The sequence below is a fragment of the Somniosus microcephalus genome, chromosome 26 (assembly GCF_052327205.1).
Source record: "Somniosus microcephalus isolate GS21.2 chromosome 26, FLI_Smic_1.0, whole genome shotgun sequence".
NCBI classification, from domain to species: Eukaryota; Metazoa; Chordata; class Chondrichthyes; order Squaliformes; family Somniosidae; genus Somniosus; species Somniosus microcephalus.
Genome location: NC_141012.1, coordinates 3121948 through 3266126, shown reverse-complemented (window position 1 = coordinate 3266126; position 144179 = coordinate 3121948). Strand labels below are relative to the sequence as shown.

Sequence of the window (144179 nt, the reverse complement as noted above, 5' to 3'; positions counted from 1 at the left end):
GCTTCCTGACATCACCCCTGAACGGCCCGGCTCTGATTTTAAGGTTCTGCCCCCTTGTTCTGGACTCCCCCACCAGAGGAAATCGTTTCTCTCTCTCTCCCCTATTAAGTCACTTTATCATTGTAAATATTTTGATTAGATCACCCCTCAACCTTCCAAGCAAGAGAATTAAAGTCAAGTTTATGCAGTCTGTCCTCATAATTTAAACCTTTAAACTCTGGTTTGACGTAACTCCAAACCAGAGTGTGATGAAATATTCCATTCATCACTGCCTGTGACTGTGGTCGGTTTCAGTGTCATTTCCCTTCCCCCAGTCCTCATTGTATTGTTTATTGGAATGTGCTGTGTGTGTAGGGCTCCGCCCATACCTGGCCCCTTTTGTAAGCTAGCTCAGTCTGGCCTCAGTCTCCAGAAGGAAGATACCTCTCTTACGTGTTACTTTCTAAGTTAATAAAAGCCTTGTTTTGTTTCGCTAACATCGAGTCTCGGAATTATTGAGGCACATCAATTTTATTAACTTATTTTTCAACACTATGGATCAACTCCTGAAACCCGAGCATTTGGATTTGGATCAACATGCTCCGGACGCATCAGCACGCTTCGGACACTGGTTTGAGTGTATGGAATTCTTCCTGGACAATTCCGCAGCCGTCAAAGACGCTACGGACGCTGCGAGGATGAGACTCGGAATTCTGCAGAATTGGGTAAGCCACCGGGTTTACCCCCTCATCCAAGACGCCGATACGTACCTGGCCGCCTGCGACATCTTAAAGGCGCATTACCAGCAGCCTACGAATGAGGTGTATGCTACGCATCTGCTCGCTACTCGCGCACAGCGACCTGGGGAATCGGTGGAGGAGTTCCTAAGCACCCTGAAAATGCTTGGCAAAGACTGCAAGTGCCGAGATGTAAAAGCCGCAGTGTACACTGACGAGCTTGTTCGCGATGCCTTTATCACAGGCCTCAGCTCCACTTACATCCGGCAAAGACTGTTGGAAAAAACGGGGTTGGACCTGAAACAGGCTGCGGACACCGCGCGATCCCTGGATGTGGCCCAGAGAAACTCGGACGCCTACTCTTCAGCCCGCGCCGTCCACGCCGCCACGTGTGCACCGAGGGCGCCGCCATCTTGGAAGGCATCTTCCCCGCCCGGCAGCCCGACACCGGCGGGGCCCCGCTCTCCCCCCAGAAGCCCTACGACAGCCGCGACGCGTCAGGGACCCAACTGCTACTTCTGCGGGCAGCCAAAACACACCAGAAACCTGTGCCCGGCGAAAGGCACCACCTGCTTTAAGTGCGGTAAGAAGGGGCACTTCGGGAAGGTGTGCAGAGGGAACCCCGCCGGAAAACCAACCGCCGGAAAACCCTCCACCGCCGCGTGTGCGCCGTGGGAGCGGCCATCTTGGACGCCATCTTGCCCGACCTCGTGGGGTCCGCCATCTTATGAGCAGACAGCGTGGACGCCATCTTGTATCGATCAGGGCCCTACAGTGGCATCGGTCACAGTGGACCAGACCAGGCCGCACCCGCTATCCAAATCAATGGTGGACATCGAGGTAAACGGGTGCCAGGTTAAATGTTTAATTGACAGTGGAAGCACGGAGAGTTTTATCCATCCTGAACTGGCACAGCAACTCTCCCTAAAGGTGGTCCCTGCCCAGGGTACCATCTCTATGGCTGATAAAACCCAGACATTGACCATTCTGGGTTACTGCATGGTACAATTGGGCGTTAACGGAACTGTATACGATAATTTTAAAGTATTAATCATGAAGAACCTATGTGCGAGCGTGATCTTGGGCCTGGATTTCCAGTGCAACCACCAAAGCATCACGCTCAAGTACGGTGGGTCCCAGCCGCCCCTCACAGTGTGCGGTCTGGCTACCCTGAAGGTAAAGCCGCCTTCGCTATTCGCGAACCTTACCCCTAACTGCCGGCCAATAGCGACCAAAAGCAGGAGGTACAGCTGGGAGGACAGGCGGTTTATCGCGACCGAGGTAGACAGGCTCCTGAAAGAGCGCATTATTGAACGCAGCAACAGCTCGTGGCGCGCCCAAGTGGTAGTGGTAAGGGGTAGCGAGAAGAAACGGATGGTGATCGACTATAGTCAAACGATCAACAGGTACACCCAACTAGACGCCTACCCGCTACCCCGCATATCAGAAATGGTGAACCAAATCGCCCAATACCGGGTGTTCTCCACCATCGACCTCAAGTCAGCGTACCACCAGCTCCCTATCAGACCAGAGGACCGCCCGTACACCGCCTTCGAGGCGAACGGACGCCTCTACCAATTCCTCAGAGTCCCCTTTGGGGTGACGAATGGGGTCTCGGTTTTTCAGAGGGAGATGGACCGCATGGTCGATGACCACCACTTGCAGGCAACCTTCCCCTACCTCGACAACGTCACCATCTGCGGCCACAATCAGCAGGATCACGACTCGAACCTCGAGAGGTTCCTGGAAACCGCACAAAAACTCAACCTCACCTACAACGAGGACAAGTGCGTTTTCAACACCATGCGCCTCTGCATACTAGGCAGCGTGGTGGAGAATGGGGAAATCGGACCAGACCCCGACCAATTGCGCCCCCTATGGGAGCTGCCCCTGCCCAACATTCCCAAAGCCCTGAAAAGGTGCCTGGGGTTATTTTCTTATTATTCCCAATGGGTCCCCAACTACTCCGACAAAGCCCGCCCCCTCTTGAAAGCATCCTCTTTTCCGCTCCCTGCTGAGGCCCACGCCGCCTTCAAAAGCATTAAGCAGGATATTGAGCGGGCCACGCTACAGGCAGTGGACGAGAACACTCCATTTCAAGTGGAAAGTGATGCGTCTGACTTCGCCTTGGCGGCCACCCTCAACCAGGCGGGGCGGCCCGTAGCTTTCTTCTTGAGGACCCTCCAAGGGCCCGAGATCAGACACTCCTCCGTGGAAAAGGAGGCCCAAGCCATCGTGGAGGCAGTGCGCCACTGGCGCCACTACCTAGCCGGCAAACGCTTCACCCTACTTACCGACCAGCGGTCGGTAGCGTTTATGTTCAATAATAAAGAGGGGGAAGATTAAAAATGATAAGATTCTTAGGTGGCGGATCGAGCTCTCCACCTTCGAGTACGACATCATTTACCGGCCAGGGGCCCTTAACGAATCCCCTGACGCCCTCTCACGAGGGATGTGTGCCAGCGCCACCGGGGATCGGCTACAGACCCTCCACAACGACCTCTGCCACCCAGGGGTCACGCGGCTGTTCCACTTCATAAAGTCCCGTAACTTAACCTACTCGATTGAGGAAGTTCGGTCTCTGACCAGGAACTGCCGCACTTGCGCTGAGTGCAAGCCTCGGTTCTACCGCCCAGATAGAGCCCACTTAATCAAAGCTACACGGCCCTTTGAGCGGCTCAGCTTAGATTTCAAGGGCCCCCTCCCGTCCGTCGACCGCAATGTTTACTTCCTGAACATTGTGGACGAATACTCCCGGTTCCCATTCGCCTTCCCCTGCCCAGACATGACCAGCGCCACGGTCATTAAATGCCTCAACAGCCTGTTCTGCCTGTTCGGTATGCCGAGCTACATCCATACGGATAGGGGGGCGTCCTTCATGAGTGAAGAGCTACGCCAGTACATGCTGTCCAAGGGGATCGCCACGAGCCGTACCACCAGCTACAACCCCCGGGGTAACGGCCAAGTGGAGCGAGAGAACGGGACAGTATGGAAAGTAGTCACTCTAGCTCTAAGGACCAAGGGCCTCCCTATCTCCCGCTGGCAGGAAGTCCTCTCGGATGTGCTCCATTCGATACGGTCGCTATTGTGTACGGCCACTAATGCCACGCCTCATGAACGAATGTTTGTCTTTCCCCGGAAATCCACCTCAGGCGTATCCATGCCGTCATGGCTCTGCACCCCAGGTCCGGTACTCGTGCGAAGGCATGTGAGGGGCCACAAGACGGACCCTCTCGTGGAGCCAGTACACCTACTCCACGCCAACCCCCAATACGCATATGTCCGGCACGCCGACGGAAGGGAGGACACCGTGTCCATAAAAGACGTCGCCCCAGCCGGCATCGACAACAACCACGGCAATAGCAGCAACAACGATCACAGCAACTCTTACCCACCCACTACTCTTTCATCACCCCCGGAAGAACATCGACCAACGGCACCCCCACCAACTACCCCTTCAACAACCCTGGCGGCACCCCCGGCAGAGACCCAGGAGACTACCGGGGACACCCAGCCGACACCCGCGGCACCACAACAGCCACGTCGGTCACAGAGGACTATCAAACCCCCGAACAGACTAAATCTATAGAAGGGGTGAATGTGATGAAATATTCCATTCATCACTGCCTGTGACTGTGGTCGGTTTCAGTGTCATTTCCCTTCCCCCAGTCCTCATTGTATTGTTTATTGGAATGTGCTGGAATATGCTGTGTGTGTAGGGCTCCGCCCATACCTGGCCCCTTTTGTAAGCTAGCTCAGTCTGGCCTCAGTCTCCAGAAGGAAGATACCTCTCTCTCTTACGTGTTACTTTCTAAGTTAATAAAAGCCTTGTTTTGTTTCGCTAACATCGAGTCTCGGAATTATTGAGGCACATCACAGAGCTCGAGAGAGAGGGAACATAACCAGAGAGTTTTGATTGAACCACTTTACACAGAAGGTGGTGACTCCATGGAACAGCCTGGCCCGGGAAGCTGTGGAGGTGGAGATGGGGATCGATGGCAAATTCAAGAGGGAATTGGATAGATGCTCGGCAGAGAAATCGACTGAGGGGTAATGAGCGACCTCCCGAGCAAGGTGAGCAGCCGCAGGCAAACACTGTGGTGGCAGGACCCTTCTTATCCTGCAGGAACTCAATCCAACAGAACGCGGGAAATTCCCCACTGAAAGTGACAATATTTAAACGTGATTGTTGCATTTCCTGGACGGACTAGAATGGTAGAGAGCCGACAGTTTTTAGCAGCATTGCAGTCCGAGCACAGGTTTCCCTCTGGTATGTCACTGAAAAGGACCATCCATCGTTCACTGTGTGTTCTTAGACAGTGACACTGGGCTATTTGACCATGGAGGCATTATAACCAACCCTGAAGATTAAAATAGTTGTGAAGCTACTAACATACTCAATACAACAACAACTTGTATAGCACCTTTAACGTAGTATGATGTCCCGAGACGCTTCACAGGAGCGTTAACAAACAAAATTTGACACCAAGCCACAGAGAGATATTAGGACAGGTTTTGGTCACAGAGGTAGGGTTTAAGGGGCATCTTAAAGGAGGAAAGAGAGGTAGAGAGGCGGAGAGGTTTGGGGGGGGGGGGGAGTTCCAGAGCTGGGGGCCCAGGCAGCAGAAGGCACGGCCGCCAATGGTGGAGCGATTAAAATTGGGGGATGAGCAAGAGGCCAGAATTAGAGGAGCGCAGAGATCTGGGGGGGGGGGGGGGGGGGTTGTAGGAGGTTACAGAGATAGGGAGGGGGCGAGGCTGTGGAGGGATTTGAACACAAGGATGAGAATTTTAAAATTGAGGCGTTGTCGGACAGGGAGCCAATGTCGGTCAGCGAGAATGTTGTAAAGAATGATTTGGGTTGGAATCTGCAGTACACAGAACTGCTAAGGCTGAGCTTTGGGTTGTGTGTGCTGGCGCTGTGTGTGGGAGCTTTAATTTCACTGACACTGCTTTTGAAAAGCCGCCCTCTGTCACCCCCTGGTGGACACACAATCAGTAATTTCACAGCTGGTCTCCTTCCGTCTCTCGTTCTCCCCACCCTTGTTAAATATAGAAATGTTCATCAAAGGTTATTCCTCCCCTTGTGTTCTTCCTTCCAATTCTATTTCTTCTCTCTGCGTTTATCTGGATTATACGGAGGGTGAGACGGAGCGACAAGAGATATGCCTCCAATTACAGTAACAGCTGAAACATGTGCAACAGGGCATCTCATTCAAAATAGGAGTACAGAGACTAAACAATAAATGATTCAATAAAGTAAAAGCAATTTTATACAATAATGAAACTAAACTTGACCTAAAAAACCCTCCTTTTCACTCGCTCCTCTCCTGAAGGTGTTGACTCTCACTGGGATACAGTTCAATGGTCCCTGCCAGTCCTCCAGTCCCACACACACATGTCACTGGTTAATGATCAGGAGTCAGGACCCCGACCGATATCCCCCTACTTGTCCTACAGTACCTCACACACACTATTCTTCTTGTGTGAGCCCAGTGTGTACGGGCCAACTATTCGACTGTATGGGGCACCACAGCCAAGCCTGATCCTGTCCAGCAAGTCAATGGAAAGAGGAACTCGGGCGGGGTGTATAACGGGAGGCCGATCCGATATGGCCCGTTTTGCCCAATCGCCGACAGTTAAGATTTGCGCCTTGCTGGCGAGGCTGACACCTGAAGAATGTTGGAAGGAGATTTAACTTAAATTTTTGTGTTCATCAAGGTGAGGGATGTTAGTGCTGGCGGAACGGAACTCTCCGCATTGAAACATTCCCATGTCACAGCCAAATGCAGAGCAAAGCTGCCCCTTTCCTGCCCCAAACATCAGAGGAGTGTCCCCGACCGCAGCCTGCCATTCCCCACACCCACAGTCGGCAGCCTCTGGTCTCTGAGTGAGACTGACAGCTGCTGGAGTCGGGACTCCGGGACCTCAACTACAGCAACTGGGTGGAGACTGATGACACCGGGCCCTTAAAACTAGAACACAGAGGAAACACCAACACTTGCCCACCAACACATTCCAAGATCACCGATCACTTGGTGGAATTTTTCAGGAATACAAAATATCCCTGTTAGATCCGTGTGTTAATGGAGACACGGAATGCAGGAGTTGATTTAACAAGTGTTTACTGAACAAAGTTTGAAGGTGAACTAACTACACAAGACACTATACAGGCTTATATACCCTAGTGGTCACTACTGGTACTACAGTATACAGGGGTTTCAAAAACATAGTTCCTCTTAAAGGTACATACACTACAATACCTCCCCTTTTAGATAAATAGTACATAACATTTTAAGTAATCATTAAATAACATTTTTACAAGAACAATAATATACACATTTGCTGAAGTTAATCAATTACAAATTCAGTCTCTCTGGAGGCTTCCTGACTCGGTCCGGATAACGCCTCGGTGGTGTAGTAGGTTCTTTTGGCAAGGTCGATTCGGCTTCAATGCCAGTGTCGGGTTCATCTGGTTCCAGTATCACCGGATCGGAGGTAGATACTATGGGTATCTCTGCTTCATCACTAGGCGTATAGAGTTGTGGTGTAGGTTGTCCTTTTTCGGATGACTCTATGATCTGGTCAGCATGGCGCCTTATTATGCTTTCTCCAATGTCCACGGTATACATCAGCGGTCCTAGTCGTGTGCAAATAGTTCCAGGCTGCCATTTCTCGGTACGGTAGTCCCGGGCCAAAACTGGTTGACCTATCTGGAAGGTTCTAGTTGGCCTTTCATTTATGCTTTGAAATTGCCGGTTCTCTACGTCCCTTCTGACGTTTGGCTTGACCAAATCCAGCCGGCATCTTAGGCTTCTATTGAAAAACATCATGGCGGGGGTTTGGTTTGTAACCACATGTGTTGCATTCCTGTACGCAAACAAGAAGTTATCTACCTTATGTTGTAGATTTATGTCTTCATTACCCATGGCCTTTATGGCCTTCTTGAAGGTCTGGACAAACCTTTCAGCCAATCCATTGGTGGTGGGATGGTATGGGGCGGACGTGTAGTGCTTAACCCCATTGTTTTTTAAGAACTTCCTGAATTCTTCGGATACAAATTGCGGTCCATTATCAGAACAGATCTGTTCAGGCAGCCCATTCCTGGCGAATATGGTCCTTAATACTGTGATGGTTTTTTCCATGGTGGTGGAGGACATCTTTATTACCTCTGGCCACTTGGAGTGTGCATCCACCGCGATTAAGAACATTGAGTCCATAAATGGACCAGCAAAGTCGATATGTACCCTTTGCCATGGAGATGAGGGCTACTCCCATGGATGTAGAGGGGCTTGTGGTGGGGCGTTTTGGACCTTCTGGCATCCTAGACAGCTCTTGGTCATTTCTTCGATGTCTCCATCGATACCTGGCCACCACACAAACGCTCTGGCTAAGTTCTTCATTTTCACTCCACCCAGATGCCCCTCGTGAAGCTCCTTTAGCACTCTATCCTTGAGTTTGAGTGGAATCACCACTCTGGATCCACACATCAAGGTTCCTCGTACCTGGGATGGAGCGCCTCAGCTATGAAGAAAGACTAAACAGGCTGGGGTTGCTTTCCTTGGAGCAAAGAAGGCTGAGGGGGGACCTGATTGAGGTGTACAAAATGATGAGGGGCATAGATAGGGTAGATAAAGAGGAACTTTTCCCCTTAGTAGGGGGGTCAATAACAAGGGGGCATAGATTCAAGGTAAGGGGCAGGAGGTTTAGAGGGGATTTGAGGAGGAACTTTTTCACCCAGAGGGTGGTTGGAATCTGGAACTCACTGCCTGAAAGGGTGGTAGAGGCAGGAACCCTCATAACATTCAAGAAGCATTTGGATGAGCACTTGAAATGCCATTGCATACAAGGCTATGGACCAAATGCTGGAAAATGGGATTAGACTGGACAGGGATTGTTGGACGGCGCAGACATGATGGGCCGAAGGGCCTCTTTCTGTGCTGTATAACTCTATGACTCTATGACTGTATGACTGACAGCTGTTCTCTTCTTTGCGAGAATGCTGGCAACAGTGGTTTGCCATGTGCTGGCCATCCCTTCACCGTTAAATCGTAGACTCGTGAGAGAGTCGGGTCATTTCGCGTTTCCTTTTCAATGGTAGAATTTGTCACCGGTAGACATTCCACTATGGTCGAGTGGAACATCTCCACTGGGTCCACTGTAGGCGCCTCTTCCACCGTTGGCAACGGTAGGCGCGATAACCCGTCAGCATTCCCATGCTGTTTTGTTCCTTTGTATTCTATGTCATATTGGTGTGCCCCTAGGAAAAGGGACCACCTCTGTAGCCTTTGCGCTGTCATAATGGGAACGCCCTTTTTAGGGTTGAATATGGAGACGAGGGGTTGATGGTCAGTCAACAAGGTAAATTTTTGTCCATGTAGGTAATGGTTGAATTTCTTCACCCCCCACACCAGGCTGAGTGCCTCCCTGTCGATCTGGGCATAGTTACGCTCAGCTGAGTTCAATGAGCGTGACGCAAAAGCTATCGGCCGCTCCGAGCCATCAGGGAATCTATGCGATAATACCGCTCCCGCGCCGTAAGGGGATGCATCGCACGCCAGTCTGATTGGCAGTGATGGGTTGTAATGAGCCAACACTTCCCTGGACGTGATCAAGCCTTTGCATTTATGGAAGGCACGTTTACAGTCTTCGCTCCATTTCCAAACTACTCCTGTTTGTAGCAGTGCGTTAAGAGGGTGCAGAACCGTCGACAAGTTTGGTAAAAATTTATGATAGTAATTTACTAATCCCAGGAACGACCTTAATTGTGAGACATTTTCAGGCGCTGGGGCCTTTACGACCGCTTCAATTTTTTCAGGTGACTTATGCAACCCTTCGTTAATGACATGGCCACAATATGATATTTGTTTCTGGAAAAATTCGCACTTGGGGCGATTTGCTCGTAGGCCCCGTTCTCTCAGCCTCGTGAGCACCTGCTCCAAATTGGCAAGGTGCTCGTTGTCGTTTTCTCCTGTTACAAGGATGTCGTCTAGGTAGCATTGAGTCCCCGGAATCCCTTGCAGGACTTGCTCCATAGCTCTTTGCCAGATAGCCGGAGCTGATGCCACTCCGAAAACCAGTCGATTGTACTGGTACAGGCCTTTGTGTGTGTTTATCGTGAGATACTTTTTAGAGGCCTCCTCAACCTCCATCTGTAGATATGCCTGTGCTAAGTCAATTTTGGTGAAACGTTTCCCTCCGGATAGTGAGGCGAAAATATCTTCTATCCTCGGAAGAGGATACTGTACCGTGTGAAGAACCAGGTTTACAGTCACCTTGAAATCCCCACAGGTGCGAACTTTTCTCTGTTCTTCAGATTTATCATTATTGAACATTTTCTTCATGACCGGGACGATGGGTGTGGCCCACTCGCTCCAATCTACCTTGGATAACACGCCTGCTTTTTCCAAATTCTCCAGCTCTGCCTCGACGGCTGGACAAATAGCGTATGGCACCGGCCTTGCCTTAAAAAACTTGGGAATTGCCACATCTTCCACTTTTATTGAGGTGGTGGCACCTTTCAGGGTTCCTAGTTCCTGTTGAAACACTTCTTTGGCGTTAGCCAAGATTTCTTTTAATCGTCCAGGTATGACGTCATCATCGTTTTTTTTCTTACTGGTCACCGTCAGTGCCTGAATGGAGTGCCAGTCTAAACGTATCTTTCTGATCCATTCACGTCCCAACAACGGTGGACCACCATCTTGCAGAACGTATAAATACAACTTCTGTATTTCCTTGCCGTTGTATACAACAGGCACCCTTATTTTCCCTCTGGGGTATACTTTCTGCCCCGTATATGTCTTCAAGATAATGGATGTGTCTTTCGAAGGTATATGCGGAAATAGCCGCTCGTAATCCCGTCGACTCATGACGGTCAGAGCTGATCCTGTATCTAGCTCCATTTTGACTGGGGACCCCGCTATCGTGAGGGTAACCCAAATGGTCTGGTAATCTTCTTTGGCAATTACATTATGTAATTTGAGACAGCTTAGTCTCTTGTTTCCGGAGTTGCTATCGCTCTTCTGGTCTTCGGAGCTACTGTCCGTCATCATTTGTACCTTTCTGTACTTTTCCTTATTGACCTTTTTACTGTCAGCGGATTTCTTTCCAGATCGGCATACACGTGCAATGTGTCCCATCTTTCCGCATTGCCTGCATGTTTTGTCCTTGAACCAGCAGTCCCTCTGGTCATGGGTGGATCTGCCGCAGCGATAACATCTCTCGAAACCCCGTGTCATTTCATGGGTGCCGAAGTCCTGTGGCTTTTGCTGTATCTCTGCAGCTCCTCTTGCTGCTGCTTCGTATGATACAGCCACACTGAAAGCCTTGTCCAGTGTCAAATCTTTCTCAGAAAGTAGTCTTTTCTGTGTTCCTTCGCTTAGGAGACCGCAGACGAATTTGTCTCGTAGAGAATCTGCCAGTCCTGCCCCGAATTGGCAGTGCTTTGACAGCTTTCGTAATTCGGTGAGGTAATCAGCGTTACTTTCATTCTTGTGCTGATTCCTCCTGAAGAATTTGAATCGTTCCGCTATCAGCAGTGGTGTTGGGTTTAAGTGCTCCTGTAAGGTATCAACAATCTCCTTAAAATTCTTGTCCATCGGTTTGGCTGGAGTGATCAAGTTTCGTAACAGCCCGTATGTCCTTGCGCCCATCAGATTTAGAAGTACCGATGCCTTTTTATCATCCGCTACGTCATTCGCCTTGCAATATACCTCCACTCTTTCCACATATGTGGTCCAATCTTCTATATCACTATCGAAAGCAGTAATATTGCCAGTCTTCGGCATCTTGAAAATCTAAAATGGCGCTTCCCGCGCTTTTCCTCCGTCCCTGATGGATCAAAATGGCGCCTCCGGCGCTTTCCTGCCGCTGCCACTGCTGCCAACGCTGTTCTCCGTGGTTCCCGTTGCGACCTGCAGCTTTTCGCGGTATTTCTATTTTTTTTAAATGTATCGCTTCAATAGTTTCTCCGTTACTTGGAAAACCGTTCCCGTCGTGGAGCGGACCCTCTGGGACTTTCCCCTCCCTCTGCTCGGTCCGAACGCCGACCTGCTTTGCAGCACCGGCTGCGCCCTGAGTGCCCCACCCTCTCTCTCTCTTTGCTTCTGCTTCTGCTTCCCGACTCGCTGCCCAGCCCCGTTGCAGAGCCACCCGATTGAGCTCTAGCCCGCCGCAGCCCAGGAAGGATCAGTGCACTACCTGCCACCAGCCCGTTTAGCTGGTGAAACCACAGTTTTTTTTGTTTTTTTTTCTTCTTGCTTCTGGCTTCGACCTTCGTCTGAGGAATCGATCCCCTTGAGGTGCTGCCGAATTGCAGGTAAGTTCGTTTCTAACTCGTCGCCACTGTTAGATCCGTGTGTTAATGGAGACATGGAATGCAGGAGTTGATTTAACAAGTGTTTACTGAACAAAGTCTGGAGGTGAACTAACTACACAAGATGCTACACAGGCTTATATACCCGAGTGGTCACTACTGGTACTACAGTATACAGGGGCTTCAAAAACATAGTTCCTCTTAAAGGTACATACACTACAATCCCCTTTGGGAACGGTGATGAATCTTCACCCTGCACCTATTGGGTGTTGGTCGGGAGAATCCATTCTGCCGCTTCCCCCCAACGCACTTAAATCACTCATTGAGAAAGGAATATTTAGCTGCGATTTTCCGCTCAGTTTGTGCCTGACCCCCTCTCACCCCCTCCTGACCCCACTCACCCCCTCCTGACCCCACTCACCCCCTCCTGACCCCCTCTCACCCCCTCCTGACCCCACTCACCCCCTCCTGACCCCTCTCACCCCCTCCTGACCCCCTCTCACCCCCTCCTTCCCCACGCACCCCCTCCTGACCCCTCTCACCCCCTCCTGACCCTCTCACCACCTGCTGACCCCCTCTCACCCCCTCCTGACCCCTCTCACCCCCTCCTGACCCTCTCTCACCCCCTCCTCACCCCCACTCACCCCCTCCTGACCCACTCACCTCCTCCTGACCCCTCTCACCCCCTCCTTCCCCACTCACCCCCTCCTGACCCCCTCCTTCCCCACTCACCCCCTCCTTCCCCACTCACCCCCTCCTGACCCCTCTCACTCCCTCCTTCCCCACTCACCCCTCCATCCCCACTCACCCCCTCCTGACCCCGCTCACCCCCTCCTCACCCCCTCCTGATCCCCTTTCACCCCCTCCTTCCCCACTCACCCCCTCCTTCCCCACTCAGCCCATCCTGACCCCTCTCACCCCCTCCTTCCCCTCTCACCCCCTCCTTCCCCTCACCCCCTCCTTCCCCACTCACCCCTCCTTCCCCTCTCAGCCCCTCCTTCCCCACTCACCCCCTCCTTCCCCTCACCCCCTCCTTCCCCCTCTCACCCCCTCCTTCCCCACTCACCCCCTCCTGACCCCCCACTCACCCCCTCCTGACCCCCCACTCACCCCCTCCTTTCCCCCTCACCCCCTCCTGGCCCCTCTCACCCCCTCACACCCCCTCCTTCCCCACTTACCCCCTCCTGACCCCTCTCACCCCCTCCTGACCCCCACTCACCCCCTCCTTCCCCACTCAGCCCCTCCTGACCCCCTCACCCCCTCCTTCCCCTCTCACCTCCTCCTGACCCCTCTCACCCCCTCCTGAGCCCTCTCACCCCCTCCTGACCCCTCTCAGCCCCTCCTGACCCCTCTCACCCCCTCCTGACCCCTCTCACCCACTCCTTCCCCTCTCACCCCTTCCTGACCCCTCTCACCCCCTCCCTTCCTCTCAACCCCTCCTTCCCCTTTCACCCCCTCCTGACCCCCTCCTTCCCCTCTCACCCCCTCCTTCCCCTCACCCCCTCCTGACCCCCTCACCCACTCCTTCCCCTCTCACCCCCTCCTGACCCCTCTCACCCCCTCCTGACCCCTCTCACCCACTCCTTCCCCTCTCACCCCTTCCTGACCCCTCTCACCCCCTCCTTCCTCTCACCCAATACAATACAATACAAATCGCTTTATTGGCATGATAAGGTACATCTTATGTTGCCAAAGCATCAAAATACATTTATGGTTGAACACATAAACGCGGTTCCATTCATACAGTGTATAAACAGGTATATCCCTGAGTTTATAAATATATTTTCGCCTTATTTATATATACTCTTGTCTTAGTTCACCCCCTCCTTCCCCTTTCACCCCCTCCTGACCCCGTCCTTCCCCTCTCACCCCCTCCTTCCCCTCACCCCCTCACCCCCTCCTTCCCCTCTCACCCCCTCCTAACCCCCTCTCACCCCCTCCTGACCCCTCTCACCCCCTCCTGACCCCTCTCACCCCCTCCTGACCCCACTCACCCCCTCCTGACCCCCCACTCACCCCCTCCTTCCCCATTCACCCCCTCCTTCCCCACTCACCCCCTCCTTCCCCTCTCACCCCCTCCTGCTCCCACTCACCCCCTCCTACACCTCTCACCCCCTCCTTCCCCACTCACCCCCTCCTTCCCCACTCACCCCTCCTTCCCCTCTCAGCCCCTCCTTCCCCACTCACCCCCTCCTTCCCCTCTCAGCCCCTCCTTCCCCACTCACCCCCTCCTTCCCCTCTCACCCCCTCCTTCCCCCTCTCACCCCCTCCTTCCCCACTCACCCCCTCCTGACCCCCCACTCACCCCCTCCTTCCCCTCTCACCCCCTCCTGACCCCTCTCACCCCCTCCTTCCCCTCTCACCCCTTCCTGACCCCCTCTCACCCCTCCTTCCCCACTCACCCCCTCCTGACCCCCCACTCACCCCCTCCTTCCCCTCTCACCCCCTCCTGACCCCTCTCACCCCCTCCTTCCCCTCTCACCCCTTCCTGACCCCTCTCACCCCCTCCTTCCCCTCTCACCCCCTCCTGACCCCCTCTCACCCCCCTCTCACCCCCTCCTTCCCCTCTCACCCCCTCCTTCCCAAACTCACCCCCTCCTTCCCCTCTCACCCCCTCCTTCCTCCACTTACCCCCTCCTTCCCCTCTCACCCCCTCCTTCCTCCACTTACCCCCTCCTTCCCCTCTCACCCCCTCCTGACCCCCTCTCACCCCCTCCTTCCCCTCTCACCCCCTCTCACCCCCTCCTTCCCCCCTCTCACCCCCTCCTTCCCCCACTCACCCCCTCCTGCTCCCCTCTCACCCCCTCCTTCCCCACTCACCCCCTCCTTCCCCCCTCACCCCCTACTTCCCCATTCACCCCCTCATGCTCCCCTCTCACCCCTCCTGACCCCCTCTCACCCCCTCCTTCCCCCTCTCACCCCCTCCTTCCCCCACTCACTCCCTCCTGCTCCCCTCTCACCCCCTCCTTCCCCACTCACCCCCTCACCCCCTCCTTCCCCCCTCACCCCCTCCTTCCCCATTCACCCCCTCATGCTTCCCACACACCCCCTCCTGCCCCACTCCCCCCTCCTGACCCCCTACTCACCCCCTCCTTCCCCTCTGACCCCCTCCTGACCACTCTCACCCCCTCCTTCCCCTCTCACCGCCTCCTGACCCCCTCTCACCCCCTCCTTCCCCTCTCACCCCCTCCTTCCCCCACTCACCCCCTCCTTCCCCTCTCACCCCCTCCTTCCTCCACTTACCCCCTCCTTCCCCTCTCACACCCTCCTTCCTCCACTTACCCCCTCCTTCCCTTCTTACCCCCTCCTTCCCCTCACCCCCTCCTGACCCCCTCTCACCCCCTCCTTCCCCTCTCACCCCCTCCTGACCCCCTCTCACCCCTCCTTCCCCCACTCACCCCCTCCTGCTCCCCTTTCGCCCCCTCCTTCCCCACCTCACCCCCTCCTTCCCCCCTCACCCCCTCCTGCCCCACGCACCCCCTCCTTCCCCACTCACCCCCTCCTGCCCCCATTCACCCCCTCCTGCCCCCATTCACCCCCTCCTTCCCCTCACCCCCTCCTTCCCCACTCACCCCCTCCTTCCCCACTCATCCCCTCCTGCTCCCCACACACCCCCTCCTTCCCCACTCATCCCCTCCTGCTCCTCTCACCCCCTCCTTCCCCACTCATCCCCTCCTGCCCCCTCTCACCCCCTCCTGCCCCCTCTCACCCCCTCCTTCCCCACTCACCCCCTCCTTCCCCCCTCACCCCCTCCTGCCCCACGCACCCCCTCCTTCCCCACTCACCCCCTCCTGCCCCCATTCACCCCCTCCTTCCCCCTCACCCCCTCCTGCCCCACGCACCCCCTCCTTCCCCACTCACCCCCTCCTTCCCCACTCACCCCCTCCTGCCCCCATTCACCCCCTCCTTCCCCCACTCACCCCCTCCTTCCCCACTCACCCCCTCCTTCCCCTCACCCCCTCCTTCCCCACTCACCCCCTCCTTCCCCACTCACCCCCTCCTGCTCCCCACACACCCCCTCCTTCCCCACTCATCCCCTCCTGCTCCTCTCACCCCCTCCTTCCCCACTCATCCCCTCCTGCCTCCTGCCCCCACTCACCCCCTCCTACCCCACTCACCCCCTCCTTCCCCACTCACCCCCTCCTTCCCCCTCTCACCCCCTCCTGCCCCCTCTCACCCCCTCCTTCCCCACTCACCCCCTTCTTCCCCCCTCACCCCCTCCTGCCCCACGCACCCCCTCCTTCCCCACTCACCCCCTCCTGCCCCCATTCACCCCCTCCTTCCCCCACTCACCCCCTCCTTCCCCACTCACCCCCTCCTTCCCCTCACCCCCTCCTTCCCCACTCACCCCCTCCTTCCCCACTCACCCCCTCCTGCTCCCCACACACCCCCTCCTTCCCCACTCATCCCCTCCTGCTCCTCTCACCCCCTCCTTCCCCACTCATCCCCTCCTGCCCCCTCTCACCCCCTCCTGCCCCCACTCACCCCCTCCTACCCCACTCACCCCCTCCTTCCCCACTCACCCCCTCCTTCCCCCTCACCCCCTCCTGCCCCCTCTCACCCCCTCCTGCCCCCACTCACCCCCTCCTTCCCCACTCACCCCCTCCTGCCCCCTCTCACCCCCTTCCCCACTCACCCCCTCCTTCCCCCCTCACCCCCTCCTGCCCCACGCACCCCCTCCTTCCCCACTCACCCCCTCCTGCCCCCATTCACCCCCTCCTTCCCCCTCACCCCCTCCTGCCCCACGCACCCCCTCCTTCCCCACTCACCCCCTCCTGCCCCACGCACCCCCTCCTTCCCCACTCACCCCCTCCTGCCCCCATTCACCCCCTCCTTCCCCCACTCACCCCCTCCTTCCCCACTCACCCCCTCCTGCCCCCATTCACCCCCTCCTTCCCCCACTCACCCCCTCCTTCCCCACTCACCCCCTCCTTCCCCTCACCCCCTCCTTCCCCACTCACCCCCTCCTTCCCCACTCACCCCCTCCTGCTCCCCACACACCCCCTCCTTCCCCACTCATCCCCTCCTGCTCCTCTCACCCCCTCCTTCCCCACTCATCCCCTCCTGCCTCCTGCCCCCACTCACCCCCTCCTACCCCACTCACCCCCTCCTTCCCCACTCACCCCCTCCTTCCCCCTCTCACCCCCTCCTGCCCCCTCTCACCCCCTCCTTCCCCACTCACCCCCTCCTTCCCCCCTCACCCCCTCCTGCCCCACGCACCCCCTCCTTCCCCACTCACCCCCTCCTGCCCCCATTCACCCCCTCCTTCCCCCACTCACCCCCTCCTTCCCCACTCACCCCCTCCTTCCCCACTCACCCCCTCCTTCCCCACTCACCCCCTCCTGCTCCCCACACACCCCCTCCTTCCCCACTCATCCCCTCCTGCTCCTCTCACCCCCTCCTTCCCCACTCATCCCCTCCTGCCCCCTCTCACCCCCTCCTGCCCCCACTCACCCCCTCCTACCCCACTCACCCCCTCCTTCCCCACTCACCCCCTCCTTCCCCCTCTCACCCCCTCCTTCCCCCTCACCCCCTCCTGCCCCCTCTCACCCCCTCCTGCCCCCACTCACCCCCTCCTTCCCCACTCACCCCCTCCTTCCCCCTCTCACCCCCTCCTGCCCCCACTCACCCCCTCCTGCTACCCTCTCACCCCCTCCTTCCTCCACTCACCCCCTCCTGCTCTTACTGTATTCTTCCCTTCACACTCCGGCCCGTGTAAACATGCACAAAACTGCCAAATGTCACACACATAGTGGGGGTGAAATTGGTGTTTGGTGGTCACGCATCATGAGTGGTGAGGAACCGGCTGCCCGCCCTACCCTGCTGAATGGAAAGGAAATCGGGCAGAGTGTCAAATGTCGGCCTATTCGCTACCGCCCATTTAGCGCTATCGCCTAATTGTGGTGTGAACTGTGTGTGAAGGTGTTTCGGGGAGCCCGCACTGCGGGTCTGGATGCACAGCCTGTCAGCACTACCAGTGGCCCTGGGCAAGACAGCATTACACAAAGCCCAAGCCACACAGCCTGTTATTGCCCCCGTTTATCTGGGCAAGCAGCACTGAGAGAGACCAATCCTCTCTCACAACCTGGGAGTCACCATGGTTCAAATTACTGTGCAAGAGCCAATGGGATTCACAGGCACAATGAAACTCGCACTGGAAAAACATCTTCCTCTGAATATTCTGAGCACTGTGCCAGATTCTGCAAACTACACTCTGTGCAGTGAATCTCCTGTCCAGTGAATCTCCTGTCCAGTGATTCTCCTGTCCAGTGAATCTCCTGTCCAGTGAATCTCCTGTCCAGTGAATCTCCCGTTCAGTGAATCTCCAGTCCAGTGATTCTCCCGTCCAGTGAATCTCCTGTCCAGTGAATCTCCCGTCCAGTGAATCTCCAGTCCAGTGATTCTCCCGTCCAGTGAATCATCAATCCAGTGAATCTCCTGTCCAGTGATTCTCCTGTCCAGTGAATCTCCAGTCCAGTGATTCTCCCGTCCAGTGAATCATCAATCCAGTGAATCTCCCGTTCAGTGAATCTCCTGTCCAGTGAATCTCCCGTCCAGTGAATCTCCAGTCCAGTGATTCTCCCGTCCAGTGAATCTCCTGTCCAGTGAATCTCCCGTCCAGTGAATCTCCCGTCCAGTGAATCATCAATCCAGTGAATCTCCTGTCCAGTGATTCTCCTGTCCAGTGAATCTCCCGTCCAGTGAATCATCAATCCAGTGAATCTCCCATTCAGTGAATCTCCTGTCCAGTGAATCTCCCGTCCAGTGAATCTCCAGTCCAGTGATTCTCCTGTCCAGTGAATCTCCTGTCCAGTGATTCTCCCGTCCAGTGAATCTCCTGTCCAGTGAATCTCCCATCCAGTGAATCTCCAGTCCAGTGATTCTCCCGTCCAGTGAATCATCAATCCAGTGAATCTTCAGTCCAGTGATTCTCCTGTCCAGTGAATCTCCCGTCCAGTGAATCTTCAGTCCAGTGAATCTCCCATCCAGTGAATCTCCAGTCCAGTGAATCGCCTGTCCAGTGAATATTCAGTCCAGTGAATCTCCTGTCCAGTGAATCTCCAGTCCAGTGAATCATCAGTCCAGTGAATCTCCTGTCCAGTGAATCTCCTGTCCAGTGAATCTTCAGTCCAGTGAATCTCCTGTCCAGTGAATCTCCTGTCCAGTGAATCTCCCGTCCAGTGAATCTCCAGTCCAGTGAATCTCCAGTCCAGTGAAGCTCCTGTCCAGTGATTCTTCAGTCCAGTGAATCTCCCATCCAGTGAATCTCCAGCCCAGTGAATCTCCTGTCCAGTGAGGCTCCCATCCAGTGAATGTCCCGTCCAGTGAATCCCCTGTCCAGTGAATCTCCCGTCCAGTGAATCTCCTGTCCAGTGAATCTCCAGTCCAGTGAATTCCCCATCCAGTGAAACTCCCATCCAGTGAATCTCCTGTCCAGTGAATCTCCCATCCAGTGAATCTTCAGTCCAGTGAATCTGCCGTCCAGTGAATCTTGTCCAGTGAATCTCCCATCCAGTGAATCTCCTGTCCAGTGAATCTGCCGTCCAGTGAAGCTTCAGTCCAGTGAATCTCCAGTCCAGTGAAGCTCCTGTCCAGTGAATCTTCAGTCCAGTGAATCTCCCATCCAGTGAATCTCCGTCCAGTGAATTTCCAGTCCAGTGAATCTCCAGTCCAGTGAATCTCCAGTCGTGAATCTACCGTCCAGTGAATCGCCTGTCCAGTGAATCTTCAGTCCAGTGAATCTCCAGTCCAGTGAATCTCCCGTCCAGTGAATCTCCTGTCCAGTGAATCTTCAGTCCAGTGAATCTCCTGTCCAGTGAATCTCCCATCCTGTGAATATCCAGTCCAGTGAATCTCCCATCCAGTGAATCTCCTGTCCAGTGAATTTTCAGTCCAGTGAAACTCCAGTCCAGTGAATCTACTGTACAATGAATCTCCCATCCAGTGAACCTTCAGTCCAATGAATCTCCCATCCAGTAAATATCATGTCCAGTGAATCTCCTGTCCAGTGAAGCTCCCATCCAGTGAATCTTCAGTCCAGTGAATATCCCGTCCGGTGAATCTCCCGTCCAGCGAATCTCCAGTCCAGTGAATCTCCTGTCCAGTGAATCTCCTGTCCAGTGAATCTCCTGTCCAGTGTATCTCCAGTCCAGTGAATCTCCTGTCCAGTGAATCTCCAATCCAGTGAATCTCCTGTCCAGTGAATCTCCTGTCCAGTGAATCTCCTGTCCAGTGAATCTCCTGTCCAGTGAATCTCCAATCCAGTGAATCTCCAGTCCAGTGAATCTCCTGTCCAGTGAATTTCCTGTCCAGTGAATCTCCAATCCAGTGAATCTCCAGTCCAGTGAATCTCCTGTCCAGTGAATCTCCTGTCCAGTGAATCTCCTGTCCAGTGTATCTCCTGACCTGGGTTGCCTCAATTAGTCCTCTAGTTCCCTCTTTGCCCTCTGACCACCTGATATTTGCTATTTTTGGAGGTTTTGTGGACTTTTTCCTCAGCCTACTGCCTCCAGTCATCTTTAATTGTATTTGTTCTTCAGATGTGGGCGACAAGAGCAAGCCAGCATTTACTGCCCAACCCAATCTGAGGGCATTAAGAGTCAACTACATAGACTGGAGTTACGTGTCGGTGGCAGATTCCCTTCCCTGAAGGATATTAAGAATTTATTGTGGAAAAGTTGACAGGAGGTGCAAACGGATGGAGGATATTTTACTATGTGAATAGATTGAGATCTGATTTGGGACACTGTGGCATAGACACAAACTGGAGCATGGGGAATTGCCAAAACCCTTCTGTTTTGTTAATTTTACCACTGTATCATTTTTCGGATTATTTGAAACAAAATGTTAACACCCATTTCTCTGCAGTGATTTGCATAATGACACACAGGTGCTCCCAAGTATGACTGTTCCAAGAGTCTACTGCCACTCACAGATGAGTTCCTCATTTCTTCTGCTGTTTTGAGTGTACTGCAGAGGAAGAACTGAGATCAGGTGGCTAATTGCAACCTTCAACTGACGAGCCGGCAAGAAAAGTAACAAGAGTCTATTGCAATCACAGCCTCTTAAATGCTACATAGCTAAGGCTGGAACACAGTCAGAACCCCTTAAAGCTGCACTTCTCCCCCACTCCCTTCCACACACAAACGCTAATCTGGCAGATGGATTGCCCACCCAGTATAGAACCCACCCAACAGACGAGCGATTCGCTCCACTAGATTGCCACCATGTGGTTAAGGTGCCAGCTGTGGCTCAGTGGGCAGCACTCTCTCGCCTCTGAGTCAGAAGGTTGTGGGTTCAAGTCCCACTCCAATGACTTGAGCACATAATCCAGGCTGGTACTCCCAGTGCAGTACTGAAGCGCTGGACTGTCAGAGGTGCCGTCTTTCGGATGAGACATTAAACCGAGGTCCCGTCTGCTCTCTCAGGTGGACGTAAAAGATCCCAAGGCACTATTTCAAAGAAGAGCAGGGGAGTTCTCCCCGGTGTCCTGGGGCCAATATTTATCCCTCAACCAACATCACTAAAGCAGATTATCTGCTCATTATCACATTGCTGTTTGTGGGAGCTTGCTGTGTGCGAATTGGCTGCCATGTTTCCTACATTACAACAGTGACTACACTTCAAAAAGTACTTAATTGGCTGTAAAGCACTTTGGGACGTCCTGAGGTCGTGAAAGGTGCTGTAGAAATGGAACTTTTCTACCCCAGTAACTTACTTAAATATTGTCTCTTGGTCAAACAAACTCCTATAATTAAGTCACATTCTAGGTTCCAGCCGGGGTCTCTGCTGAGTTAAGCTGATTTTAATCCGGGCAGCAGTGTCGGGCGTGCAAATCTGGAGAGAGAAAACATCAGCCACATTTCCTGCTCCTGAGCGCCGTCTAGTGACTCCTGTCAGAAGCTGCACCTGTGTATGGCTGTTGGGTGAAAACAAGATCTGACTTCACACTCAGCACAGACTCACACGTGAAGGATACTGTGAGGGTATTGGAGTACGAGCAACGCTTGTGGAACCCTGCCTGAGCACAGCGCAGCACTTCCAGGAGGCGGGAAAAATACTTAACAATTTGGTTTCATTTCAAAGCCTTTTTTGTCCTTTTTAAAGTTGATTTCCCTTCCCCTCTTTGGGCCTCTCTGCACCAAGTACCATTCTCTGAGCGGGTAAATATCCAGGTCCCCACCAAGGATACAGCCACCTTTCATTTTGTGTTTCATCCTGTTCAAATCCCTCCATGGCCTCGCCCCTCCCTATCTCTGTAACCTCCTCCAGCCCCACAACCCTCCGAGATCTCTGCATTCCTCCAACTTCCCCACGGGTCGGTTCTAGGACCACTGCTTTTCTTGATATACATTAATGACTTGGACTTGGGTGTACAGGGCACAATTTCAAAATTTGCAGATGACACAAAACTTGGAAGTGTAGTAAACAGTGAGGAGGATAGTGATAGACTTCAAGAGGACATAGACAGGCTGGTGAAATGGGTGGACACGTGGCAGATGAAATTTAACGCAGAAAATTGCAAAGTGATACATTTTGGTAGGAAGAACAAGGAGAGGCAATATAAACTAAAGCGGGCGCATGAACAGAGAGACCTGGGGGTATATGTACACAAATCGTTGAAGGTGACAGGGCAGGTTGAGAAAGCGGTTAAAAAAGCATACAGGATCCTGGGCTTCATAAATAGAGGTATAGGGCTGAATTTTCCGGAGTGGTAGCGGGTGCGATCGGTGATGGGTCGGGCGGGAAAGTTGTTATTTTTGACAGCGGGTTTTGACAGCGGGTCAGTGAACCCGCTGTCATCTCGCTCCCACACGCCTTTCCCCCACACGTGTCTGTCATCGTGGAGCTGACCCGACCGGCAGTGGCGGGGGACTCAATTGAGATCATTATCATGTATTTGACAGACACTTAAGAGTCTTTTTCCCTCTACTTTTTACATTTCCCTGCATGGCCACGGGATTCACGCAGCTCGGAACCACATCTGTCAACCTGAGGCGGGAGTTCCGTAGCCATTGCTCCAGCTGATTACTTGACAGCATGAAAAACAAACCCAAAATAAAAACATGTTGATTACATCAACTAACAGATTTATGGAGATTCTGTTCTACTTGAAAAGCTATTGGTAAATGTTCATTCAGAAATTCCTGAAGGGATGGTGAGGGTGTTAGATCCGTGTGTTAATGGAGACACGGAATGCAGGAGTTGATTTAACAAGTGTTTACTGAACAAAGTCTGGAGGTGAACTAACTACACAAGACGCTACACAGGCTTATATACCCGAGTGGTCACTACTGGTACTACAGTATACAGGGGCTTCAAAAACATAGTTCCTCTTAAAGGTACATACACTACAATTCCTCCCCTTTTAGATAAATAGTACATAACATTTTAAGTAATCATTAAATAACATTTTTTCAAGAACAATAATATACACATTTGCTGAAGTTAATCAATTACAAATTCAGTCTCTCTGGAGGCTTCCTGACTCGGTCCGGATAACGCCTCGGTGGTGTAGTAGGTTCTTTTGGCAAGGTCGATTCGGCTTCAATGCCAGTGTCGGGTTCATCTGGTTCCAGTATCACCGGATCGGAGGTAGATACTATGGGTATCTTTGCTTCATCACTAGGCGTATAGAGTTGTGGTGTAGGTTGTCCTTTTTCGGATGACTCTATGATCTGGTCAGCATGGCGCCTTATTATGCTTTCTCCAATGTCCACGGTATACATCAGCGGTCCTAGTCGTGTGCAAATAGTTCCAGGCTGCCATTTCTCGGTACGGTAGTCCCGGGCCAAAACTGGTTGACCTATCTGGAAAGTACTAGTTGGCCTTTCATTCATGCTTTGAAATTGCCGGTTCTCTACGTCCCTTCTGACGTTTGGCTTGACCAAATCCAGCCGGCATCTTAGGCTTCTATTGAAAAACATCATGGCGGGCGTTTAGTTTGTAACCACATGTGTTGCATTCCTGTACGCAAACAAGAAGTTATCTACCTTATGTTGTAGATTTATGTCTTCATTACCCATGGCCTTTATGGCCTTCTTGAAGGTCTGGACAAACCTTTCAGCCAATCCATTGGTGGCGGGATGGTATGGGGCGGACGTGTAGTGCTTAACCCCATTGTTTTTTAAGAACTTCCTGAATTCTTCGGATACAAATTGCAGTCCATTATCAGAACAGATCTGTTCCGGCAGCCCATTCCTGGCGAATATGGTCCTTAATACTGTGATGGTTTTTTCCATGGTGGTGGAGGACATCTTTATTACCTCCGGCCACTTGGAGTGTGCATCCACCGCGATTAAGAACATTGAGTCCATAAATGGACCAGCAAAGTCGATATGTACCCTTTGCCATGGAGGTGAGGGCCACTCCCATGGATGTAGAGGGGCTTGTGGTGGGGCGTTTTGGACCTTCTGGCATCCTAGACAGCTCTTGGTCATTTCTTCGATGTCTCCATCGATACCTGGCCACCACACAAACGCTCTGGCTAAGTTCTTCATTTTCACTCCACCCAGATGCCCCTCGTGAAGCTCCTTTAGCACTCTATCCTTGAGTTTGGGTGGAATCACCACTCTGGATCCACACATCAAGGTTCCTCGGCACACTGACAGCTGTTCTCTTCTTTGCGAGAATGCTGGCAACAGTGGTTCGCCATGTGCTGGCCATCCCTTCACCGTTAAATCGTAGACTCGTGAGAGAGTCGGGTCATTTCGCGTTTCCTTTTCAATGGTAGAATTTGTCACCGGTAGACATTCCACTATGGTCGAGTGGAACATCTCCACTGGGTCCACTGTAGGCGCCTCTTCCACCGTTGGCAACGGTAGGCGCGATAACCCGTCAGCATTCCCATGCTGTTTTGTTCCTTTGTATTCTATGTCATATTGGTGTGCCCCTAGGAAAAGGGACCACCTCTGTAGCCTTTGCGCTGTCATAATGGGAACGCCCTTTTTAGGGTTGAATATGGAGACGAGGGGTTGATGGTCAGTCAACAAGGTAAATTTTTGTCCGTGTAGGTAATGGTTGAATTTCTTCACTCCCCACACCAGGCTGAGTGCTTCCCTGTCGACCTGGGCATAGTTACGCTCGGCTTTGTCAAGGGTAAATCATGTCTGACCAATCTGATTGAATTTTTCGAGGGGGTGACTAGGTGTGTGGATGAGGGTAGTGCAGTGGATGTGGTATACATGGACTTCAGTAAGGCTTTTGACAAAGTCCCGCATAGGAGACTGGTCAAGAAGGTAAGAGCCCATGGGATCCAGGGTGCCTTGGCTCGTTGGATCCTAAACAGGCTTAGTGGCAGGAGGCAGAGGGTGATGGTCGAAGGTTGCTTTTGTGACTGGAAACCTGTGTCCAGTGGGGTACCGCAGGGATTGGTGCTGGGTCCCTTGCTGTTTGTGATCTACATAAATGATTTGGAGGAGAATGTAAAAGGTATGATCAGTAAGTTCGCAGATGACACGAAAATTGGTGGGGTGGTAAATTGTGAGGAGGAAAGCCTCAGGCTACAGGACGATATAAACGGGTTGGTCAGATGGGCGGAAAAGTGGCAAATGGAATTTAACCCTGAAAAGTGCGAGGTGATGCATTTTGGACAGACAAATAAGGCAAGGGAATACACAATGAGTGGTAGGACCCTAGGAAGTACAGAGGGTCAGAGGGACCTTGGTGTACATGTACATAGATCCCTGAAGGCAGCGGAACAGGTAGATAAGGTGGTTAAAAAGGCATATGGGATACTTGCCTTCATTAGCCGAGGCATAGAGTATAAGAGCAGGGAGGTTATGATGGAGCTGTACAAAACGCTGGTAAGGCCACAGCTGGAGTACTGTGTGCAGTTCTGGTTGCCTCACTATAGGAAGGATGTGATTGCTTTGGAGGGGGTGCAGAGAAGATTCACCAGGATGTTACCTGGGATGGAGCGCCTCAGCTATGAAGAAAGACTAAACAGGCTGGGGTTGCTTTCCTTGGAGCAAAGAAGGCTGAGGGGGGACCTGATTGAGGTGTACAAAATGATGAGGGGCATAGATAGGGTAGATAAAGAGGAACTTTTCCCCTTAGTAGGGGGGTCAATAACAAGGGGGCATAGATTCAAGGTAAGGGGCAGGAGGTTTAGAGGGGATTTGAGGAGGATCTTTTTCACCCAGAGGGTGGTTGGAGTCTGGAACTCACTGCCTAAAAGGGTGGTAGAGGAAGGAACCCTCACAACATTCAAGAAGCATTTGGATGAGCACTTGAAATGCCATTGCATACAAGGCTATGGACCAAATGCTGGAAAATGGGATTAGATTGGACAGGGCTTGATGGACGGCGCAGACACGATGGGCCGAAGGGCCTCTTTCTGTGCTGTATAACTCTATGACTATGAGCGTGACGCAAAAGCTATCGGCCGCTCCGAGCCATCAGGGAATCTATGCGATAATACCGCTCCCACGCCGTAAGGGGATGCATCGCACGCCAGTCTGATTGGCAGTGATGGGTTGTAATGAGCCAACACTTCCCTGGACGTGCTCAAGCCTTTGCATTTATGGAAGGCACGTTTACAGTCTTCGCTCCATTTCCAAACTACTCCCGTTTGTAGCAGTGCGTTAAGAGGGTGCAGAACCGTCGACAAGTTTGGTAAAAATTTATGATAGTAATTTACTAATCCCAGGAACGACCTTAATTGTGAGACATTTTCAGGCGCTGGGGCCTTTACGGCCGCTTCAATTTTTTCAGGTGACTTATGCAACCCTTCTTCGTTAATGACATGGCCACAATATGATATTTGTTTCTGGAAAAATTCGCACTTGGGGCGATTTGCTCGTAGGCCCCGTTCTCTCAGCCTCGTGAGCACCTGCTCCAAGTTGGCAAGGTGCTCGTTGTCGTTTTCTCCTGTTACAAGGATGTCGTCTAGGTAGCATTGAGTCCCCGGAATCCCTTGCAGGACTTGCTCCATAGCTCTTTGCCAGATAGCCAGAGCTGATGCCACTCCGAAAACCAGTCGATTGTACTGGTACAGGCCTTTGTGTGTGTTTATTGTGAGATACTTTTGAGGCCGCCTCAACCTCCATCTGTAGATATGCCTGTGCTAAGTCAATTTTGGTGAAACGTTTCCCTCCGGATAGTGAGGCGAAAATATCTTCTATCCTCGGAAGAGGATACTGTACCGTGTGAAGAACTGGGTTTACAGTCACCTTGAAGTCCCCACAGATGCGAACTTTTCTCTGTTCTTCAGATTTATCATTATTCAACGTTTTCTTCATGACCGGGACGATGGGTGTTGCCCACTCGCTCCAATCTACCTTGGATAACACGCCTGCTTTTTCCAAATTCTCCAGCTCTGCCTCGACGGCTGGACGAATTGCGTATGGCACCGGCCTTGCCTTAAAAAACTTGGGAATTGCTGCATCTTCCACTTTTATTGAGGCGGTGGCGCCTTTCAGGGTTCCTAGTTCCTGTTGAAACACTTCTTTGGCGTTAGCCAAGATTTCTTTTAATCGTCCAGGTATGACGTCATCATCGTTTTTTTTCTTACTGGTCACCGTCAGTGCCTGAATGGAGTGCCAGTCTAAACGTATCTTTCTGATCCATTCACGTCCCAACAACGGTGGACCACCATCTTGCAGAACATATAAATACAACTTCTGTATTTCCTTGCCGTTGTATACAACAGGCACCCTTATTTTCCCTCTGGGGTATACTTTCTGCCCCGTATATGTCTTCAAGATAATGGATGTGTCTTTCAAAGGTATATGCGGAAATAGCCGCTCGTAATCCCGTCGACTCATGACGGTCAGAGCTGATCCTGTATCTAGCTCCATTTTGACTGGGGACCCCGCTATCGTGAGGGTAACCCAAATGGTCTGGTAATCTTCTTTGGCAATTACATTATGTAATTTGAGCCAGCTTAGTCTCTTGTTTCCGGAGTTGCTATCGCTCTTCTGGTCTTCGGAGCTACTGTCCGTCATCATTTGTACCTTTCTGTACTTTTCCTTATTGACCTTTTTACAGTCAACGAATTTCTTTCCAGATTGGCATACACGTGCAATGTGTCCTGATGTAAGAAAAAGGAGACTTACCATCAAGTAACTTATAAACACACTATATACAAGAGAGGTCTTTACCATGCCTCTGGTAGAAGCCTCTTACAATACTGAACAGACCAGTACTTATACCAGTCCAACAGGAAGTGACACATGACAGGAAGTGAGGTATGTACACAGTTCATAGTTCACAGTTCACAGGAAGTGATGACATAACTTCCCGGAAGTTATTATTTTTATCACATTCTTCCCTCCTGCAGGATTAGGAGGCTGTGGTCTACCTTTTGGTCCGCAGCCGCCGAACAAGGAAGAGTCGCACCCGTTTGGATTCCCGTCGTAGAGGGTCGCTGGTCCGCTTACATGCGGTTGGCCATTGGTCAGAGTCTGTGTGGCCTGGATTGCCCTGTGAAGGGTCGGGGAGATCATGGCTTCGAGTACGAGCCCCAATAGGTTCAAAGTCGGACTGCCTCTGTTCAGAGGGAGGTGCAGAGCTGGTCTGTGGCGGATCAGTACTTTCATGCGCGGTACTGGGAGGGTCGCAACCTTGAGCACGGGATTCTACCAGCACCAAGCTAGTTCGTGTCCGATCAGGATCCTGGAGAGGGGTACCCGATAGGTCCCAAGAGTTTCCTGGTGAAATGCCATCACCCGATGTCCCACTAGGTCCTGGTGGGCAGGGAGCCAGATCCCGTAATGATACGGTAGATTCTCGGCCGTCGGAATATCGTATGTTTGCATAGGTGGGGTTGGCATCGGTTAGTTCGACCTCATCTACGAGAGGGTCATTTTTAGACGTCCGAACGTATCTTCGGGGTAATACAGGTCCAGGAGTAGTTAGCCATGACGGGAGTGATGTCCCATGAGATGAGCGACGCTGGAATCCAAAGAACCGCTCATGAGGTGTAGTATTTGTGGCTGTAGAAAGCAGGGACCGTATAGAGTGCAATGCATCCGGAAGCACTGTTTCCCATTGCTGATCTGGTAGGCCCCGAGATCTTAAAGCGAGACGTACGGAATTCCAGATGATACCGTTATACCTCTCTACCTGCCCATTTCCGATGGGATGGTATGGTGTTGTTTTGCTTGTAGCAATTCCCCGTTCTGAGAGGTAGTCCTTGAGTTCCCTTGACATAAAGGATGGACCCCGATCTGAGTGAATATAAGCCGGCATGCCACAGAGAGAAAATACCTGCTCAAGGCAGCAGATTACTGTGGACGCCAGCATATTGGAGCAGGGGAAGGCAAACGGAAAACGTGAATATTCGTCGATCATGGTGAGCAAATATGTGTTCCGAGTTGAAGAGGGCACTGGGCCCTTAAAATCGATGCTAAGTCGTTGCATCGGTTGGGTTGCATGTATGAGTATACCATCTGAGGGGCGGAAGAACTGAGGTTTTAATTCCGCACAAAGCCGGCATTCTGAGCATATTTTCTTTACATCTCCAGTGGAAAAAGGGAGATTCCGTGATCGTACGAAATGTAGCATGCACGTAACGCCAGGATGACACAATCCATTGTGGACATCCATGAGAGTAGAGGATGACATAGTGGAGCAGAATGCCCGTGTGAGGGTGTCTGGGGCCACATTCTCCTTGCCAGGCCGATAGAGAATGGTATAACCAAAAGAGGCCAGTTCCATCCTCCAAAGTTGTATTTTATTCTTCTTAATTTTGGTTCGTTTTCGATTATCGAGCATGAAGGCGACTGATCGTTGGTCCGTGATCAATGTAAAGTGCTGGCGAGCTAGAAAATGGTTCCACTTCCGTACTGCCTCTATGATGGCTGTGGCTTCTTTCTCAACCGGAGGATAATGTAGCTCGGCACCTTGTAAGGTCCTGGACATAAATGCTACAGGACGACCTTCCTGATTCAGAGTAGCCGAGATCGCCACCTCCGAGGCATCACATTCAACCACGAAAGGGAGATTCTCATCGATGGAGTGAAGAGCCGCTTTCTCCAACTGTTTTTTGAGAAGGTTAAAGGCTGCAACAGCCGCTGTTCCCAGTGGAAATGATCTAGCATGCAGCAAGGGTTGGATTTTGTCCGAAAAATGAGGAATCCATTTAGCGTAGTATGCAAACAGACCGAGAGCCCGACGTAAAGAAGCCGGATTCTTAGGTGACGGGAGCTCTTGGAGCGGGCGAAGTCTTTCTGGGTCTGGCTTAATGATACCATTGCCTACGCAGTAGCCAAGGATGTTGATGGTCGGTTGCGACTCAACAGATTTGGATTCATTCAGGGTCAAATTACGGCGATGGAGGGCATCCCGAAATTTTTGGAGGTTGGCGTCGTGTTCCTGTTGATCGTGACCTGCAATGGTAATGTTATCAAGATAGGGAAAAGTGTCCCTTAGGTTTTCCTGCTTAACCAGGCCATCCATTGCCCGTTGGAAGACAGCCACTCCATTAGTAACCCCGAATGGGAGGCGACGAAATTGGTACAGCCGTCCATTAGCCTGAAAGGCCGTGTACTGCTTATCTGAGACCTTCAAGGGTACCTGATGATAGGCAATTTTTAAATCGTAAGTTGAGAACACTTTGTATTCGGCCAGTTTATTAACCATATCATCAATGCGTGGCAATGGGTAGGCATCCAAGTCGGTATATTGATTGATGGTTTGCGAATAATCGATGCATAGTCGCTGTTTGTGAGGTTTTAGAGGGTTCTTGACAATGACGACTTGAGCCCGCCAGGGCGACGAACATGGTTCGATGATATCCTCTGCTAGAAGTCGAGAGATTTCAGCCGCAATAAAAGATTGGTCTTCCTGATTAAAGCGCCGCAATTTCGTTATTATTGGTTTGCATTGAGGCGGAATACTGGCAAATAATGAGGGTTCATCAAGTGAAGCTGCTGATAATGCACAAAACGGTAATTTAGGCGGTATATTAGAAATAGTAAGTCCGGGTTTGGATCCACCAAACTCAATGGTGAGTTTCTTATGCTGTTTTTGGAAGTCCAGCCCTAAGAGGAGATCACTACATAAGTCCTTGAGCACCGAAAGTCGGGTGGAGGGATACATACGACCATGAAGTGTCATATCAACAACACAAAAGCCGGAGATTCTGGTATTAAGTGATGACTGAGCCATCGCAATTGCCTGGTCCGATGGGAAGACATGTAGTTTCAATTTCGCAACAATCTGTTCCTTAATGAAACTATCAGTACTTCCTGAGTCAATTAAGGCATCTAAGGTATGCCCTTTAATTGAAATTTTTGTGGCTGCATGAGACAGGTTCTGTGGGCAAGCAGCTGTAATTGGTGTCGTTGCACAGAGAGTGGCTAAAACTCTCGGTGTGCTTCTTCGGGAGAGAGCTCGAGAGGAAGCTTGATAGGTCCTAGCTGGAGCATCTTGATAGGCCCTAATTGGGGCAGTTCGGTAGGCCTTAGCTGGATTGGCCCTCGTAGAGGCCCTTGATAGGCAAACTTTAGCAAAGTGTCCTTTTTTTCTGCAATAATTGCAGATTGCATTGCGAGCAGGGCAGGTTTTCCTAGGGTGAAAAGCATCTCCACAAAAGAAGCATTCCTTCCTAGATTGCCAAGAGGCTGCTAAAGTGGGGTCATCCTCCTCTTCTTCATCAGAATTATCAGAATTAGATTCCCCCATGATAGGGTTCACCTGAGACCGCTTGAATTGTCTGGTTGCAGCTACAGCGGCAGATCGAGATCTGGGCAGCTGATAGAGGTCTGCATTTCTCTTTGCCAAATCCAGAGAACAAGCTAGGTCAAAAGCTTTTTGTAGCTCAAGTGTTTTACTTTCTAGTAGACGCTGGCGTATAAATGGAGAGGCAATCCCGCAGATGAAAGCATCACGAATCATTTCTTGGCGGTACAGCTCAGCTGAGGCTGCCTGAAAGTTACAATCTATGCTGAGCCTGCGAAGTTCTTGCAGGAATTCGTCAATTGATTCCCCTGGCCCTTGTTGGGCTGTGGCCAGTAGATGTCTAGCATAGACCTCATTTGGGGTCTTGGCATACAGTTTCTTAAGTGCCCGAATCACCTCATCATAATTATCCCATTCATCAACATATTCGAACACTTTTGGGGTCACATAATTGATAAGTATCCTCAATCTAGCAGGAGCATCCGCTTCACATTCATCCAGAAAATTCTCAAAAGTACGGTACCAATGCTTCCATACCCTGCCAGCTGCTGGTGTATTCGGGTCCAAGTCCAGACGAATAGGTCTAAGGATTTTCTCCATGATGGGTGGTTCCCTGGATCCTTAACTCCGAGTTTGTCCGAAGGTCTAGTATTTGTGAGTGTAAATACTAAGTTACTTAAATTGATGTAAGAAAAAGGAGACTTACCATCAAGTAACTTTAAAGTAAGCTTTAAGTAACTTATAAACACACTATATACAAGAGAGGTCTTTACCATGCCTCTGGTAGAAGCCTCTTACAATACTGAACAGACCAGTATTTACACCAGTCCAACAGGAAGTGACATATGACAGGAAGTGAGGTATGTACACAGTTCATAGTTCACAGTTCACAGGAAGTGATGACATAACTTCCCGGAAGTTATTATTTTTATCACATGTCCCATCTTTCCGCATTGCCTGCATGCTTTGTCCTTGAACCAGCAGTCCTTCTGGTCATGGGTGGATCTGCCGCAGCGATAACATCTCTCGAAACCCCATGTCATTTCATGGGTGCCGAAGTCCTGTGGCTTTTGCTGTATCTCTGCAGCTCCTCTTGCTGCTGCTTCGTATGATACAGCCACACTGAAAGCCTTGTCCAGTGTCAAATCTTTCTCAGAAAGTAGTCTTTTCTGTGTTCCTTCGCTTAGGAGACCGCAGACGAATTTGTCTCGTAGAGAATCTGCCAGTCCTGCCCTGAATTGGCAGTGCTTTGACAGCTTTCGTAATTCGGTGAGGTAATCAGCGTTACTTTCATTCTTGTGCTGATTCCTCCTGAAGAATTTGAATCGTTCCGCTATCAGCAGTGGTGTTAGGTTGAAGTGCTCCTGTAAGGTATCAACAATCTCCTTAAAATTCTTGTCCATCGGTTTGGCTGGAGTGATCAAGTTTCGTAACAGCCCGTATGTCCTTGCGCCCATCAGATTTAGAAGTACCGATGCCTTTTTATCATCCGCTACTTCATTCGCCTTGCAATATACCTCCACTCTTTCCACATATGTGGTCCAATCTTCTATATCACTATCGAAAGCAGTAATATTGCCAGTCTTCGGCATCTTGAAAATCTAAAATGGCGCTTCCCGCGCTTTTCTTTCTTCCCCGCCGAGTTAAGATGGCGCCTCCCGCGCTTGCCCGCCGCTGCCGCTGCTGCCAACGCTGTTCTCCGCGGTTCCCGTTGCGACCTGCAGCTTTTCGCGGTATTTCTATTTTTTTTTTATATATCGCTTCAATAGTTTCTCCGTTACTTGGAGAACCGTTCCCATCGTGGAGCGGACCCTCTGGGACTTCCCCCTCCCTCTGCTCGGTCCGAACGCCGACCTGCTTTGCAGCACCGGCCGCGCCCTGAGTGCTCCACCCTCTCTCTCTCTTTGCTTCTGCTTCCCGGCCCCATTGCAGAGCCACCCGATCGAGCTCTAGCCCGCCGCAGCCCAGGAAGGATCAGTGCACTACCTGCCACCAGCCCGTTTAGCTGGTGAAACCACAGTTTTTTTTTTCTTGCTTCTGGCTTCGACATTCGTCTGAGGAATCGATTTCCTTTAGGTGCTGCCGAATTGCAGGTAAGTTCGTTTCTAACTCGTTGCCACTGTTAGATCCGTGTGTTAATGGAGACACGGAATGCAGGAGTTGATTTAACAAGTGTTTACTGAACAAAGTCTGGAGGTGAACTAACTACACAAGTCATTATACAGGCTTATATACCCGAGTGGTCACTACTGGTACTACAGTATGCAGGGGCTTCAAAAACATAGTTCCTCTTAAAGGTACATACACTACAGAGGGAAATACTTTTTCACTGGCCATTCTTAGCTGTTGCCTTCCAACTCAACAGTAATTGCAGTGAATTGATCTGCAATATAAAAAATGACATTAACCATTTAAATACATTTTTGTGTTGTTTCTGGTCAGGTTTTTCTCACAGTATACTGTGATTGCCCAGTTACACATTAAATCAAGTCATCAACCACAACAATTTCATTCTCATCACTCATTCCACTGGTTCAATTTGCTTTTAGTCCCTGAATATGACTAATTTAATTTTTCAGTCTGAGACTTTAGGGTGAATTTCTGCGGAGGTTCTCTCACTTGTCCATTGTTAACTTCAACAGAAGAGTTGCAGAAATCCCAGAAACACATTGTAAGCACCACTTGCACTGTTTGTCAGGGTTTCCACAGCTCTTCTGCTGAACTTGCATAAGATTGTAAATCCACCCCTTTACAATTACATTTAAAATCTACTTAATTTTATATATTACCTATACACATACACATCTTTTATTTATCTTATTTTTTAAGCATGCAGGTGCAGCAGGCGGTTAAGAAGGCAAATGGCCTTCGTAGCGAGAGGATTCGAGTACAGGAGCAGGGATGTCTTGCTGCAGTTGTACAGGGCCTTGGTGAGACCACATCTTGAGTATTGTGTGCAGTTTTGGTCGCCTTATCTGAGGAAGGATGTTCTTGCCTTGGAAGGAGTGCAGCGAAGATTCACCAGGCTGATACCTGGGATGGCAGGAATGATGTATGAGGAGAGATTGGGTCGATTGGGCTTGTACCCGCTGGAGTTTAGAAGAATGAGAGGGGATCTCATTGAAACTTATAAAATTCTAAAGTTCATTTTCTGCAGCGGAATGGAGCCAGCAGCGGGGTCGCGACCCGCCACGGACACTGCCTGCACCGGATCTGCCCAGGTAGGCAAAATTCCGGCCTTAGAGCTCAAAAGCAAGGAAGTTATGATGAACCTGTATAAAACACTGGTTTGGCCTCAACTGGAAAACTGTGTCCAATTCTGGGCACCGCACTTTAGGAGGATATGAAGGCCTTAGAGAGGGTGCAGAAAAGATTTACAAGAATGGTTCCAGGGATGAGGGACTTCACTTATGTGGATAGACTGGAGAAGCTGGGGTTGTTCTCCTTAGAGCAGAGAAGATTGAGAGGAGATTTGATACAGGCATTCAGAATCATGAGGGGTCTAGACAGAGTAGATAGAGAGAAACTGTTCCCATTGGCGGAAAGGTTGAGAACCAGAGGACACAGATTTAAGGTGATTGGCAGAAGAACCAAAGGCGACATGAGGAAAAACTTTTTTACACAACGAGTGGTTAGGATCTGGAATGCACTGCCTGAAAGGGTGGTGGAGGCAGATTCAATCATGGCTTTCAAAAAAGGGAGTTGGATAAGTACCTGAAGGAAAAAGAATTGCAGGGCTACGGGGAAAGGGCGGGGGAGTGGGACTAACTGAAGAGCTCTTGCAGAGAGCCAGCATGGGCTGAATGGCCTCCTTCTGTGCTGTAACCATTCTATGAATCTATAACTCTGGCCTCCTACACATTTCCCACTCCCTTCGCCCCACCATTGGCGGCCGTACCTCCAGCTGTCAAGGCCCTAAGCTCTGGAATTCCATCCCTAAACCTCTCTACCTTACTCTCCTCCTTTAAGAAGCTCCTTAAAACCTACCTATTTGATCAAACTTTTACTCACCTGTCCCAATACACAGTCATTATCACCTTGCTGTTTGTGGGATCTTGCTATGTGCAATTCAGCTGTTGCGTTTCCTACATTACAACAGTGACTACACTTCAAAAGTACTTCATTGGCTGTAAAGCAATTTGGGATGTCCTGAGGTCGTGAAAGGTGCTATAGAAATGCAAGTCTTTCTTTTTCTTCATTTAATCCCTTCATCATTTTATAAACCTCAATCAAACCACCCCTAAGTCTACACTTCTCTAAAGTTTAGAGACCCTGCTCGCTGAGCCTATCTTTTTTTTGTTTTATTGGATGTGGGACCGCTGGCAAGGCCAGCATTTATTGCCCTTGAGAAGGTGGTGGTGAGCCCCCTTATTGAACCGCTGCAGTCCGTGTGGTGAAGGTACTCCCACAGTGCTGTTAGGGAGGGAGTTCCAGGATTTTGACCCAGCGACAATGAAGGATCGGCGATATATTTCTAAGTCAGAATAGTGTGTGACTTGGAGGGGAACTTGGAGGTGGTGGTGTTCCCATGCACCTGCTGCCCTTGACTTTCTAGGTGGAAGAGTTCGCGGGTTTGGGAGGTGCTGCCAAAGAAGCCTTGGTGAGTTGCTGCAGTGCATCTTGTAGATGGTACACACTGCAGCCACGGTGCGCCGGGAGTGAATGTTTACGGTGGTGGATGAGGTGCCAATCAAGCTGGCTGCTTTGTCCTGGATGGTGTCGAGCTTCTTGAGTGTTGTTGGAGCTGCACTCGTCCAGGCAAGTGGAGAGTATTCCATCACACTCCTTACTTGTGCCTTGTAGATGGTGGAAAGGCTTTGGGGAGTCAGGAGGTGAGATACTCACCGCAGAATACCCTGCCTCTGACCTGCTCTTGTTGCCACAGTATTTATGTGGCTGGTCCAGTTAAGTATCTGGGTAACTAAGAAGCATTAAACTGGGAATTAGTCTAGTGGCCCTCCTCTGCACTCTTTCCAAAGCCTCAATATCACCCACCATGTGAGGAGACCAAAACTGGACGCTATATTCAAACTGAGGCCTGACCAAGGCCTTGTACAAGGACAAGGGAGTTTTCCTGTTGTCGTGGCCAACATTACTCCCTCAACCAACACCACCAAAAACAGATCATTCATCTCATTGTTGGAGTGATGACCTTGCTGTGTGCAAAATATCTGCTGTGTTTGCCTACATAATAACAGTCACTGCATTTCCAAGGTATTTCACTGTACATGAAGTGCTGATAAAATGCTTATATAAATGCTTTTATTCAGGGTGATGGATTCCAGTTGTGAGGGATGGAGTAACTATCTGTAACCAGAGAATGGGTCCCAGCTCAGATAGTTTAGATATAACTACTTCACGCAGAGGGTGATGACTGCCCAGGCAAATGCAAGAGGGAGCTAGATAATATTTTGGCAAAATAAATGATTGAGGGGTGCAAGATATAGGGTGTAATGTGGGGTTGTTGGATTTGGGACAGGCCTGAGGCACTGTACATGTCCTTTCTGGTCCTGTACACGCCTACGTTCCTTAAAATGTATTAATGGAAGAAGAACAAGAGAAAGTTCTGGAAATACTCAGCAGGCCAGGCAGCATTTGCAGAGAGAGAAACAGAGTTAACGTTTCAGAGCGATGATCTTCCATCAGAATTGGAAGAAGTTAGAGATTTAACAATTTTTAAGCAAGTACAGAGCCAGGGAAAGGGGGGAAGAGGAGGAAAGAACATAGAAACATAGAAGATAGGAGCAGGAGTAGGCCATTCGGCCCCTCGAGCCTGCTCCGCCATTCAATGAGATCATGGCTGATCATCCAAATTCAGTACCCTGTGTGGTAAACCACTGTTATTGTTGTTCACCGTTGTTGTTGTTGTTGCACACTGTTGTATCTATGCATGCCTCAGCTGGCTCCGCCCCTGGCTCCACCCACATGCCCAGGTATAAAGGTGACTGCTCTGCAGCCCCCTGCCTTCTTGGAAGCCAGTCAACCACGAGAGGCATGCTCTGTTCTTTGTTAATAAAAGCCTTTTAGTTACTCTCCTAACTCTCCGTCTTTTATGAGTAATTGATAGCGCATCAATTTTATTAACAAAGACAAAATGTCGGCACCAAACGCTGAGCAGCAGGCGCTGCAGCAAATGATGGCACCAAACGCTGAGCAGCAGGCGCTGCTGCATGCCCTCAGACCAACATGCCTGGACCTAGACCCTCAAGAGGCGGGTTCGTCTACCAAGTTTGCACAATGGCTGCGTTGCTTCGAAGCTTACCTGGAAGCCTCAGCCGTGACACTAGATGGAAACAAACTAAAAATCCTGGCCTCCAAGGTGGGCCACCAAGTCTACACGCTCATCCAGGACGCGACTACCTACGCGGCGGCTATCGATCTGCTAAAAGGACAATACACACGCCCGGTAAATACGGTTTATGCCAGACACCTCCTGAGATCCCGCAAACAGCAGTCCGGGGAATCGGTGGAGGCATTCCTACGGGCACTACAGATGCTCGGCCGAGCCTGCGATTGTAAAGAGGTATCGGCCGCGACACACACGGAGGGACTTATCCGAGATGCTTTCGTTGCGGGCCTCAAGTCCGACTACTCCCGGCAGAGACTGCTGGAGAAGGGCGAAATCGACCTGAAGAAGGCAGTGTCCCTCGCGCTCTCGCTAGACGCGGCCCACCGGAATATGGACGCATTCTCCCCTAACCGCTCCGCACCGTGGACGCCGCAACTTTGGGTCATGGGACCGCCACCCCCGGCACCAACTGCTGCAGCGATGTCCAAGGGCCCGAAATGTTACTTTTGTGGCCAGGCAAAACACCCCAGAGCACGCTGCCCGGTGAAAAACGCTACCTGCTCTGGCTGCGGGAAGAAAGGACACTACGTCAGCGCCTGCAAAGGTAAAACCGCTAACGCCAGCAGCGCCGCGTGTGAACCGTGGGGGCAGCCATCTTGTCTGCCATCTTGGACACCTCCTGCCACGTGGGGATCGGGATCATGGGCGCAGCCATTTTGTCCGCCATCTTGGACGCCCCCAACTCCAATCGCGGGTGACCCGGAATCAACCACCGCCTCGTCTGACGACCACAGCGACTCGCTCGACCATACGCTGGCCTCCGTGACGCTGGACCAATCTCTCCCTCACCAACTGTCCAGGTCCATGATGGACATTACGGTAAACGGCCGCGCCACTACCTGCCTTTTTGACAGCGGGAGCACGGAGAGCTTTATCCACCCCGACACGGTGCGCAGTTACTCTCTCCCGGTCCTGCAACGCGCCATCGGATCTCTATGGCTTCCAAATCCCATTCAGCAGACGTCGGTGGCTACTGTGTAGTGACCCTTTCAGTAAGGGGCACAGAATACAAAAATTTTAAACTTCTTGTCCTGCCCCATCTCTGCGCTGCCGTTCTACTGGGGTTGGATTTTCAGTGCCACCTTAAAAGTGTCACATTAGCGTACGGCGGACCCCTCCCCCCACTCACAGTCTGCAGCCAGCAGCTTTTAAATCGCCCGCCGCGCACCATTTGCAGCCTCTCCACACTTAAAGTCTCCCCCCCCTCCTTGTTCGCTAACCTCACCCGCGACTGTAAGCCCATCGCTACCAAAAGCAGGCGGTACAGTGCCGGGGATAGGAGCTTCATTAAATCCGAAGTAGCAAGACTCCTGAAGGAAGGGATTATTGAGGGTAGCACTAGCCCATGGCGGGCACAAGTGGTGGTAGTGATGACTGGCGAAAAACAGCGCCTAGTTATTGACTACAGCCAGACGATCAATCGCTACACCCAGTTAGATGCATACCCACTCCCCCGCATATCTGACATGGTCAATCAGATAGCACAATACCGGGTGTTCTCGACGATTGATCTGAAGTCGGCATACCACCAGCTCCCCATCAGGGCTGAGGACCACCAGTACACAGCTTTTGAAGCTGACGGTCGTCTCTACCACTTCCTCCGAGTCCCCTTCGGTGTCACCAACGGGGTTTTGGTCTTCCAAAGGGAGATGGACCAAATGGTTGACCAGAACGCGCTGCAGGCCACCTTCCCCTATCTAGACAACGTCACCATCTGCGGCCACGACCAGCAGGACCATGACGTTAACCTGGAGAAATTCCTCCGTACAGCCCAGCGGCTGAATCTAACATACAACAAGGACAAATGTATGTTTCGCACCACGCACCTCGCCATTCTTGGCTGCGTAGTGGAGAACGGAGTCATCGGCCCCGACCCCGACAGAATGCACCCCCTTATGGAGCTCCCCCTCCCCCACTGCCAAAAAGCACTGAAGAGATGCCTAGGGTTTTTCTCTTACTATGCTCAGTGGGTGCCCAACTATGCGGACAAAGCCAGACCCCTCATCAAGTCCACCTCCTTCCCCCTGACAGCAGAGGCATGTGCAGCCTTCACTCTCATAAAAAGAGATATTGCGAAGGCCACAATGCACGCAGTGGATGAGTCCATCCCTTTCCAAGTGGAGAGCGACGCATCCGACTTCACCCTAGCTGCAACCCTTAACCAGGCGGGGAGACCCGTGGCCTTTTTCTCAAGGACCCTCCAGGGCCCCGAGATTCGACACTCCTCTGTCGAAAAGGAGGCCCAGGCCATTGTGGAAGCGGTGCGACATTGGAGGCATTACCTGGCCGGAAAACGATTTACCCTGCTCACTGACCAGCGTTCAGTAGCTTTTATGTTTAACAATAAGCAGAGGGGTAAAATCAAGAACGACAAGATCTTGAGGTGGAGAATTGAACTCTCCACCTACAATTACGATATCTTGTACCGGCCCGGGAAACTCAATGAGCCCCCAGATGCCCTATCACGTGGTACATGCGCCAACGCGCAGGTTGATAGACTGCAGACCCTCCACAATGACCTCTGTGGTAAACCACTGTTATAGTTATCACTGTATATTGTTCTCACTGTTCTCACTGTCACATCACTACACGAGGTCGCCTCTTGTCGCACTGTTATACCTGGGCTGACCACCTCCGACTCCGCCCATTACCTGCCCAGGTATAAAGGTAGCTGACTGGCTAGTATTCCTCCCTGTTGGATCGGATCACCCACGAGGGTGGGCTCTGTTATTTAGCCAATAAAAACCTTCAGTTACGTTCTTAACTCGTCGCCTTTTATTGGACTAATTGATAGGCATATCAATTTTATTGACTAAATTTTAAAGATGTCTGATAATGAACAGCAACAGCAAGGAGCTCACCCAGCAGCACAGCAACAGCAGCCTCCAGACAACGGGCCACACCAGCCGGCTTGGCTGCAAGCCTTGAAACCACCATACCTGGATCTAAACCCACAGGCACCAAACTCAGCCAACGACTTCAAACACTGGCTGGACTGCTTCGAATCGTACCTGGAGGAAGCCGTCGTCCCTCAGAGATCCAAACTAAGAGTCCTGAAAGCCCAAGCGAGCCCGAGAGTATATACACTCATCCAGGACATGACTACGTACGACGACGCCATCAACCTACTGAAACAGGTAAACTACATGTACACTAGGCATCTCTTAAGATCTCGCCAGCAACAGCCAGGAGAATCGATAGCTGAATTTTCACGAGCGCTGAGACAACTCGGCAGGAACTGTGACTTTAAAGCGGTGACGGCTACTGCGAACATGGAAGACAATGTCCGCGACGCCTTGGTGAGAGGCCTACGTTCCGACTACACACGGCAAAGACTGCTTGAAGCTAAGGACATAGACCTGGACAAGGCCGAAGCCCTCGCCCTCACCCTAGAGGCCACCCAGCAAGACCAGGAAGCGTTTGCCAGGTACTATTCGCGACCCTGGGACTCGGGCCCGACCCCCACCCCACCACCCTTCACAGCGCTGCCCCCGGGACCTACCTCAGCGTCTGCATCACGGATCCGACCGGGCCCGCTAGCCCCGGTACCGGCCCCGACATCAGGCAACCCCGATCGGGCCGCTGGCTGCTTCTTTTGCGGCCAGGAGAAGCATCCGAGGTCGCGCTGCCCAGCCAAAAACTCGACCTGCAAAACCTGCCTCAAGAAAGGCCACTTCTCCAAGGCCTGCAGAAGCAAATCCTCAGAAGCCAGCAGTGCCTCATGCGAACCCTGGGGGCGGCCATCTTTGTGCGGGGCAGCCGAAGCCTGCAGAGCCTCATGGGAAAACCAGGGGCGGCCATCTTTGTGCGGGGCAGCCGAAGCCTGCAGAGCCTCATGGGAAAACCAGGGGCGGCCATCTTTGTGCGGGGCAGCCGAAGCCTGCAGAGCCTCATGGGAACAGCAGGGGCGGCCATCTTTGTGCGGGGCAAACGATTTAAACAGAGCCTCATGTGAACTACGGGGGCCGCCATCTTCGCCGCCATCTTGTCATGACAACGACGCGCTCATCTACACCCTAGCTTCCGTGACCCTGGATCAAGCCCGCCCGCACCACCTGGCCAGCTCAATGATGGACATCAAAGTCAACGGCCACGCCACGACCTGCCTGTTCGACAGCGGAAGCACGGAGAGCTTCATCCACCCAGACACGGTGAGCCACTACTCCCTCCCCGTCCTGCCAAAGCGCAGCCGCATCTCGATGGCATCGAGGTCGCACGCCACAGACATCAGCGGCTACTGTGTCGTGACATTGTCGGTTAAAGGGACAGAGTATAAAAATTTTAAACTCCTCGTACTCCCCCAGCTGTGCGCTGCCGTCATACTAGGGCTGGACTTCCAATCCCACCTCCAAAGTGTAACCCTAGCATACGGTGGACCCCTCCCCCCACTCACAGTCGACAACCAGCGAAAGTTAAACCGCCCACCGCGTAACACCTGCAGCCTATCCACCCTCAAGGTACCGCCACCTTCCCTGTTCGCTAACCTCACCCCCGACTGCAAACCTGTCGCTACTAAGAGCAGGCGGTACAGCGCTGGGGACAGAGCCTTCATTAGCTCTGAGGTGCAGCGACTCCTGAAAGAGGGCATTATTGAGGGGAGCAGCAGCCCCTGGCGTGCCCAGGTGGTGGTAGTCAAGACCGGCGGCAAAAATCGCCTGGTTATCGACTACAGCCAGACCATAAACAGATACACCCAGCTGGACGCATACCCCCTCCCCCGCATATCGGACATGGTCAATGAGATTGCACAATACCGCGTATTCTCGACCATCGACCTCAAGTCGGCCTACCACCAACTCCCCATCAGCCCGGAGGACAGCCAGTACACCGCCTTCGAGGCGAATGGCCGCCTCTACCAATTCCTTAGGGTCCCCTTTGGTGTCACCAACGGGGTCTCGGTTTTCCAACGGGAGATGGACCGGATGGTTGACCAGAACGGACTACAGGCCACTTTCCCCTATCTCGATAACGTCACCATCTGCGGCCGCAACCGGCAGGACCATGACGTGAATCTGGAGAAATTCCTCCGTACGGCCCAACGGCTGAACCTCACCTACAATAAGGAGAAATGCGTGTTTAACACAGCGCGCCTTGCCATCCTTGGCTGTGTAGTAGAGAACGGAGTCATCGGCCCCGACCCCGAAAGAATGCGCCCCCTCATGGAGCTACCCCTCCCCCACTGTCCAAAAGCACTTAGGAGAACCCTGGGGCTTTTCGCCTACTATGCCCAATGGGTACCCAATTATGCGGACAAAGCCAGACCCCTCCTGAAAACCACATCCTTCCCCCTCACGGAAGAGGCGTGCGCGGCCTTCTCCCTCATTAAGGGAGACATAGCCAAGGCCACAATGCACGCAGTGGATGAGTCAATCCCCTTCCAAGTGGAGAGCGATGCATCCGACTTCGCCCTAGCCGCTACCCTTAACCAGGAGGGTAGGCCGGTAGCCTTCTTCTCAAGGACCCTACAGGGCCCCGAGACCCGACACTCGTCGGTCGAGAAGGAAGCCCAGGCAATTGTGGAGGCAGTACGGCGCTGGAGGCACTACTTGGCAGGCAAACGATTTACCCTCCTCACCGACCAACGCTCGGTTGCCTTCATGTTTAATAACAAGCTGAGGGGCAAGATCAAGAACGACAAAATCTTGAGGTGGAGAATCGAGCTTTCCACCTATGATTATGAGATCTTGTACCGGCCCGGTAAACTGAACGACCCCCCTGATGCTCTTTCACGCATTACATGCGCCAGCGCGCAAAGTGATAGACTTCAGACCCTCCACAATGACCTCTGCCACCCCGGAGTCACCAGACTCTACCATTTCATTAAGGCCCGCAACCTGCCATACTCCATCGAGGAGGTCAGGACCATGACCAGGAACTGCCAGATCTGTGCTGAGTGCAAACCGCACTTCTATAAGCCGGACAGAGCAAGCCTGATCAAGGCCACCCGCCCCTTCGAGCGTCTGAGCATCGACTTCAAGGGGCCCCTACCGTCATCCGACCGTAATGTGTACTTCCTCAACATCGTTGATGAGTACTCCCGTTTCCCCTTTGCCTTCCCCTGCCCAGACATGACCAGTAACACGGTCATTAAATGCCTGAACAAACTCTTCGCCTTGTTCGGGTTCCCGAACTATATACATAGTGACCGGGGCGCCTCCTTCATGAGCGAGGAACTCCGTCAGTTCCTATTGGAGAGGGGTATTGCAGCAAGCAGGACCACCAGCTACAACCCCCGAGGGAACGGCCAGGTGGAAAGAGAGAACGCGACGGTATGGAAGGCCACCCTCTTAGCCTTAAAGTCTAAGGGCCTCCCAACCTCCCGCTGGCAAGAGGTCCTCCCGATTGCGCTGCACTCCATCCGGTCACTACTTTGCACTGCCATTAACACCACCCCCCATGCTCGAATGTTTGTCTTCCCCAGGAAGTTGACTACGGGAACCACCCTACCAACCTGGCTGACCTCTCCGGGACCCGTCTTGCTGCGAAAGCACGTGAGGGCCCATAAAACGGACCCCCTGGTCGAGAAGGTGAACCTCCTGCACGCCAACCCCCAGTACGCCTATGTGGCTTACCCAGACGGACGGGAGGACACTGTCTCCTTACGAGACCTCGCACCCTCACCCCCCCCTCCCAACCCCCCGAGTCCAGCCGAGGTAGACGGCATGCCGGAACCCCACGAGCCTTTGCCGACTACGCAGACACCAGCTTTAACACCGGATAATGTAACACCGCCGCTGCGACGATCGGAGAGGCTAACGAAGCCTCCGGACAGACTGACATACCAGAGCTGGTAATACACTTCACCCCACCGGACTCTAATCTAAACAAGGGGTGAATGTGGTAAACCACTGTTATAGTTATCACTGTATATTGTTCTCACTGTTCTCACTGTCACATCACTACACGAGGTCGCCTCTTGTCGCACTGTTATACCTGGGCTGACCACCTCCGACTCCGCCCATTACCTGCCCAGGTATAAAGGTAGCTGACTGGCTAGTATTCCTCCCTGTTGGATCGGATCACCCACGAGGGTGGGCTCTGTTATTTAGCCAATAAAAACCTTCAGTTACGTTCTTAACTCGTCGCCTTTTATTGGACTAATTGATAGGCATATCAACCTCTGCCACCTGGGGGTCACCAGGTTCTTCCATTTCATCAAATCCCGTAACCTGCCCTACTCCATCGAGGAGGTCAGGACCATGACCAGGAACTGCCAAATCTGTGCCGAGTGCAAACCGCATTTTTATAGGCCAGACAGAGCAAGCCTGATCAAGGCCACTCGCCCCTTCGAGCGCCTGAGCGTCGATTTTAAAGGGCCCCTCCCCTCCTCTGACCGCAACGTGTACTTCCTCAACATAATTGACGAGTACTCCCGTTTCCCATTTGCCATCCCTTGCCCAGACATGACCAGTACCACGGTCATTAAAGGTCTGAATGACCTTTTCGCCTTGTTCGGCTTCCCTAGCTATATCCATAGCGACCGGGACTCATCCTTTATGAGCGACGAACTCCGCCAGTACCTGCTCACGAGAGGTATTGCTACAAGCAGAACCACCAGCTACAACCCCCGGGGGAACGGCCAGGTGGAAAGAGAGAACGCGACGGTTTGGAAGGCCGTCCTCTTAAACTTAAAATCTAAGGGCCTTCCGACCTCTCGCTGGCAGGAGGTCCTCCCTGCGGCGCTCCACTCCATTCGGTCACTGCTTTGTACGGCCACCAATGCCACCCCCCATGAAAAAATGTTCACTTTCCCCAGGAAGTCCACATCGGGGACCTCGCTACCGACATGGCTGACGTCTCCAGGACCCGTCCTACTGCGGAAGCACGTGAGGTCCCATAAAACGGACCCCCTGGTCGAGAGGGTGAGCCTCCTCCACGCCAACCCCCAGTATGCTTACGTGGCGTACCCGGAAGTGCGGGAGGACACAGTCTCCATACGAGACCTCGCACCTTCGGGTGCCCCTGAAACACTACCATTGCCATCCACCACTACCCACAACCCAACCCCTGTAGACGGCATGCCGCAGCCCCAGGACCCATCATTGAACACCCAACCACTCAATGAGACGCCAGATTCAACGTTGGATGCTGCACCATCACCGCCGCCACCACGACGATCAGGACGGCATACAAGGCCACCTGATAGACTTACTTACACGAACCTTTAGTACTGTGGTAAACCACTGTTATTGTTGTTCACCGTTGTTGTTGTTGTTGCACACTGTTGTACCTATGCATGCCTCAGCATGTCTCTGCTGGCTCCGCCCCTGGCTCCACCCACAGGCCCAGGTATAAAGGTGATTGCTCTGCAGCCCCCTGCCTTCTTGGAACCCAGTCAACCACGAGAGGCATGCTCTGTTCTTTGCTAATAAAAGCCTTTTAGTTACTCTCCTAACTCTCCGTCTTTTATGAGTAATTGATAGCGCATCAATTTTATTAGCAAAAACAAAATGTCGACAACAAACGCTGAGCAGCAGGCTGCTGCACCAAACGCTCAGCAGCAGGAGCTGCTGCGAGCCCTCAGACCAACATGCCTGGACCTAGACCCCCAAGAATCGGGTTCAGCTACCAAATTCGCGCATTGGCTGCGTTGCTTCGAGGCCTACCTGCAAGTCTCAACTGTGACCCTGGATGAAAACAAGCTGGAAATCCTGGCCTCAAAGGTGAGCCACCAAGTTTATACAATATTCCAGGACGCGACGACCTACGCGACGGCTATCGATCTGCTAAAAGGGCAATATGCACGCCCGGTAAATACGGTCTATGCCAGGCACCTCTTAAGATCCCGCAGACAGCAGCCCGGGGAATCGGTGGAGGCCTTCCTACGGGCACTACGGATACTCGGCCGAGGCTGCGATTGCAAAGAAGTATCAGCCGCAGCACACACGGAGGGACTGATCCGAGATGCTTTCGTTGCGGGTCTAAGGTCCGACTACTCCCAGCAGAGACTGTTGGAAAAGGGAGAAATGGACCTGAGAAAGGCAGTGTCCCTCGCGCTCTTGCTCGACGCGGCCCACAGGAATATGGACGCCTTCTCCCCTAACCGCTCCGCAACGTGGACGCCAGAACCTTGGGTCATGGGTCCGCCACCTTCAACTGCTGCTGCGATGTCCAAGGCACAGAAATGCTATTTTTGTGGCCAGGCAAAACACCCCAGAGCACGCTGCCCGGCGAGAAACGCTACCTGCTCCGGCTGCGGGAAGAAAGGACACTATGTCAGCGCCTGCAAAGGTAAAACCGCTAACGCCAGCAGCGCCGCATACGAACCGTGGGGGCAGCCATCTTGTCCGCCATCTTGGGCTCCCCCAGCCGCGTGGGGATCGGGATCATGGGCGCCGCCATTTTGTCCGCCATCTTGGACGTCTCCAACTTCAACCACGGGGGACCCGGACTCAACCACCGCCTCATCTGACGACCACATCGACCCGCTCGACCATACGCTGGCCTCCGTGACGCTGGACCAATCTCTCCCTCATCAACTGTCCAGGTCCATGATGGACATTACGGTAAACGACCGCGCCACTACCTGCCTTTTTGACAGCGGGAGCACGGAGAGCTTTATCCACCCCGACACGGTGCGCAATTACTCTCTCCCGGTCCTGCCGACGCGCCATCGGATCTCTTTGGCTTCCAAAGCCCAGTCAGCGGACGTCGTTGGCTACTGTGTAGTGACCCTTTCAGTACGGGGCACAGAATACAAAAATTTTAAACTTCTGTCATGCCACATCTCTGCGCTGCCGTTCTACTGGGGTTGGATTTTCAGTGCCACCTTAAGAGTGTCACATTAGCGTACGACGGACCCCTCCCCCCACTCACAGTCTGCAGCCAGCAGCTTTTAAATCGCCCGCCGCGCACCATTTGCAGCCTCTCCACCCTTAAAGTCCCCCCCCTCCTTGTTCGCTAACCTCACCCGCGACTGTAAGCCCATCGCTACCAAAAGCAGGCGTTACAGTGCCGGGGATAGGAGCTTCATTAAATCCGAGGTAGCGAGACTCCTGAAGGAAGGGATTATTGAAAGTAGCACCAGCCCATGGCGAGCACAAGTGGTGGTAGTGAAGACTGGCGAAAAACAGCGCCTAGTTATTGACTACAGCCAGACGATCAATCGCTACACCCAGCTAGATGCATACCCACTCCCCCGCATATCTGACATGGTCAATCAGATAGCACAATACCGGGTGTTCTCGACGATTGATCTGAAGTCGGCATACCACCAGCTCCCCATCAGGGCTGAGGACCGCCAGTACACGGCTTTTGAAGCTGACGGTCGTCTCTACCACTTCCTCAGAGTTCCCTTCGGCGTCACCAATGGGGTTTCAGTCTTCCAACGGGAGATGGACCGGATGGTTGACCAGAACGCGCTCCAGGCCACTTTCCCCTATCTAGACAACGTCACCATCTGCGGCCACGACCAGCAGGACCATGATGTTAATCTAGAGAAATTCCTCCGTACGGCCCAGCGGCTGAACCTAACATACAACAAGGACAAGTGTATGTTTCGTACCATGCGCCTTGCCATTCTTGGCTGTGTAGTGGAGAACGGAGTCATTGGCCCCGACCCCGACAGGATGCGCCCCCTTATGGAGCTCCCCCTCCCCCTCTGCCAAAAAGCACTGAAGAGATGCCTAGGGTTTTTCTCGTACTATGCTCAGTGGGTGCCCAGCTATGCGGACAAAGCCAGACCCCTCATCAAGTCCACCTCCTTCCCCCTGACAGCAGAGGCCTGTGCAGCCTTCACTCTCATAAAAAGAGATATTGCAAGGGCCACGATGCACGCAGTGGATGAGTCCATCACTTTCTGTGGTAAACCACTTTTACCGTTCACTATCGTTACACTATAGTTATCACTGTTAGATCGTTTCCCTATAGTTATCACTGTTCACATTGTTGTATCACTGTACGAGGTCGCCTCTTGTCACGCTGCTATACCTGGGCTGACCACTGCCGACTCCGCCCATGGCTCCACCTACCTGCCCAGGTATAAAGGTGGTCGACTGGCTGGTATTCCTCCTTCTTGGATCCGATCACCCACGAGGGTGGGCTCTGTTATTTAGTCAATAAAAACCTATAGTTACTTTCTTAACTCGTCGCTTTTCATTGGGCGAATTGATAGGTATATCAATTTTATTGACTAAATTTTAAAATGTCGGTACCTGAGCAGCCAAACAACCAGTCAACGGAGCAGCCAACCGACCAGCCAGACGCCCAGCTACAACAGCCACAGCAGCCGGCTTGGCTGCGAGCCCTCAAACCACCGTACCTGGATCTAAACCCACAAGCAACAAACGCAGCCCTCGACTTCAAACACTGGCTGTGCTGCTTCGAATCCTACCTGGAAGAATCCGGCGTCCCTCAGAGATCCAAACTAAGAGTTCTGACCGCCCAAGCGAGCCCTAAAGTATACGCACTCATCCAGGACATTACTACTTACGAGGCCGCTATCAACCTACTGAAACAGCAGTACCGGAGCCCGGTAAATTCCATGTATGCCAGACACCTCCTAAGATCCCGCCCGCAACAGCCAGGAGAGTCTGTAGCTGAATTTTTACGGGCGCTACGAACACTCGGCAGGGACTGTGACTTTAAAGCAGTATCGGCCGCAGAAAACACTGAAGATAACATCCGCGATGCCTTCATGAAAGGCCTTCGGTCCGACTACTCGCGGCAGAGACTGCTGGAATCAAAGGACCTCGACCTGAACACAGCTGCAGCCTTGGCCTACTCCCTAGAAGTGACCCAGCGGGACCTCGAGGTGTATTCCAGGTACAGTTCGCGACTCTGGGACTCGGGCCCGACCCCGACCGCAATACCCCTCGTAGCGCCGCCCCCGGGACCTACCTCAGCGTCGGCGTCCCGGACCCGATCGGGACCGCCACCCCCGGTACCGGCTGCGACTTCGGACCCCCGCGATCGGGCCGCCGGCTGCTTCTTCTGTGGGCAGGCGAAACACCCGAGGTCGCGCTGCCCAGCCAAAAACGCGACGTGCTCCAGCTGCCTGAAGAAAGGCCACTTCGCGAAGGCCTGCAGAGGGAGAGCAGCAGAGGCCAGCAGTGCCTCATGCGAACTGTGGGGGCGGCCATCTTTTATCAAGGCCACAGATGCCAGCATCCCCTCGTGTGAGCAATGGGGCGGCCATCTTTGATCCAGGCAACCGACGCCAGCAGTGCCTCATGTGGGTTGTGGGGGCAGCCATCTTCTCCGCCATTTTGCCCAACTTCGTGGGTGCCTCCATTTTACCCACCACGCTCGACCGCCACCTTACCTCCAGACCTGACGACCGCTTCAACCACAGACTACAGCGACCCGCTCAGCCACACACTAGCCTCCGTCACACTGGACCAAGCTCGCCCGCATCATCTGTCCAAGTCAATGATGGACATCAAAGTAGACGGCCACGCCACGACCTGCCTGTTCGACAGCGGAAGCACGGAGAGCTTCATACATGCAGACACGGTGAGCCACTACTCCCTCACTGTCCAGCCAATGCGCAACCGGATCTCGATGGCATCGAGGTCCCACGCCACAGACATCAGCGGCTACTGTGTTGTGACCCTGTCGGTTAAGGGCACGGAGTATAAAAACTTTAAACTCCTCGTCCTGCCCCAGCTATGCGCTGCCGTCCTACTAGGGCTGGATTTTCAATCCCACCTCCAAAGCGTCACTCTAGCATACGGTGGACCCCTCCCCCCGCTCACAGTCGACAACCAGCAGCCTTTAAATCGCCCACCGCGTAACACCTGCGGCCTATCCACCCTCAAGGTCCCGCCACCTTCCCTGTTCGCTAACCTCACCCCCGACTGCAAACCCGTCGCTACCAAGAGCAGGCGGTACAGCGCTGGGGACAGAGCTTTTATTAGCTCTGAGGTGCAGCGTCTCCTGAAGGAGGGCATCATCAAGGGGAGCAGCAGCCCCTGGCGTGCCCAGGTTGTAGTCGTTAAGACCGGCAATAAAAACCGCCTGGTCATCGACTACAGCCAAACCATAAACCGGTACACCCAGCTGGACGCATACCCACTTCCCCGCATATCTGATATGGTCAATCAGATTGCTCAATACCAGGTATTCTCTACCATCGACCTTAAGTCGGCCTACCACCAACTCCCTATCCGCCCCGAGGACCGCCAGTATACCGCCTTCGAGGCGAATGGCCGCCTCTACCACTTCCTGAGGGTTCCCTTCGGCATCACCAACGGGGTTTCGATCTTCCAAAGGGAGATGGACCGGATGGTTGACCAGAACGGGCTGCAAGCCACGTTCCCCTATCTAGATAACGTCACCGTCTGCGGCCGCGACCGGCAAGACCATGACTCTAATCTGGAAAGATTCCTCCGTACGGCCCAATGGCTGAACCTCACCTACAATAAGGAGAAATGTGTGTTTAACACCTCGCACCTTGCCATCCTCGGCTGCGTAGTAGAGAGCGGAATCATCGGCCCCGATCCCGAAAGAATGCGTCCCCTCATGGAGCTACCCCTTCCCCACTGTCCAAAGGCGCTGAAGAGAACCCTGGGGCTCTTCGCCTACTATGCCCAATGGGTGCCGAATTATGCGGACAAAGCCAGACCCCTCATGAAGTCCACCTCCTTCCCCCTTACGGAAGAAGCGCGCGCGGCCTTCTCCCTCATCAGGGGAGACATTGCTAAGGCCACTATGCACGCAGTGGATGAGTCCATCCCCTTCCAAGTGGAGAGCGATGCATCCGACTTCGCCCTAGCCGCTACCCTCAACCAGGAGGGGAGACCGGTGGCCTTCTTCTCAAGGACCCTACAGGGCCCTGAGATCCGACACTCTTCAGTCGAGAAGGAGGCCCAGGCGATTGTGGAGGCGGTACGCCGCTGGAGGCATTACCTCGCAGGCAAGCGATTTACCCTCCTCACCGACCAGCGTTCGGTCGCTTTTATGTTTAATAACAAGCTGAGGGGTAAAATCAAGAACGACAAGATCTTGAGGTGGAGAATCGAGCTATCCACCTACGATTATGATATCTTGTACCGGCCTGGTAAGCTGAACGAACCCCCTGACGCTCTATCGCGAATTACATGCGCCAACGCGCAAATTGATAGACTTCAGACCCTCCACAACGACCTCTGCCACCCCGGGGTCACCAGGCTTTACCACTTCATTAAGGCCCGCAACCTGACCTACTCCATCGAGGAGGTCAGGACCATGACCAGGAACTGCCAGACCTGTGCCGAGTGCAAACCGCACTTCTTTAGGCCGGACAGGGCAAGCCTGATCAAGGCCACCCGCCCCTTTGAGCGCTTGAGCATCGATTTTAAGGGGCCCCTCCCGTCCTCTGACCGTAATGTGTACTTCCTCAACATTGTTGATGAGTACTCCCGTTTCCCCTTTGCCTTCCCCTGCCCAGACATGACCAGTACCACGGTCATTAAATGCCTGAACGACCTCTTTGCCTTGTTCGGGTTCCCAAACTATATACATAGTGACCGGGGCGCCTCCTTCATGAGCGAGGAACTCCGTCAGTTCCTACTAGCGAGAGGCATCGCCACTAGCAGGACCACCAGCTACAACCCCCGAGGGAACGGCCAGGTGGAAAGAGAGAACGCGACGGTATGGAAGGCCGTCCTCTTAGACTTAAAGTCTAAGGGCCTCCCAACCTCTCGCTGGCAGGAGGTCCTCCCGGCGGCGCTGCATTCCACCCGGTCACTACTTTGCACTGCCATTAACGCCACCCCCCATGAACGAATGTTTGTTTTCCCCAGGAAGTCGACTACGGGAACCACGCTACCAACCTGGCTGACCTCTCCGGGGCCTGTCTTGCTGCGAAAGCACGTGAGGGCCCATAAAACGGACCCCCTGGTCGAGAGGGTGAACCTCCTGCACGCCAACCCCCAGTATGCCTACGTGGCATACCCAGACGGGCGGGAGGACACAGTCTCCTTACGAGACCTCGCACCCTCGGGCACCCCGGAGACACCACCTTTACCCCCCCAATTCCAGCCCAGGTAAGACGGTACGCCGGAACCCCAAGAGCCTTCGCCTACCTCGCAGACGCCAGCATTAACACCGGAGAACGCAACACCGCCGCTGCGACGATCAGACAGGCTTACGAGGCCTCCGGACAGACTGACATACCAGAACTGGTAGTACACTTCACCCCGCCGGACTCAAATCTAAACAAGGGGTGAATGTGGTAAACCACTTTTACCGTTCACTATCGTTACACTATAGTTATCACTGTTAGATCGTTTCCCTATAGTTATCACTGTTCACATTGTTGTATCACTGTACGAGGTCGCCTCTTGTCATGCTGCTATACCTGGGCTGACCACTGCCGACTCCGCCCATGGCTCCACCTACCTGCCCAGGTATAAAGGTGGTCGACTGGCTGGTATTCCTCCTTCTTGGATCCGATCACCCACGAGGGTGGGCTCTGTTATTTAGTCAATAAAAACCTATAGTTACTTTCTTAACTCGTCGCTTTTCATTGGGCGAATTGATAGGTATATCACTTTCCAAGTGGAAAGCGACGCATCCGACTTTGCCCTAGCTGCAACCCTTAACCAGGCGGGGAGACCCGTGGCCTTTTTCTCAAGGACCCTCCAGGGCCCCGAGATTCGACACTCCTCTGTCGAAAAGGAGGCCCAGGCCATTGTGGAAGCTGTGCGACATTGGAGGCATTACCTGGCCGGAAAACGATTTACCCTGCTCACTGACCAGCGTTCAGTAGCTTTTATGTTTAATAATAAGCAGAGGGGCAAAATCAAGAACGACAAGATCTTGAGGTGGAGAATCGAACTCTCCACCTACAATTACGATATCTTGTACTGGCCTGGGAAACTCAATGAGCCCCCAGATGCCCTATCACGTGGTACATGCGCCAACGCGCAGGTTGATAGACTGAAGACCCTCCACAATGACCTCTGCCACCCGGGGGTCACCAGGTTTTTTCACTTCATCAAATCCCGTAACCTGCCCTACTCCATCGAGGAGGTCAGGACCATGACCAGGAACTGCCAAATCTGTGCCGAGTGCAAACCGCATTTTTATAGGCCAGACAGAGCAAGCCTGATCAAAGCCATGCGCCCCTTTGAACGGCTGAGCGTCGATTTTAAAGGGCCCCTCCCCTCCTCCGACTGCAATGTGTACTTCCTCAACATAATTGACGAGTACTCCCGTTTCCCGTTTGCCATCCCTTGCTCAGACATGACCAGTACCACGGTCATTAAATGTCTGAATGACCTCTTCGCCTTGTTCGGTTTCCCTAGCTATATTCATAGCGACAGGGGCTCATCCTTTATGAGCGACGAACTTCGGCAGTACCTGCTCGCGAGAGGTATTGCTACAAGCAGGACCACCAGCTACAACCCCCTGGGGAATGGCCAGGTGGAAAGGGAGAATGCGACGGTCTGGAAGGCAGTCCTTTTAAACTTGAAATCTAAGGGCCTTCCGACCTCTCGCTGGCAGGAAGTCCTCCCTGCGGCGCTCCATTCCATTCGGTCACTGCTCTGTACAGCCACCAATGCTACCCCTCACGAGAGAATGTTCTCCTTCCCCAGGAAGTCCACATCGGGGATCTCGTTACCGACATGGCTGACTTCTCCAGGACCCGTCCTACTGCGGAAGCACGTGAGGTCCCATAAGACGGACCCCCTGGTCGAGAGGGTGAGCCTCCTCCACGCCAACCCTCAGTATGCTTACGTGGTGTACCCGGACGGGCGGGAGGACACAGTCTCCATACGAGACCTCGCACCTTCGGGTGCTCCCGAAACACCTCCCTCGCCACCCATCACTACCCACGCCTACCCCCAGTACGCTTACGTAGCGTACCCGGATGGGCGGGAGGACACAGCCCCCACACGAGATCTCGCACCTTCGGGTGCCCCTGAAACACTACCATTGCCATCCACCACTACCCACAGCCCAACCCCGCTAGACGGCATGCCGCAGCCCCAGGACCCGTCATTGACCACCCAACCACTCAATGAGATGCCAGATTCACCGTTGGATGCTGCACCATCACCGCCGCCACCACGACGATCAGGACGGCATACAAGGCCACCTGATAGACTTACTTACACGAACCTTTAGTACACTTCACCCCGCCGGACTCAATTTTAAACAAGGGGTGAATGTGGTAAACCACTGTTATTGTTGTTCACCGTTGTTGTTGTTGTTGCACACTGTTGTACCTATGCATGCCTCAGCATGTCTCTGCTGGCTCCGCCCCTGGCTCCACCCACAGGCCCAGGTATAAAGGTGATTGCTCTGCAGCCCCCTGCCTTCTTGGAAACCAGTCAACCACGAGAGGCATGCTCTGTTCTTTGCTAATAAAAGCCTTTTAGTTACTCTCCTAACTCTCCGTCTTTTATGAGTAATTGATAGCGCATCAAGTACACTTCACCCCGCCGGACTCAATTTTAAACAAGGGGTGAATGTGGTAAACCACTGTTATTGTTGTTCACCGTTGTTGTTGCACACTGTTGTATCTATGCATGCCTCAGCTGGCTCCGCCCCTGGCTCCACCCACATGCCCAGGTATAAAGGTGACTGCTCTGCAGCCCCCTGCCTTCTTGGAAACCAGTCAACCACGAGAGGCATGCTCTGTTCTTTGTTAATAAAAGCCTTTTAGTTACTCTCCTAACTCTCCGTCTTTTATGAGTAATTGATAGCGCATCACCCTGTCCCTGCTTTCTCCCCATATCCCTTGATCCCTTTAGCCTTAAGAAATATATCTAACTCCTTCTTGAATATATTTAATTAATTGGCCTCAACTGCCTTCTGTGGTAGAGAATTCCACAGGTTCACCACTCTCTGGGTGAAGAAATTCCTCCTCATCTCTGTCCTAAATGGCTTACCCCTTATCCTTAGAAGGGGAGCGGGTATTTCCTTATGTGGCTCGGTGTCAAATTTTGTTTGATAATCGCTCCTGTGAAGAGCCTTGGGACATTTTACTACGTTAAAGGCGCTATATCAATGTTGTTGTAGCCGTACCTGTTACCAAGGTGATCGTGTTGAAGCTTTTTGTTTGTATTTTCTGGGGTTTTGTTCTTTTTCACCGTGAATGGAATGTCACGCATTGATGTAAAGGTCAAACCAGCAGACACTCCTTACAATGCACGCTGCAAAATCTTCCGGAATTCAAAAATGAGAGAGTCCTGTATAGCTGCTGTTCTCCACAACTGGGCTAAGACAGCTTGCTATTCGGATTTTCAATGCAGAACTCTGGCACGTACAGGCCCTCCTACCATCATGCAAGCATAAACTGCTGAAAGTCAATAGAAATAAACAGTCGTCACTCTATTATGATTCCAATCACAGCCCCCCCACCCCCATGAAATCTTCCAGACTCAATGGGCTCCTTGCCAGCCCCCCACCCTCTACTTCCTTGTCCTAAACTCGGCTGCCTATATCCTGTCCCACACTAAGTCCCACTTGCCCATCCTTGCAGACATATTCACTGGAGTTCTGTTCCCAACACAATAAATTTAAATCCCTTGTCCTTGTCTTCCACTCCCTCCAGGACTTTAAGAACATAAGAACATAACAAATAGGAGCAGGAGTCGGCCATTTGGCCCCTCAAGCCTGCTCCGCCATTCAATAAGATCATGGCTGATCTTCTACCTCAACTCCACTTTCCTGCACTATCCCCATATCCCTTGATTCCCTTAATATCCAAAAATCTATCGATCTCTGTCTTGAATATACTCAACGACTGAGCCTCCACAGCCCTTTGGGGTAGAGAATTCCAAAGATTCACCACCCTCTGAGTGAAGACATTTCTCCTCATCTCAGTCCTAAATGGCCGACCCCTTATTCTGAGACTGTGACCCCTGGTTCTAGACTCTCCAGCCAGGGGAAACATCCTCCCTGCATCTACCCTGTCAAGCCCTGTAAGATTTTGTAAGTTTCAATGAGATCACCTCTCATTCTTCCAAACTCTAGAGAATATAGGCCGAGTCTACTCAATCTCTCCTCATAGGGCAATCCCCCCATCCCAGGAATCAGTCTGGTGAGCCTTCGTTGCACTCCCTCTATGGCAAGTATATCCTTTCTTAGGTAAGGAGACCAAAACTGTACACAATACTCCAGGTGTGGTCTCACCAGGGCCCTATATAATTACAGTAAGACATCTTTACTCTTATACTCAAATCCTCTTGTAATAAAGGCCAACATACCATCTGCTTTCCTAATTGCTTGCTGTACCTGCATGTTAACTTTAAGTGATTTGTGTACAAGGACACCCAGGTCCCTCTGAACACCAACATTTCCCAATCTCTCACCATTTAAAAAATACTCTGCTTTTCTATTTTTCCTACCAAAGTAGATAACTTCACATTTCTCCACATTATATTCCATTTGCCATGTTCTTGCCCATTCACTTAGCCTGTCTATATCCCCTTGAAGCCTCTTAGCATCCTCTTCACAACTTACATTCCCATCTAGCTTTGTATCATCAGGAAACTTGGATATATTACATTTGGTCCCCTCATCCAAATCATTGATATAGATTGTGAATAACTGAGGCCCAAGCACTGATCCTTGCGGTACCCCACTAGTTACAGCCTGCCAACCTGAAAATGACCCGTTTATTCCTACTCTCTGTTTTCTGTCCATTAACCAATCCTCAATCCATGCTAGTATATTACCCCCAATCCCATGAGCCCTAATTTTGTTTAATAAGCTCTTGTGCGGCACCTTATCGAATGCCTTCTGAAAATCCAAATACACCACATCCACTGGTTCCCCCTTATCTATTCTGTTAGTTACAACCTCAAAAAACTCTAACAGATTCGTCAAACATGATTTCCCTTTCATAAATCTGTGTTGACTTTGCCCAATCCTATTATTATTTTCTAAGTGCCCTGTTACCATGTCCTTAATAATAGATTCTAGCATTTTCCCTACTACTGTTGTCAGGCTAACTAGTCTGCAGTTCCCTGTTTTCTCTCTCCCTCCTTTCTTAAATAGTGGGGTTACATTTGCTACCTTCCAATCCGTGGGACCCGTTCTAGAATCTATGGAATTTTGGAAAATGACAACCAATGCATCCACTATCTCTATAGCTACCTCTTTTAAAACCCTAGTATGTAGGCCATCAGGTCCAGGGGATTTATTGGCTTTCAGTCCCATTAATTTCTCCAGTACTATTTTTTTACGAATATTAATTTCTTTCAGTTCCTCATTCTCGCTAGACCCTTGGTTCTCCACTATTTCTGGGAAGTTTTTTGTGACTTTTTCTGTGAAGACAAACACAAAGGGGGCGATTTTGCCAATTGGGGCGCTTTGGAGGCGGGACTGCTGCTTGTCGGGTCGATGTCCCGCCTCCATCGATTTGTGGCCAACCCACGCTATTTTCCCTGAAATGCCAAGAGAGGACCATAAAGAAGAATACCCTCAGTCAACTAGTCCTGGGACTCAGTGAATTAACTACTAACACTACTAACAATAACCAGCCCCAGGACAGTGACATTGTAGCACAGAGAATTCGACCCAACACAATTGTCACTAAGCAAAAGGAAAAATACCTGTCATATTGGGCAGAAACAACAAAAACCCAAAACAAACTCAATTGCTACTTGGCCCTAAACAGACAGTACAACATGGCTGAATACCTGACCATGGTAAAGGATAGCAAACTGAGAAAAACCTTGACAAGGTACAGACTTAGTGAACATAGCCTGGCCATCGAAAAAGGCAGACACAGACAGACCCGGCTGCCAAGAGAGGACAGGATATGCTCTCACTGCAGTCAGGGAGTGGTGGAGACAGAGAGGCACTTCCTCACAGCTTGTGGAAAATATCAGGGCATCAGGGAGAATTTCTACCAAAAATTCACAAAAATATGCCCTGAATTCAGAAATTTGAATGACGACCAAAAACTGCCATACCTACTAGGGGAACAGAGAAATTGTGTAACCTTAGCGGCACACTATGTTACAGCATGCCATAAACAGAGGGACAACCAGTAAACCTAAGAAAAGAGTATATACAAATTATACAAATGTATATTTATACACTCAGGGATATATCTGTTTATACACTGTATGAATAGATCTGCGTTTATGTGTTCAACCATAAATGTTTTTCGATGCTTTGGCAACATAAGATGTACCTTATCATGCCAATAAAGCGATTTGAATTGAATTGAATTGAATTGATTGACCTTGTTAAGCCCGCCCAGCGGGTTTAGCAGGCCAATTAAGGGAAAGCCGGTTACAGAGAACGTCAGCGTATGACGTTTCATTGACAGATCAATTGTCATCGTTTGACAGCTCTGTGAAGCTGTCAAACACTGACATTCTCTGTAGTTTGATGAGTTCTTGAATTCAAGACTCATCAAACCTCTTTCTTTAGCAGAAATTAGATGGTTGTTGCATTGGAGAATGCAGCAGCTATCTGTCATCTCTGCCGCGGAGGTGCGAGACTCTCCACATACCCAACTCTTGAAGCCTGCAGGAAGAAAGGTAAGTAAACTTTTTCTAACACTTTCTACTTAACTCACATACTCACCTCTCCACACTTGCACCCATCACTTACCTTCACAGTGCACTTTTGCACCCCTCCGACCCCCGCAGTCCCACTACTCACTTCGGTGACCCTGGCGGGTTTCGCAGCCTTCAGGAAGCCCGCACTTGTGAGGGTAAAATGGGGATAATCCTCTTATCTGCCTGATAACTACCTGTTAACAGGCAGATAAGTGGCACTAATCCCCTTCCCGCCTCCAAGGAGACGGGACCCGGAGCGGGTCGGCTACCCGCCTCCTGGCAAGATGGCACGGAGGCGAGTTGGGGGCGGGTTGTGCACCCGCCCCCAAATTCTGCCATTTTCCCAGCAGTCCCACCTCCCCAGGGCTGGCAAGATCGCGCCCAGAGTATTTGATTAATTTCTCTGCCAATTCCTTAGTCCCCATTATATTTTCTCCTGTCTCAGCTTGTAAGAGACCCAAATTTACTTTCACTCATTTTTTCATTTTTACATACTTTACATACTATTTTTAGAAGCTTTTACAGTCTGTTTTTATTTGTCTTGCTAGTTTACTCTCATATTCTATTTTCCCTCTCTTTATCAATTTCTTGGTCCTCCTTTGCTGAATTCTAAAATCCTCCCAATCCTCAGGCTTACTACTCTTATTGGCAATATTATAAGCCTCTTCCTTTGATCTAATACTATCTTTAACTTCTCTTGTTAGCCATTGTTGGACCACTTTTCCTGTGGGGTTTTTGTGCCTTAAAGGAATGTATATTTGTTGTAAATTATACATTCATTCTTTAAATGCTAGCCATTGCTTCGCTACCGTCATACCTTTTAATGTAGTTTCCCAACCTACCTTAGCCAACTCGCCCCTCATACCTATGTAGTTTGCTTTGTTTAGATTTAAGACCCTAGTTTCGGATTTAACTAAATCACTTTCAAACTCAATATAAAATTCTATCATATTATGGTCACTCTTCCCTAAAGGTCCCTTTACTACAGGGTTATTAATTAACCCTTTCTCATTGCACAATACTAGATCTAAAATAGCCTGTTCCCTAGTTGGTTCCTCAACATACTGATCTAGAAAACTATCTTGCATACATTCCATGAATTCGTCTTCCACACTATTTCTGCAAATTTGGTTTGCCCAGTCTATATGTAGATTAAGGTCCCCCATGATTACTGTATTACCTTTGGTACATGCACCTCTAATTTCCTGATTTATGCTCTGCCCTACATTACAACTACTGTTTGGGGGCCTATAAACAACTCCCACCAATGCTTTCTGCCCCTTGCTGTTTCTTAGCTCCACCCAAACTGATTCTACTTCTTGATTTTCAGAGCTAAGATCCTTTCTCTCTACTGTCTTTATCCCATCCTTTATTATCAGGGCTAGCCCTCCTCCTTTTCCATTTTGCCTATCTCTTCTAAAAGTTAACTATCCTGGAATATTTAGTTCCCAACCTTGGCCACATTGCAACCGCGTCTCTGTAATGGCTATTAGATCAAAGCTGTTCATTTCTATCTGCGCTGTTAATTCATCTATTTTGTTGTGAATGCTTCGTGCATTCAGATATAGTGCCTTTAGCTTTGACTTATTTCTATTTTTCCCTGATGTCACCTTAGTCACTGATGCTTTATTACCTTTGTTACTCTCTCTGTCCCTTCCATTCAGCTTATTTGTACCTAAAACTCTACCAAGCACTAGGGCCCCATCCTATATCATTAAAACAGATTATCTGGTCATGTAACCCATTGCTGTTTGCGGAACCTTGCTGTGCGCAATTGGTTGCCTCCTTTCCCTACATTACACCAGTGGCTGCCCTTTAAAAGTAGATCATTGGCTGTAAAACACTTTAGGAACGTCCTGGGCCATAAAAGGCGCTGTAGAAATGCATGTCATTTCCTTTCCTTACTTTATTCTTTCCGAACATGCTCAAAATAAAATGCTGAACAGGACAGCGAGAAAGCAAAACTGTCTTTCACGACCTCAGGGTGTCCAAAGTGCTTTACAACCAATGAAATACTTTTAAAGGGCAGTCGCTGCGGTAATGTAGGGAAGCACGGCAACCAATTGTTTTAAACAAGGTGAGAGAGAGAAAACCCAGGAAATTATAGACCTGTTAGTCTAACACCTGTTGTAGGGAAGTTATTGGAATCTATAATTAAGGACAGAGCGACTGAGCACGTAGAGAAATTTGAGCTGATTAGAGAGCGACAACGTGGATTTGTACAGGGTAGGTCATGTCTAACGAATCTAATTGGCTTTTTTGATGAAATAACTAAAGTACTGTAGTAGACAGCGGAATGTCCTATGGAGGTAGTTTATATGAACTTCTAGAAAACATTCAATAAGGTTCCACATAAGAGACTGTTTGCTAAAATTAAAGCTAATGGAATTAAAGGAAAATTATTAGCAGGCCAGGTAGATAAGGTGGTTAAGAAGGCATACGGAACACTTGCCTTTATTAGCTGAGGCATAGAATACAAGAGCGGGGAGGTTTTGCTTAAACTGTATCAAACACTAGTTAGGTCACAGCTAGAGTACTGCGTGCAGTTCTGGTCACCACATTACAGGAAGGATGTGATTGCACTAGAGCGGGTGCAGAGATTTACGAGGATGTTGCCTGGGCTGGAGAATTTTAGCTATGAGGAAAGACTGGATAGACTGGGTTCGTTTTCTTTGGAACAGAGGAGGCTGAGGGGAGACCTTATTGAGGTGTATAAAATTGTGAGGGGCCTAGATAGAGTGGATAGGAAGGATCTATTCCCCCTAGCAGAGGGGTCAAAAACCAGGGGGCACAGATTTAATGCAATTGGTCGGAGGTTTAGAGGGGATTTGAGGAGAAATTTCTTCACCCAGAGGGTGGTAGGGGTCTGGAACTCACTGCCTGAAAGGGTGGTAGAGGCAGAAACCCTCATCACATTTAAAAAGTACTTGGATGTGCCCTTGAAGTGCCGTAACCTACAGGGCTACGGACCAAGAGCTGGAAAGTGGGATTAGGCTGGATAGCTCTTTGTTGGCCAGCGCGGACACGATGGGCCGAAATGGCCTCCTTCCGTGCTGTAAATTTCTATGATTTCTATGATGTGGAGATGCCGGTGTTGGACTGGGGTGGACAAATGTGAGAAGTCACACAACACCAGGTTATAGTCCAACAGCTTTATTTGAAATCACAAGCTTTCGGAGCGCTGCTCCTTCGTCAGGTGAAGTGAAGAGATGCATATAGGCACAGCATATATAGTCAGAGAACACTGCCAGATGATTACAGGTAATCTTTCTAACTGCCCTTTATCACACCTCGGCAGAGAGATAATCACAGCAATCAAAGGTGTGAATGGTGTCCAAACAGGTCAGTCAGGAAAACATTACATCAAAGAACAATGAGGTGGGGTCACAAGGGGTCAAATGTTGCGGATGCTAGGGTCTGTATGAAAAACAAAAAACAAACAAAAAACAATCAAGAAAAAAAAAATTTTTTTGCTGGAAATCACAGCAGGTCTGGCCGCATCTGTGTAGAGAGAACAAGCCAGCGACGACTCGAGTCTGGATGACTCTACGTCAGGTGGGGTTACATGTAGCGTGACATGAACCCAAGATCCCGGTTGAGGCCGTCCTCATGAGTGTGGAACTTGGCTATCAGTTTCTGCTCGACGATTTTGCGTTGCCGTGTGTCTCGAAGGCCACCTTGGAGAATGCTTACCCGAAGATCGGAGGCTGAATGTCCTTGACTGCTGAAGTGTTCCCCGACTGGGAGGGAACACTCCTGCCTGGCGATTGTTGTGCGGTGTCCGTTCATCCGTTGTCGCAGTGTCTGCATGGTCTCGCCGATGAACCATGCTCCGGGGCATCCTTTCCTGCAACGTATGAGGTAGACAACGTTGGCCGAGTCACATGAGTATGTACCATGTACCTGGTGGGTGGTGTCCTCACGTGTGATGATGGTATCTGTGTTGATGATCTGGCATGTTTTGCAGAGGTTGCCGTGGCAGGGTTGTGTGGTGTCGTGGTCGCTGTTCTCCTGAAAGCTGGGTAATTTGCTGCGAACGTTGGTCTGTTTGAAGTTAGGTGGCTGTTTGAAGGCGAGTAGTGGAGGCGTGGGGATGGCCTTAGCAAGGTGTTCGTTGTCATCGATGACATGTTGAAGGCTGCGAAGAACATGGCGTAGTTTCTCCGCTCCGGGGAAGTACTGGACGACGAAGGGTACTCTGTTGGTTGTGTCCCGTGTTTGTCTTCTGAGGAGGTCTATGCGATTTTTCGCTGTGGCCCGTCGGAACTGTCGATCGACGAGTCGAGCATCATATCCCATTCTTACGAGGGCGTCTTTCAGCGTCTGTAGGTGTCCATCGCGTTCCTCCTCGTCTGAGCAGATCCCGTGTATTCGCAGGGCTTGTCCATAGGGGATGGCTTCTTTAACGTAGTTAGGGTGGAAGCTGGAGAAGTGGAGCATCGTGAGGTTGTCCGTGGGCTTGCGGTAGAGTGAAGTGCTGAGGTGTCCGTCTTTGATGGAGATTCGTGTGTCCAAGAATGAAACCGATTCTGAGGAGTAGTCCATGGTGAGTTTGATGGTGGGATGGAACTTGTTGATGTTATTGTGTAGTCTTTTCAGTGATTCTTCGCCGTGGGTCCATAGGAAGAAAATGTAGTCGATGTATCTGGTGTATAGCATTGGTTGGAGGTCCTGTGCAGCGAAGAAGTCTTGCTCGAACTTGTGCATGAAGATGTTGGTGTATTGGGATGCGAATTTGGTCCCCATGGCTGTTCTGTGTGTTTGGGTAAAGAAGGTGAAGACATTGTGGTCAAGGATGAAGCGGATGAGTTGTAGGATGGCGTCTGGAGATTGGCTGTTGTTGGTGTTGAGTACTGAGGCTGTCGCAGCGATGCCGTCATCGTGGGGGATACTGGTGTAGAGTGCCGAGACGTCCATCGTGGCGAGGAGTGTTCCTGGTTCAACTGGTCCGTGGGTGCTGAGTTTCTGTAAGAAGTCTGTAGTGTCGCGACAGAAGCTGGGGGTTCCCTGTACGATGGGTTTCAGGATGCCCTCGACGTATCCAGAGAGGTTCTCACACAGGGTTCCGTTGCCTGATATGATAGGACGTCCGGGTGTGTCTTGTGAGTGCGGCTGGTGTCCAAACAGGTCAGTCAGGAAAACATTACATCAAAGAAAAATGAGGTGGGGTCACAAGGGGTCAAATGTTGCGGATGCTAGGGTCTGTATGAAAAACATTCTGGACTGTCTTGTGAGCGCGGCTGATGAATCTGGCGTTGATGCATCTCCTGACAGCTTGAGCATACATGTCAAGCTTAGGGCAGCGACCCTCCGGAGGGGTCCAATTTGACTCTTTCTTCTTCGGTTGCTGCACTACGGATCCCTCTGTCTGCTGTTCCGGATCATTGATTGTCTCATTGGGTTCGCTGCTGACATCTTGGGATTTGTGGAAGAATTCCCGGAGCCTCATTCTCCTGATGAATTCCTCTGTGTCTGCCGCGAGACCGATGGGGTCCATTTTGGTGGTGGGGCAGAAATTGAGCCCTCGGCTGAGAACTTCGAGTTCGTCTGGTTGAAGGGTGTGGTCGGACAAGTTGATGAGGGACTTCCCTGTGGTTTCAACCGTGCTACCAGTTTGTTTTTTGTTTTTCATACAGACCCTAGCATCCGCAACATTTGACCCCTTGTGACCCCACCTCATTTTTCTTTGATGTAATGTTTTCCTGACTGACCTGTTTGGACACCATTCACACCTTTGATTGCTGTGATTATCTCTCTGCCGAGGTGTGATAAAGGGTAGTTAGAAAGATTACCTGTAATCATCTGGCAGTGTTCTCTGACTATATATGCTATGCCTATATGCATCTCTTCACTTCACCTGACGAAGGAGCAGTGCTCCGAAAGCTTGTGATTTCAAATAAAGCTGTTGGACTATAACCTGGTGTTGTGTGACTTCTCACATATGATTTCTATGATATTGACTGGGTTAGGAGATTGGTTAGCCGGTAGAAGACAGTAGGGATAATGGGTATGTACACGAATTGGAAGGAAGTGACTAGTGGTGTCCCACAAGGATCTGTGCTGGGGCCTCAACTATTCACCGTATTTATTAATGCCTTAGATAACACAATAGAGAGCCATATATCCAAGTTTGCCGATGACACAAAGATTGGTGTCATAGTAAGTAGTGTAGACGGGAGCATAAAATTACAAAGGGACATTGATAGATTAAGTGAGTGGGCAAAACTGTGGCAGATTAATTTCAACGCAGGTAAGTGTGAGGCCATTCATTAAAAGATAGATCAGAGTATTACTTAAATGGTGAAAAGCTAGAAGCAGTGGAGGTCCAAAGAGATTTTAGGTTCCATGTACTCAGATCACTAAAATGTAGTGGTCAAGTACAAAAAATAATCAACAAGGCTAATGGAATGTTAGTCGTTAGAATCTAAAGGGGAGGAACTTTTACTACAGCTGTACAAAGCCCTGGCTAGACCACATCTGCAATATTGTGCTGGGCATCGCACCTTAGAAAGGATATATTGGCCTTGGAAGGAGGGCTGCGCAGATTCACCAGAATTTTACCAGGGCTTCAAGTGCTAGATTAGTATCAGCCGTGGCTCTGTGGGCAGCACTCTCGCCTCTGAGTCAGAAGGTTGTGGGTTCAAGTCCCACTCCAGAGGCTCGAGCACAGAAATCTAGGCTGAAACTGCAGTGCAATACTGGGGGAGTGCTGCACTGTCAGAGGGGCAGTACTGAGGGAGCGCCGCACTGTCGGAGGGGCAGTACTGGGGGAGTGCTGCACTGTCAGAGGGGCAGTACTGGGGGAGTGCCGCACTGTCAGAGGGGCAGTACTGAGGGAGTGCTGCACTGTCGGAGGGTCAGTACTGAGGGAGCGCTGCACTGTCGGAGGGTCAGTACTGAGGGAGCATTGCACTGTCGGAGGGGCAGTACTGAGGGAGTGCTGCACTGTTGGAGGTGCCATCCTTCGGATGAGACGTTAAACCGAGGCCCTGTCTGCTCTCCCAGGTGGGTGTAAAAGATCCCAAGGCACTGTTTCAAAGAAGAGCAGGGGAGTTGTCCCCAGTGTCCTGGTCAATATTTATCCCTCAATCAACATAACAAAAACAGATTATCTGGTCATTATCATATTGCTGTTTGTGGGAGTTTGCTGTGTGCAAGTTAGCTACCATGTTTCCTACATTACAACAGTGACTGCACTACAAAAGCACTTCATTGGCTGTAAAGCGCTTTGGAATGTCCGGTGGTCGTGAAAGGCGCTATAGAAATGCAAGTCTTTCCTTCTTTTATGAGGAGAGTTACATAAACTCGTTTTTTATTCGCAGTAGAATGATGGTGTATTCTATGGACCACCAAATAGTGGGAAAGATATGGAGGAGCAAATTTGCAGAGAAATTACAGAGAGATGCAAGAACTATAGAGTAGTGACAATGGGGGACTTCAACTATCCTAATATAGACTGGGATCATAATAGTGTTAAGGGCAGAGAAATGTGTTCAGGAGAACTTTCTTGATCAGTATGTTTCTGGGCTGACGAGAGAGGAGGCATTGCTGGATCTGGTCCTGGGGAATGAGGTAGGTCAAGTGGAGCAAGTGTCAGTAGGTGAACATTTACGGAACAGTGATGATCATAGTATCATAAGGTTTAGATTAGCTATGGAAAAGGACAGGGAGCAATCTCGAGTAAAAATGTTTAACTGGGGGAAAGGCCAATTTCAGTGGGATAAGAATGGATCTGACCCGGGTAAACTGGAATTAAAGATTGGCAGGCAAAACTGTAATGGAACAATGGGCTGCCTTTAAAGAGGAAATAGTTCAGGTACAGTTGAAGTACATTCCCACTAGAGGGAAAGGCAGGGCTCCCTGGATGACAAAAGAGATAGAGAATATGATGAAGCAGTAAAAGAGTGCGTATGATAGATGTCAGGTTGCCAATACATCCAAGATTCATGCTATATATAGAATGGTCAGAGGAGAAGTGAAAAGAAAATAAGGGGGGCAAAGACAGGGTATGAGAATAGAATGGCAGCCAACATAAAAGGTAATCCAAAAGTCTTCTGTAGGCATATGAATAATAAAAAGGTAATAAGAGGAGGGGTGGGGCCAATTAGGGACCAAAAAGGAGACCTATGCATGGAGGCAGAGGGTATGGCTGAGGTACTAAACGAGTACTTTGCATCTGTCTTCACCAAGGAAGAGGATGCTGCCATAGACATAATAAAGGAGGAGGTAGTGGAGATACTTGATAGGATACAAATTGATAAAGAGGAGATATTAGAAACTCAGTGCAATCGCATTGAGTTTAAGCAGACTTTGCTAAGTGGCAGAAAAAGTCTTTTAAGTGCATTTACTGAATTTTAGTGAGTAAAAAAGTGAATTATTTGAAGTAAGTTAAATTTTTTAGAGTAAATTAAGCTGTTGGGGAGTTGAAACCGGAAGTAGAATCCGGGTATAAAAAGGGGCGGGCTTAGTGTGGTAGCGCTGAGTGCGGTCGCATTGAGTGTAAGTAGAGTTTGGTAAGTGGGAGAGTTCGGGCAAGTGGGAGGTGAGGGGGTGCTTGTTGCTCTGTTTTGCTTCCCTCTCTCAGGCTAATCCAACACTGCGGACGTGGAGCAGTGAGACAATTCAACCGGACAGGTCCCCCAGAAAGCTTCCACAAGGGAGGTTGGTGATCAACTGGTTGGTAGGTTCTCTTCCTTCTCTTCTATACCTTTAAGTTGGTAAGTCCTATTAAATAGTGGTGTAATATTATCATCTATATCGGGGCAGAGGGTCTTCATAACTAATAATAAGAAATTTAATTAATTACACAGATATGGGTGAACAGGTGATGTGTCACTGTTGCGAAATGTGGGAGCTGGTGGACCCCATTGAGGCTCACGGTGATTACATTTGCGATAAGTGTTTGCTGCTAGAGGAACTCAAGCTCCATGTTAAAGAGCTTGAGACCGAGCTTCAGACACTGCGACACATCAGGGAGGGGGAGAAGTTCCTGGACTCTATGTTTCAGGAGGTGGTCACACCTATGAAATTAATTACTGCAGATGTAGTCCGTGGTCAGGGACAGGATGGTGTGACTACGAGTGAGGAAGGTACAGGGATCCAGGATGTAGTGTTGAAGGAGCCGCAGCCCTTGCTCTTGTCAAGCAGGATTGAGGTTCTTACTCCCTGTGAGGGCAGGAGCGGGGACTGCAGGGTGGATGAGCAACCTGGCCACAGCACCGTGGTGCAGGGGGCCATTCAAGTGGAGGGAGTAAAAAGAAATGTTGTAGTGGTAGGGGATAGTATCATTAGGGGGATAGATAGGGTTCTCTGCAGTCAAGAGCGGGAGTCCCGAAGGCTGTGTTGCCTGCCCTGTGCCAGGGTTAAGGACATCTCTTCTGGGCTGGAAAGAAACTTGGAGTGGGAAGGGGAGGATCCAGTTGTTGTGGTCCATGTTGGTACAAACGACGTAGATAGGACAAGGAAGAAGGTTCTGTTAAAGGAGTATGAGCAGCTAGGGGTCAAATTAAAAAACAGAATCTCAAGGGTAATAATCTCTGGGTTATTACCTGAGCCACGAGCAAATTTGGCTAGGATAAATAAAATTAAAGAGTTAAATGCGTGGCTCAAAGACTGGTGTGGGAGAAATGGGTTTTGCTTCTTGGGACACTGGCACCAGTACTGGGACAGGAGGGAGCTGTTCCGTTGGGACGGACTCCACTTGGCCAGTGCTGGGACTAGAGTCCTGGCGAATCATATAACTAGGGCTGTAGAGAGGGCTTTAAACTAATTAGTGGGGGGGAGGTTTCTAGAGAGCAAATAACAGAAATGACAACGGAGAAGGTCATCGACTTAGGTAGCAGTGGGGAAATTAAAAAACAGAACGTGTCAGGAAGGGACAGAAGGTATGGAGTAAAAGGTAAAGTAGTAAAAGGGGAAAAAACAGGAACTAAGTGTCACAAAACATATTTGAAAGTTCTTTATCTGAATGCACGTAGCATTCGTAACAAAATGAATGAGTTAACGGCACAAATAACTACATATGGGTATGATCTTGTGGCCATTACAGAAACATGGCTGCAGGGTGACCATGACTGGGAATTAAACATACCAGGTTATTTAACAATCAGGAAGGACAGGCAGGAAGGGAGGGGAGGTGGGGTGGCTATGTTAATAAAGGAAGGAATCACTATAATACAGAGAAATGATATTGGGTCAAAGGAGCAGGATAGTGAAACAGTTTGGGTAGAGATAAGGAATAATAAGGGGAAAAAAACACGAGTGGGCGTAGTCTATAGGCCTCCGAACAGTTGCAACCCTGTTGGACGGAGTATTAATCAGGAAATAGTTGAGGCTTGTAATAAGGGAACAGCTATAATTATGGGGGATTTTAACTATCATATTAACTGGACAAATCAAATTGGGCAGAGCAGCCTTGAGGATGAGTTCATTGAGTGTATTAGGGATGGGTTTCTTGAGCAGTATGTAACTGAACCGACCAGGGGGGAAGCAACCTTAGATTTGGTCCTGTGTAATGAGACAGGATTAATTAAAAATGTCCTAGTAAAGGATCCCCTTGGAATGAGTGACCATAACATGGTTGAATTCCATATTCAAGTAGAGGGTGAGAAGGTTGGATCGCAAACAAGCGTGCTGAGCTTGAATAAAGGAGACTATGAAGGTATGAGAGCGGAATTGATTAGAGTGGACTGGGAAAATAGATTAAAGGGTAAGACGGTACATGATCAGTGGTGTACATTTAAGGAGTTATTTTACAACTTCCAAAAAATATATATTCCACTGAGGAAAAAAGGGTGTAAAAGAAAAGATAGCCATCCGTGGCTAAGTAAAGTAATTAATGTTGTTTCCGACTAAAAACAAGGGCATATAAGGTAGCCAAATCTAGTGGGAGGATAGAAGATTGGGAAGTCTTTAAAAGACAGCAAAAAATAACAAAAAGATTGATTAAGAAAGGGAAGATAGATTATGAAAGTAAATGAGCAAAAAATATAAAAACGGATAGCAAAAGTTTCTATAGTTATATAAAAAGAAAAAGGGTGGCTAAAGTAAATGTTGGTCCCTTAGAGGATGAGACTGGGAAATTAATGGTGGGAAACATGGAGATGGCAATAACGCTGAACAAATATTTTGTATCAGTCTTTACGGCAGAGGACACTAAGAATATCCCAACACTGGACAAACAGGGGGCTCGAGGGGGAGAGGAGCTAAATACGATTAAAATCACTAAGGAAGTGGTACTTGGTAAAATAATGGGACTTAAGCCGGATAAATCCCCTGGACCTGATGGCTTACATCCTAGGGTCTTGAGGGAAGTGGCGGTAGGGATTGTGGATGCATTGGTAATAATTTTCCAAAACTCCCTGGACTCCGCAAAGCTCCCGGCAGATTGGAAAACTGCGAATGTAACACCCTTATTTAAAAAGGGTAGTAGGCAGAAGGCTGGAAACTATAGACCTGTTAGCCTAACATCTGTGGTTGGTAAAATGTTAAAGTCCATTATTAAGGAGACAGTAACGGGACATTTGGATAAACATAATTTAATAGGACAAACTCAGCATGGTTTCATGAAGGGGAAGTCATGTTTGACAAATTTGCTTGAGTTATTTGAGGAAGTAACATACAGGGTGGATAAAGGAGAACCAGTGGACGTAGTGTATTTAGACTTCCAAAAGGCATTTGACAAGGTGCCACACAAAAGATTATTGCTCAAGATAAAAAATCACGGGATTGGGGGTAATATTCTGGCGTGGGTGGAGCATTGGCTCTCTAACAGAAAGCAGAGAGTTGGGATAAATGGTTCATTCTCAGACTGGCAATCAGTAACTAGTGGCGTTCCGCAGGGGTCAGTGCTGGGTCCCCAACTCTTTACAATCTATATTAACGATTGGGAGGAAGGGACCAAGTGTAACATATCAAAGTTTGCAGATGATACAAAGATGGGAGGGAAAGTAGTGAGTGAGGAGGACATAAAAAACCTGCAAAGTGACATAGACAGGCTAAGTAAGTGGGCAGAGATTTGGCAGATGGAATACAATACTGGAAAGTGTGAGGTTATGCACTTTGGCAGGAAAAATCATAGAGCAAGTTATTATCTTAATGGCAAGAAACTGGAAAGTACTGTAGTACAAAGGGATCTGGGGGTCCTGGTGCACGAAACTCAAAAAGTTAGTATGCAGGTGCAGCAAGTGATCAAGAAGGCCAATGGAATGTTGGCTTTTATTGCTAGGGGGATAGAATATAAAAACAGGGAGGTATTGCTGCAGTTATACAAGGTATTGGTGAGACCGCACCTGGAACACTGCATACAGTTTTGGTGTCCCTACTTAAGAAAAGACATACTTGCTCTCGAGTCAGTACAAAGAAGGTTCACTTGGTTAATCCCGGGGATGAGGGGGTGGTCATATGAGGAGAGGTTGAGTAGATTGGGACTCTACTCATTGGAGTTCAGAAGAATGAGAGGCGATCTTATTGAAACATATAAGATTGTGAAGGGGCTTGATCGGGTGGATGCGGTGAGGATGTTCCCAATGATGGGTGAAACTAGAACTAGGGGGCATAATCTTAAAATAAGGGGCTGCTCTTTCAAAACTGAGATGAGGAGAAACTTCTTCACTCAGAGGGTGGTAGGTTTGTGGAATTTGCTGCCCCAGAAAGCTGTGGAAGCTACATCATTAAATAAATTTAAAACAGAAATAGATAGTTTCCTAGAAGTAAAGGGAATTAAGGGTTACGGGGAGCGGGCAGGAAATTGGACATGAGTCTAGGTTCAGAATGGTCATGGCCCTGTGGGTAGTGGAGCGGGCCCAGGGGCCGTGTAGCCTGGTTCTGTTCCTACTTCTTGTGTTCTAATTCTGTGTTAGATTTCAGGAGATGGTTTTATTCCTGTTCCTGGCTGGGGTGGAGATCGCCTTTACAGAAGGTAAGTACTGTAGAAAATATAGGGACAGAGTGATCTCCTGGAAGAGTTTCGATCGCCTAGATGGGTCGGAGAGGAATTTCCCAGATTTTTTCTTCCAAATTGGCCATTGGGTTTTTTATCTGGTTTTTCGCTTCTCCCGGGAGATCACATGGGTTCGGGTGGGATGGAGAGTGATAGAAGATTTGAGGTTAGGATCAGATCAGCCATGATCTTATTGAATGGTGGAGCAGGCTCGAGGGGCCGATTGGCCTACTCCTGCTCCTATTTCTTATGTTCTTATGTAAAGGCTGGCTGTATTTAAAGTAGATAAATCACCAGGAGCGGATGGGATGCATCCTAGGATGCTAAGGGAATTGAGGGAGGAAATCGCGGAGGTACTGGCCATAATCTTCCAATCCTCCTTAGATACGGGGCTGGTGCCAGAGGACTGGAGAATTGCAAATGTCACACCATTGTTCAAAAAAGGGTGTCAAGATAAACTCAGCAACTACAGGCCAGTCAGTTTAACCTCGGTAATGGGGAAGCTTTTAGAAACAGTAATCAGGGACAAAATTAACAGTCACTTGGACAAGTGTGGATTAATTAAGGAAAGCCAGCACGGATTTGTTAAAGGCAAATCGTGTTTAACTAACTTGATTGTGTTCTTTGATGAGATAAAAGAGAGGGTTGATGAGGGTAATGCAGTTGACGTAGTGTATATGGATTTCCAAAAGGCGTTTGACAAAGTGCTACATAATAGCTTTGCCAACAAAGTTGAAGCCCATGGAATAAAAGGGACAGTGGCAGCATGGATACAGAATTGGCTAAGTGATAGGAAACAGAGAGTAGCGGTGAACGGTTGTTTTTCGGACTGGAGGAAGGTATACAGTGGTGTTCCCCAGGAGTCGGTTCTAGGATCACCGCTTTTCTTGATATATATTAATGACTTGGACTTGGGTGTACAGGGCACAATTTCAAAATTTGCAGATGACACAAAACTTGGAAGTATAGTGAACAGTGAGGAGAGTGATAGACTTCAGGTAGACATAGACAGGCTGGTGGAATGGGCGGGCACGTGGCAGATGAAATTTAATGCAGATAAATGTGAAGTGATACATTTTGCTAGATAGAATGAGGAGAGGACATATAAACTAAATGGTACAATCCTGAAGGGGGTGCACGAACAGAGAGACCTGGGGGTATATGTGCACAAATCATTGAAGGTGGCAGGGCTGGTTGAGAAAGCAGTTAAAAAGGCTTACGGGATCCTGGGCTTCATGAATAGAGGTATAGAGTACAAAAGTGTGGAAATTATGATGAACCTGTATAAAACACTGGTTCGGCCCCAACTGGAGTACTGTGTCCAATTCTGGGCACCGCACTTTAGGAAGGATGTGAAGGCCTTAGAGAGGGTGCAGAAAGGTTTTACGAGAATGATTCCAGGAATAAGGGACTTCAGTTTTGTGAATAGACTGGAGAAGCTGGGGTTGTTCTCCTTAGAACTGAGATCGAGGTGTTCAAAATCATGAGAGGTCTGGACAGAGTAGATAGAGGGAACCTGTTCCCATTGGCAGTAGGGTCGAGAACCAGAGGACACAGATTTAATGTGATTGGCAAAAGAACCAAAGGCGACGTAAGAAAAAACTTTTTTACGCAGCGAGTGGTTAAGATCTGGAATGCACTGCCTGAAAGGGTGGTGGAGGCAGATTCAATCATGGCTTTCAAAAGGGAATTGGATAAGCATCTGAAGGAAAGAAATTTGCAGGGCTACGGGGAAAGGGCGGGGGAGTGGGACTAACTGAAATGCTTTTGCAGAGAGCCGGGACAGGTTCGATGGGCCAAATGGCTTTCTTCTGTGCTGTAACCATTCTATGATTCTATGAAGGGTAAGGGTGATTTGATTGAGGGTTTTAGGATTTTGAAACAAATTGATAGGATAGAGAGAAACTTTTTCCACTGGTGTGGGAGTCTAGGACAAGGAGACATATTCTTAAAATCAGAGCCAGGCCATTTTGGAGAGAAGTTAGGAACCACTTCATCACGCAAAGGCTGGTAGAAGTGTGGAACTCTCTCCTACAAAAAGGAGTAGATGTCAGCTCAATTAATAATTTTAAATTTGAGATTGATAGATCGATAGATTTTTGCTAGCCAATTAAGGAATATGGAGCCAAGGCGGATGGATGGAGTTAGGATACAGATCAGCAATGATCTCATTACATAGCAGAACAGGCTTGAGGGGATGAATGGCAGATTCCTGTTCCTATGCACAGTCAATTATGTTCTTTTTGAAGTGTAGTCACTGTTGGAATGTAGGAAACGTGGCAGCCAATTTGCGCACAGCATGCTCCCACAAACAGCAATGTGATAATGAACAGATAGTGTTGCTTGAGCAATAAATATTGGCCAGGGCACTGGGGAGAAAGGCCCTGCTCTTCTTCCAAATAGTGCCATGGAATCTTTTACATCCACTTGATAGGGCAGAAAGGGCCTCAATTTAACGTCTCATCTCGAAATACTGTTTCAGTACTACACTGGAGTATGAGCCTGCGTTTTGTGCTCAAGTCTCTGGAGTGGGACTTAAACCCACAATCTTACGAGTCAGAGGCAAGAGTGCTACCAACTGAGCCACAGAGTTAAAGGGACAACCTGCCCATTGTGTCTGTCCTAGCTCTTTGTTAGAGCAATCGAAAATTAATCCCACTGCACTCTCCCCACAGACCTGCATCTTCCTCTGCTTTAAATATTCACTTTTCCCTTCAAAGATGCATCAAATACTCACTGTGGCAAAGCATCCCAAGCTCCAATAACCCTCTGCTTTGTGCATTTAGTAGGAATACTTGAATGGAATGGGGAATCTGAGTGAAGATGTAATTTAGATCACTCAATGTGGATGGGTTGAATCACCACTCAAACTCTTACCAGACCTTGTGAGGGAAAGTGGAACTGCCAGGAGAGGGCGCGAATGTAGAACAAGGCCGTCAACAAACAGCAACATAAACAGAGAGGGGGGAAATAAACAGGATAAACTAAGACAAACCAACGAGGGAGGATGGGGGGAGAGAGAAAACATAACTAAAAGCAACAATAAAAAAAAACTTCCAAACTTATCAAAGAATAAAGTCAACGCACAACATGTAGTAGTTGGGGGGGGGGGGGGAAGAGAAAGGGGAAGGTCACGTGGCAACACAAATTCTCACCATCTTTAAAACTAAATTAAATTCGCAAACTGCCGACATATTTCGACAGTTTATAGTTGATTTATCGAGTTTCATGAGGTAACCCGTTTTTTTTAGCGGGCGGGATCGCTTTAAAAATCGAGCTGATATCTTCGGGCTCGGCCGATGACGTTGGGCCGAGGGGGGGGAGACGCCATATTGGAATCGGGCAGAGCTGACAGACAAAAAAAAGAGAATAAATACAAGGCAAATCGGGCAGAAATCGCCGCCATCGCGGGTTCGTTGACAAATATTTTCTCTCGCACCCTTTTGTCTAAGTGTCAGGGGCCGGGATGTAGTTTTATTTTTGAAAACCGTCGCCCCGCGGCTTTTATTTATAAAGCTGCGTAGGAAGTTGATTATTTTTTCCTCTCTTCCGTTGGTTTGGTGCAAGGCCCGAAAGTCTTTCTGGCGTCTTGATTTTGTGGTTTATTTTACATCCTTTAAAAAAATATCCGTGTTGAGTTAAATAGTTTTAAAAGCTTTTTGTTTTCGTGAATTTAGATATAGCTCATTAAAAAAAAATTTGGTTTAAAAAAAAAATATTGATGATAATTGTTTAATTTCTAACAGTAAGTGGAGATTTTTTCTGTGTTGTGTGTTTGGTGGGGAATTGTTTGGATTTGTGCTCTCTGCCCTCTTCGGGGTGACGGGGAGGGAGAAGGCCAGAGTTTTCTGTGAGAAGTGGTGTAAATATTGAGCCATTCCGCCCGGGTCTTCCCCTCTCACTAACCTGGAGCTGGGGCCCGCCAGCTGCTAAAACCCCTCTCTCTCTGTCTATATATTTCTATTTATATTATAAACTGAGGAGCATGGAGTTTTTTGTTTACTCTTGAAGCTGCATTTTTCTAATCCAGTTTTGCTTTCCGCTTATGTCATTGTAATGTGACAGATGGCGTTGGGTTTAAGCGGTTTAAAAAAAAATTTCCCCAATATTACAGAAAAGGGATGAGAAACTAAGGAATAATAGTTTGTAAATATTGACTACTTGCTTTAATGCAAACTATTGAATAATTTGGTTTTTTTAAGCAAAAAAATGACTCAATTGTATCATTATCAATATATAAAATATATTATCATATATTCTGCCTGGTAACTGCTAAATTCCTAAAGATTACTAAATTCTTGCCATTGAAGTTTCTGTATCCCTTGCATGAGGAATTGTTTTCAGGGTAGCTATTAAATTATATTTAACCAAACTGGTTTACTTCCTATTGTGGAGATTTCCTGTCTTTAATGTATAGTTTCTGATCTAGTGAATGTAATCTATGTTTATGTAGTTTAATGTAGATGTTGGATGAAGTGATGAAGCAAACTTTGAGAAATTCTGCATTTAAATGTTGCAGAAATAGTCTCACAATTTTCGATTAGCCATTTTGATTCTTTCCCCCCCCCCCCCCCCCCCCCCCCCCATAAAGCATTCATTTATGATGGGGGAAGGGGGTAGTTCAAGAGGCAGATGTGTCCCTGCAGATCCTCACTCAAAAGTGGTCATTTTTCTTGCTACTGAAGGGCGTGCCCAAACCCTTTTACCTGAATACACACTGTATTTTGGCAGGTTGGGAGCGCAGAAGGGAGGCAGCCATTCAGCCCATCATGCCTGTGCCGGCTCTTTTTGAAAGAGCTAGCCACTTAATCCCAATCACCTGCTTTTTCCCCATAGCTCTTAAACTTTTTTTCCTTTTTAAGTATTTATCCAAGTCCCTATTGAATGTTGCACCACCCTTTCAGGCAGTGAATTCCAGATCACAACAACTCACTTTAAAAAAACGTTTCCTCATGGTGCCTCTGGTGTTTTTGCCAATCGCTTTAAATCTGTGTACTCTGGCTACTGGCCATTGGAAACAATTTAATTACTTGATCATAACCGTTCATGATTTTAAACATCTCTATCAAATCTCCTCTTAACCTTCGCTGCTCTAAGGAGAACAACCTCCGCTTCTCCAGAGTCTCCACGTAACTGAAGTCCCTCGTCCCTGATACCATTCTAGTCAATCTCCTCTGCACTCTGTCCAAGGCCTTGACATCCTTCCTAAAATGTGGTGACCAGAATTGAACACAATACTCCAACTGAGGGCTAACCAGTGTTTTTTGAAGGTTTAGAATAACTTCCTTGCTTTTGTACTTTATTCCTCTTAAATTCAAGGATCCCATATGTGCTTTTTTTTTTATTAGCAGCCTTCTCAACTTGTCCTGCCACCTTCAAAGGTTGATGAGTAGTTGAAATGTTGTATAATCCATTCATTTGAGTTTGCCTAACTTGAATGCCTTCTGTGATTTGTTTAATTTGCTTAATTCAAACTGTATGATTATTCGATTTGGAGGCAAAAATGACTTGGAACTGTGTTTTCTATTCTATACTAACAAACTTTGCTTGGGATACTGCTGTTGTAAAGTATTGACTAGCCAAGCGCAGACCATGATCCAAGGTTTGTATGGACATTTTGGCTTTCTATGCCATTTGCTTCGGTTTGCCCTTTTGGTTGGCAGTTATTAGCTCCTTCAGCAATGGAGGAGGGCCAGTGGGCCGGTTTTAACGATAAATCTTGTGTTGAGCCCAGTGTTGCATCCGATAATGTTACTTGGACCACTAATATTTTTGTTGGACAAATAATTTAAAGTGGGCAAGTTACCTGGCTACGAGGAAGCTGCCAAAATAGCTTGCTAGTTCTTGTTGTCTAAGTCCACTTATTAAGAATGACTACAAGCAAGGTACCAAAGGGCTCCCAGTGCCCCAGCATCTGTGCCCATCTGAGAGATGAGGTGCAAGGGCTGAAAGTGGAGAGGTGAAAGATCTTTTTCTTAAAAATTCCCATGTAAAGGCTGAATTCACCTGGAAATTGTGGGATAGTCAGTTTCATCTCAAGTGATTAATAAGTCCTTACTAATAATGACTCATCAAGACTAACAGTACAGTTATACCTGAAACGTTAACTCTGTTTCCCTCTCCACGGATGCTGCCCTGGCCTGCTGAGTTTTTCCAGTGTTTTCTGTACAGTTATACTGCTGTTTTTTGCATTGCATTATACAGTACAATGGTTTCTGCTTCACAGTGATGCAAAAGTGACCACATAACTCCTGGAGTTGGTCCCAATCTGACTTGAGTTGCAGCGGTATAAGAACTCTTTAGGGACATAGTCTCTGACATCACTTCGGCTTGATGTTCTGTGCAATTTGAAAAAATGTTTAGGGAGTGTGTTAAAATTCCTGAGCGCTTTATAAACTTGAGATTTTAAAAAGTGTTTAATAGTGCGGCCACTCCAGCCTGTGTGCTCAAAGCATTGGAAATTTACACACTGGGAGCAAAGCTCTGTGCATGCACACTAGTGCGGTGTTCTCCCCCTATTTGCACAAGTTTGCCCTTTTTGGCAGTTTGTGTCCTTCTTTGCATTGGAAGGGCTAGTGGGCTGTTTTCAATGATTAGAAACATGTGTGTTGAGCACAGTACTTGCACATTTCTAATGGTGATCAGTCAGTTTAGTCACAATGGTCACATCTCGCAATTTATTCCCATAGCACCCAATCAACCTAGTTACCCCAAACCTGTGAGACTTGAAAGTTACAGGATGATAGATGGCGCTGTTGTATTTTAGAATGGGATAAAAATGGCAAGAGTGATCAGTATGATGGAACAATACACAACCAAGTCCTTGGCGAGGGTGCAGAAGAGATTTACTAGAATGGTACCAGGGATGAGGGTTTTCAGTTATGTGGAGAAGCTGGGCTTGTTCTCTTTAGAGCAGAAGGTTAAGAGGAGATTTGATAGAAGTGTTCAAAATTATGAATGGTTTTGATCGAATAAATAATTACATAGGATATATGGCACAGAAACTGGCCATTAGGCCCAACCAGTCCATGCCAGCATTTATGCTCCACACGAGCGTCCTCCTGTCTTTGCTCATCTAAATCTATCAACGGAACCCTCTGTTCCCTTTTCCCTCATATACTTGTCTAGCCTCCCCTTAAATGCATCTATACTATATGGAGGAACTGTTTCCAGTGGCAAATGGGTCAGTAATCAGAGGACACAGATGTAAGGTGATTGGCAAAAGAACAAGAGGTGACATGCGGAAGCATTTTTTTTTTTTACACAGTGAGTTGTTACGATCTGGAATGCGCTGCCTGAAAGGGCGGTGGAAGCAGATTCAATAGTACCTTTCAAAATAGAATTGTATAAATACTTGAAGGGAAAAAATTACAGGGCTATGAGGAAAGAGCCGGGGGAGTGGGAATAATTGGATAGTTCTTTCAAAGAGCTGGCACAGGCACGATGGGCTGAATGGCCTCCTGTGCTGTATCATTCGATACTTTCCATTGCCAATACATGCTTGCTGTACTCTCCTGTACAAAACTTTTTGACCGGAGTTACTAAAAACCTATGCTATTTGTGTTAGGTACATTTATTTTTATTGACTAGTGACTTGTCAGTTGGTGGTTGAGTCTTGATTTGAATCCATCTGCTTAGCAGGAATTCATCTTTGAGGTCTGTGTTCCACTTTTAATGGTGCTATGGAAGATCCATGAAATTAGAACTACTATAGTTTAAAAAATTCAGTTTTGTAGTATATATATATAATATATATATATATATATATATATATATATATATATATATATATATATATATATATATATATTATATATATATATAAACAGCATCATGCCTATTTCCCAGCCAGATTTTTATATATTCCTAGTAGGTAATTTTTTTCTTCTGCTGTCTGCCATTTCTTATTTCTACTGCAGTTGTACAGTTTTTTAAGTTGTTAATTTTTCACTTCAGAGGTTAACTTGGATTTAAATTTTACAGTGACTTTCCTTAAAAGCTGTAAAATATATTGACTCGACTAATGTTTTAGTGTCTAGGTAAAAGAAAGTCTTGCATTTATATAGCGCCTTTCACAACCTTGGGACATCCTAAAGTGCTTTACAGCCAGTGAAGTACTTTTGAAGTGTAGTCACTGTTGTAATGTAGGAAAGTTGATGCTTGGACACCATACTTTAAAGTTTGTAAAACTAATGGAATTATTGAGCTGCTAAGTAATGTGTAGTCTCCCATCTGAGTTAGAAAGGTCCATGAAAATGCCTTGAGGTTATATTCTAAATGAAATGACAGCTTTTCTTTCTGAACAGTTTTAATACTTCTCTGGATCAGTTGTGTCACTAATGCGGTCTTGTCTAAGTTTTTGAAATCTTGGACATTCCAACAACTGATTGTGATTTGACATTGGAAAATTCCGATCATGATGTGCTTTGAGCCCAAATAAATGTCTTGCCATATTATTTTAAGTAGGAGTTGCATTATAGCACAGTTCTCGCTTGATTTGTGAGAAACCAGACGCTTATTTTAAGATAACTTGGTTGCATTCTCTTTGGATGTATTTTTGGTAAATGTTATTAATGATATTTGGCTGATTATTTTTTCTGTACTCCAGGCAAACCTCTGGCTTGCACTCTTACCCTACCCCTGCAATGTTTCTGGGAAGGTAAAGAAATCAGCCCAGTTTTTACAGAGGCAAATGTAGCCATCGTGACCACATTAAAAAGTCCATCCGCATTTGGTATCTTGTCATTACAGTGCAACATGATCAGGTGTTCAACAATGAGAGCATATGTGTTTCTGGTCTGTGGTTTCCAGAGATAGTCTACAGAGATTGAATCCAGAAGACCTGTGGAAATGAGATGTGGTCAAGAGATTGCTTATTCCCAGGCTTCTTTTGTCTTAACTGCTAAAGGCACATGACAACAGCCCAGGTCAAATGTGTGCTGTGCCACTTATAGAAAGAAAAGGAAACTTGTGTTAATGTGTCCTACATTTCAGGTTCTGAATAAATATTCAAAAGAAAAATAGTTCCGGTAATTAAATGTGGCACTATCCTGTGCATGAAATCCAAAATTGTTTAATGGTGATTGCATTGTGTTTGGCAGACCAATTAAATACATACTTTGGTTCTGTCTTCACAAAGGAGGACACAAATAACCTCCCAGAGATGTCGGGGAACATAGGGTCTAATGAGAGGGAGGAATTGAATGAAATCAGTATTTGTAGGGAAATGGTGTTAGGGAAATTGACTGGATTGAAGGCCGACAAATCCCCAGGGTCTGATAATCTACATCCTAGGGTCCTAAGGAAGTGGCCCTAGAAATAGTAGATGCATTGCTGGTCATCTTCCAAAATTCTATAGACTCTGGAACAGTTCCCATGGATTGGAGGATAGCTAATGTAACCCCACTATTTAAAAAAAGGTGGTAGAGAGAAAATGGGGAATTATAGACCGGTAAGTCTGACATCGGTAGTGGGGGAAAATGCTAGAGTCCATTATAATAGATGTAATAGCAGAGTACTTGAAAAACAGTGATGGGATCGGACAAAGTCAACATGGATTTACAAAGGGTAAATCATGCTTGAGGATGTAACTGGTAGAATAGATAAGGGAGCACCAGTGGATGTGGTGTATTTGGACTTTCAGAAGGTTTTCGATAAGGTCCCGCATAAGAGATTGGCATGCAAAGTTAAAGCACACGGGATTGGGGGTAAGGTACTGTCTTGGATAGAGAACTGGTTGGCAGACAGGAAGCAAAGAGTTGGAATAAACGGGTCTTTTTCTGAGTGGCAGGCAGTGACTAGTGGGGTACTGCAGGGATCAGTGTTAAGACCCCAGCTATTCACAATATATATAAATGATCTAGACGAGGGAACTAGATGTAATATCTCCAAGTTTACAGACAACACAAAAGCTGGGTGGGCATGTGTGCTGTGAGGAGGATGCAGAGAAACTCCAGTATGATTTGGAAAGGTTGGGTGATTGGGCAGATGCATGGCAAATGCGGTATAATGTGGATAAATGTGAGGTTATCCATTTCGGTGGCAAAAACAGGAAAGCCGATTATTATCTGAACGGCAATAGATTGGGAAAAGGGGAAGTGCAACGAGACCTGGGTGTCCTTGTGCACCAGTCGTTGAAGGTAAGCATGCAGGTGCAGCAGGTGGTTAAGAAGGCAAATGGTATGTTGGCCTTCATAGCGAGAGGATTCGAGTACAGGAGCAAGGATGTCTTGCTGCAGTTGTACAGGGCCTTGGTGAGACCACACCGAGTATTGTGTGCAGTTTTGGTCACCCTTATGAGGAAGGATGTTCTAGCCATGGAGGGAGTGCAGCGAAGATTCATCAGACTGATACCTGGGATGGCAGGAATGACATCTGAGGAGCGATTGGGTCGATTAGGCTTATTTTTGCTAGAGTTTAGAAGAATGAGAGGGGATCTCATTGAAACTTATAAAATTCTAACAGGACTAGACAGACTAGATGCAGGAAGGATGTTCCTGATGGCGGGGGAGTCCAGAACCAGGGGTCACAGTCTATAAGGATAAGTGGTAAGTCATTTAGGACTGAGATGAGGAGGAATTTCTTCACCCAGAGAGAGGTAAACCTGTGGAATTCTCTACCACACAAGGCAATTGAGGCCAATTCATTAAATATATTCAAGAAGGAGTTAGATATATTTCTTAAGGCTAAAGGGATATGGGGAGAAAGCAGGGACAGGGTACTGAATTTGCATGATCAGCCATGATCGCATTGAATGGCGGAACAGGCTTGAGGGGCCGAATGGCCTACTCCTGCTCCTATCATCTTTGTTTCTATGTTTGGTACGGAGTGGCGAGCAGTGCTGAATCTAGCATCTGTGTTCCACTACGTGCTAATGAGGAAATGGAGATGGCCAAAATATGCAACTCGTGTTCCCTAATATGGCCTGCTTTCAAAATATAGGAATGGACACTTCACAGACAAAATTGACATCGAGCCACATAAGGAGATATTCGGGCGGATGGAGGTAGGTTTTAAGGAGGAAAGAGAGGCGGAGAGGTTTAGGGAGGGAATTCCAGAAGGCATGGCCGCCAGTGGTGGAGAGATTAAAATTGGGGATGCTCGAGGCCAGAATTAGTGGAGAGCAGAGATCTGGGAGGGTTGTGGGGCTGGAGGAGGTTACAGACATAGGGAGGGGCGAGGCCATGGAGGGATTTAAAAACAAGGATGAGAATTTTAAAATCGAGGTGTTGCTTTTAAACTAGGAGGTTCATTACTACAATATAGTAGCCAATGTAGGTCAGCGAGTACAACGATGATGGGTGAACAGGACTTGGTTCTGTTAAGACACGGGCAGCAGAGTTTTGGATGAGCTCAAGTTTATGGAGGGTAGAATATGGGAGGCCGGCCAGGCATGCGTTGGAATCCTCAAGTCTAGAGGTAACAAAGGCATGGGTGAGGGTTTCGGCAACAGGAGCTGAGGCAGGGGCGGAGTCGGGCGATGTTCTGGATGTGGAAATAGATAGTCTTAGTGATGGCGCAGATATGTGGTTGGAAGCTCATCTCTGGGTCAAATAGGAGGGTACCAAGGTTACGAACGGTCTGGTTCAGCCTCAGACAGTTGCTAGGGAGAGGGATGGAGTCGGTGGCTAGGGAACGGAGTTTTGTAGTGATGAACCTCCTAGTTTAAAAGTAAGCTTTTCAGTTTAGGCAGTCATTAGGCTGAACTTTGTGTGGTTGTCAAAGGGAATGAAAAACTACTGTTCTAGTGAAGTAGGTTCCAGAACTAGCATTTAAACCTATCTTTTTTCTAAAATGATTTTTATTGCATTACAGGTGGAAGTGAATACGCACAAGACCTTTATGAAAAAGGATTTATGTGAAATATTGTCTAATAAGCATCAGCGCAAGTGACTGCTTGACTTTTTAAAAAGACTCGTACGAGTGCTTGCCTTGATTGCAACAGAGGACTCGTATATATTGAGCAGACTTTATTATCTCTTCATTTGAAGAGGTTTAAACTATTACAGTTTCTGTATGAACATTGGGCTGTAAACTGAAACCGCATATATATATAAACGCAATGACCACAGCCAGGACGGAAAATCCCGTTATTATGGGTTTGTCTACTCAGAACGGGCAGTTGAGAGGCCCGCTGAAACCCAGTACAGGCCCGGGAGGGGTGCCGCCACAGCAAGTCTCACAGACCAACCAACAGCTACAGCAGCTAAAGAATGCCAGCACACTTAATGGCACTCAGCAGCAAGCACATACAACCAGCAGTACTATTAAGTAAGTATCTTTTAAACCATAAAAAATCATCTTTCTGAATTGTGAAATAATCTTGCCACTTCTGTTTTTGTGTGTTTTTTAATGAATGTATCTAATTTCTAGAACTGGGCTCCTGATTTACTGTGTTTTGGGGTGTCTGCTATAGCCCTAATATAATTTACCAAATGTGAACGACAAAAAGAACTTTTACATATATACAGTGCCTGTCATGATCTCAGGACATCCCAATGAAGTACTTTTGAAGTGTAGTTACTGTTAAAATGTAGGGATACATGGCAAGGTCCCACAAACATTAATAAAGTAATGACCAGATAATCTGTTTAATGTTGTTGGTTGAGGGATAAATATTGGAACTCCCCTGCTCCTTTTCAAAATAGTGCCATGGGATCTTTTATGCCCACCTGAGGTGGGAGGCTGGGCCTCCGTTTAACGTCTCATCCGAAAGACGGCACCTCCGACAGCGCAGCACTCCCTCAGCACTGCACTGGAGTGGGACTTGAACCCACACCTTCTGACTCGGGCACAAGTGCTGCAACTGAGGTACAGCTGACACATTGACTGTGACATTTTATACAGCAGGCAGGGGTGGTGGCAACCTGCACTATTTAGTTGGAAATGTTATCTCTGGCTTTTTGCTGTACACACCATTTAAAGAGAAATCTATTTTAAGATGCTAACTGTAACATTGCATAAACTGATGAAATCAACTGGGCACCAGCTTGGAGAAACTATTCTGATCTTGAGGAAGCTGAATTAATATTAGCAGAGACAGCCCTTAACATAAGAACATTTAGCGATCAGTCAGTTCATGTTTCTCACCCTTGTATTGTCTGTTTGAGTAGCAAACCAGCTCCTGATGTCCTCAGCACTCCATCTAAACAAAAATTCAGATTTATAAGTATTAAAATTGATTCCAGTTCTTTCCATACTTTTTTTAAAAAGAGGTGCTAACTCAATTAAAAAAAAAAAAAAAAATATATATATTTTTATATATATATAATATACCCCACCCAAGTCACACTATTCCCTTAGAGAGGCAAAAACGCTGAGGCCAAAACTTTGGGAAATTCCTCTCTGGCATCAAGGAAAGCTCCAGGAGGCTGTGGTAACCAATAAATCTAATCCCAGCTAACCTGCTGTCTGCCCCCTATAACTGGAGATACCCTCCTCTCTCTCGAACTTGTCCTGTTCCCTTTTTGAAGGACTGCAGGGAATTTGTACTCCGCACCTGCTTTGATAATCTGTTCCAGAGAACCGTGTCTCTCAAAATAAATACTTTGTAACCGAAACTAACTCTTCTACCCAAGTATTTTATAAACGTGCCCCCCATCCTACCATTCCTATCCATCTCCAATGAGCTGTCCATTGGATAGAATTTAGTCCTTTAATTTATACACCTGTGCTTCTGTAATGAAAATAGACCTGGCCCCTTGACCCTATCCTGATAATTTTATTCAGTCTTAGTGCTCTTAATTTTGGTTTCTACTCCCCCCGCCCCCCCCCCCCCCCCCTCCTCTGTACCCTATCCAGGGCCTCTGTCCTAACATGTGAGTACCAGAACTGGACACAGTACTTCGTGTGGCTGTACTGAGTTCTTGTACAACATAAATGTAGTAGTCATAGTTTGAGATTGCAGCTATTTACTTATCCAACTTAATATCTGACTGCCAATCTTTATGATGTAATCGTTCCCAATAGCTGTCTGTGTGGCACTCTTATCGAGGGTTTTCTGGAAATCAAGGTGTACATCAACTGCCAAAATCCAGTAATTTGGTCACTTTCTCGGAGCTCAGTCAGGTTGGTGAGGCAGGGTCTCTGTTTCCCAAGGCTATGCTGGGATTTCCTAATAATGATCACGTATTGCCAGATAACATCTTTCCAATACCAACATCAAACTAACATGCCTATAATTCCCCATGTCTAATTTTTCCCCCTCAAATGACTATTACTTTCCTTCAATCCATCGGAATTAGCCCAGACATTAGAGCTACTGAATGTGAGCCATTGCTTTCATCATTTGATTTCCTTCAACATTCAGTTTCAATAGCCACTTGCATTGAAGACTTCTGTATCTGAATAACTCTGTGGGGGTGGGGCAGAGAGAAATAGGGTTGCAACCTTTTGAAATTTGCAGGTATAAGAAGTCTTCAAGTGACTTGCACATTGAATCTTGCTGTAATTGCTGAACTGTAAATATAGAGTTGTACAACCTTTTGCCATGCTAATGTCCAGTAGGCAGTTTTCATTGTGTGGTTATTAATGGCGTAAATAAGTTAATTTCCACTGATCAGTTAATCAGAAACAAGCAGACTTAAATTCACTACCTTTACTAGAAGCGTAAAGGGAGGAAAGAAGAATTTTTTTTCAAGTAGAGGATATGCAATACTTTATCACGTGTGGCTATTGAAGCTGACTCATTTTGCAACATATGAAGGAATTTATAGATAAACACTTGTAGAAAAAGTAAAATATTGGGGGTATGGGGAATGAGTGAGTAAATTAGCTGCTTCCAGTGGGGAAGCGAAGTACAGGCATGTTGGGCCTATGGGCCTTTTCCTATATTGAAATATCTGGTCCTATAAAGTACTATTGTGCTCCTCACAAGATGGCAGAAATCCAGTTCCCAGTGGTGACATTTTATTCAATTTGATTTACTCTCTCTTCCCCTCCACTTCTCAAAACACCCTTAACAGTGGGGAAAATATTGGATTGTTTATGTATTGTCAAGACAATGACTAATTCCTAAACCCATGTCCAAACAGGTTATCCTGTTGTGAAGTGAGAGACTTCGGTAGTCCCTAAAGGCAGTGCAGGAATTTGGGGTACAATGGTGAAGGTCACAAACTATTTATATTTATTAAAAATACTTCACCTACTTGCCAGTATGAGCTTCATGTATCCATTGTTAACCATTTAGCCCTTCAGGTTCATTTCTGCCTGCCTATTTGAATCGTTGCAGTTTGGGCTCTGTTCCAACCAGCAGCCATCTAAATTGTTAATGATCTGCTGAACCAGATGGTAGAACCCACTTTCTTTCCTCATTCATTTATCCAATGAATACTTCATGTAGGGAGAGAATTACTGAGTTAGCATTTGTACCCACCATCCTGGAAGGCATGCTGGGGTACGGTTCCATTGGTGCTTTGTAGTCCTTTTTTTACACTTCTAAGATGGCTAGCTATCCTTTCTCTGAGTTCAGATAAGGAATATTAACTGGCAATTTGACTTGAAGCATCATGGCTGTGTCTAATCTCTCCACCTGTGCTCTGTTCAGCAGTCAGTGTATTCTTTTTGTCCTACTGTCCCAAAAACCAGGAATCATTTGATTGCAGCCCCTACCTACCATTTCCAGCCTTGCTGAGATCGGCTAACACAGCAGAGATTTTCAATCGGTCTTTATGGCTCCGTGCCACACTAGTTGGTTCAATTACCCATTGACTTCTTGCAAGAATCATTTCCAACTTTCTTTCAAAATGAACCCCAAAATTAAACTACTGTCTTTTTAAAGGATTTTTGTATGGCATGCCCCCATGATGGGAGTCACATAATTACGATGTTAAAGGACCATGCAGAACTGTTCCATTTGTATACGTTAACTATGGTACAGGTTTTAGAGTACACTAATATCCAGTGGTAGACAATGCTGTGCTGCAATTAAATCTAATCTAAGTTCCTTAACTATCAGCATATATTAATGCTTTTTTATTTAAAAAAAAAAAAAAAGTGGTTCAGGTGCTTCAGTCCCAAATGTTGTAAGATTTTGGAAATTGGGTATTAAAAAAGAAAAACACTTTCAACGTTGTGAACTTCATATTTGGATTTTTTTGAGGAAAGAATTCATTTGTGTGAAAAGGAATTGAACATACTATTGGATCAGATTTGAAATTCAGCATGGTCAGTTGTTTTGACACTCTATCTGAAAGCTACAGTAATACCTGGAGCCTTATTGATGCAACAGCAGATAATTGTGGATGGACTTGATTTGTACTCAGTTTCTAGTTAAATTTCAGGACGGCATTTTCCCTTTTGGGTAGTAGTTACTGTTGTAATGTGTAAACAATCTCTATTTTTCATTCCCTGTAGACCAGGTGATGACTGGAAGAAAAGTTTAAAATTGCCTCCAAAAGATAGGAGGATGAAAACTTCGGTAAGAAGAATTTTAATATGCCCTCCGTGGTACTTAATTCATTGTGTCTGCTTCAAATTGTTGTTTGACTTAGAACTGTTTCAGACACTTGGAGAAATAGTGTCCAGTGTTACAATGTCAGGCAGGGTATAGTGAGTAGGGCTTATTTTCATGATAAAGTACTTCGTCCCCCTCATACCCCCCCCCCCCGCCCCCATACCAAATATTGTAAAAGTTAAGGACCTCCTATCTTGAGAGCTTGTTTATAATTTTTCAATCCCTGTAGACCTAATTACTCAGGACTTTATTTGCATTGGAGCAGCTGTGTACGTGAATGTGGAAACTGGTGTTTTGGCAGACTTGGCAATGATGTAGCTCCCTAAGTTAGGAAGTTAGTACTACCTAAGTCATGTCTTTCTTCAAAGGAAAGTTTGGGCTCTAGACCACTTGTGTTTAACAAAGTGCTGCTCTGACCTCTAATCCTTAGAACTAATTTCCATAAGTTGAGGAAATTTGGTTTCTGTTTTGTTTGCTTTGGAGAGATCAGTTATCCCCTTTACAGGATGTGGCACACAATTTCACTGCTTAAGAATATTTTAAATTTTATTAGTAACCAGTTTTGATTAGCATTACATGGAACATGAATTTGCTTTGCTGATGCTTCATCTTGTGCAAAGAGAAGAAAAAATGAAGAGAACTCATATAAATGTCTAATTTCAGCAAGCCACAAGCAGTGTGATGCTAATTTTCTTTTTCTTCAGTCGTTTATTAAGTACAGAACATTCACCTTGAATCTGTGTAAGTGAAATTGGGAAGATTGAGAATTTGATACTGCAACAGTGTTGTGTTAAATGGAGAATAAAAAAATACCCGAGTGATTCCAGGCAGTTAAATAATCAAAGGGTTTGAGTGACTTCAAATTTAGCAAACACAAACTTCAATTATTGCCCTTAAAATCCCTTTTGTAAAACTAGTGTAGATTTGTTCAGTTTGCTGGCTGCAGCGACTGTCAGTGGTAACTCAGTCTTTCAGTGTGAACATCGTGGCTGTAAATTTGGTTTTGCAGTTGTAGTGGCAAGTATTGTATAATGTATTTCGGAGCTGTGTTTACTTGTTGGACCTAGGCGGAATGCATAGTTTGTGTCGAAGCATGTGAAATTTACTTTTAGAAACTAGTAGCTTTGTTAACTGTGGAGTGCTGCAGTTGTATTGTCTTTGTTTTCAGGATGTCACTTAAAGGTGCTGCTCGTTCGCTCCATTCCTGTATTTAGCTTGCTTAATAGTAATTCCGCTAATCAGAATAGGCAGGTAGGGGTATCTACACTCTCTAACCATGGGCAAAGTAGTACAAATGGTAAATAACAAAATACAGAGCTTTATATTTACCAGTCTTGCAGCAAAGTGCATTGGTAACTGCACTGTGGTTCGCTTTTCACATTTGTTTCTTGTCTTTGTTTAGGATGTAACGGCCACAAAAGGAAATGAATTTGAAGATTACTGTTTGAAGCGCGAGTTGCTAATGGGCATTTTTGAAATGGGCTGGGAGAAACCATCTCCAATCCAGGTGTGTATGCCCTCCCCTGCAGCAGCATGCATGATAGAATGCTAGGAGGTTTGACTGAGAAAGTAGAAACTGGGTTAGTGTGGAGTCTAGTGTGAACATTTATTTGTCCCGTGTGTCCAATATGTTTGTCCTATTTGTAAGCTTCATGAGTTTGCCAAGGTGCCACAAGTGTGTTTTTGATTTAAATTCATATTCTGCTGATCTTCATGTTTCTCAGGAGGAGAGTATTCCTATTGCATTGTCTGGCAGAGATATATTGGCCAGAGCCAAAAACGGAACAGGTAAAAGTGGAGCCTACCTCATTCCATTACTTGAACGGCTGGACCTGAAGAGAGACTGTATTCAAGGTTTGTGTGACAGTGTTTAATTCTTCACCAATCACAACTGCCTGTAGTTTTTTCTCAATCTTCCCAACTATCCCAAAATAGCTTTATTTTTACACTTTGGGTAGGTGGAGGAGAAAATAATTTTAACTTCACTGTCTGACATGGATTTTTAAAAAGTCTGTTTAAAAAGGTAACTTGTGTTATTTAGTTCAGTGTGAAGCTGCGCATAGTGCCCATTTGGATTAGGTATGAGAGGGTGTTTGGCATGTGTGGATCCCCATTCCAGTGTTTGACATGGAACCTCATTCCAGCATGATTTGGTGCCATCAGGAAAGAACATAATTTTTCAAGTCACCAAAAAAAGTAATGTGGCATCTGTGTTGGCAGTGGAATGGATCTGTGGGTTACTTGCTGAAAGTACTGACCTTATTCTAAGACAGCAGGTTTAATTCCTAGCCATGGGTGCTGCTTATTGCTTATATTTAATGAATTTTTTGAATAAAAAAGTTTGTTTCTTGAAACCGGTTTCCAAAGGGGCTTGTATGAATGCTTGTATTTCCACGGTATCTGTTCTTCCTGTGTTCATGTAAACCTTTTTCTGAGGTGGAGGGGAGCCATGTACTAGATTAGATGGTGAGGAAGAGAAACATTGAAAGTAACGCTACATTTCATTGTTGCATATCTGTAAGCTTCTTGTATTAGAAGTGAAAAGACTTGCATTTATACAGTGTCTTTCACTACCTCCAGATGTCCCAAAGCGCTTTACAGCTAATGAAGCACTTTTGAAGTGTAGTCACTGTTTGAATGTAGGGAAATACAGTAGCCAATTTGCACACAGCAAGGTCCCACAAACAGCAATGAGGTAATCATCTGATTTTTTTTCCCCCAGTAATGTTGGTTGAGGGATAAATATTGGCCAGGACACCAGGGAGAATCTCCCCCCACCTACTGCCTGCTCCTTCTCAAAAAATGCAGTGGGATATTTTGTATCCACTGGAGAGGACTGACTGGGCCTCTTTTAATGTCTCATACGGAAGACTTTCAACAGTGCCGCACTCCCTCAGTACTGCACTGAAGTGTTATTCTGGATGATGTGCTCAAGTTTCTGGAGTAGGGCTTGAACCCACAACCTTTTGTCTCTGAGGCGAGTGTTCTACCAGTGAGCCAAAGCTGACATGGTATTGCTGCCAACAATAGCATGTTGACCCAAGAGATTCCGAGACCCAAAGGGTTGTTTCCATGGGTGCTGGAAGAGACTGCCGCCTTTTCAGGCCACCCATAAAGGCTAGTGGAGCACTTTGTGTTTGCTAGTCTGTATACTTTCCCAGGCATTCTGGAAGGCACTGTGACCAAGACATATCATAGTTTTAAAGCGGTGTGTGCAGGTTTTTAACAAATAAATTTTAGGCTGCTGTGGAATCTGCCTGTAATATAAAAAGAGTGATTACCCCTGCACTGGGATCCTAATGCTAACATTTTTGAAGTAGCTCTGCAATATAAACTCTTAAGAAGAAATCCATTAAATTGAAGTTCCCACTGTTGGAATTAACTGTGACCCTTTTTGAAAGAATGTTAAATTTTAAGTTTGGTTGTAGGGGGTGAACATCTCCATAGTTTTACCACAAATTAATAGCGAATGTACTACCCGCATTAATGTTGAGGAAGATTCATCGATAACCAACCCAGCTTTATTTTCTCTTTTTTTTAAAGCTATGGTGATCGTGCCTACCAGAGAGCTGGCACTGCAAGTCAGTCAGATCTGTATCCAAGTCAGCAAGCACATGGGTGGCGTGAAAGTGATGGCTACCACAGGAGGAACAAATCTCCGGGACGACATCTTGAGGCTCGATGAGACTGGTGAGTGTGTAGCTCGATATCATAAGTAGCATAACTGGTCTGACCCATCTTTCAGGGGATCTACGAAATGCTCATCTCGCTCAGTAAATGTCATTACATTGTGGAAATGCAGGTATCTAGATTTCGGTAGCTAAAGAGCAGTCTCCTCTTGCAAGCTGAAGCCCCCAAGTCAGAATGGTGGCAGGCTCACCTTTCCAAGTTTCTGTAGCAAGCGATACCAGCAGGATTACCATAGTAACTTGTCTGTAGTGAACTTGCAAAAAGGTATTCAAGGTGTAAATTTAAAAAAAAGTGTATATATGTTAAAGCTTGGCTTTCAGAAGATGGAGTTGTAGAAGTTACTGCTCCCTTTCATTTTCTATGTAGGATTTCCATTACTTTCAGGGGAAATTAAGTTTTCCGTTTTTGGGTGGGGAAGTGTTAAATTAATGTTAACCGGTTGAAGGCCGCTGCTAATGTGTAAAGGGTTGGTATATATCTTAATTATAACAGACCATATTCATTAACACTATCTTCTTGAAAATGGAGATGTTGAAGGAACCACATGCTCTAATTAAAATCACCAAAGGTTTGCATAGGCAGAAATTAGATATTACCAGACAAAAGGCTGCTCCTGTTTGTGTGACATACTTTTGTCTGCTGTTTCAGCAGAAGAGTTAACCCACTTAAATTAACTGCATAATACCCAGGCTAAAATAGACAGAAAAATATTAAATGTTCATCCAGGAATATTGCCAACATTCAGCACATCGTGCCTGTGCCGGCTCTTTGAACGAGCTCTCCAATTAGTCCCACTCCCCTGCTCTTTCCCCATAGCTCTGCAAATTTCTCCCCTTCAAGTATTTATCCAATTCCCTTTTGAAAACTACTATTGAATCTGCTTCCACTGCCCTTTCAGGCAGCGCATTCCAGATCACAACAACTCACTGCATTTATTTAATTAAAAAAAAAAAAAAAAAAAAAATTCTCCTCATCTCCCCTTTTGATTCTTTTGCCAATGATCTTAAATCTGTGTCCTCTGGTTTCTCCCTATTTACCCTTATCAAAAGCCCTCATGATTTTGAACACCTCTATTAAATCTCCCCTTAACCTCCTCTGCTCTAAGGAGAACAATCTCAGCTTCTCCAGTCTTTCCATGTTTACACAAGCATCTTTTATTAAAAAGGATAATACTCCAGTGATGCCTTTTTGATTGATTTAAAGAACCCTGGGTTACAGTTGAAACAGCAATTGGTAACTGCAATATGTGTCCTTCTGATACTGAAAGGACATTCAGTATTGAAAGATTAAAATGAGCAGAGTGTACTGTACTCTGGACAGCCAGTGCTGTTTGAGCCAGGGCAATAATATAAGCATTAAATTAACAGTCTGTATATAAATGGGGCAAGTTAACAGTAAAACACATGTCCTGGCTTTCAATGGCTATTTTGAATCCTGTAGAATATTTTCAGTTTAATATAACATTTTTACAACTCTGTTTTGCTTATGATTTCCCCCCCCCCCCCCCCCCTTCAGCTGCCACTGTTCAAAGCAGTGTGTATGTGTCTTAACTGCCAAACCGTATCTCTGAACCAGCAGGCAGAATTCCTTTTAAAGTACATGAGATGAGCAATAAATATTAACCTCAAATGCATCAGATTATAGCATGATATGTTAACCATGCTGGGGCCCTTGAGGCCATAATGAGACATTTTAAATTGCTTAGTTGAGTAATTTTTAATTGTCATTCCACAGACGTCAGTTTTCATCTTGGCGGGGTAGGTGTACTGTAATTTATATGGGATAGTTAACCTCTTGTTCACCTAGTTCCCTATCTGTCTACAATTGCGACTGTACTTCAATCTGGTGTTAAGTATTTCATTGTTTTATTAAATACAGTCCACGTGGTGATCGCAACACCCGGAAGAATCCTGGATTTGATTAAGAAAGGCTTGGCTAAAGTGGACAACATACAGATGATTGTATTAGATGAGGTAATGTAACACTTAAAATTTGCTACAATTTACCCTTTTTTAATGTAACATTGTAAATTCCCTTTAGATTTCCCTTTGTGGAATGACTTGAGTTTAGGGGTCCATTTTCACTTTCGACAAAAGTGAGGGTGCAATTATTTGTTTTAAGGTAGTTTTATTCACCTGGAAGCCTCCATGCACTCTGAAAACAGACAACATCTAAACAATGGCCTGGAGTGCCAGACACTGGAAGATGTTCCACTCATGTTCTGTTAAAAGCATCTGGAAGGGACTACCAAATATACCAGTCTGGTGACGAGCAGGTACTGCCCTGTAGGTATTGTTTTGAGGATAAGATTTCCTCAGGTCTACTTGTAGCTGGGAGACCTACTTCAAGGTGTCTGGCAATGCTGTTTTAAAATGTCCAGGAGGAGTTGTGCAGCTGGTCAGAAGTTAAGTAACTTCTCCTTCCCTGTGAGGAAGTGCCTTTATCGGCGGTGGTGCAGGGTTGTGGGTCCAAACCCCTCTCCTGCTCTGTAGCAGCGTCACTGTTGCCTACAGCAACTGTTAATGAAGAGAAAGCTTAATTGAACCATTTAGAAATGGTTTATTAGCAGATGGGAATTGTTAGATAGTCTATTTAGTTTGCCTTCTCCATCTTAGTAGTTGCATGATACAACAATAATCATAACAATCAATCTCTATCAATTGATCCACAACAGACCCAGACATGAGGTGAGGAAACACCAGTGGTGAAGAGCTTTGGGAACCAAAGTCACCATTTCCTCCCAAGCATACCACACTTACTGTATGTCATGTCTCAAATTACTCACACTGTATCCCAAAATATTATTTTCTGAGAGAAAGCTATCTAATTTGCACTTGACTGAATCAAAACTAACTGCTTCCACTGTCTCCTTGGGGATCCTGTTCCATAGATTGACAACTTGCTCAATGAACCATTAGTAATTCTGGGCAGGCAGTTGCTTTTAGAAATATTTTGTTCCAGTGACTGAACTGTTCATTTTCTGACTTCATGGGTACCTTTTGTCCATTCATCTAAAGGTCTAGCTGAGCAAATCTGTTTTGTAATGCTGAATGTTTTAACAGTGCTTTTTCCCTGATTGTTCCTATAGGCAGACAAACTGCTGTCACAGGACTTTGTGCAGATGATGGAGGACATAATTTCTACATTACCAAGAACCAGACAGATCTTGCTTTACTCTGCCACGTTCCCACTCAGTGTACAGAAATTCATGGTAAGAATTTGCCACTTGATGCAACCCGTCTAACAAAATGTGCCTCTGCCATATATAACTTTATTTTCCCCCTGGCGCGTGGGTCTTTGGTTCATTTGTTGTCAAGTGCACTTAAATGATGTCAGAAGAGGGACCAAATCCACCTGTGTTCCCCCCTCCAGAATACCAGGAGACTGGCGCACATGGTTATAGAATCACCTTTCTTTGTCTTTTCCCCATCGGCACCCACTCCCCCCCCCCCCCCCCCAATGCAGTCTTCAGTAAGTAGAAATAGCAATTGAAACTAAAATTAGGCTCTAATTTGCCTAGTGCCATAGTGCTGAAGGAACATTTGTCCAGAAATAATTAACTATTGCCTGTGGCCCAGTATAGTCTGCTTGCTTTTCTCATCAGGACCATGTACATTTGCTTTGGAAAGTTTGGTACTTAAAAGCAACTATATTCCACTGATGTGCAATATCATTCCTCAAAAGACTATATCTGCACTGTTGCTAGAGTCTGTTCCCTTTTTTTAAACTGCATTGCTTTAAAACTGGTTACAGGTATTTTGTGTGGAGCTTTCCCTAATGTGAATGAGCAGTGCACACCATGATTTCTACAACAAATTGCACTATGTGGCACTGTCCATGACATGCCAAGACACCTCATACATAGAATATATGGCACAGAAACAGGCCATTCCACCCAACCAGTCCATGCCGGCGTTTATGCTCCACTCGAGCCTCTTCCCGTCTTTCCTCATCTAAATCCATCAGTGTAACCGTCTATTCCCTTCTCCCTCATGCTTGTTAAGCTTCCCCTTAAATGCATCTATACTATTTGCTTCAACCACTCCCTGTGGTAGCGAGTTCCACATTCTCACCACTCTTTGGGTAAAGAAGTTTCTTCTGAATTCCCTATTGGATTTCTTGGTGACTATCTTATATTGATGGCCTCTAGTTATGCTCTTCCCCCACAAGTGGAAACATTCTCTCTATCCACTCTATCAAAACCTTTTATAATTTTAAAGACCTATTAGATCACCCCTCTTTCAAGAGACGAGACCCAGCCTATTCATCCTTTTCTGATATGTATACCCTCACATTTCTAGTATCATCCTTGTAAATTTTCTCTGCACCCTCTCCAGTGCCCCTCTATCCTTTTTATAATACGGTGACCAGAACTGCACGCAGTACTAGTGTGGTCTAACCAAGGTTTGATACAGGTTTAGCATAGCTTCCTTACTTTTCAATTCTATCCCTCTAGAAATAAACCCTAGTGCTTGGTTTGCCTTTTTTATGGCCTTGCTAACCTGTGGCACAACTTTTAATGATTTGTGTATTTGTACTCCATGATCACTTTGTTCCTCTACCCCACCTAGACTCATAACCTCCCTATTCTTCCTACCAAAATGTAATACCTCACATTTATCTGTGTTGAACTTCATTTGCCAATTATTTGCCCATTCTGCAAGTTTATTAATGTCCTCCTGTAATTTGTTGCAGTCCTCCTCAGTATTGACTATCTTCCCCCCCCCCCCCCCCCCCCAAAATTTGGTATCATCTGCAAATTTAGAAATTGTGTTTTTGATTCCAAAGTCTAAATTGTGAACAGCAGTGGTCCCAGCACTGATCCTTGTGGAGCATCACTACCCACCGTCTGCCACTGTGAATAGCTGCCCTTTACTCCTACTCTCTGCTTTCTGTCTTGAAGCCAGCCAGCAATCCATTCTGCTACTTGTCCCCTGACTCTGCACTCTCTGACCTTATTCATCAGCCTATTATGGGGTACCTTCTTGAAGGCCTTTTGAAAATCTAGATAAATTACATCTACTGCATTACCCTTGTCTACTCTCTCCGTTACCTCTTCAAAAAATTCAATGAGGTTGGTCAAGCAAGATTTTCTCCTCTGAAATACATGCTGACTATTCATTATTATACTTTGTTTCTAGATGTTCTTCTATTCTCTCCTTTTTAGTAGGGATTCCATTATTTTTCCTACCACCGATGTTAAGCTGACTGTTCTATAATTTCCTGGACATGTTCTATCCCCCTTCTTAAATATAGGTATTACGTTAGCTATCCGCCAGTCCTCTGGCACTACACCTTTTTCTAACGAATTATTAAATGTATGTAGTAATGCCTAAGCTATCACTTCCCTAGATTCTTTTAAAATGTGTGGATGCAATCCATCTAGACCAGGGGTTTTATCCTGAGTTTGATTAGTTAATTTAATATATCTGTTTTATTTTAAATGCACTTATCACATTACTTAATCTCATAAACCAATATCATGTCCACCTGTTTTATCTCCCTGGTAAATACCAAAGCGAAATAATTTAATAATTCTGCCATCTCCCTATCGTTAACTGTGGTGTTGACCTGTCTATCCCTTAATGGCCCTATTCCCATCCCAACCTTTTTTTATTGATGTGCCTGTAAAATATTTTACTATTTTGTTTTATGTTCCTTGATGATTTAATTTCATAGTTCCCCTTTGCCTTCCTAATTTTTTTTGGACTTCTCTCCTAATCCCTTTGTATTCTCTCATCATGCACTCCTCTGCTGTCTATGTACTTAATGTATGCCTCTTTCCTTGCCCTCAATTGTTCTCGTGCCTTTATTCATCCATGGAGTTTCATTAGTGTTTAGTTTGTTCTTTCCTTTTAGCGGAATATATTTTTCCTGCACTCTGAACACCATTTTAAATGTTTCCCGTCGTTGTTTGCCAATATTGTTGCCCATTTTATCTTCCCAAGTTCAATGTCTAAGCCCCTCAAAATCAGCTTTTCTGCAATCTATTAACCTGTTTTTTGTTATAGTTATGTCCTTCTCTATTATCATCTTACAGCCTATTATATTATGGTCATGATGATTGCCGAAATGTTCCCCTGCTTTTACTTCTCTGCTCTGGCTCATTCCCCATAACTAGATCCAATAGCGAATCCCCTCTTGTTGGGCTTTTTACATATTGGGTTAGAAAGAAGTGCTGTAGACATTGTAAGAACTCCATTCCCTTATCCCCTTTATCTACCTCTTCTGTCCAATTAATATCTGGGTAGTTAAAGTCCCCCATGATTATTATTCTATGTTTTTTACTCGTTTCTCTAATTTGTCCGTATATTTCTTCCTCTACCTCCCTTCCACTATTGGGTGGTCTGTAGACTATGCCTATTAGTGTGATTGATCCTTTATTATCTTTTTTATCTCTATCCATATGGATTTTATTTTTGTCTTGCTGATATCTACGTCCCTTTTTTCTACTGCCATTGTTATTCCTAATAAGTAAAGCTACTCCTCCCCTCTCTAGCTTTTCTAAATATGTTCTACCCTGCAATGTTTAATTCACAGTCCTGAATTTTCTGTAGCCATGTTTCAATAATCCCTACTATGTCTGGTTCCTCCCAATGCATGATTGCCTCCAGCTCCCCTGTTTTATTAAGGACACTGCATTGCTGTACAGACAGTTTAACTCATTTTAATAGGATTTCCTCTCGCTTTATGTTTTACCATCTTTTTAGACTCCTGTTCAATAACACTCTTTTTGCTACCTTTCCGTCAATGTCCTCCGTTTATTCATTCCTATGCTCACTTTTCCTGTTGTTTTTGTTTATATTTGGGCTGCTTGTAGATCCCTCCCCCCTTCTTACTAGTTTAAAGCCTTTGCCACCTCCTTATTTACCCTTTCCGCTAGGACACACTGGTGCCTCACAGCGCCAGGGACCCGGGTTCAAATCCGGCCTCGGGCGACTGTCTGTGTGGAGTTTGCACATTCTCCCCGTGTTTGCGTGGGTTTACTCCGGGTGCTCCGGTTTCCTCCCACAGTCCAAAGATGTGCAGGTTAGGTTGATTGGCTATGATAAATTGACCCTTAGTGTTAGGGGGATTAAATACATGGGGTTACGGGGCTAGGGTGGGATATGTGTTGGTGTAGGGGTTACGGGGATCGGGTGGGATATGTGTCGGTGCAGGCTCGATGGGCCGAAATGGCCTCTATCTGCACTGTGGGGTTTCTGTGATTCTGTGTGACACGGGTCCCATCCCAGTTCAGGTGGAGCCCATCCCATCAATACAGCTCCTTTTCTGTCCCAGAACTGGTGCCAGTGTCCCATGAAAAGGAACCCGTCTTTCCCACACCAGCCCTTTAGCCACGTGTTAATTCTCCTGATCTGTCTGCTTCATGAATGGGAAGGTGACTGATTCTTTGTGGTACGGCTGCATAGCATAATGTTAATGGGGAACTTTAACACAAAATATCTGCAGTACTCTTAACAAATTTTAAAGTAAAAATGAAGAACTTGGTATAACGTACTCCCTCCATTTAACAGATTTTGTGTTTTAAGGAGAGAAGATATCTTTGGTTAACTATCTCACTTGTTGCTACATGCAACTAATTGAGAAGTGCTGCTGTGTTGTGAGACCATTTAAAATCTGTTACAGACAGCTGACCGAATGCCCAGCAGTGATTAGTCCTGTCAAGTCTCTTGATGTTTTGAGTTGAAATTGTATTTAAGATCTGGATTCAAGCTGCATTTTTACAGCACGCATGAGACTAGCTTGTTTTTGAGTAGTTGAGCTGTATCGAGTAATGATGCACTAACTTGTCCTTTTGGCAGAATTCGCATTTGCAGAAACCATATGAAATTAACCTGATGGAAGAGCTGACACTGAAAGGAGTAACCCAATACTATGCCTACGTTACAGAACGGCAGAAAGTGCATTGTCTCAACACGCTCTTCTCTAGGGTAAGAGCTGCATGGGTGTCTGACTTGAGGTTTTCAACCTTGTGTAGTAAGAGAAGTAGCCTGATCTTCAGCCATCTTAATAGTTGAAATTGAAGCAGGTGCTCCATGCTCGAGTGCGTAATGCAAGCTGACAGTCCAGTGCAATATCGAGTGACTCCACCGTTCAGAGGTGCCATCCTTTAGATGAGATGTTGGCTCTTGTACAGGTTGATGTCCCATGGCTCAATTTGAAGAAGAGCAGGGAGTTCTGGTATTCTGATCAGTAATCATCCGTTGCTGCCTCTGGGACACTGCCGATGTTTGTCTACATACAATCAGTTTTAAGGGAGAATTACTTTTTTTTGGACTCTTTTTTGAAAGTTCTTTGCAGTGGCAGGGGACCCAGTGAATCAGTAGATTGCTTAGCAATATCCTACACCCTGGAGTTGCAGGATGTAGGTCACTTCCAATTTCCTGTTGTGACGTGAGGGAGATGCTGAGCATTTCTGTACGGGGCGGTCATGTCAGCATTCTCTACTTGTTTGTTTCGCAGCTGCTGCTTAAAGAGCAGCATTGGAAAAGCCCCAAATTGGGCTCCCTGCACACCAACTCGGTGAGAATATTGAACAGGGAGGGGGCAGCTGGAGGAAGGTGAAGGAGCAAGGCATGTATAAACAGGTTTTGTATTTGCAAGATTTTCTTGAAAATGAGTTGTACTAACACTGATTTTGTTACTTTTAGCTTCAGATTAACCAGTCAATTATATTCTGCAACTCTTCCCAGCGAGTGGAGCTGCTGGCCAAGAAAATCTCTCAGCTGGGTTACTCCTGTTTCTACATTCATGCTAAAATGAGGCAGGTGAGTTATAAAAGGGACTTGCAGACTGAAGGAGTTTACTCCGCCGAATTGATGCAAAATATTATGTGGATTTAACTGATGCACTTCATTTTTTAAAATATAAATGTTGGTAAGACTGATTGCCTACTCCATCATCTCCCCGTGCAGTCATACAGGTTTGTAGGGAAACTAGGTGTCACTCTGTCTACAGTCCCCACTAATGAAATTTGTATTTTTGAGGGAAGGACTGGGGATTTGCTTCTCATTTCTTGCTTCTTGGCTTTTAACAGGGGACCTTTTTCTGCTAGCCCGGAACTGGACTGAAACCAAACAGCTAAATATAAAATTATAGGCTCCAAGCATTCCCGCAGCGCATCAATCTGGAGGTCCCGCGCGGGCTGCTCCACAAGCTGTTGCGGCTGGAAGAGATGCCGAGCAGCAAATTTAAAGGGACCGCACACGGGGGTGTTTGTGGGGGGGGGGGAAGAGAATTAGAAGAATCGTCGGCTCAAAGTAACTTCTTTTGCTGTCCTACGCCCTCTCCTTGCTCCTGGATGGTGTTGACTCCTTATAGGACTATTGTTCCTTTAGGTGTCTGGCATCCTTAAGTACTTGCCCAAGTGCCCTTGCTTAAGCCTGTGGACATTGTGTGTTGGGCGGCCATTTGACCATGGAGTGTTTAAAGCTGAGTTGATTCTATAACTACAGATGCTGCTGAATAGTGATTGGAAGTGAGAGCTTGCTTTTGGCGGCAGGGGAGAGGAGGAGAAGAAAAAAGCGGTTGCATGCTTGCCTCAGGACCACTTTACATAGAGTTGACAAAACTGTGGTCATTGCATGCAAGTTAGATCCTCTGTACTGGCAATGTACTACAAAGCCACTCAATTTCTGATTTTAAATAGTATGTGTAAAACGAACCACGACTATGTAAAGAATGAACAGTCCTTTTGGTAAGACGAGTTGTCAATTTTTGTTTTGACAGGAACATCGTAACCGTGTGTTCCATGATTTTAGAAATGGAATGTGTCGCAATTTGGTTTGCACTGGTAGGTACTAAAGTTTGAAATGGTTTAATTTCACTACCTACTGAGCTGAGCATTTGGTTGGCTGTTCTTGGGTTATGTAGGCCTGCCTGCTGTGTTTTAATATTATCATCCTACACCTACTATTGGATTGGCTGAGTCCAGACAGAGGAAAGAAAAACTTTGGGGAGGGATAATCCTTCCAGTTGCATCTCCTGGTAAAGCAAGGAACGATATTGGTGTCGCCTGGAATGCACTGCTTCGCGAATAATGTGGATCTGGGCACTACTGGCTTGTAGTTTGGCCATTGGTGAAGTAAAGAAAAAAATGTGCCAAAGCACTTCTCAGCCAGTGAATTACTTTGGCATGCAGTTAGGTATGTAGGCAAAAATTAATTGTATGTTGTGAAGGGGATGATAAAGCCACTTGATGCAAGCAGATTTACACTGACTAGTTTCAAAGCCTAGAGGATGAAACTTTTAAATCAAGGAAATTAAGTAATTGGAGAACTTTGGTCAAATACAAGGGGGGAGAAATTGGGTGAGTAGCGCCACCTGTTAGTGCCTAAAGAGGCAGTCAGTGGCTGTAGCGCCACTGGCTGCGTCTCCCGCGATATTCAGTAGGGCGCTAATGGTGGCATTAGGCATTTGCACTGCGCCACCACCGATGACGTCATCGGTGTGCGCAGCGCCCCATTGGTGCCCCGTTCGCGATATTTGGTAGCGAACGGCGCAGTTGCGCCGCTCGCTGCCCGGTTCACGGGGCCTTACTGTGCTGGCAGTGGCGCAAGTTAAGGTGGAGGTGAGGGGCGGCTGCCGCCGTCCCCGACCTCCTAACCACCCCCCCGCAGCAATGCCAGCTGTTTCCCAAGAGCCCGGCACTTCTCCTTGGTGCCGGGCTCATTTGCCGGCACTCGCGAGCGGGGATCGCGCTGTTGCAGGCACCTTCCCCCTTAACAGTGGGAGGAAGGCCTGCAGTACCGCAGCGTGTGGCGCTGCGGCACGTTGCGCTGCGATATTCAGTTTCAGCGCCCTAAGAGGGACGCGGAGCGCCTTGAGCCTCGCCCCGTGTCCCTCGAGGAGCAATGAAACTGAATATCTGACGATCGCTAAAGCCTCGAACGCTGCGCTAAATCCTGCGCTCAGGCGACTTTTGCACCACTTTGGCGCCCCAACCCAATTTAGAGGCCATGGTGTTTAGAGATTTGGGAAGTTACTAAGAAAGTCCATCTATGCAAATAGTGTAATTGGGTTGGAGGCAACGAGATATGCTTGTGAAGGGAAAGACACAGCGACTATACTAGAAATTGGATAGTTTTTGGGTGTTCGACCAAGTGGACATTATCATGTTCCTAAACACTTTTTTATATGTAATGAAGCATTTAGCTTGTAGGCAATAGGACCAATGATGTATCTTTTTCCAGGCAGGTTTTTAACCTGAATGTTTGTGGGGTTTTTTCAGATCTGTTCACTCGTGGTATTGATATCCAAGCTGTGAATGTTGTAATAAACTTCGATTTCCCAAAGATTGCAGAGACCTATCTACATCGCATTGGCAGATCAGGTAAGGATACGCCTATTTATCTTTTTTCCTTATTTCCCTATGTAATACCAGCTCAGGATTGCAGTCTGTTCCCAGGTGTCCACGTGCTGAGGATGACTATACTATTCTTTCTCCCCATCCAATGCCTGTACCTTTCCTTCCTGTGGAAAGTGCTTGGTGCTTTCCAGCAGCACCTTGGTTGAGATTTGGCAGTGTGGTAAAGATTCTGTGTAAACCCTATATCGCCCCAGTCTGGCACTTCTGGTGCTCCAACGCCACCCAAAAAATAAAGCAAATTGGGTAGGGTTTAGATTGGAGAGGGGAGATGCTCTAAACTTCAAACTGCTGATTATTTTAATGCAAACCTTCTAAAGTATTTGTGTTTCTTGTCTGCAGGACGGTTTGGCCATCTGGGCCTGGCAATCAACCTCATCACATACGATGACCGCTTTAATCTGAAGGCCATCGAGGAGCAGCTCGGAACAGAGATCAAGCCCATCCCTGGCAGCATTGACAAGAGTCTGTACGTTGCAGAGTACCACAGTGAGCCAGATGGCGAGGACAAACAGTAACACTGCAAACAAAAAAACGGTAAGTGCTTGATGGAACTTTACCAAGTGGGCACTGACAATGTGATGGTCAGACTTTCCACAACTGTGCTTAACTGAGAATTGCTGTCTGAATTGTGTAAGTTGCAAATTGTAGCAGTAAGTATTGGCTTCCTGTAGTCTCTCATGGCATACACCTTCCCTAGCTGAAAGGACAGGCTGGAAACCTTCTTGGAGTCTCTGTCAATCCTGCTTCATAACGGTCATTAGCAGGTGCAGAATAGACTGTGACTTTGTACATGGTTCTTCCATCTCCATCTGCCCCTTTTGGGGCAAGTACATGAACCATGTGATGCACCCACTCACTGTCATGACCAAGATTGGAAAAGCTTTTCCATTTGGAAAATTGTATGTGCGAACTAATAATATCACAACCCAGATAGTGAATTACAATGGAATGTTGGGGTGAGGAGCAGATAACATTTTATAAACACTTAATTTTGAAAGGATCTGTGAAGCAGTTGAAGTGGAACTTCACATAAGTTGTCCTCTTGATGTATGCAAGTAGATTGGGTAACTTTTGTTGCAGCCTTTGCATTTCTTCAGAAGGAAAAATTGGATCACCCTTCAGATTTCTTCCTTTTTCTTTCATCAGCTGACCCATCCTGGCATGCACAAAATCCGGGAACTACACTTTTGTGTCATCATGCTCGAGCGCTACTCTTAAAAAGTGAATGTGACACTGTTGGCAGGCTTCCCGATCAAGGGAGGGAGGATATGATGCCCATATGACATGTGCTTTCTAACAGTAATCACAGGACGCTATCGCGATTGTCCTGATCTTGGTTTTGTTGCTGTGGAGAACTGCCAGGTGGAAGCTGGTGGGCTGCCATTATCTGGTGTTCCAACAGATGTGGGAATCCTGGCAGCTAATTGTAGGTGCAAGAGTTGTAATGTTTTCTTAAGCGACCCTATTTAACCATGCAACACGCAGCTTTGTGACACTAAGAGTTACCAGAGACTTTCGCATCCCTTCAGTTGGAGAAAAGCAAGGGTGGAAATGGGGAACTGACTGGAATTTAATGGGGTGAACAATGCCATTTTCAAACAATTGGCCTTTTGCGTGGGATTTTAACGGGTATCATGGTTTTGCTATAGTCAGGTCTCTTTGAAACAGCTAACTACATTTTTTTATGTACCCACAGGCACCGATCACGGAATACAGAAACTGAAGAATTTTTTTTTTGCCTGTTCTGGAACACATCATTTCTTGGGGATACCCTTCTCTTTGTCTAAGACAACACCAAACTCCATTATTTTCCTTCATTTGATGATGACACAAAGTGTAGTTCCCTGATTTTGTGAAGGACCATTTCTTCCTGAGCTCAATGGTTTGCACTGTGTGCAGGGAGTGGACAACTATTGCACTAACTGGCACGGGGGATCTAGACTAAGCGGCACTGAAGAGCTGAACTGAACAGCGAACAGCACACTTTGTTAACTCCTCCTTTTCTCCTTCCTTCCCCCTCCTTTTACCCTTCCATTTTCGCTGAAGCCACTGACCAGGATATTCATCTGATGGCTTCTCAACTTCTCCCAGCGCACGTACTCATCAGTCTTAGGCTACCAAGTTTTTATGGTATTTGTATAAAGTGCCTTACGGTGATGCAGGACCATATGAATACCATCCCTAGATTATAGCCATCTGTCATTTATTTTTGTGTTTGGGGGGTGGGGGGGGCGGCAGGCAGGAGGGAGGGTTATGTGACATTAACTTCATCTGTTTTCCATTGGTGAGAGTAAAATGGAATGTATTTTTGGGGGGGGGGGGGTGGAGGGAGGGCGGCGGGGAAGAGAAGAATCTGCAAGTTTTTAGATATTTTAATTTTTGGAGGGGACTATTTTCCTTGGAGAAGTTGAGCTGGAACTCCAGATGAGATGTCATCTCGATGTATATATGTTAAATATGTTGGGGCTAATTTTGTTGCATTTGCGCTCAGAAGGAAAGCTTGCATTGTGCATTTTTAATTTTGTTTTCTTCGCGGAGGTTGGTCAGAAGACTCCCAAGCACGACCCTAGCAGAACACTAAAGAACCACCACCACCCCCCCCCCCCCCCCCACCACAAATCCCCCATCCTCTTAGACTTGAATGTAGACTGTTCTGCAGCAACTACACTCTGACTTGGGGGAACTTCTAAACACAGGCATCCATTTTCCTTCTGGCAGCAAGATGAAGTGTGTCCCACAGAAGATTGATGTGTATACACCTGTAAACATGTAAATAGGTTTTTTCTATCATCTTGTTACCTTTGATAAAAAAAATTACTGGTTACTGGGGCTGGTAGGGAATGGGTAGGATGTTGCTGTGAAGCTAAAGCTGTGAGGGGCACTGTTGCATGCAACACCATCATAGCTGATTCCTGTTGGCATAGTGTAAAGATGTCCAGCAACCTGTAATTAGAAGTTGACAACACAGGTGCAAGTGGCTGAGATAGCAAAATCTCCATCCTGCATTGAACGATTCAGATACAGTTACTATAACAGAACCTTTTGACTACCAAATACTTGGCAGTGAAATGCCTCATAATAAAGGATGTTCTGTAACCTCCTTCTCTGCACCCCCACCCAAAGGCACCTACTTGCTGTGAAGTAAGAACAGCCTTTAACCTACTAAAGGGTAGCAGCTGTCTGGGTGTATTCCCAATGCAAACAATAGATGCCAGTCGGAGCCTCAAATTAGTGACTTAAAACGTAAAAAAATAAAAGATGGCTGCAAGGATTAGAAGGGCAGCTGCTTGCACTAAAGCTGCCACAGCACTCGCCCCAAGTCTTGATAACGTTCTTAAAGTGAGAGCGAAGATTTAAGGTGACCTGACTACCCAATTCTTTTTATTTGGCTATCTGTGCCTTTCATTGAAATCTTATTTTCAGTTTTGTGATCTGCATAGACTCTCTTCCAGTGTAACCTGTTGTATTGGGGGTTCACATTTGATTGTTGAAACAGGGGACAAACCAGAAAAATTCCCATTTGCCCAGTCCAGTCTTTCTCCACACTTTCTGTAGCAACACTTTTAAAGGTGCTACATCTCCAGTTGGCATCGTTGCACGCAGTGGAGAGGCCAGCTTCTCTCGGTGAAATAAAAGCCTAATGCAGTTTGGCATAGTCTGGGCCACATGGAGATGGTCTGTGCAGCTAAACCTTTACCGTGAGCCCATTTCAGAGCCAATTGACGAGTGATGGCACAGCTGTGACTGCCCATCGTGTAATGGGGACAAGTGCAGAAGTAGCTCCTGCTGTAGTAAGTACTGCCATCAGGAGTTCCTCTAACATGTATATTCATGTTAATGTGAGAAAATTGGAGCTCTGGAAATCCTAGAACCATTTTCTTACTTTATTATTCCCATAGAGGAACTACTCTTTCTCTTTCTCTTTCATTTCCCCCAGCTATCCACCCAGCGTGCGCATGCACACATCACATTCTGTCCTTAGCGCAGGTTTTATAGCTTAATAATTTGAAGATTTGATTTATTTAAAAAAAAAAAGCAATTAATATAACCATGTCTGTGTAACTCTGAAAAAGATAGGATGTCATTACCTCTACTTTTGAACCCTTTTAAGCATTGGTAATGGTATATCTAAAAAAGCAAGTTTCTCCCTGGGCAGTAAGATGTGTTACAGTTTAACTTCAGTTTGTCTACAGAATGCAAACTTGTGCTCCATTACCATTTAAATTTCAAGATGTTTTTGTTTAATTATTAATGGTAAACAGTCTTGCCATGTTGGGGACTATTGAGCTCATTAGATTATTTTGTAAACAAATGGCTGTAATCTTTTTTTATATGTTGTTGCCTGTAGCTGTGCCCCTCACAGTGTGCTGGTAGATTGGCCTGATGTACAGGCAGTGTGAAGCAATGGGACAGAAAACAGATTGCTAGTATCCTCCAGCCTCAGTAACTGCTGTCTTAGAGGCACCTGTACTTCTAACCAACTCCTGCACCCTCAAACTTTGGACAGTTTGTGACCCAAATGCAAAATGGTAGCTGGAAGAATCCGTTTTAGTTCTGAAATAAACTGCTGGTCGAGGACCAGTCGGCTCAGTCCGTGGCCCCAATGGAATTTTCCACTAGCTTGTGTATTTCTGAGGACAAGGGAGAAAAACCCTGTCATTTGGACACCTTGAAAGAAATTAGCTCCTTCAAACTTATAGTATTAAGTTTGTACGTCTTGCTATAGTTATTTACCACTGGCAAACACCCAAAAGTCCATAAATCCTGGAGTTGGCTTGTTGGAGTGTTGGGTTGGTGGTGGTTCATTCTCCTAAAATTCATATTAGTTTTGTTGTGTGGGGCCCCAATGATGGACCACTGGATTCTTCCAACATTTAATTCCTTTCTGCTTTGTGAAATGGATGCTCACTTCACATACTTGGGGTTCAGTTTGAGTAAAGTGCGGATGTATTTCAGGACTAGAATCCAATATTAAGTGTGATCCATGCATAAATAAGCACCTTGCACTTGGAGTGCAATGAACATTTTGTGCATTATATTGTCAACTATTTGTTAATCGGGATTTTTGAGTTTAACAAACTTGCACTTACTTTTTAAGGAGTAGCATTCTGGGTGTGTGCAGGTGCCTCTCTGACAGACTTCCATTTTGTTAATGTGCAAAGATTATAGGGTTTACAAGATTTAAAATGCTGTAAGATAAGTGTCAGTAGCAGAAAGCTGTGTTAATGGACAGACTTGAGCACGGGTACCAGCTGTGTTAACACCTCCAGTTCCGCAGGTACTTCATGCAAAAGCAGCTGTTGTTGCGGCAGGTGGGGGTTGGTTGGGGTGGGGGGTGGTGGGGGGGCAGGTGAGAGAAGAGGAATTGACCAAAAGTAGCATGTTGCTCTTGTACTGCAGCTTTCTTCATCCATGGATAAAAGATGAAGGGATCGTTCCACACACTCACTTCCTGTCTTGTAAATAGAGAGCCGATGGCAGCGTGCACATCAGACGCAAAGCTTGTGTAGGACTTTGAGCGTACACACTGCCATCATTAACAAACAAGCCTGGTGCCATGGTCTAACGATCCCTACCGAAGCACAGATAAAGTTGAAAATATGTAGTAGTATTAATGCTTGGCCTCTCCTGTAAGGGTTGGCACTTAACTAGACTGTCCCCTTGATGGCTTCTGGTGTTGGCGGCTATCTGGGGATGGCAAGACTATGCCGGAGTATGCAAATTTTGTTTTGGATAGGGAAAGATGCTTCGTGTTCCATTGTTGAGTTGAGCGTGTAATCACATCTCTACCTCAACAATGATTTTCTAACATATAAGCCAGTGATGTAGGTAGATAATGGCAGATGCCTACACCAAACTGTTGTAAGAACTTGGTCAGTATACAGCTCGCAAAAAGACATTTCTTTAGTGAAGAGCAACAGTCTTTCTTTTCACTAAGGAGCATCTTTTTAACAGTGGGATAATCCTACAAAAGGGTTGTGCTGTAGTTATTCACCAAGTTTTTCATAACGGGTAACTGGCTTCTTGGGAATATAATGAGGATTTTTTTTTGGGAAGGGGCAAAACTTTTTAATACATGGAATGAGATGAGAGCATCTTTCCCTTGTTCTCCGCAGCATCTTTCTAATGTGTGAAGTAGCTGAACTTTGGCTCACGGTATCATCGGTGAGCCCTTCACACACTAGGTGACCGAGTCATCTCATTCTATTTTTGTGTTTGGGGAGTTGGGTGGGTGGTTCTGCTGTTCAGAGGACTTCATCTGCATGGAAACTGAGCAATTCAAAACCTGACTCTTGTAATGGTGATAAGTGAGAAAATTCCACTAGGTAATGGAAACTCAATGTAGGCTAAGATGCCAAGCATGGCCATCTGACATCAAGCCATTTTGTTAATGGCCATTGACACCATCTAGGGCCAGTTATTTTGACTTGGGGTAATTGGACATAATTTTTTTCCCCTTTTTTAGTTCTCTTTGAAGGGTTGGGGGTGGGGGGGGAGAAATCCTTGGGCAATATGGAGCTCTTTTCATTGTGCAGATGAAGTCCTTGGGAGGGATGGGGTGGGGGGTGGTCAGGGTTGGGGGTTGTTGAACAAGAGTTCAAGTAATGCCATATGTTTATGGATCTTTACCAAAGGGGGAGGGCAACGGGCTTGGGTTTAAAAGCAAACTAAAGGCAAACCTGTCCCATTTCAGTGTTCAAGAAAAAAAAAACCATTCAAACCTTTCCCCAATTTGAACAAAGATCCTTCAATTGGCGGCTTAAAAAGAAAGCATAATCTAAACCCACTACATTAAGGATACTGAAATGCTCGGACTGTTAAATGGTAACACTTGACTAAAGTGAACAGTGTTACTTACAAATATGAAGAAGAGTCTATTTAAATAGAACACAATGATTTGGTTCCCTATTATGGGTGTAATTGGCTCTGAATATTCCAGTGAACTTTAAAAAAAGAACTTTACTTTCAAACCAGAACTTTTCTTTAAGGCTGATGCTATATGGACCGGTTGTGAAATGATTTGGATGCTTATTCAGAATGAGTTGAGAGATTGTTTAAAGAAAGCTACAGAGTTGCATTTTGTTCATTTCAATAAAAACTCACTGGAATCTAATTGTGTGTATTTGTGTTTTGATTTGATCTGCTTTGCTCATTTTTTTCTAAACTTGCAGCGCCCGCTCACCTTTGGTCACCTTCCCTAATCTGTGACTTGCCTCCTGCTCATCCAGTGTTGTCCCTGTGAAGTATCTTGGGGTGTTTCATTATCTGATGAGTATTGTATAAATTAAAGGATGCAATCCCTTTTCCTCAGTCTAATTCTATTAATACCATGTGTAATTGTCCCAGCTCTTGATGAAGCCATTGATCCCCTATGCATCTTCCCTTTCTTGACTGGGAGTGTGCAAGCTCCTGTCTTGGCATATTTTACTGTGGAGCCCCTGGTGGTGGGCAGGGGTGGGGGAGGAATTGCAAAGAAACAATGTTTCTGGATAATTTGGCATTATCTGGTACCAACCGGTACCTCTTCTGATTTGAGATTTAGACACATAAGAAGCAACAAATTGTTGCAAACCTTCAGGCCCATGAAATTCGAGCAAAATTGGCAGCTGTAAAAATGCACGTGGCTCATGGGCTGTAGTTTGAGCGCGCCTGCTCAAGGTTATGCACCGAAGCACACGTGGCCAGTTTGATTTGGTGGTTAGCCAGAATCTAGCAGTTAATGGAGCACTTTGTCCAACCACAAGATTGTGTCTGAACAAGGGGGAGAGTCTGTGCCTTGGATGTGTTTCATTTGAAACCTCCCATTTCATAGATTTTTATACTGTTCCCTTTTGTTGACTCTCGCGTCCTGAATGTGCTGACTCTCTAGTTACTGTAATGGCCCAATAGCGATTTATTTGGTAGTGGGGGCATAACTGCTGAGTCTTGCCTACGTGCATACTTCCAGTAGGGTTCACTAGATAGGAGGTGTAGGATCATTTCCCACCCCACCCCAAGCCCAGGGGTGCAGAGGTTGGGTGTAGTGCCTAATTGCAGCCCTAGCTGTAATCGGCTAATTGAGTACAGACTTGCACCCGGTTTAGTACTGAACTGAACCTTGACCATTAGAGCTTCTTACAAAAATGGGTTTTGATGAAATGTAAATTATTCAGCAGGATTTGGTGAATGTTGAAGCTTTTGCATTTTTCATTTTAAAAACAAGACTGAATTTGCCTTTTAATGTTATTAGTAGTTTACCTTGAACTTTGAGAATAGTGGTGTCTCCTCCCTTTTTGTGCGGAGATATCTCCAGGCTCTAATATTTGGACCTTTGCACTGTGATTAACTGCCATTTTTTGCTCCACGGTCTCTGTTGATGAGCTAACTGGGACTCGATATCTGCAATCTCCATTAATTATGGCTCTGAAGTCCTGGTGTTTACTAGTGGCAGCCTTTTGTTTATGTGAAAATGCATCTGCAACGAGACTTCCTCCCCCTTGTGACAGGTACGTGTTTAATTTTGTGTGTGTGTAGAACGATCGTTTAAAGTACTAGCTTGGCTCGGTTGGTAGTTCCTTTTTTGAGTCGGATGTTTGTGGGCTTATGTCTCCCGAGACGCGCACATGATCCAGGCTGGCACTCCAGTGCAGTACTGAGGGAGTGCCGCACTGTCTGAGGGGCTGTCTTTCAGATGAGACGTTAAACCGAGGCCCTGTTTGCCCTTTCGGGCGAACATAAAATATCCCACGGCACTATTCAAAGAAGAGATGGGGAGTTCTCCCTGGTGTCCTGGTCAATATTTATCCCTCAACCAACAGCACTAAAACAGATTATCTGGTCGTTCTCAAATTGCTGTTTGTGGGAGTTTGCTGTGTGCAAATTGGCTGCCGCGTTTCTCATATTACAACAGTGCCTACACTTCAAAAGTACTTCATTGGCTGTAAAGTGCTTTTGGGTGTTCATGAAAGGCACTGTATAAATGCAACTTTGTTTTTTGAGCAGTCTTGACTGGCACGCCAGTGCAGTACTGAGGGAGTGCTGCAGTGCCATAGGTGCTGTCCTTCAGCCGCGACATCATCTCAAGGCACCATCTGCTTGTTTAAGTGAATGTTAGAGGGCCATAGCACTGTTTGAAGAGGAGTTCTGGACAACATTCCTCCCGAAACACCCCAAGAAACATTTGGTGGTAATGTGCCTTATTGCTGGTTGTAGGAGGGTGCTGGTGGACATTGGTTGATTTATTTCAAAAGTAATCCACTGTGAAGGGCTTTGAGGACATGTGAAAGTGCTATATAAATGAGTGTGCTTTGCTATTTTCCTTTTGTGCTCGGGAATAGAAATACCTTTTTCATATGGTATTTTTCTCCGTTAGAAACCCTCCACTATATCACTCCCCCTAACTGAGATTTCTGAATACCTGTCACTGTCTTGGGCTGCAGGACAAAGTTCACAACCTTGATGTGCTATTTGACCCTGAGCTGAGTTTCCAACCCCATAGCACCTCTATCACAAAGATCGCCTAATTCCACCTCATTACCAATGCCTGTCACTGCCCCTGCCTTAGCCCATCTGCTGCTGAAACCCTCCTCTGTGCTTTTGTTGCCTCCAGACTTGATTATTCCACTGCTCTCCTGGCTGACCTTCCATAAACTTGAGCTCATCCAAAACTCTACTGACCATATTCTAATTCACACCAAGTCCCATTCACCCATTAGCCCTGTGCTTGCTGATCTACACTGGCTCCCGGTCCACCAACACCTTGATTTTTCAAATTGTTATCCTCGTGTTCAAATCCCTCCATGGCCTCTGTCACTTTCTCCAGCCCCACAACTCTGAGAACTGCATTCTTTCAACGCTGGCCTCTTGTGCATCCCCCCCCTTCCTTTGCCCCACCATTGGCGGCCGTGCCTTCAGCTGTCTGCCCTAAGCTCTGGAATTCCCTCCCTAAACCTCTCTACCCCTCCTTTTTAAGACGCTCCTTAAAACCTACCTCTGACCAAGCTTTTGGTCACCTGTCTTAATGTCTCCTTCTTTGGCTTGGTGTCAGTTGTTGTCTGATTACACTCCTGTGAAGTGCCTTGGGAAGTTTTACTGTATAAATGAAAGTTGTTGCCCTCATCAGAGCTTGGTATTGGTAGTCTTGAATCTGGGTCCATCAGGTTGTGCATCTCCTATACAAATAGTGCAGGAATTAAAATTGTTAGAAGGGATGTACTCTTCCCCTTCTATGTCTAACCATTTCCCTCCTTTCCCCAAGCTCTCCTGAAGGATGTGACCCTGTTCCAGTGGGATCTTGCCTTTGCCCATTCTAGGCAGCGAGTGCCAACAGACTGTTCTCTGTATGGGCGGGGAGGTAGAATGACATCTGAACTCTGTTCTATCCATGTGTGCGCACTTTTAAGTAGTGCCCCTGGATAGAGATCAGGAGCAGGCATGCTGGCTGATTTAAATTTGAACCTTCCTTCTCTGGAGCTCAGAGCCATACCAAACTATGCATTTATCCATTGGGGCAGCTTAAATTGGTCTTTATGAAGGTGGGTTAACTCCTTTTTATTATAAACTGAAATGTATATCTGCCCTAGGGATGGTGTTGGAGCTTAATGCAATACTATAGATCTAGTTAATTGCATCCTCTGGAACATGATGGTTTCTGTGCTTTTTGGACCAAGCAAATGATAACTTGGAGCCAGTTATGCAGGATGGAGATGATAACACAATTATGAATGGACAACTTAATGGAAAGAGGAGGACATGTCACAGTCTGACAACCTGTAGACCTAGAGCCCATAACACATGAGGCTGGTGCTACCTGGTTTGGACATGTACAGCTACAGTTGTCAACCTTTTTTGGAAGATGGATTAGTGATTGTAGAGGGATGAACGTTCTGGAGTTTTGATGACCATTTGGGCTTTCCCATAGGAGATTAAATAGTACCGTCCGTGACCAGATAGAATGCTCATGGACTCTGGAAGGAATAGGTTGGCTGGTATAGAGTCCGCGACAGGGTAGATTGTAAACGGACTGCGGAAGTAGTCGGAATGATGTTGGAGGCCCTTGAGCATGTATAGCAGGGGTGTCCAAACTGCAGTCCCAAAACCTACTTCTCATCCGCTGGTTTGTCCATCATGGACCTGGAGGTTGGAAAAGGGCTGTTCTTAGTGCTGTTGCCTCATTGATGGATAAAGCTTAAATCAGAACACTGGAGTCTGTTCCTGTTAGCAACTGGGATTTTATGCAAATTAACAGACCAGGCCATGGGTTTAAACTTTATACATGGCCTCAGAGTCTCCATGGCTTGTAACTTTTTGGCCTATGGAGGCAAAGACTTGGACACCCCTGGAATAAGGGATAACCTGTTGGGCTCAAATGGGATGAGTGTACTGAATGTTTGCCAAGTGTATACCCCCAGTCTGTGATTTATAACACAGCACTCACTCGCTGTCTAATGTTGACTCTCTCAATTTCTTGTTTCTCCCCCTCCCCAAGTCACATCTATTGTACCGGAGAGCTTCTGCACCAAGTTCAGATGGCCAAACTCTTTAACGACGACAAGCATTTTGTGGATATGAAGTTAAAGATGAATCCAGGTACAGTCCCTCACTTCTTTCTCAGCCTCATGTTTCCTCTCCAATAGCTTCCAGGGAATACTACAGGTAGGATTCCTTCAAACTGCAACTTTCCAATACAGTTCAGTTGCTTGCTTTATAGTCGAGATGACAGTAATGGCTTGGTTGAAGTGTATTGCTCAGTGAATGCAATTGAAGGGGTCCAGAGAACATCAGGATTCACCATGCATTTTATATAGCCAGCTGGAATGACCATGAACTCAACATGGGGTCTGGTGAAGGTCAGGGAGGCTTTAGTCCAGCACCTTTCCTTTCCTTTCTATTTAATTTAATTATGATTTAGTGACTTGTATAAAGTGAGAAAAGTTAGAATCCCTCTCATAGCTACTGCACATGGCCCCATTTCTCGAACTCTTCACTGTGGGCTAGAATTTGTACATAAGAACATAAGAAATAGGAGCAGGAGTAGGCCATTCGGCCCCTCGAGCCTGCTCCGCCATTCAGTAAGATCATGGCTGATCATCCACCTCCACTCTCCTGCACTATTCCCATATCCCTTGATTCCCTTAATATCCCAAAATCTATCGCTCTGTCTTAAATATACTCAATGACTGAGCCTCCACAGCCCTCTGGTGAGAATTCCAAAGATTCACCACCCTCTGAGTGAAGAAATTTCTCCTCGTCTCAGTCCTAAAAGGCCGACCCCTTATTCTGAGACTGACCCCTGGTTCTAGACTCCCCAGCCAGGGGAAACATCCTGCATCTACCCTGTCAAGCCCTGTAAGAATTTTGTATGTTTTAATGAGATCACACCTCATTCTTCTAAACTCCAGAGAATATAGGCCTAGTCTACTCAGTCTCTCATAGGACAATCCCCCCATCCTAGGAATCAGTCTGGTGAACCTTTGTTGCACTCCCTCTATGGCAAGTATTTCCTTCCTTCAATAAGGAGACCAAAACTGTACACAATACTCCAGGTGTGGTCTCGCCAGGGCCCAATATAATTACAGTAAGACACCTTTATTCTTATACTCAAATCCTCTTGTAATAAAGGCCAACATACCATTTGCTTTCCTAATTGCTTGCTGTACCTGCATGTTAACTTTCAGTGATTCGTGTACAAGGACAGCCAGGTCCCTCTGAACACCAACATTTCCCAAACACACACTATTTAAAAAATAATCTGCTTTTCTATTTTTCCTACCAAAGTGGATAACTTCACATTTCTCCACATTATATTCCATTTACCATGTTCTTGCCCACTCACTTAGCCTGTCTATATCCCCTTGAAGCCTCTTTGCATCCTCCTCACAACTTGCATTCCCACCTAGCTTTGTATCATCAGCAAACCTGGATATATTACATTTGGGTCTCCTCATCCAAATCATTGATATAGATTGTGAATAGCTGAGGCCCAAGCACTGATCCTTGCGGTACCCCACTAGTTACAGCCTGCCAACTTGAAAATGACCTGTTTATTCCTACTCTCTTTTCTGTCCATTAACCAATCCTCAATCCATGCTAGTATATTACCCCCAATCCCATGAGCCCTAATTTTGTTTAATAACCTCTTGTGTGGCACCTTATCGAATGCCTTCTGAAAATCCAAATACACCACATCCACTGGTTTCCCCCCTTATCTATTCTGCTAGTTACAGCCTCCAAAGAACTCTACAACAGATTTTCAAACTTGATTTCCCTTTCATAAGTCTGTATTGATTCTGCCCAATCCTATTATTATTTTCTATTATTATGTTACCAAGTCGTTAATAATAGATTCTAGCATTTTCCCTACTACTGATGTCAGGCTAACTGGTCTGTAGTTCCCCATTTTCTCTCTTCCCTCCTTTCTTAAATAGTAGGGTTACATTTGCTACCTTCCAATCTGAGGGAACTGTTCTAGAATCAATGGAATTTTGGAAAATGACAACCAATGCATCTCTACAGCCACCTCATTCAAAACCCTAGGATGTAGGCTGTTGGGTCCAGGGGATTTATCGGCTTTCAGTCCCATTAATTTCTCCAGTACTATATTTTTACTAATACTAATCTTTCAGTTCCTGGCAAAATAACGGCGGGTTTAATGGCGCTCGCTGTTATTAGTGTGTGTGGTAAACCACTGTTATTGTATATTGTTACCTCTGGGTGGCGCTGTGTACCAAGGCATGCCTCAGCTGACTCCGCCCACATGACCAGGTATAAAGGTGGGGGTTTCGCCGACTCACTTCCTTCTTGGAACCAGCCACCCACGAGAGGCATGCTCTGTTCTCTAGTTAATAAAAGCCTTTTCATCACCTTCCTGATTCATCGTCTTTTATGGAGTAATTGATAAGCGTATCAATTTTATTAACTAGAAGTAAAATGGCGACACCTGAACAGCAACAACAGCAGGCGTTGCTGCGAGCCCTCAGACCGGCATGCCTGGACCTCGACCCTCAAGCAGCGGGTTCATCAACCAATTTCGAACACTGGCTGAGCTGCTTTGAATCCTTCCTAGGAGCCTCTGCCGTGACATCGGAGGAGAACAAACTAAAAGTTTTGACCGCCCAGGTGAGCCCTCAAGTATATACGCTCATCCGGGACGCTACTGCGTACACGGCAGCCTTCGAACTACTAAAAGGGCAATACACGCGCCGAGTGAACACGATTTACGCCAGACACCTCTTGGGATCCCGCAGGCAGCAACCGGGGGAATCGGTAGAGGCATTTTTACGGGCGTTAGACACCCTGCAGAGACTGCGACTGTAAGGAGGTAACGGCTGCGGGGCACGCGGAGGGACTTACGAGGCATTACCTGGCCGGAAAACGGTTTACCCTGCTCACTGACCAGCGTTCAGTAGCTTTTATGTTTAATAATAAGCAGAGGGGCAAAATCAAGAACGACAAGATCTTGAGGTGGAGAATCGAACTCTCCACCTACAATTATGATATCTTGTACCGGCCCGGGAAACTCAGTGAGCCCCCAGACGCCCTATCACGTGGTACATGCGCCAACGCGCAGGTTGATAGACTGCAGACCCTCCACAATGACCTCTGCCACCCGGGGGTCACCAGGTTCTTCCATTTCATCAAATCCCGTAACCTGCCCTACTCCATCGAGGAGGTCAGGACCATGACCAGGAACTGCCAAATCTGTGCCGAGTGCAAACCGCACTTTTATAGGCCGGACAGAGCAAGCCTGATCAAGGCCACTCGCCCCTTCGAGCGCCTGAGCGTCGATTTTAAAGGGCCCCTCCCCTCCTCTGACTGCAATGTGTACTTCCTCAACATAATCGATGAGTACTCCCGTTTCCCGTTTGCCATCCCTTGCCCAGACATGACCAGTACCACGGTCATCAAATGTCTGAATGACCTCTTCGCCTTGTTCGGGTTCCCTAGCTATATACATAGCGACAGGGGCTCATCTTTCATGAGCGACGAACTTCGGCAGTACCTGCTAGCGAGAGGTATTGCTACGAGCAGAACCACCAGCTACAACCCCCGGGGGAACGGCCAGGTGGAAAGAGAGAACGCGACGGTTTGGAAGGCCGTCCTCTTAGCCTTAAAATCTAAGGGCCTTCCGACCTCTCGCTGGCAGGAGGTCCTCCCTGCGGCGCTCCACTCCATCCGGTCACTGCTTTGTACTGCCACTAATGCCACCCCTCATGAGCAAATGTTCGTTTTCCCCAGGAAGTCCACATCGGGAACCTTGCTACCGGCATGGCTGACTTCTCCTGGGCCCGTCCTACTGCGGAGGCACGTAAGGACCCATAAAACGGACCCCCTGGTCGAGAGGGTGCACCTCCTACACGCCAACCCCCAGTATGCCTGGGTGACCTACCCAGACGGGCGGGAGGACACGGTCTCCATACGAGATCTCGCACCCTCGGGTACCCCTGAACTACCACCGTTATCCCCCACCACCCCTCCCAATCCAACCCCTGTAGACGACATGCCGGAGCCCCAGGACCCTTCGTTGACCACCCAGACACCAGATCCGACGTTGGATGCTGCAACACCGCCGCCACCACCAGGACGTCAGACAAGGCCTCCTGATAGACTTAACTACACGAACTTGTAGTACCCTTCACCCCGCCGGACTTAATTTTAAACAAGGGGTGAATGTGGTAAACCACTGTTATTGTATATTGTTACCTTTGGGTGGCGCTGTGTACCAAGGCATGCCTCAGCTGACTCCGCCCACATGACCAGGTATAAAGGTGGGGGTTTCGCCGACTCACTTCCTTCTTGGAACCAGCCACCCACGAGAGGCATGCTCTGTTCTCTAGTTAATAAAAGCCTTTTCATCACCTTCCTGATTCATCGTCTTTTATGGAGTAATTGATAAGCGTATCAGTGTGTAAATCGTTTAGCAACTTGTGGCAAGGGAGAGATACCCCATGAATTGAAAATCGCCACAAGTTGCTGGACGATATGCACCGCTCCACAGTTAGCCTCACAAATGGTATCTTGCCCTCAACCTCCCTGTGAGTGTCAGGAAATTGCTGCATTTGCACATTAATTACCCATTAAACTCGCTGTAGATAGTTAGGACTAGAACTTAACAGTGTAAACACCCTTTTTAATGAGATTTATGTTCCTGCAATGCCACTCAACCTCCAGCCCAGAGGCATTATTTGAACTTTGGAATCTCAATCCTGCAGATAGTAAATTGTTCTTAAGAGATTTTTATCATTGAAAATTTTTCTTATCCTTTTTTTTTCTCTCAATCCAGTCTTTCTTTCCCTCTTTCTCTCTCTTTCTGTACCCAATTTGACTCACTCTTCACCTTATTTCCTTCTCCGTCGTTCCTCTGTTTGTTTCTTTATCATTAAATCTCATTGGTTAAGGAGATACACCGTTGGTCTCATCATTCATTAAGGTCCCAGATACCCTGTTGCCCTCGCTGCACCGTTATCAGCTCTCACTTCCAGCAAGTTACAGGGCAGAGAAATTTTTGGGCCATAGGGTGAGGGTAAAATTCTAACTAGGCACGCCGCGAGATGTACCACTCCAGCAAATTCTGGGACATTAACTCGCGGCTCTGTCTGGCTGTTTGATACTGTAACGTTAAAAAAAAAAAAAAAAAAAAAAAAAAAAAGTAAATTAAAACATTTTCATAGAATTGTTTGGAGGCCTTGAGGGTTTTATCTCTGTGTAGCCCCAGAACTAGGGATTCAGGCTTGTGTAGCCCCAGGTCTCCGTGCAGACTCCTTGGGACTTAACTTGCAAAAGCCTTTACGCCCTAATTGAACATTAAGTAGGCGTTGGCATTTCCTGACATTAATAGTGGCTTAGATGTCATGGATCCTGAATGGGAGCAGAGTTGTGAAGAAAAATGTCTGGACAAACATTGATGGTGATGGGTTCATCTCTGCAACTGTCTGGTTGCCTGGGGTGGGTCAATCACCACCCTGTATTGTGATGTTTCCCCGAAGTCTCACTGGGGCATGTTTCCAAACCTTGCATAAGTGGCCATTCTTCATGTGAGTCTAAGACAGTTGAATGTTGGCAGAATATTTGACTCTGGTGGGCATTACAGTCCGATTCTGTTCTCACTTGGCATTTACATATTGGATAGCAATCCTCTCGCCCAAGGATTAAGGCCAATTGCAGCCCCTGCTGCTACTTTGGCTGCTTGAGCACAGGCCCAGAGATGGAGCCTGCAGCCTTCTGCTCTGTGTCTCAGCACCACACCAGATAATCCTATTCTATAGAGGCACTGGAGAAGGTGCAGAAAATATTTGCTGGAATGATACCAGAACTGAGGTTATACCCAGTCAGAATCAGGGGAATTTATAATGGGGAATAAAGAAATGGCAGACCAATTAAATACATACTTTGGTTCTGTCTTCACAAAGGAGGATACAAATAACCTCCCAGAGATGTTGGGGAATATAGGGTCCAATGAGAGGGAGGAACTGAAAGAAATCAGTATTTGTAGGGAAATGGTGTTAGGGAAATTGAAGGCTGATAAATCCCCAGGGCCTGAATCTTCATTCTAGGGTACTTAAGGAAGTGGCCCTAGAAATAGTAGATGCATTGCTGGTCATCTTCCAAAATTCAATAGACTCTGGAACAGTTTCCATGGATTGGAGGATAGCTAATGTTACCCCACTATTCAAAAAAGGTGGTAGAGAGAAAACGGGGAATTATAGGCCGGTAAGCCTGACATCGATAGTGGGGAAAATGCTAGAGTCCATTATAAAAGATGTAATAGCAGAGCACTTGGAAAACAGTTGACCGAATCGGACAAAGTCAACATGGATTTACAAAAGGTAAATCGTGCTTGACTAATCTACTGGAATTTTTTGAGGATGTAACTGGTAAAATAGATAAGGGAGAACCAGTGGATGTGGTGTGTTTGGACTTTCAGAAGGCTTTAGATAAGGTCCTGCATAAGAGATTAGCGTGTAAAGTTAAGGCACATGGGATTGGGGGCAAGATACTGACTTGGATAGAGAGCTGGTTGGCAGACAGGAAGCAAAGAATTGGAATAAACGGCTCTTTTTCCGAGTGGCAGGCAGTGACTAGTGGGGTACCGCAGGGATCGGTGCTAGGACCCCAGCTATTCACAATATATATAAATGATCTAGACCAGGGAACTAGATGTATTATCTCCAAGTTTGCAGACGACACAAAGCTGGGTGGGCGTGTGTGCTGTGAGGAGGATGCTGAGAAACTCCAGTATGATTTGGACAAGTTGGGTGATTGGGCAGATGCAGTATAATGTGGATAAATGCGAGGTTATCCACTTTGGTGGCAAAAACAGGAAAGCAGATTATTATCTGAACGGCAATAGATTGGGAGAAGGGGAAGTGCAACGAGACCTGGGTGTCCTTGTGCACCAGTTGCTGAAGGTAAGCATGCAGGTGCAGCAGGCGGTTAAGAAGGCAAATGGTATGTTGGCCTTTGTAGCGAGAGGGTTTGAGTACAGGAGCAAGGATGTCTTGCTGCAGTTGTACAGGGCCTTGGTGAGACCGCACCTTGAGTATTGTGTGCAGTTTTGGTTCTTGCCATGGAGGGAATGCAGCGAAGATTCACCAGACTGATGCCTGGGATGGCAGGAATGATGTATGAGGAGAGATTGGGTCGATTGGGCTTATACTCGCTGGAGTTTAGAAGAATGAGAGGGGATCTCATTGAAACTTATAAAATTCTAACAGGACTAGACAGACTAGATGCAGGAAGGATGTTCCCGATGGCTGGGGAGTCCAGAACCAGGGGTCACAGTCTAAGGATAAGGGGTAAGCCATTTAGGACAGAGATGAGGAGGAATTTCTTTACCCAGAGAATGGTGAGAATGTGGAACTCGCTACCACAGGGAGTAGTTGAGACAAGTAGCATAGATGCATTTAAGGGGAAGCTCGATAAGCACATGAGGAATACCTTGATAGGGTGAGATAAAGTAGGGTGGAAGGAGGCTCGTGTGGAGCATAATCACTGGCACGGATCAGTTGGGCCGAATGGCCTGTTTCTGTGCTGTAAATACTTTGTAATACGATTAACTCCAGTGTCTAACTGCGCTAACTGTGTTGCAATGATTTTTGATGTTTTACAATAATATGTAGCCTCATACAAGACAAGACCCACTGGCTGATCTGATTATTTACAGTTTTTAAAATAAATTTAACTAATTTGGGTCATTTTTAATTTTTTTCCCTTCTGAAAATAAAGATGTCATTTTGGAAGCTTTTCAAAACCTCACCACTGCCTCACCTGCTACAGACCTAACAAAGGAGCAGCTGAAACTCTTTGTCCAAACATACTTTGATGCTCCTGGACAGGAGTTTGAGAAATGGACACCGGCCGACTGGGGTGATCAGTAGGTGTAATCGCTCTTGGTCTTACCAGCTCAGTACTGCTGGGCAGCTTTGCCCGAGGTTGAATTCGAGTCGACTGGGTTATTTTAAAAACTGTTGAACTTTTTGCTGAAATGCACCAGTTTGCTCAGTTGGTAGCATGCTCTCCTCTGGGTCAGAGGTTGTGGGTTCAAGCCCACATAATCTAGGCTAACATTTCAGTGCTGTGCAGCATTGTCAGATACATCCTCCTTCAGATGAGAAGTTAAAAGAATGAGCTTGCAATTATATCACGCCTTAAGAATATCCCAAAGTGCTTTACAGCCAATGAAGTACTTTTTAAAGTGTAGTCATTGTTGTAATGTAGAAAACGCAGCATCCAATTTGTGCACAGCAAGCTCCCACAAGCAGCAATGTGATAATGACCAGATAATCTCTTTTAGTGATGTTGGTTGAGGGATAAATATTGGCCGCAGGGCACCGGGGAGAACTCCCCTGCTCTTCAAAATAGTGCCACGGAACCTATTACACCCACCTGAGGGCAGACGAGGCCTCGGTTTGGCTGAAGCCATGTCTGCCTGTTCAGCTGGCTGTTTTGAATAACAGGTGTGAATTCTGGTGTCCTGGCCAACATTCCTCCCTCAACCAACACCACCAAAAACAAATTAACCAGTTGATCTCGTCATCTGTCGGATCTTGATGTGTGCAAAATGGCTGCAGCATTCACAGCATGTCAGAGTAACTCTGTACATGAAGTATTTTAAAATGTTTCTGACCTGATGAGGCACTGCATAAATGCAAGTTTGACTGTGTACAAGTGCAAGTTTGAGTCTGATCAGAAATCAACTGTAAAACGAGTCAAGGGAACAAGATACTAAACTGAGCAGTGGTACTCGGAGGGACTGAGGCACACTGTTGACAATTACAACAGTGACTACACTTTAAAAGTAAAATGACTGAAAAGTGCTTTGGGACGTCCTGAGGTTGTGAAAGGCACGCTATAAATGCAAGTCTTTCTTTATGAATTGACACATAGGCCTCTGCAACTTGTAGCCGGACGCAGCTTGTTTGTTGCTGCCTGACGATCACGGTTAGTTCTATCTTTGTCTGAAATAGGTTTTAATGTGCTGGTAAATGGAGGGTGGCAGTTAACCCTGGGGTAGAGGGGAGGCAAAAGAAAGGAGAATCATCAGCCCAGCATTAAAGAATGATCATATACCATTGTATATAGTAGAGGGCCCTTTGAGTGCAGAGCTACAGATCATTTAAAGTTGGCAGCGTAAGTAGATGGGGCATTAAAAAGACCGATGGAATCTTGTATTTTGTTCCCCTAGATACAAACCAAAGAACTGAATTGCCCACCCCCAGAGGAAGAGACAGCCAGTCCAGGGCAGATTAGGGAAACCAATTCAGTGAGTTTAGGTGAAAGGAGAAGGATACTGATTTGGGCTGGTTGGGAGGGAAGGATTGTAAAGTTTGAGGGGAGCTCGGGAAGGGCTGGTTATAAATGTGGTGCCTCCGTTTAATAAAAATGTCACCCTTGCAGCCCCCGAATCCTTCAGAAGATTTCGGACCAGAAGCTGCGACTTTGGGCTACAGAACTGCACGCTCTCTGGAAATCCCTGGGGAGAAAGGTACATGTGGAGCCGTAAATGCAGCACATTCACAGGCCCGCGTTCACCTCTGAGCATCGTGGGGAAGGGGGAAAAGAGACCAAATAACTGACCGTGCGATCTAACAGAGTCACTATCCAGAGGCATTCGGGTGCAATCACTCCCAGGGACATCCACTTTGAAAGCGGGGTCGCAGGGACACCATGTTGTAAGCTGTGATGTGTGCGCGCTCTGGGTTTCCTCCTACTGGGACTCTGCTCCCCCTCCCTCAACAATAAATAAACAGCAATTAAGTTCCTGGGTTCAATTAGAGTTTAACAGTTTTAAGCCACCTTACACACACACTTCCACCTGAGCAGCAGCATAATCCATTGTGTGTGACACTCCTGTCCTTGTAAAACGGAATTCTCTCGTACTGCAAGCAATGCCAGGGGACACCCGCTAGTGTGTATGTATTTTAAACATTCTCGCTGAATCGCAGCCTGAATTTTAATCTGACTCCTTACGTTCTTCTTCTGCCTTGGCAGGTTCCATTTCATTTGAACATGTGTGATGTAAGTGTCACTGTTTGATTTAAGGAAACGTCACTCTACCTGAATCGGATTAAACTCACTCTTGTTCCTTTCAGATTAAGGTGGATGTACAGTCACAGCCGGAGCTGTATTCCCAGATTTATGTGCCCAAGCCATTGGTTGTACCCAGTGGTCGATTCAGGGAATATTATTACTGGTAAGAGCTCATTAAGTGGAGGGTTTGATGTGACTCTCTCTCCCTGTCAACTCTGCCTTCAGACTGGCTTTAACAGCATGTAAAGTTAGAGGCCCTTTCACTCGTCATCTGGGGGTTTCTGCAACAATAGAACGCGTGTTGTTCATTCTTTGGCCACTTTTTTTCTTTTCCTCTGGCCGATCTCGCCTTTCCCCCTCTCCATGCTGTCCTGCCATCAGGAGGCGGTCAACCATCACAGAGGAGAAATCTCTCAAACAGCTTGCCCTGACCACATCCCTGCCTGACCCAATTGCCTCTGCATCACCCGAGTTAGGGACGGGAATATCAGCCAGGATTCCTGATCCTCATCTCTGTCTGGTGACTCCTACTGGAAAGTGTGTGTCTGGAGGGGGGGTGAGTGAGGACATGATTAGGCATGTTGGCGATGCCTGCTACAGTGCAATAACCTGCTGACGCTGAAATCGGGAGTGGCGTTTGCCATGCAGGGGGTCGCATGCAAAGGTTCGGTTTGGGGCCCTACATTTTACTAGACAATTATATACGACCGACTTAATCTGCCGTCAAATCAGCACATGTAGGATCGTGACACATGTAGGCACAGCAGTTATTATGGGTGACTTTAATCTACATATAGATTGGGCTAACCAAATTAGTAACAATACTGTGCAGGAGGAATTCCTGGAGTGTATACGGGATGGTTTCCTGGACCAATATGTCGAAGAACCAACTAGAGATCAGGCCATCTTAGACTGGGTATTATGTAATATGAGAGGATTAATTAGCAATCTTGTTGTGCGAGGCCCCTTGGGTCGGAGCGATCATAATATGATAGAATTCTTCATTTAAGATGGAGAGTGAAATAGTTGACTCGGAGACTAGGGTCCTGAATTTAAATAAAGGAGACTATGATGGTATGAGGTGTGAGTTGGGTAGGATTGATTGGGGAATGACACTCAAAAGGGTTGACGGTGGATGGGCAATGGCAAACATTCAAAGATCGCATGGATGAACTACAGAATTTGTTCATCCCAGTTTGGCATAAAAATAAAACAAAAAAGGTGACTCAACCGTGGCTAACAAGAGAAATTAGGGATAGCATAAGATCCAAGGAGAGGACATATAAATTGGCCAGAAAAAGCAGTAAACCTGAGGATTGGGAGCAGTTTAGGATCCAACAAAGGAGGACAAAGGGATTAATTAAGAGTATTTGAGTAAGCTTGCAGGGAACATAAAAACTGACTCAAAGCTTTTATAGATATGTGAAGAGAAAAGGATTGGTGAAGTCAAGCGTAGGTCCCTTGCAGTCAGAATCAGGGGAATTTATAATGGGGAACAAAGAAATGGAAGACCAATTAAAGACATACTTTGGTTCTGTCTTCACAAAGGAGGACACAAATAACCTCCCAAAGATGTCGGGGAACATAGGGTCTAATGAAAGGGAGGAACTGATATAAATCAGTATTTGTAGGGAAATGGTGTTAGGGAAATTGATGGGATTGAGGGCCGATAAATCCCCAGGGCCTGATAATCTACATCCTAAGGTACTTAAGGAAGTGGCCCTAGAAATAGTAGATGCATTGCTGGTCATCTTCCAAAATTCTATAGACTCTGGAACAGTACCCATGGATTGGCGGGTAGCTAATGTTACCCCACTGTTCAAAAAGGGTGGTAGAAAGAAAACGGGGAATTACAGACCGGTAAGCCTGACATCGGTGGTGGGGAAAATTCTAGAGTCCATTATAAAGGATGTAATAGCAGAGCACTTGGAAAACAGTGACAGGATCGGACAAAGTTAACATGGCTTTACAAAAGGTAAATCGTGCTTGACTAATCTACTGGAATTCTTTGAGGATGTAACTGGGAAAATAGATAAGGGAGAACCAGTGGATGTGGTGTGTTTGGATTTTCAAAAGGCTTTCAATAAGGTCCCGCATAAGAGATTAGTGTGTAAATTTAAGGCACATGGGATTGGGGGCAAGGTATTGACTTGGATAGAGAACTGGCTGGCAGACAGAAAGCAGAGTTGGAATAAACGGTTCTTTTTCCGAGTGGCAGGCAGTGACTAGTGGGGTACCGCAGGGATCGGTCCTTGGACCCCAGCTATTCACAATATATATTAATGATCTGGACGAGGGAACTAGATGTATTATCTCCAAGTTTGCAGATGACACAAAGCTGGGTGGGCGTGTGTGCTGTGAGGAGGATGCCGAGAAACTCCAGTATGATTTGGACAGGTTGGGTGATTGGGCAGAAGCATGGCAGATGCAATATAATGTGGATAAATGCGAGGTTATCCACTTTGGTGTCAAAAACAGGAAGGCAGTTTATTATCTGAACGGCAATAGATTGGGAGAAGGGGAAGTGCAACAAGACCTGGGCGTCCTTGTGCACCAGTCGCTGAAAGTAAGCATGCAGGTGCAGCAGGCGGTTAAGAAGGCAAATGGTATGTTGGCCTTTGTAGCGAGAGGGTTTGAGTACAGGAATAAGGATGTCTTGCTGCAGTTGTACAGGGCCTTGGTGAGACCACATCTTAAGTATTGTGTGCAGTTTTGGGCACCTTATCTGAGGAAGGATATTCTTGCCATGGAAGGAGTGCAGTGAAGATTCATCAGGCTGATACCTGGGATGACAGGAATGATGTATGAGGAGAGATTGGGTCGATTGGGCTTGTACTCGCTGGAGTTTAGAAGCATGAGAGGGGATCTCATCGAAACTTATAAAATTCTAACAGGACTAGACAGACTAGATGCTGGAAGGATGTTCCTGATGGCCGGGGAGTCCAGAACCAGGGGTCACAGTCTAAGGATAAGGGGTAAGCCATTTAGGACAGAGATGAGGAGGAATTTCTTCACCCAGAGAGTGGTGAACCTGTGGAATTCTCTGCCAAAGAAGGCAGTAGAGGCCAATTCATTAAATATATTCAAGAAGGAGTTGGATATATTTCTTAAGGCTAAAGGGATATGGGGAGAAAGCAGGAACAGGGTACTGAATTTGGATGATCAGCCATGATCTAATTGAATGGCGGAGCAGGCTCGAGGGGCCGAATGGCCTACTCCTGCTCCTATCTTCTATGTTTGCAATAGGTGATGTAAACATAGTTGACCAGATGATGAGGGATCAGCGATTACTTTCGGGGTCCTGTCACTGGATCCACTCTGCCTCGTGCAATTGCACGGGTTGCATGATTCGAACGCCAGCCTTGGTGGATATGACATTGGATTTCAGCAGCAAGAGACGAGTGCAGAGCCGTGCGTCTGTAGAGCACAATCTCACTGACACATTAAGCTGCTGAGTGATGAGCAATGCCCTGGGTTCAGCAGCTGAGCTTGTGGGTGGATATGGCAATGGTTCTGCCAGTGCTGGAGCAGAGGTTTAGTTGTGGGAGTGTGCCATGTTCTTCCAGAGATAGCTATGCTGACACTGGATTAACTCTTAGTCTGTGTGAGCATCAACACATCAGAGTTGATTCCACATTGTGTTGGATGGTTCGTGCTGCAGCGGGTGTTGGGTCCTGATTGTTTTGTTTTCTTTTTCTCCTCAGGGACTCATACTGGATAATAAAGGGACTGCTCCTCTCGGAGATGAGCAAAACCTCCAAAGGAATGATTGAAAACTTCCTGCATCTCATCCGAAGGTAGAATGTAAGGGGAGGCAGGAGCATGCTCCACCTTCAGGAGAGGAGGGGACCCGTACCCCAGTGAGAGTCAGCACCTTCAGGAGAGGAGGGGACCTGTACCCCAGTGAGAGTCAGCACCTTCAGGGGAGGAGGGGGCCTGTACCCCAGTGAGAGTCAGCACCTTCAGGAGAGGAGGGGACCTGAACCCCAGTGAGAGTCAGCACCTTCAGGGGAGGAGGGGGCCTGTACCCCAGTGAGAGTCAGCACCTTCAGGGGAGGAGGGGGCCTGTACCCCAGTGAGAGTCGGCACCTTCAGGAGAGGAGGGGACCTGTACCCCAGTGAGAGTCAGCACCTTCAGGCGAGGAGGGGACCCGTACCCCAGTGAGAGTCAGCACCTTCAGGAGAGGAGGGGACCCGTACCCCAGTGAGAGTCAGCACCTTCAGGGGAGGACGGGACCTGTACCCCAGTGAGAGTCGGCACCTTCAGGAGAGGAGGGGACCTGTACCCCAGTGAGAGTCAGCACCTTCAGGCGAGGAGGGGACCCGTACCCCAGTGAGAGTCAGCACCTTCAGGCGAGGAGGGGACCCGTACCCCAGTGAGAGTCGGCACCTTCAGGAGAGGAGGGGACCCGTACCCCAGTGAGAGTCAGCACCTTCAGGAGAGGAGGGTACCCGTACCCCAGTGAGAGTCAGCACCTTCAGGAGAGGAGGGGACCCGTACCCCAGTGAGAGTCAGCACCTTCAGGAGAGGAGGGGACCTGAACCCCAGTGAGAGTCGGCACCTTCAGGAGAGGAGGGGACCCGTACCCCAGTGAGAGTCAGCACCTTCAGGAGAGGAGGGGACCCGTACCCCAGTGAGAGTCAGCACCTTCAGGAGAGGAGGGGACCCGTACCCAGTGAGAGTCAGCACCTTCAGGAGAGGAGGGGACCTGAACCCCAGTGAGAGTCAGCACCTTCAGGGGAGGAGGGGACCTGAACCCCAGTGAGAGTCAGCACCTTCAGGGGAGGAGGGGACCTGTACCCCAGTGAGAGTCAGCACCTTCAGGCGAGGAGGGGACCTGTACCCCAGTGAGAGTCAGCACCTTCAGGCGAGGAGGGGACCTGTACCCCAGTGAGAGTCAGCACCTTCAGGCGAGGTGGGAGGGAAACTGGGGGAAAATAGACAAGGAAATGCACAATGAACCAACAGTGAGCATTGCAGTAAAGGTGTTGCTGTAGTTGAGATGTTTTGAGTAATGTTGGGGAGGGTTCAGCCAAGCTGCACTCCCAGTAGGAACACCGTGCTTGAGGTGAGAGTGGTTTGCAGATGGAACTGAAACACACTGAGCTCAACGTGGAGTTGCACACTGTTCATAAATAAAAACGGAATATTAAAAGTATTCCTCTCCACCCACCTATATTTGTGTCCTCTGACCTCGGGCATGACCTTTCCGCAGGCCCTTTTTCAGTGTTCTCTGTAACCTCCTCCAGCCCCGCGACCCTCCCAGAACTCTGCACTCCTCCAATTCTGGCCTCTTGTGCATCCCCAATTTTCATTGCTCCACTGTTGGCAGCTGTGCCTTCAAAGGGGCTATAAAAATGCAAGTTGTTATTGTGCTTGTAGATTATTAACATTTAACATTTAAAATTTGAACATTTTTCCTTTCTCTCTTATTTCTCTTTCTGTACCTGATTTGACTCTAATTCATCCTCTATCTCTTTCATTCCTCAGTTTCTTTCTCTATCCTTAAATCTCATTGGTTAAGGAGATAGACCGTTGGCCCTGTCATTGGAGTGTTAAGCTGTTAAAGGCACCATGTAAATGCAAACTGTTGTTCCTTAACCTGGTCAGGACTCCGTGTGACTACATTATCTATCAGATACCCCTGGGTGAGGTCAGGTCCTCACTGTGAGCTAACTTTCCCGTTGAATTTTTTCTCCTCACAGGCCCTGTGGAGATTAGCTATTTACTGTTATCCCTGCTATCTCCTTAACTCAATCCCCAGTCACTTGGTTCCAGTCTCCTTCATTGCTGCACCTTGCAGCTTCCACTTTCAATCCCAGGGGAAATCCTGCTATTTAACACTGCAAACTTCTGTCCAGCAAGCCTGTGCTAGGTTAGGGGAGGAATGATCTGAATCGGAGTATTTAACCTCTTCTGATTTTCCAGATATGACTTCATCCCAAACGGAGGGCGGGTATACTATGAGCGCAGGAGTCAGCCTCCGTTCCTGGTGCTGATGATGGAGAGTTACATCAACGCCACAAACGACAGGGCCTTCTTAATGTGAGTTGTCTGTTATTAATGTTGGCTGCGCTGTGGTGTGTGTGTTTGGGTTTTTAAGGAGTGTTAAGTATTTTGTTCCCACCTCCACGTTGAGCAGGATAATAGGGGTGGGGACGGAGCAAGGATTCTTCTCAACCCTTTTATAACCAATTTTGGCACACACTGCGGGGCGGGGTGGAGGGGGGAGCACCAGAGGAGGGTCACTTTCTTCCCCCCCCACCCCGGTGTCAAGCACATTGGCTCTCTTGTACACATTACATGTTCACGCTTGGTTTTATTTGCACGAGTTTGCAATGGAAGGTCAATGTGTTCTGGGTCATTGCTAACCCGTACAAACCAGCAGGTCCCCGGTTGGTGCTGGTTTGTTGATCTCCGCTGGGGGTGCGGGGGCTACAGGTGGCATTAGTGCCCCATGACTCTGGAGGGGGAAATCGGCCAGGGTTCCTGCTCCAGATCACTGTCCAGTGATTCCTCTGGGAGAGTTGAATAAGCTGTTGACATTCTGACCTGGAGGATAGCATGTGATCCCCAAAACATTGGTAAAAGTCCTGTCTAATAAAAAAGGAATCTGATTTGCTCAGCCAATGTAATGCTGCGGTGCCTGACATTATCACTGTTTCGATTGGGCTTCCAGAGTGTTTCATTCAGCTTCTGCTCCTAATGATCCAGATGTAACTGCTGTCTGGTCTCGCTAATTATAACTATAGTGGCCCAGAAATTCGGGTCGGGGGCTTCCCGTGGGTGTAAGCCCCCGACCTGCACTTATCTTGCGCGCCGGCAGTTGAGCTGTAGGGCCCTGTGGACTTCCGCTCCGGGGCCTGGCCCAGCTGCCGGTGTGCTGTGCTTGCGTGTCCCAGGGGCGTAGTTAGTGCGATGCGCCCCCTGGGATCACGTGAGCCATGGGCAGCCAATCGGAGGAGGGAAAAGCCCATTCATAAGATTGACAGGAAGACCTGTCTAAACTTATGAATACTATGGGCCTCAAAATAGCATTAAACCTTCAAATAAAAAATTTTTTAAATCACACTTTTTCAATAAACTACAAATTACATTAAATAATTATTTTAAACAATAATTTAAATTTCTGAAAAAAATAATTTTATAAAAAAAGGGGCTAATAATAAACTTAACTTGCTTTAAAGTATTTAAAAATAATAAACCTGTGGGGGAAAAAGAAGTTGTAATTTTAATTAATTGACCACTTACCTTGTAAAAAGCAGGCCTTATGCCTGCTTTTTAAATGTGTAAATCCTACAGGCTTAACCAACCTGCAAAAAAACCTAAGTTCAAAGCGCACGCGCAGCCTCCCCTGCACGCGCGTTCGACCTCTGAACCTCTTCATTCAGAGGATCGGAAGTGCCGGTTTCCCGCGCATGCGCAGTGCATACAGGAAACCCGCACTTCCATTCGGCCTACGGGTGAGTACCCCGTGCGTACTCACCCGGGGAGAACCGAATTTCTGGGCCATAGTTTTGTAAAACCAGCAAATTTTATCCAGTACAGTTACACAGTGAGTGACCCTTACTCTGAATAAACAGTGACTCTGTACAGTTACACAGTGAGTGACCCTTACCCTGAATAAACAGTGACTCTCTACAGTGACACTCTGAAGTGGCCTAACCGGCTACTCCGTTATATTAAAGCGCTACACTGCAGCGGTTCAAGAAGGTGGCCCACCACCTCGGTATCTGGGGACGAGCCTTGCCAGTGACGCCCACGTGAATGATTTAAAACAAACCACTTGGAGCAGAAGTTGGTTCATGCTGTCGTTTGTGTCGGTCACATCGTCACTCTGGGGAATAACGTGAAATGTAACTTTTTTTTAAATCAGGCAAAATATTGATGATCTGGACAAGGAGTATGAATTCTGGATGAGGAATCGATCTATGCCTGTCACCGTAGGAGGCAGAACACATCTGAACCAGTATATTGTTGAAACAGCTGGTCCCAGGTGTGTGCAGATCTGAACTGCGCTTCTGCATTTGCTGTTTAACTTGTGCAAAGGTCTTTGCCTCAAATTTACTGAGAGGGAGTAGCAGATGAACACGGTTTGTGTGACGTTCCTTCCTTCACTACTTTAACACAACATTATCGTGCAGCGGGAAGATTTACTGATTAAAAAGCAAACCAGCAAATGCTGGACTCGCAGCCGCAGACACACGGACTAACAACTCGGGTAGGGACCCATTGTCGGGAATTCCAGTCATGAGCCTCTATCTGATCGACCTGCCATGTCCTTTCACAATGTTTTATTTTCTTATTGAAAATTTGTTGCTTTTTCTAAAATAGGCCCGAATCCTACAGTGAGGACATGGAGTTGGCGCAGACTCTACCGGAAGGTAACTTTTTGTTATATTCTAAAAGCCGTCTGCATTCCAAAGCAAGGTGGAGAAAGAATTTGTACGTCCTGCACTGGGAGTGTTTGATGGGACAGTGTAGAGGGAGCTTTACTCTGTATCTAACCCCGTGCAAAAACAGGAAGGCAGATTATTATTTGAATGGCAATAGATTGGGAGAAGGGGAAGTGCAAAGAGACCTGGGTGTCCTTGTGCACCAGTTGCTGAAGGTAAGCATGCAGGTGCAGCAGGCGGTTAAGAAGGCAAATGGTATGTTGGCCTTCGTAGCAAGAGGGTTCGAGTACAGGAACAAGGATGTCTTGCTACAGTTGTACAGGGCTTTGGTGAGACCGCACCTTGAGTATTGTGTACAGTTTTGGTCACCTTACCTGAGGAAGGACGTTCTTGCCATGGAGGGAGTGCAGCGAAGATTCACCAGGCTGATACCTGGGATGGCAGGAATGACGTATGAGGAGAGATTGTGTCGATTGGGCTTATACTCACTGGAGTTTAGAAGATTGAGAGGGGATCTCATCGAAACCTATAAAATTCTGTCAGGTCTGGACAGATTAGATGCAGGAAGGGTGTTCCCAATGGCCGGGGAGTCCAGAACCAGGGGTCATAGTCTAAGGATAAGGGGTAAGCCATTTAGGACTGAAATGAGGAGGAATTTCTTCACCCAGCGAGTGGTGAACCTGTGGAATTCTCTGCCACAGAGGGCGGTGGAGGCTAGTTCATTAAATATATTCAAGAAAGAGTTGGATATATTTCTTGAGGCTAAAGGGATCAAGGGATATGGGGAAAAGGCAGGGACAGGGTACTGAATTTGGATGATCAGCCATGATCACATTGAATGGCGGAGCAGGCTCGAAGGGCCGAATGGCCTACTACTGCTCCTATCTTCTATGTTTCTATGTACCTGCCCTGGGAGTGTTTGATGGGACAGTGTAGAGGGAGCTTTACTCTGTATCTAACCGGTGCTGTACCTGCCCTGGGAGTGTTTGATGGGACAGTGTAGAGGGAGCTTTACTCTGTATCTAACCGGTGCTGTACCTGCCCTGGGAGTGTTTGATGGGACAGTGTAGAGGGAGCTTTACTCTGTATCTAACCGGTGCTGTACCTGCCCTGGGAGTGTTTGACGGGACAGTGTAGAGGGAGCTTTACTCTGTATCTAACCCGTGCTGTACCTGCCCTGGGAGTGTTTGATGGGACAGTGTAGAGGGAGCTTTACTCTGTATCTAACCTGTGCTGTACCTGCCCTGGGAGTGTTGTGGGTGAAGGTTTGCCACCTGTGGTTACAGTACCCCCTGCAGTCTGCAATGACCCCGCAGTTTGTGCCGAGTCCTGGCGCAGGCATTTTAGAAACTGAGCCACAGTCTTACTCATCAAGTGAGGCGTGTCGTTCCGACAGTTCAAATGACGCTGAGTGTTTGTCATCCTCAGCTGCCCGAGGAGACCTGTGGGTGGAGCTGAAAACTGGAGCAGAGTCCGGCTGGGATTTCTCATCACGCTGGTTCATTGACTCCAACGGAGAGAATAATGGAACGTTAAAGGACACAAAAACCAAGCACATCCTCCCTGTCGATCTGAACTCCGTCCTTTGCAGGAACGAGCGAATCTTGGCATCGTTCCACAAGCAGCTGGGTCGGTATCATTAATGGGCCGGTGGGGAGAATTTAATATCTTAATGTTCTGTTTCCTTCTGTCACAGCTCCCTGTTCCAGCACCGGCTGTGTCTCGGTTCCAACTCCCGTGTTAGTGTGTTGTAAATAGGCAAGTCCGATCAAGGACTGATACCTGTGGTCAGCGGCCCCTTTAGTGCCACACTTGTGTCTGAGCCAGAAGGTCATGGGTTCAAACCGCATTCTAATACTGGGCCATTGAGGGAGTGCTGCAGTGTCGGAGGTGCTGTCCTTTGGATAAGGTGTTAAACCGAGTCCCCGTCCACCTGTTCTGGTGGATGTTAAATATCCCGTGACAGTATTCAGATAGGGAGTTCTCATGCTGTCCTGCGTTAATGAGCACCACCAAACACAAATTAACTGGCCACTTGTCTCATTGCAATTTGTTGGATCTTACTATGCATGTATTGGCTGCCTTATTTGCTTATGTAATGGTTTCTGCACTTTGGAGGTAATTTGTGAAGTGCTGAGAGATGTTTGAGACGCCCTCTAAGTGTTTCCCTCAGGTGGGGGCTGCATACACAGCGAGCCATGTAACAGCAGCGTGATACCTGAGCTATGACCCGGGTAACCCTGGCCACAGATCATGATCCTAGTCTTTGCAGGGCAGTTCCACATTATATAGCTGGCTTGAGACTGCAGCATTTTCTCTCTCTTCTTCTTTGGATGTCTCCTTGCTCTCTGCCTCACCACCTGGGTCGAATCACAGACCCTCTAACAGGGTGTGAGGCGCCCGAGCGCAGTGACTCGCTCGTGAGGGGGTGCGTGGGCACCCTGAGACATTTCTCGATGTCGGGACAGCTGAGATTGGTAACTTGGCTCGAAGGTCATTGCACGTTGTATCATCTGTGACAGACCGTACCTCGGTGCTCCAGTGTGTGACACCACTCTCTCAATGCCCCTGTCTGTGTCCCCACCTATACCAGAGTCTCACTGTGTGACCCCCCGCCGATACATTGCCGTCCCCCCATGCGATGCCCCACAGGTACCAGCCCTTGCGATGCGCCTGTCTATTTTTCAGGTAACTCTCCCAAGGCCCAGCACTACGAGGACGCCCTGAACCGTCGGATCGACGCTATGCGTGAAATTTTCTGGGACAAAAAGCAAGGAATCTGGTTCGATTACAACTTAATAAATAACTGCAGTAATGCCGCATTCTACGCTTCTAACTTGGCTCCTCTCTGGGCCGAGTGCTTTGCTGAGCGGGAGCCGGGGCAGACAGCGGAGATGGTGATCCGTTACCTGGAGGTATTGCTGCTCACTAGTTACACTGAATGTACCCCTTTTATATCCCAGGTGGGGTTGGTGAGTGGTGGGAGGGGATGCTGGCAATTTTGTTTAGCCTCTACCGTGAATGAATGCTGTCTCCCCCTGCAGTGAAATGTCTGCAGAGATCTCTCGGATACCCGGTTACTTCCCCAGAGAGCAGGGAAGAGAATTGGAAGTGCTGACTGTCACTGGGCTACAGGTCCATGGGCAACGCCACCTCTGGGCTACAGGTCCATGGGCAACGCCACCTCTGGTACGTTTTTCAAAAGGCGGCTATCGGCTGGGCTGTGACCAGAAGGACCGCAGGTTGGACACCTGGTCTGTCCTGTGTAATTTCAACAAGCAGCTTTTGGTAGCAGAAAAGAGAGTCGGTTCCTGCCACTGGTCACTGTCCAGACACCCCTGCTGGAAAGTGTGGGTATCGGTTGAGGATGGGATTGGACTCTGCCTTGATGCCTGCCATAGTCGAATAGCTCATCGAGGCTCGCACACAAAGTATCCGATAACTACTCTTGGCCATTGCATCTGTATCCCAGGAAGACTCAACACCTTCAGGAGAGGAAGGGAGAATTTATTAAATTAGTTCATTATATATTTTTTTAATTACTGAGCCTGCGGGGTGCTGATTATCCTGTGGTTACTGACGGTCCTGTGATTATAGAAGCCAAGTAATCATCTGAGTTTTATGTACTAGTAACAACAACACAACTTGTATTTATATAGCAGCTTTAATGTAGTAAAACGTCCTAAGACGCTTCACAGGAGCGTTTATCAAACAAAATTTCACACCGAGCCACATAAGGAGATATTAGGACAGGTGACCAGAAGCTTGGTTAAAGAGGTAGGTTTTAAGGAGTGTAACACTCCGTGCAGAAGCCAGGAGACACTCTGAACTCGCTGTGTAAATGTTGGGATATGTAAACAAACTGCAGATCACTCTCAGCGGGATTTGTGCTTTAATCAACAGGGCCAACAACTGCTCTGGTACAAGAACGGAATCCCAACGTCTCTGGTGGCGAGCGGGGAGCAGTGGGACTATCCCAACGCCTGGCCGCCCCTGCAGCAAATCATCATTGAAGGTAAAGCAATCCTGCTTTTGTTTCATTCACCGCCACGTGGCACAGGGCTGTGTGATGTGTCTGTCAGCGAGAACGATTCCAGGCTAGACGGGCCAAGTTTATCTGATGAGTTTTCGAGTGGGTGGGACACAGTGTGTCTGGGCAGCAAATGGTACAGACTTTAAAAAAAGAAAATGTGAGTCGTTGTAGGCGGGACAAGGCTTTGATCCTGTGATTGTACTCGTGCTACGCTACTGGTCCCCCCCCCATGAGTGGGGGGAGGGGCGCAGAGCTCGCCCGGCCTGGAGTGGTTGAGGCTGTGGGAGGGGGAGGGCGGTGATCAGAATGGGTTTTTCCTGGGTGTTGTCCTTTGCTGCTACTAGTGACTGATTTCTGAGCTTGGCTGCCGGAGGGTCTGCTGAGGTTTACCTCCCTCTTCCCTGGACCTGTAGGGCGGAAGGAGACCCAAGAATGAAAAAGACTTGCATTTCTATAGCGCCTTTCACGACCACCGGACGTCTCAAAGTGTTTTACAGCCATGAAGTACTTTTTGAAGTGGAGTTACTGTTGTAAGCAAGAGGAACGCAGCTTGTAAATGAACAGCTGGTTTCAGTGTGGTGCATCCGCCGTGTCCCATAGCGCTGTGTAGGTCAGTACTGGGAGATGCCTGCACTTTTTCCCCACTCCCTTTCTGTCTTTGCATGGATTAAACATCTGATGTCCGGTTCCACATGTACACTGACAACACCCAGCACCACCTCACCACCACCTCTCGACCCCTCAATTTGTCACGCTGCTTGTCCAACATCCAGTCCTGGATAAGTCTCAATTTCCACCAATTAAATATTGGGAGGACTGAAGCTATTGTCTTTTAAAATAGAGGCATTGCCAGACCAGGAGTCAGTATAGATCAGCGAGCACAGAGGTGATGGGTGAACAGGACTTGGTGTGAGTTAGGATACAGGCAGCAAAGTTCTGGATGAGCTCAAGTTTAAGGAAGGTGGAAGATTGGGGGGTCGGCCAGGAGAGCGTTGGAATAGTCTGGTCTGGAGGTGACAAAGGCATGGGTGAGGGTTTCAGCAGCAGATGGGTTGAGATGGGCAATGTTATGGAGGTGGAAATAGGACACCGAGGTTGCAAACCGTCTGGTTCAGCATAAGACGGGCCAGGGAGGGGGATGGAATTGGTGGCGAGGGTACAGAGTTTGTGGCGGGGATGGAAGGTGAAGGCTTTGGTCTTGCCAGTGTTTAACTGGAGGACTGTGCCTGGGAGACTTGGACTCGGACTCGTTCCAAGGGAGACCATCCCCATGGCTTTCAGAACCAATAGGAAAAGTGGAACCCTAGACGGGGAGTCCGAGAATCCCAGGGGAGGCTGACGGTGCAGGACAGGTAGGGAATACCGGATAAATCAAAGAGCATTTGTGAGACACACAGCCTGGCTTTTAAAAGGCTGTAATTTGTGGAAAGAGGAAGAGCGGGGATCATTAGTGGTTTGGGGTTGGATGGTGAAAGAGCAGTGTAGGTGTGGGGAAACCTGGTGCCAATGAGAGAGCCAGAAGTGCGTGTTCTATATTATTCGGACTGTGGTTAATCAATCACTCGTTCCCTGCCCCATCTCGAGTACATGAGACAAGGATCTCGATCATGGAATTGTTGTACAGTTTGAGCTTTTAGTCAATTTGTTGAAAATCTTTTTTTGTAATGCGGGCCTGGCAAAGTCTAACTCTGAGACAGGCCGGAGGATTGCATTCCAGCAAGCGCAGAAGTGGATCCAATCAAACTGGGTTCTGTACGAGAAGCATCGAGCTATGTTTGAGAAGGTGAGCGTCATTTTTTGAGCGAGAGAGAGAGAGACATCAAAATCAGGGTGTCCGTGTCTGCAGAACCGGCCTGCGTGGCGCTCTCCTCACGGGGGGTGGGTGCGGTCCTGCACGGTCTCTCTGGTGGAACGCAGACTCCTTCCCTGCTCCACTCTATTCCTGACCCGGGGAGGCTCGGACTGGGGTCTGTGGTGCTCCCTGACACAGGGAGGAGGTTGGACTGGGCTGTTGTGTCTGGGTGTTACTACGTGCAGTGAGGGGTTGGCAGGTCAGGGTCAGGGTGCAGCCTTCCCCCTCGAGGCAGGGATGTGAAGGTTGGGGAGATCCCTGGGATTACAGGGATAATTCTTAACTGAATAATACCATGCATATTACATTAAAATGACTGACTGCTCACAGAGCGCAGTATAAATGGGGAAAGGGGTGAGAACTGTAGCAAAGGCAGTGGTTTTAATGGGGGATAATAGATTGGGAAAAGCAGACTAGCACCTGTCAGAAAGGTAGTGAATTTCTTGTGTCTGGGATAGTTTTCTGCAACCTGTTCTAGAGGCAACAAGGGGGCAAGCCATATTAGATTGAGTACTGAGCCAGATTTAGTTAACTGCCTAACTCTGCGTGGACATTTATCCAATAGCGATCATAACATGATCAAGTTCGACGTAGTGTTTGAAAGGGAGAAACACGAAACAGCTACTAAAATTCTAGATTTCGGTTAGGCCGACTTCAAAGGGATGAGACCGAGACTGTCCACAGTAAACTGGGCAAATCTGTTAATGGGTAAAATGCCAAAAAATCAGTGGGAGGTGTTCAAAAAATAATTTGCGATACAGAACCAGTTTAAACCCGAGTGGCAAGAGCTCTACTTGCCCAAAAAAAGCCATGGACGGTTAAAGAGGGACAGCATAAAACTGAAAGAAAAAGCATACAAAAATGCAAAAAATAGCACAGATCCTGGCATAAGGGAAAGATACAGAGAACCGCAAAGGGTCACAAAACACAGTAAGAGCTACAAAAAGGGAGTATGAAAGGAAACTTGCAAGGGATATCAAAATCAACACACTTTTACAATTATATTAGGGGAAAAAAAGGTAGTCAGGAGCAATGTTGTCCCCTTAAAAACGGAAAGCTGTGATATCAATGATCAGGAAATGGCAGATATGTTAAATAATTACTTTGCATCAGTATTTACGGAAATCCCAAGGAAACTAAATCAAGGACAGGGATTCAATAAAATTAATGTAAGTAAAATAACAGTAATGAAGAAAATAATGGCACTGAAGAGTGACAAATCCCCAGGGCCAGATGGTTTCCATCCCAGGGTTTTAAAGGAAGTAGGTGAGCACATTGCAGATGCCCGAACTATAATCTTCCAAAGTTCTCTCGATTCAGGAATCATTCCTTTAGATTGGAAAATTGCACATGTCACTCTGCTATTTAAAAATGGAGGGAGAGGGAAACCAGGGAATTGTAGACCAGTTAGCCTAACATCTGTTGGGAAATTGCTGGAGTCTATAATTAAGGATAGGGTGACTGAACACCTCAAATTTTCAGTTGATCAGAGAACCAGCATGGATTTGTGAAAGATAGGTCATGCCTGACTAACCTGATTGAATTTTTTGAAGAGTTGACTAATGTAGTGGACAGGGGAATGTCTATGGATGTTATTTATATGGACTTCCAGAAGACATTTGATAAAGTCCCACATAAGAGACTGTTAACTAAAGTAGAAGCCCATGGAATTGAAGGCAAATTATTGACCTGGTTAGGAAATTGGCTGAGCGGCAGGAGACAGGCAGTAGGGATAATGGGCCGGTACTCAAATTAGTAGGATGTGACTAGTGGTGTCCCGCAAGGATCTGTATTGGGGCCTCAACCATTCACAGTATTTATTAATGACTTAGATGATGGCATAGAAAGTCATATGTCCAAATTTGCCAATGACACAAAGATAGGTGGAATTGTAGGCAGTGTAGATGGAAGCATAACATTACAAAGGGATATCGGCAGATTAAGTGAATGGGCAAAACTGTGGCAAATGGATTTCAATATAGGCAAATGTGAGGTCATCCACTTTGGACCTAAAAGGGACAGAACAGGGTACTTCCTAAATGGTGAAATGCTAAAAACAGTGGAGGTCCAAAGAGACTTGGGGTCCAGGTACATAGATCATTAAAATATCAAGAACAGGTACAGAAAATAATCAAAAAGGCTAATGGAATGCGGAGTCCATTTTGTCTGAGTAACTTTCTTTCTTTCATTTGCCCTTGCAGTACGATGTGAGTGGTGACAGTAAACCAGGCGGTGGCGGAGAGTATGACGTGCAGGTCAGAGCCCCTTCAATGCTTCCGTTGACATTGAACAGTCTTTATTCCCAGCCCTGCGAGGGTCGGAGTGAGCAGCGGCAGGGGCAGGCATGGGTCCAAACATCTGTGCCCCCAGACCCACGAGCAGCATCGTCCAGCACAGGACGTGGTCCGGCCCCATGGCCAGTGAGTCTCACTGCAGCATCAGAACTTGCTGTGGTTGGCCCTGTGCCTGCCTTCACGTTTCAGTATCTAACGACACTCCAGGTGTTCCCCACACCCATACACCTTGGGCACAACACAATTCATAGAATCATACAGCACAGAAGGAGGCAATTTGGCCCTTCATGCTGTGCCGGCTCTTTGAGTGAGCTCTCCAATTAGTCCCACTCCCCTGCTCTTTTCCCATAGCCCTGCAAATTTTTCCCTTTCAAGTATTTTTGTAAGTTACTATTGAATCTGCTTCCCTCATCCTTTCAGGCAGCGCGTTCCAGATCACAATTACTCTGTGTAAAAGCAATTCTCCTCTTGCCTCTGGTTCTTTTGCCAATCACCTTAAATCTGTGTCCTCTGGTTACTGACCCTTTTGCCAGTGAAAACAGCTTCTCCTTATTTACTCTATCAAAACCCCTCATGATTTTGAACACCTCTCAAATCTCCCCTTTAACCTTCTCTGCTCTATGGTGAACAACCCCAGCTTCTCCAGTCTCTCCACATATCTGAAGTCCCTCAACCCTGGTACCATTCTAGTAAATCTCCTCTGCACCCTCTCCAAGGTGATGCTAAACTTTTTTCAATGTTTCACTGGATTTTGCTCCTTGTGTTAGTTTCTGTTGCTGTGCAGGGGCTTATTCTGTATTTCCTCTAGTATTGTTGATGGTGAGCTTGCAGCAAACAAAGTGCGGAGTGATGAGCATTCCTTCGAGGACTCCTAGAGTAGCACATTTTCGATGAGGGTGGGCTGATAGCCTTCAATCAGCTGCAGGCGTGAGGACTCTCCCGGGGGGAAAAGCCCTGATCTGCAGGTCACAGTCCTTTTCAACAGGTAACACCTGTGTTTTGTGTCCACAGGTGGGGTTCGGATGGACGAATGGTGTGGCACTGCAGCTCCTGGATCAGTACGGAGACCAGCTCACGTCGGGGGTCGCCGGGATGGCTGTCTTCACCTCGCTCACTGTGCTTCCAGCTGGTTTCCTGCTCTCTCTTGATAAACGGTGGCAATGCTGCCACATAATCAGCAACCTTCAAATTTAACCGCTAATCAGCAGCATTATCCTCAGCCACTGCCTGTTCCATTAGGAGGAGGAGAAGGAGGTAGAGAGACTGAATGAGCTCAGTGTTTTTCCTCTTTCAGTGAAGGGAGAGAGAAGTGTGGAGCAGATCAGCCATTTTACAAAGAAATTTGTCATTCTGGGTTATGACGGGGACATTTGCTGCAAATAGATTCGAGTGTGAGTGTGCTAATAAAGCTGCTGCCGTGTGTCCGTGTCGACGGCTTCCTGAGCTATTTCCTCAGATGCTGTGTCGGGTCTCCTATGACTGGTGATCTCTGTGCGCAGACTGAGTGTAAACACAGCAATAACAATGAATTAAACAATTCCAGAGATTCTTACCCAGTGCTGACATGTTTTGTTTTATTTTTTGTTCTAAATTTTTGTAATGGCTCAGTGAGTGAAAGCATGACCCAGAATCCTGTTGGGCTACAGACCGGGAAATCCCAGGGGTTGTGTTGAACCCCATATTACACCCGTGGTTCTCTGCACTGGCAGTGCTACAACGGGCCTCGGCATTGCAGGGAGGGGAAAGTCAGCCAGATCTCTGTCTGGAGACTCCTGTGGGAAGGTGTGTTCATGTGGGGCATGTGTGTGGGCTTTGCGAGGTGGGGGGATGTGTGTGGGCTGTGTGGGTGTGCACTGGGTGAGGGTATGAGAGGCTTTGCTGTAGTGTGCCCTGTGATCAAATGTCCTACTGACACTGTCTAGGCTCATAGATGAAGAACTAAGAGAAAATAGAGGATGGTCCAGATAAGTTTACAGTATGTGAACGCATGAAGCGTAGTAAACAAGGTTGGTGAGCTGCAGGCACAAATAGCCACATGGGAATATGATGTGGCAATAACTGAGACTTGGCTCAAAAAAGAGCATGATTGGGCATTAAATACTCCTGGTTATAAAGTGTTCAGGAAAGATAGGGAAGGAAAGGTAGAAGGTGGCGTGGCATTATTGGTTAAGAATAATGTTAGTGCTAC

The 144179-nt window shown here is 47.5% G+C and overlaps 2 protein-coding genes across 2 annotated transcripts; both read left to right on the top strand.

The window, feature by feature from the left end:
• Nucleotides 1–75689: 75689 nt before the first annotated feature.
• ddx6 (DEAD (Asp-Glu-Ala-Asp) box helicase 6) lies at nucleotides 75690–111022 on the top strand. Its single transcript, XM_085967683.1, has 15 exons — nucleotides 75690–75805; nucleotides 84209–84664; nucleotides 88748–88811; nucleotides 90250–90354; nucleotides 90572–90701; nucleotides 92391–92537; nucleotides 94416–94510; nucleotides 95626–95748; nucleotides 100343–100471; nucleotides 101192–101308; nucleotides 102270–102333; nucleotides 103771–103872; nucleotides 104248–104442; nucleotides 105605–109220; nucleotides 109259–111022. The coding sequence occupies exons 2-13, from the start codon at nucleotides 84456–84458 to the stop codon at nucleotides 104421–104423; spliced, it is 1461 nt and encodes a 486-aa protein (XP_085823809.1). The 5' UTR covers nucleotides 75690–75805; nucleotides 84209–84455; the 3' UTR covers nucleotides 104424–104442; nucleotides 105605–109220; nucleotides 109259–111022.
• Nucleotides 111023–111111: 89 nt separating this feature from the next.
• Nucleotides 111112–143574, top strand: treh (trehalase (brush-border membrane glycoprotein)). Its single transcript, XM_085967684.1, has 15 exons — nucleotides 111112–112394; nucleotides 115376–115476; nucleotides 123112–123259; nucleotides 124783–124870; nucleotides 125478–125578; nucleotides 129120–129212; nucleotides 131345–131461; nucleotides 133293–133412; nucleotides 133751–133800; nucleotides 135241–135441; nucleotides 136501–136727; nucleotides 137716–137825; nucleotides 139514–139628; nucleotides 141899–141952; nucleotides 143003–143574. Exons 1-15 carry the CDS (start codon nucleotides 112306–112308, stop codon nucleotides 143183–143185), a joined length of 1797 nt encoding a protein of 598 aa, XP_085823810.1. The 5' UTR covers nucleotides 111112–112305; the 3' UTR covers nucleotides 143186–143574.
• The last annotated feature ends 605 nt before the right edge of the window (nucleotides 143575–144179 follow it).

Excerpts from the sequence above, each read along its gene's own strand:
- ddx6 (XM_085967683.1), top strand. The coding sequence starts at position 84,456 with ATGACCACAGCCAGGACGGAAAATCCCGTTATTATGGGTTTGTCTACT. Across the intron at positions 100,472-101,191 it reads TCAACACGCTCTTCTCTAGG|CTTCAGATTAACCAGTCAAT; the intron begins GTAAGAGCTGCA and ends TGTTACTTTTAG. Across the intron at positions 101,309-102,269 it reads TTCATGCTAAAATGAGGCAG|GAACATCGTAACCGTGTGTT; the intron begins GTGAGTTATAAA and ends TTGTTTTGACAG.
- treh (XM_085967684.1), top strand. The coding sequence starts at position 112,306 with ATGGCTCTGAAGTCCTGGTGTTTACTAGTGGCAGCCTTTTGTTTATGT. Across the intron at positions 112,395-115,375 it reads CTTCCTCCCCCTTGTGACAG|TCACATCTATTGTACCGGAG; the intron begins GTACGTGTTTAA and ends CCCCTCCCCAAG. Across the intron at positions 124,871-125,477 it reads GGAAATCCCTGGGGAGAAAG|ATTAAGGTGGATGTACAGTC; the intron begins GTACATGTGGAG and ends TGTTCCTTTCAG.